The sequence below is a fragment of the Hippoglossus stenolepis genome, chromosome 16, assembly GCF_022539355.2.
Source record: "Hippoglossus stenolepis isolate QCI-W04-F060 chromosome 16, HSTE1.2, whole genome shotgun sequence".
In the NCBI taxonomy this organism is placed as follows: Eukaryota; Metazoa; Chordata; class Actinopteri; order Pleuronectiformes; family Pleuronectidae; genus Hippoglossus; species Hippoglossus stenolepis.
In genome coordinates, this window is record NC_061498.1 from 6,475,780 (window position 1) to 6,597,640 (window position 121,861).

A 121,861-nucleotide genomic window follows, 5' to 3' on the forward strand; every position below is an offset into this window, starting at 1 on the left:
ATGTCGACATCTGTAGGAAGAATTAGACTCAAAACACAAAACAAATTTAACCACGCACATAAATCTGAATTAGCTCTACATGTGTTCACATAGGCTGGAAGGAATGTATTTATGATAAATGGGGAATGTGGTCCAACTAGCACAATACAAATGTGGGCCGCTCAGGTGCCATCATACCACGTGGATCGGATTGCTATGTGGGTGCATATGTGGGACACACGGACACACACACACACACACTATAAGAAAGCCTAATCTATTTAGATATTTTTCTTAAGTTTCAAAGGCCTTTCCCCCTTGTATCGTCGTAGGACTACACCCCCCACAATGCATTGCGCGTCCAACATGGCGGCCCCCATAACCGTCTGACATCTGCGGAACAAGACAACAACAACTGAGAGGAAGGTGAAAAGTATCGTGCGGCGAGTTGATAACAGTTCAGACCGGAGGATGAAGCTGTTGCTGTCGGTGCTGTCGCGTCTCCACAAACCTCCCGCTCTCACCGGCGCTCGGCTCGGCTCCGGGGCCCGCGGCGGCCCGGTAGCTGCCGGGGACGAGGCTCTGATCCGGGGCTCCAGCCCGGAGCTGCTGCGGGCTCTCGGCTCGCAGGTGGAGGTGAGGACGGCCTTCATCACCGAGGCGGAGGAGGGGGCTCTGCTGGGGGAGCTGGAGCCCGGACTCCGGAAGAAACGATACGAGTTCAGCCACTGGGACGATGTGAGTTCGATCACACAACAGCAGGCGGCAGGCAACACACGTTCACGTTCCTCACATGTGTACGTGTTGATGCGTTGTTCCCTTATTACAAATCCACAATGAATAATAAACAGTGGCTGAGATTCCTGGGAGAAGTTTATTTGATCAACACGTTTCAGCAGCAAAGTGCTTTAAAGTGATCTGTACATGTATTTATACAGCGTTGTCTCGAACTGCAGATATGTACAAATAGCACCTTGCTCAACGACTCTTCGGTAGGCGGAATGAGGGAGACGGGGATCGAAACACGCCCAGTTGTCGGGACGATCCGCTCTGCCTCCTGAGCCACAGCCGCCACATTACACGGACATTAAAGGCATCATGGCAATACAGAAAAGAAGCATTCAAAAAAGTAAATCAGTTACAGTTAGTTGGTGACAAAGAAAAGTAAAACACAATTACATATAACAAGAAATGCAAGAATAATAAGAAATGATTTATAATGAGATTTAGTAAAAGGCAGGAAAGTTTCCAGCTCTGACTTAAAGAAGCCCTTCACCAATTCGCAACGCTCACTTTTACACCGTCCTCCATCGTTTGCAGCTGCCAGTGGCAAACAGGAAGACGTAATTTGTTACAGACGTGTGTGTCAAAATCGGAAATTCTGCAAATTGCAAAAAAAAACAAACAAATAAAATGAACCGTAGAGTGAACATGTATTAACCTTTAGATGTGTTTCTCTTGTTCATGGGGACGTGCAGTACAACCACAGACGATGAAGTCATTTATAAACATCACAAGCAGTTTCCGGTGCTAAGATGCTGCCATGGAAACCGATTCTTCTGAGTATTACCCAAATAATCAGAATAATTCTTACTCGGAATAAACAATAACGGAATGAAGACGGAGAGTATTTCAACCTCAGTTGTATTATGTCGACATGTATACGTCTAAATCGCATTATAAAAGTCCTATTTGAGTTTTCGCAGCATTTTGCGACATCGACATATGGCAGTTGCCAAATGCTTCAAGACACATGCCCTGGCTTTGAGTGTGGAACCGTAAAAATAAGGAGTTGAGGCGTTTTGTTGTAACATTGGAAAGAACCGGTAAAAGGGAATATGACTGTTCTACTAGCAACTTGTGTAGTTGTCCGACTGCCAGGAACCTGGGTGTGACACTCGACAGCCAACTGTCCCTGACTGCCAACATTACTGTAACAACACGTTCCTGTCGATTCATGCTGCACAAACATCAGGAGAACACGCCCCTTCTCACTCAGAAGGCGGCGCAGGTTCTGGTCCCTGGTCATCTCACGCCTAGACTATTGTAACTCCCTCCTGGCAGGTCTACCTGCTGGTGCCATCCGACCTCTGCAGCTCATCCAGAATGCAGCAGCTCGACTGGTTTTTAACCTAAATTCACTCACACGACTCCGCTCCTCCGCTCCCTTCACTGGTTACCGGTGGCTGCCTGCATCCGTTTCAAAACATTAGTACTTGCGTACCGTGCTGCGAACGGATCGGGTCCAGTCTACATCCAGGACCTGGTCAAACGTTACACCCCAGCCCGTTCACTCCGCTCTGCTTCAGCCAATCGGCTTGTTGCTCCCTCACTGCGAGCTAAACACTCATCAAAACCACGACTGTTTGCTGTCCTGGCTCCTAAATGGTGGAATGAGCTCCCCAATGACATCAGGACATCAGAAAGTTTACACATCTTCCACCGCAAACTAAAAACACACCTCTTCCGACTATACCTTGAATAACATTTTTAAACTAACAATTTAGTAGCACTTCAATGGCACTTACTTATAGCACTTTGTAGTTTTGCTTTTTTGAAGAAATTGTACTTTCTCTATTCTTGTTGTTCTGGGTTTGTACCCTCATGGTTGAATGCACTTATTGTAAGTCGCTTTGGATAAAAGCGTCAGCTAAATGAAATGTAATGTAATGTAATGTAAACATCACAATGGGAGTAATGTGTTCCTGGCAGCTTGTTATAATCCAGGCCTTTATACACTGCATTGAAGGAACTTCTGCACTCCACTGCTGCGAAGTTAGTGAGACTGACGCTGACTTCATTTGTGCTTTGATCACTTACCCACATTCAGGCTATTCACGGCTACCGGGAGACTGAGCGCGTGAGGTGGGGGGAAGCGTGCGAGGAGGTCTTGAGTCGTGTCCGGTCCGTTGCGTTTCCGGAGGGCTGTTCGCTCCTCGGGCCCGTGCACGTTCTGGATCTGGACAAGACTGGCTACATCAAGCCGCACATCGACAGCGTCAAGGTGGAGTTCTCTTTGTCTTTCCAGACAAGAAAACTGACAATCACAAATGGCTGTTTTTTTACATGGACAGAAAAGCTTTAAAAGAATTACTTCTGTGTGGAACGTGCTATTATCCCAGCTTTGTTCTTACTGTGATTTTGTCCCTCCTTCTTCTAAATTCTCAGTTTTGTGGCAGCACCATTGCTGGGTTGAGTCTTCTGTCGGACAGTATCATGCGTTTGGTGAGGGAGGATGCCAAGAACCATTGGCTGGACCTTCTGTTGCCCCGACGCTCACTCTATATACTGAGGTTGAGTAAACTTTATACTGAATTTACGATAATATATTCGGATGTTATTTTGATATGAACTGTTTGACTTCCTGATTACCACTTCCCATGTGCATTAAATATGAAGTGCACGGCAGTTGTTAAATAATTTGAGGTACACCTTTTAAGAAGAGCAGGGATGTTTGTAATCATGCTCTCTTGACATCCTTCCAGGGACCAGGCCCGATATAGCTTCACTCATGAGATCCTGAAAGATGAAGAGTCTGTGTTCAGTGGAGAGAGAGTTCCTCGGCAGCGTCGCATCTCTGTCATCTGTCGAAACCTTCCAGACTGACGCCCACACTGACTCGACTTGGACATTCATAACGGAGCATAACTTGAATTTAAAGGAACTGTGTCACTGGTCTCCATCTTTGAAGAAATAACTAAAAGTCCTGTTCTAAAGTTTGCTCTAGAGTGAAGTGTTTATTTTGATATATATACTGAGCTAACACAGAGAGTGGCTCTGAAGAGGTAAGTCACACACAGGGGGCTTAAAATCTGACTTTGTCTACAGATTTTGATCTTTAATAATACAATTTAACATGCACGTGAATGACAGCATACTTAAGAGATGATATTTTGATAATTTAATCAATATTAACTTCATTTAAAAATTTCGAATTTCGAATTTCCTTTTTTGGCCCCAATGATTCTTTGCATTTTGAATATTAAGTATGGTTGAACACATCTGTTGAAAATATGAACTAACTAAGCAAACCATTATCCTATGATAAAGAATCACATAAAAGATCCATAAGGATACATCTAAGTATTTAATTTTTATTTAATTTATTCAGTCATTAACTTATCCTCGGAGGCTACTTTATATAATCTAAAGGGGGATCTGACCTTTCTTGTGTCATCTTTCCCTCCAGTTGGTTTAAATCCCAAAATACAATGGGAAATTGATATGGGTACACCCATGACTGCAACACAATGGGAGGCCTTTCTTACAAATGCTCCGGAAATATCAAATAGTTTTAGGTGCAAGATCATGCACACAAATACGTATTGTCTCAATTATACTTTGCACATTGAAGGTGAATGATTTTCCAATTGAATTGTGCTGGCATGGTTTTTTTAAGTGAGGTTAAATGTGCATTTGTTGTTGTTTACTGTCCTGTTCTATAAACAGCTTTGGTTGGAAATCACTGAAAACTTGTTATATATGAAAATGTAACTTTTTAATTTATTTCTGGAATTTTATTTGACAGTTAGGGATGACGTGCAGCAGCTTTTTAAAAAAATATATTTTTTGCTGTTCAGTACCACTCTCTGTTGAAAACACTTTAGCATACTGTGTTCAACATAATTTGAATACACCAAGGCCTAACAGTCCAATCAAGATTCACCAAATTGTACACACTCATAGATGTTATGGATTTTTTTTTTAGAGACACTGTGTTCTCTCCCCTCTCTGAGGCAGAGTGCATGTGGATGTTGTGTCTGGGGAAGTGTGAGAGCTTGGGCAAGATCCAAGGCTTCACTCCCTAGACGCCACAGATATGAGACGGTGTGAGCAGGAAATACTGTCTCCAGAATTAGAAAACACATTGGATTGTTTAGGAACTAGCAGACCCATAGACTAAATGATCTGCAGGGGTTTAAAGTGTGACTGCAGTAAAGCAGACTTCAGAATATGAGAGGACATCCTGCACAGTTGTTGTATTGATGGATTCAGATTTTCTCCTTGGCCAAGCTCCAATAAATATTTCAGCATGAGACATCAAAGGGCTCCTGAACACTTTCTTCACTGATGAGTTGGCCATTGACCAGGAGATTTTCCACAGCAATAGATATCCCTATTTAGATGTCCCTAAATATACCTGATTTGTTTTTTTATTAAGACCCATGAATTATTGTGTAGGGAAACTACGAAAATGTAAAAAAAGAACAACACAGCAATGTTAAAGAAAGTGATAAAAAAAAATCTTGAATCTGCCCCCTGATCTGGGTCTGCACCGAAATTGAATGTGTTCTTTACTGACTCATACTGCAACCTTCCACCAAGTTTCATTATATCTCATTTAGTAGTTTTTGTCTAATCCTGGTAAAACTTACAAAAACCATCTAGAGCACATTCCTCCTCTAAGGATTTTTTTTTTCATGAAGATCTCAGCTTTATTTCTTGATTGATACAAATTTTTTTTTAAAAAAAATCCCACTCCATCCGTTAAAGAAAGTGAAAAAATAAATCCACTGAGAGATCACCCATGTGGAGATCTGAGAAAAGGCCAATTTTCTCTGGCATATTCTGTAGTAATTTCATGTTTTCCTCAGGGAAAGTGTCCATAGTGTAAAGTGATCTTGTATTGTTGTTACAGCTGTAACCAGAGCAGGTGAGCTTTCCGCTCACCTTTCATGGTGTGGCTTCACCCAGTCGCCTCCATTTGGCCTGGGGCCTTTAATTTCTGGCTCTGGAAATTTGGTAACCAAATCTCTGACAAAGTTAGTTCAATCAGGAGAGACATGATTTCTCAATTTAACAATGTTTATTTTGACAAACGCACAGAAGTAATGTGAATGTTTACAGTCTTTGTCATTTTAGACCCCTGTGAGATGTCATCAGGATTAGAAGGGGGTGGAGCAGAGCATCGAACAGGAATACCCCCCGGGGTCTAGACACTGGTGGTGGTTCATCAGTCAATCGATTGTTTTGGATGGCCCATATTCGTGAGAATTGTCCTATTGGACTTCGCCAATTGTGACATCCTCTGCCCTCAACCCTCAACAAGAGTAAGGAAAAACTACAAAAACCTTTTTGACAGGAAAAACGTAGAAACCTCAGGAAGAGCCGCATGCGAGGGATCCCTCTTCCAGGACGGACAGAAGTGCAATGGATGCCACGAGTAATAGGTATATTGTCAGGCAGTCTTGTTGATTTTTTTAGTCCGCGATCAGCTCCCACCATGATCGGGTGCCGTCGTAATCCACGATCCCTTGTCATGATCCACTGATACTATTGGGATCCATCATCAAGGTCCATGATCGCTGCCAACACAATGTGGGATTATGCATACGATCAGTTGAGGTCGGGATCCGGAAGAGGTGATGAATATTCTGCTGGAGACTGGAGGAGATTGGGGTGGAGGAGGGATTATGCGTGTCACTGAAAGACGGCTGACCGCAGAAGAGAGGAGAAGGGATTTTTAAAGTTTGACAGGTGCTGAATGATTGGCTGAAAGAGACTGCGGCAGACATGATTGGACATTTAGGAACACCCACAATCAGCTGATTACTATACGGGTTAGGTCTTCCTGACTGAACTTACGCTAAGCTTCATATAAACTGGGTTGGTGCTTTGCATGCTTTAAAAAATCAAAAGACGGTAGAAAGAAAAAGAAAGATAGAGATACAGAGGAGTGAGACGGAGAAAAGGGAGAGAAACAGGAGTGAGACAGAGAAAGGGAGAGAAACAGGAGTGAGACGGAGAAAGGGAGAGAAACAGGAGTGAGACGGAGAAAGTGGAGAAACAGGAGTGAGACGGAGAAAGTGGAGAAACAGGAGTGAGACAGAGAAAGGGAGAGAAACAGGAGTGAGACGGAGAAAGGGGAGAAACAGGAGTGAGACGGAGAAAGGGAGAAAGGGAGAGAGAAAGAGTGAGACGGAGAAAGGGAGAGAAACAGGAGTGAGACGGAGAAAGTGGAGAAACAGGAGTGATACGGAGAAAGTGGAGAAACAGGAGTGAGACGGAGAAAGTGGAGAAACAGGAGTGAGACGGAGAAAGTGGAGAAACAGGAGTGGCAGCATAACTAAGAGCAGGTCTAAGACAAGCCTGGACTGGCTCTAACTATAAGCTTCATCATAAAGGAAAGTTTTAAGCCTACTCTTAAACGTACAGATGGTGTCTGCCTCCCGAACTGAAAGTGGGAGATGATTCCACAGGAGAGGAGCTTGATAGCTGAAAGCTCTGGCTCCTACTCTACTTTTAGAAACTTTAGGGACGACAAGTAAGCCTGAATTCTGGGAGCGCAGTGCTCTAGTGGGTTGATAAGGTACTAACAGCTCCTTAAGGTATAATGGTGCCATATTATATATATATTATAAAAGAGTATTATAAAAAAGAGTACCTTTGTGTATATTCTTGTCGAATTTCTGCTTTTAAACTGATTCCACCTGCATTCATGATTCCAGGTCTCAGTATCACCGCATTGGAAAATAAATTGATATATACACTAAGTACAATCATGACATAACGTGTCTAATCAAACTATAGCACCTTATCTGTAACAACCAAAAACCATCAGTAAAACACATCTTAAAATGTCCGATACCAAGAACCATGTTTTGCCGAGCGTGCTGCTTTAAGTAACAACTTTTTACCACAAGTGCTGCAACTTTCCATCTGCTCCCTCAAGCACATGATAAGAACCAAGAGCTTCAGCAAGTGTTACACTGCATTTTTTTGTCAGAGAATGGAAAGTACATAAACAACCAGTTAAACTGTTTCATACACACTTCAGTTCAATTATTATTTTTTTTTTTGTGAAATCATGCCCATGGCCCTTCATGAAGAACAATGAAATGAATTCATTGTTAACAATGAAATTTAACAATGAATAATAATTTAGCTATAAATAAAATGGCCTGGCTGCCGTCAGTCACATGATGAGTTTTCACCTGAGCTCACCCTGACGTGCCCTCTTCCGCAGCTGCGACCACGCGCTGACACTGCACACGCATAAATTATGAATTCAGAACAGGATTAGATTTGTAATTTTGACAAAATATAAATAAATATTATTTTAACAGCGGCAACAGTAATATTTACAACAGCACAATCACAATAATTGTGGGGGGGGGGGGCCACAGGCAGCAAGTTTCTTACAAGGAAACTGAATATTAGTTTTCAATAAAAACAGCTCTAAAAATTGTCCAGGAACTGAAAGCAATTTTGTCTGAGACACACCTTGGATTCATTCCATGCAGAACGCAGCATAGGGTGGGGGAATGACATGATCCTGTAAAGCGAGTTCCATGGAAGAGCACAAGTGACAAGGAAATGGTAATAAATCATTTCATTAATTAATAAAAAATTTAGAAAAACACATGCATTAATGCATTTATTTACAAATTAATTCAAGAATCAATAAATGAATAGACTATGTTACAAAGTTGATCATTTTTAGATTCGATATTTTAATGGGCAATGAGAAAGAATTATAAAAATAACCGTGACACTTGTTCACAGTGATGTCTCATCTGTGGATCATACATGTACACATACAGTTAACCCATACATATGTTTGTTTTCTCTCATGTGTAGACTATTTTTTATTGTTTTTACGTTATTCATCTAAAAACAAATAAAATCCCACAGGAACTGATTTGGTGCAATAGAATAATTATTATTCCCTGTTTTGTTGATTGAGGTTGATAGAGGCTTTGCAGGGATCCATGTTAGAGCCTTCAGTCAAACTACCTGTTCCTTTTAGATGTAGTAAAGTAAAGTTATTGTTAAAAAATATTACTTTTTTACCAGTATTTGATGCCCTGTTAAAGAGTCTTGAGGCTTCACTTTAACCTCCTAATACCCACACACTGATCAAAGATGAGACATTAGAGAGCACCAGGTTTTATTTCGTGCAACAGCAACTTTTCAAACATATTTCAAGGCAACTTGGGAACATCGCTAAAAGGTATATTGGAATAAAGGTTCGACATTTGTAAACAGGAAGTAGCTTCGTGAAGCAGCACAGTGGTGGTATGGGAGGACGTCGTCTCTGTCAGGCCGTCAGTCCTCCAGGAACCTTCAACGGCATCTTGATCACGGACAGCCAATATGAAATCTCGCCTAGGGCTCCAACATTGCCAGGGCCGGCCCTGGAAACCACACATGGATTTGCAGCATTGCCTAAAAGTATTTAAGTGCACAAAAAACTGGCAAAATGCCTGGAGTTGGATACGCTAAAAGCAGCCTTTCACAAAGCCTCAACCCTAACCCTAGAGTAGTGACAGACAGGACAGACAAGTTCCCCTTCTCACACTCTCGCTCTCTTATTTTTGTTTTTACTTTATCCAAATTTGTATACATAATAATCACGTGTCACCTTCAATCTGAAATTTCCACTTCTGCTTTGTGCAACTGTCCACAGACATAAACCTTTGTTAGTCGTCAGTCAAAGACACATAAGCAGTAAATGCCAACTGTTCAAAGAGTTAAAGAGGCACAGGGCGGTTGTGGGAGGAGTCAGAAATGGAGTCATTCAGCTAAACCCCTAATATTCCAGGTGACTGGGGGGGAGGAGCTGAAACTAAACAAGTGAACAAAAGGTTGAGATACTTGCTCGACAGGATAGCAGGGGTATGCACTGCTTTGACATTTGTCACTGATGCTCACTCTTCCTTCAGCTCTCGAACACACAGGTAAGGAACACAGAGTCATTAGAAATGTTTGTGTTAACTGTATAAATTGAAGGAAATATTTATGTAATTATTGGGTTCGTCTCCTTTTAGAGAGGAAATGATTGAGTACATTTGTGTTGATCAGATTTATTTATTCATAACAATGCAATCCTTTTTTAGTTATGTTTTCTGCGTTTTAGGTCTTTAGGTGTCTGTCAAACGTCTGGACACAGGTCTCACTCGAATGCAATTTATTGTGAACGGATTTTTGTGATAACTATGACCTTATTGATGAGGTAGAGAGTCGTCACAAACAGCCACCCTGTGTCTCATGGTCAGATAGTCTCTCATAGCAGGGATCTGCAATGAGGAAATGTTGCCCAGCAAAGGACAACCTTCAGAATTGAGTGGACTCACCCAGTTTAACTGGTATTGCTCATCGCTCCTCTACTCCTCAGTCCCCTAAAGACAGTGAAGATATATAGATGGCCTCAGAGAGCAACGCACAGCCAAAACGTGTCCTGGTGACCGGTGCATCTGGGCTGATCGGCAAAGCCATCGAGCATGTGGTGCTAAATGAAGGTGAAAAACTTGAGGGAGAAGAGTGGTTCTTCATCTCTACTAAGGATGGAGATCTTAGGTAAGTTGCTTCTTACCTCCGTTTTACCCATTCACTCATTCTCTGACTCAGTCGGTCAATCAGTGATTCTATCGTGGGCAGTTCTCAAACCTTTTATTCCAGGCTGTAGCCAGACTGAAAATAGGTGTGGTGTTTAATCTGTTTAAATATCAACAGGGATGTTGGACAAACCAAGGCTGTGTTTGAGAAGTATCAACCGACTCATGTCATCCACCTTGCTGCCAAAGTGGGAGGACTCTTTTTACACTTGAAGGAGAACCTTCAGTTTCTGGTGAGATAATGTTGACGCAGGATACAATGACTAATCCCATTTGTCAAAAAGTGCAAAGAGTCTATTTTAACCTTACTGTAAAAATGTGGTCTATGGGAAATATCTACATTATCTTTTAACTGTGATGGTCAGTCACTGACAGTCTGACACCTTCACAGAGGGAAAACGTAAAGATCGATGACAATGTACTGCAAACAGCCCATGAGATGGACGTCAAAAAGGTCGTGTCTTGCCTGTCAAATTGTATCTTCCCTGACAAAATTACATATCCCATCAACGAGACCATGGTGAGCTTCTTTAAGGCGCGTTATTCGCCCCATGTTGTAGTGATTCTCTCAATGACACCAAATCCTGACAGAACTTATTAGGATGACTAAAACTGGTGTAACTTGATCTTTACTGTGATTCTCTGATCTTCAAGGTTCACGAGGGGCCACCTCATCAATCCAACTATGGATACGCATATGCTAAAAGAATGATTGACATTCGAAACAGGTAGGCAGCTTTGCAGAGTAAACGGGTGTGTTCTGAACTTGTATTTGACAAGAGATTCTTTTGTTGCTGTTATTTATCCTGTGGTTTAGCCACACAGGATGGGCTGAAGCAAGCCCAGCGCACTATTCACAATTGTCTGTAGTTCAATGAGCTGCAGGTGCACATACCATTAACTGCTCTCTTTTCAGACCAGTTCACTACGTGACATAATGTCTGTTCTGAAGTTGAGAGCTTCAACTGAATTGTGTGTGTGTGTGTGTGCGTTGACAGGGCATACTTTCAACAGCATGGACGCTGTTACACATCGGTTATCCCGACCAATGTGTTCGGGCCCAATGACAACTTCACTGCAGAAAATGGCCATGTGCTGTCAGCCGTCATTGGCAAGACATACAAAGCCAAACGTGAGAAACTCGCACTCACTGATCCATCCATGATTCACACACACAGACTACAAGCAGTTAAAGAGTGGATTTTCTCCTCTGTCTCTCACAGTGAATGGAACTCAGATGAATATGTTAGGCTCTGGAAAGGCTCTTAGGCAGTTCACCTATTCTCTGGTAAAGTATCTGTGTGCTGGAACCTGCGTGTGAATGAACAGTACATGTTTTAAATGGCAACTTAGAAAATCTTGTCACACAATGAACAGACTTTAACATGTTGAATAAGAAAGTTCCATTGTTTGTGTTTATTCTCAGGACATGGCTCGTGTAATAATTTGGGTCATGAGGGAATATAAAGAGGTCGAGCCTCTTATCATCTCTGGTGAGTACAGCGCTGCGCTCACCCTTCATATGCATAATGTGCACATTGTAAATATCTTGTGTGATACAACACAAGTAGGAATTTAGTTATTAAATCGAAACATAGAGGTGTGAGGCCCTTTTTGTGCACTGTTCATTCATTTTTCACTGTTGGTTTCATTTCAGTGGGGGCGGAAGAGGAGATCTCCATCAAAGAGGCCGTGGAGATGATAGCAGAGTGTTTGGACTTCAAAGGCAAAATAGAGGTATCTTTCAAACATTAACATCCAGCGATTCAGCTCCATCTGTCCCTATTGGCTGGTTTCATTATGACATATGACTCGATGACTGAAACTATTTGCGAATGAACGAAACGTGTGTTGTTGTGGAACTAAGTGGAGCCAGACTATACTGTTGCCTGTTAAGATCAAAACAGCCACAATGACCATCTGGGTTCCACTTGACTCTTCCCATCAGTATGACAACACCATGTCTGACGGCCAATTGAAGAAGACGGCCAGCACCGACAAGCTGAGAGGCTACCTTCCTGACTTCACCTTCACACCCGTCAAAGAAGGTCAGAGTCCATTGTGCTGTGCATCTTAACGATGAAAATGATGTGAAATATGTATGCATTCTACTCAATGCTTAGTGTTGTGTGGCAGCAGAACAAATCCATCAGCACATGCTAATTTATGTAAACCTTATGCATCCAAGTGTTGTGGGAGCGCAGATAACAATCACAGGTTTGAACAAATATTTCCATTTGTCCTCAGCCCAGTGAAGGTAACCTGTCTTTGTTTCTGTCTTTCTAGCCATAAAGATGACCTGCGACTGGTTCGTGGAAAACTACGACACTGCTAAAAAATGAAGCGTCCAAATACTGAGCTGAAACTTAACCACCACATCTTTTCACTCTTTTCATAATATTGGTTTACACACTGTCACAAGTAATCTACACGTATTCTCCAGTGTATCAAACACTCATCAGCTCTGAATGGCTACACATTTCATAAATATCGAATTATATGTTTCTTAATTTATAATTATTTAGAGCTAGAGGAATTGGGACCAGAGTCTAATCATTAAATATTAGAATATAAATAATAAGAATAGTAGCAAAAATGTTAAGCAAACTGAAATGAGGACCTACTTTCTCCTTACTACTCCTTTTTTCAAAAGTTTCATGATTGTAAATACATTTTTTGGATTTTCTTTTTGGATTCATATGAAAATTAGGGGGTGGGTGATATAATCTATGTAACCTTGAGGTCATTCTTACCCTGATCGAAGCAATAAAGGATATTCAAAAAAAATGCTGTTGTTTGTATTTAATGTTGAACAAACTATAAGTATCAGAACACAGATAAGTAGTATAATGATGCGCAGTTCAAACATAACCAGTATTAACAGATACTGCTGTTGTTATTTGGTGCAACGCAGATAAAACTGAATGATGTAAAAAGTATTTCAGTTACAAATTTAGTAAAGCACAGATTATGTTTTCACCCCTGTTGGTTTGTTTGTAACCAAGATTACACAATGACGGAATGGATGACGATGACATTTGATGGAAGAATCTCCCATATGGGGCAGGAAAGAATTGTGATGCAGATGCAGCTCAGTGGCAGATCCAAGAATTTCTTTTGACTTTCTGATGTTTTCACGTTTTTTTCCCCCCACTGAAATATTCATGGTCTTGATGAAAGACATCAGACACATTTAGGGATCTTATATCTATGAGTGTGTAAGAATTTGGGGCACCTTGATTGAATTTAAAGTGTTATTACAGCTTTCTTGTAGTAGCAAACGTTGAACATGAAGGATATGGGGTATTATATAAATATTCATTCACAATGCTTCGCTGATATATGGAGCTGTGTGCCCTGACGCCAGTTCAAGGGGCGTGGGCTATTTGCATATTTCCTAAATATTTAGCTTTACACTCCGCATTAACATTTAACATTTAGATGAAACATTTACATTTATATTTAGTATTTATTTTTAACATTTACATTTAGATGAAACATTTACATTTATATTTAACATTTAGATATAACACTTAGATTTATATTTAACATTCAACATTTATATCTAACGTTTACATTAAGATATAACAATTCCATTTAGATTTAACATTAAAATTTGTAATTAATATTTAGATTTAACATTTAACATTTAACAATTAGATTTAACATTTAGATTTACATTTCATATTTAGATTTAACATTTAACGTTTACATATTGATATAACATTTAACATTCAACTTATATATGACATGAATTTCTGTCTTGAATGTGAGGAAAATTAGCTAAACGTGAAGAAAGTGAGGTAAATATTTGAAATATATCAGCGAAAATGTTGTGAATTAATGTTTACATTTGGAACCCCATAGAAGGAAGCTCCAGATATGGTCAAGCTAGGCAACAGCAGGCAATTTTATTTGTAAAGGGCTAGTTTAAAGGTTCCTTCTCACGTTTGGCAGCTGCTGCCTTAAAAGCACAGGTCCTGTTTTTGTATTCGCAGGGATTTGTTAGATATTTACATGCAACCTTCTCCATCAAGTCACAGTTTTACAAGACAAATGGACAGTGAGCGCGTGCATGCTGTCTCCTGAGGTGCTTCACAGGTAAATACAACAGATTGGTGCATTTGATTCCACTGAGCTCATATACTTTACTCTTATACCCCCCCCCCCAACTCAGCATGCTATGACACATAACTGTTTTTTTTAGCTTAACATTTTACGTTTGTTATTTGGTTTGACAAAATCAGTTGGAAGACTGAAGTTTCTTCCCGTCCTGGGGGAATCCCTTAGGATTGTAAAAATGTTCAACATAACGTAACGTAACACAACATAATACAACACAAATAAAATATGACATAGCATAACAGAAATATAAAGTGACACAACACAAAATAACTTAACATTACTCAAATGCAACGTGACATAACACAACACGAACAAAATATGATATAACATAACACAATTCTAACATAACATGACACAACACAAATATAAGATAACACAACACAAATAAAACATGGCACAACACAACATATCATAACATGACACTAAGATAAGACAATATAAGGTAAAGCAACATAACAAACTGCCACTATTAGCTCTGTGCCTGTATTCGACCATTTCATCTTCAGTCCTTTTTGAGTTGCACAGATTGCAGTGCAGTGAGCACTCTCCCCTCCTCACGTCTTGACAGGAGCTTTGTTAAACTTAAAGCTTTTCCATCGCAAGTAAGTGAATTTGCATTTTTTTTTTGCATTGGTGCCAAACCTTGTAAAAACAACTTTTGGCTGCAGTGCAAATTTCTAAAATCTAAATAGAGGTAGCTTTAACAGTCACAAGTGATGTTTGACTGAGAGCGACCTGCCATGATGAACTGCTGCACCTTCATACTTCTCTTCGGTAAGTTTATTCATGTTTTCTATACAGAGGCAAGACAATTAAGATTGACCTGATTTTCCACTTTGATTGGTCATTAAACGTGATCTGATCTTCGTCTAAGTTTCCAGGAAAGACGCACACGATGTGTTTAAGATTATAACACACATGCGATTGTAATTTTTGTGTTGTGCGACTCTTTCCCATGGGGGCGGAAAAAGTAAGTGAGCCTTTCTATTTGATAAGAACCTCAAACAAGCAATAACCCAAAACAAGATCAGCTGCAGATCCGACTTTTAGAACGTCTTGTGTAAAAATGTATCTTGAGCTCGTTCCACAGTGTCTTGGCTTCAAAAACACAGTTTAAAATCCAGTCATTTTCATTGTCCTGCTGCATCAACCTCTGTTGAGCTTCAGCAGGTAGAGAGCCCCCCTGACTCTGTCCAGTAAGATACACTGGTCAACTTGAGAATATATTTATCCCTCAATGATGAAGTTTGCTCCATTTTCTTGTGTTAACAGCCAACTCAAAATGCCTGAGTGTCTTTTATTTACTCATTTGACTTGACTGCAGGTTTTCTACACTCTGACTCCAGTAAAGTTTTGTTGATGCCCGGGATTCACATTGTTTTTTTTCACCAACATTCACTGTGCTTGTTTGAATACCACATTCAGTATGAATAAGAACAATGCAATTTCTGAGTTATTATTTACATTTTTAATTAAAATTGACGTGACAACACAGCATATTTAGAAAGATTCATATAGAAATACTGGTAATTCCAAAAATCAAAATTTTTCTTAATCTTTTCTTGCTTACGTAGTTGATAAAATATAATCATTTAGTGTAATAAATATAAATTATTACACTAAATTAAACTGCAGAACACTTGTATGTTCTTGTGGACACATCCACTAAGAGAAAACCAGCTTCACAATCCTTTGAGTTTTATCTGCACCTGGATTCAGATTCACATCCAAAGTGAAAGACAATCACGACAAATCTGTTTTAGTACATTTTTAAAAAGTATGCTGTGGTTTCATAAACATTATTTTGAACCACAAAGTGATGTTATAATGTGCAATATGCTGTTGTAGCCTAACAAATGCTGTTCTCTTGTATATAAATGGGTTTATACATTTTTCTTCTATTCATTTTCCTTTTTTAGATTATAAGACAGACATTCTTCTGTTCAATAGTTGGACATATGCAAATGCATCATGCATTTTATGTGTGTTGAGAAGTTCCCTTTTTGAAACCGCTGACATTACTTTGCAGAAACAGTTTCCTCTTTGTGCTTCACAGGTTCACTCCTCACCCTCAGCCGCTGCGCCTTTCCTTCTGGTATGGTTGATATTTAAATTGTAAACATCAGATTCTGGCTATGGTTGAAATTTTTGTGTGTGTTCTTTTTTAACACTCACACATTCACCTCCTGCTGTTTCCCGTAGGTTCTTGTGACGGATACGGGAACATAACTGACTCATGGCGCAATCTATTAATTATATCAAGCACCTTCTCTGGCTACCCAAATGACGATGGATCACTTCTCAATAAGTGGTGGCGCTTCACAGGGATTGGTGGAGACAGAGTCATTAATTCATGCGTCACTGGCCCTGCTGGTGGAGCCCCATATCCTGCTAATGTTCCATTTGCATATCCAACAACTGAATCTCAAACTCCAACACAAGGGACTGCATATGGCAGTGTTGGAGCCTGCAATAATTATGGTATCATCATGAATGTGGTGCTCTGTCCTGGAGGATTCTACATCTACAAACCACAAACTCACCCACATGGCAATATAGGATATGCAACCTGTAAGAAATGATTACTCATGGACACTCTTTGCTTTATATTGACCCATGTGCTGCTAACTGCAGTTAATGAGACCTACTTCTCACCATGAATATAATTTGTGTGTTTGTTTGTGTGTGTGTGTGTGTGTGTGTGTTGACTCTATTTAGATCATTATGAGTGTAAGTCAGACTCCTGCGGACCGCTTGCTAAGTGCGTTTCTGGGGGGGGTTGTTCTTGCGTACTCGGGTATGAAATTCCTCCTCAACACCGACCCACTGGAGATTCGTACGGTTGTGTTGGTAAGTGCATTTTATTTAATTTGTACTGGAGGGCATGTACTACACTTCCCGTCTGGAACTCCTGTGTGCAACATCTCTCGACAGACATAGATGAGTGTGTGAAGACTGCAGGACTTTGTGGTCCTTCCTCCGCTTGTACCAACAACCAGGGATCATACGTCTGTACCTGTGTGAAAGGATACACTGCCACAAATACAACATCACCACCTGGAACTTCCAACGAATGCATTGGTACGAAACTGTCTACACCGCCCCTCTCAAATGAGAGCGTCTTTCTCTTGAGCTGCTGTGGCATCGCTGTCTTTTTTTCTTTATAGATATTGACGAGTGCCTTGAAAACATCTGTGGAGACCATGGGACCTGTAAAAACAAACCAGCAACCTTTGAGTGTAAATGCAATAAAGGCTACGAAGTTGTACTCGACGCAAATCCAATTTGCCAAGGTATGTTTACAGCACTGTTACACTTAACCGTGTTTTAGAGAAAAATAAATAAAACAACAATCACCAGGCAGATTTGACCTTGTCGACAGGACAGGGTCGCCAATTAGAAACAGTTTTAAAACTATTGATCATTGAGTCTTTTCTTCGCCACACACTCCTATATAATACTTGAACTTAGATTCCCATCTGTTCAACACTTAAGCCCCTTTTCCACTGGTTCGAAAAACCACTGCAGTGCTTTGGTTTTGGGATAAATCCACATCATAGACGTGACCCTTGTCCCAACTGTGTTAACTGTTCCCTCCTCAGATATTGACGAATGTTTCAACTCCACCATCTGTGGCCCGGATTCTATTTGCACCAACCAACCTGGCACTCATGACTGCAAGTGTCTACCGGGCTATGAACCAACGCAGCCAGAGCACGAGCCCAACAAGACCAACATCTGTATCGGTATTTGGAGCAGCTGGAAAAACTGCAAAATCCGCTGTCAACTTTTTCTTGGTCGTAACACATGTCGAGAGTTGTACATGAAATTGTGTGTTTGATTGTTTGATTTGTATTTGGCAGATGTTGACGAGTGTGTGCAATTCACTGCCATCTGTGGTCCTTATTCCAACTGCTCAAACACCATCGGCTCGCATCTCTGCTTCTGCTTCTCTGGTTTTCGGCTAAACAACCTCGGTGTAATAGCCAGCATATCTAACCCATGCACAGGTGTGTATGTGCGCACACTATAGTCCTATTCGACATATGATTTTAATATCATAGATATTACTTTCACGTGTGTGTGTTTTCTTTCTCTACAGATATAGATGAGTGTAGTGAGACACCAGGAATATGTGGAAGACAAACTACATGCACCAATGTCCCCGGGACCTTCTATTGCTCTTGTCCAGAGGGATTCTACCCATCAACAGGAATTCTGTGGATGCTGGGTACTTCATTTTGTAAAAGTAAGCTTTGGATGCAATCGGTTGAAGCTGTAGCAACATACTGACATGTCCTGATGTGTAGAAGGACCCATTTTTCATTTTTCATTTTCTCCTGCACCGACTCAACAGGTATTCAGAAGATTCTAGATGAGATGAACGTCACAGAGGTAAATATGACGGCAGAGTGACATGGTCATAGCTATAACCAATTTCCCTTTTCCCGCGAAAACACGTGTGTAAGATAATACAGAATATAATTAAAACCAAGACAACATCTGTATTAGGAGTCAGAATCCAATCTAGGGGTCATTGCTTGTGGATAGATCAAAGATACCATTGGCGTGACTAACTACTTATTACATTCACAAAGAAATAGTTTGGATAGTGGCCCTTTTGTGTTGTTATCATTCAGTACGGTGGATTTAAGTTTAAAGTTAAAGTCATGCACCACACACACATGCTCTAAAACCATCACACTTGTAAATGTCAGGATATTATGTTGTTATATGCACAATTGTTTCATTATTAAATTCAGTCATTATGATTACTATACATGAACTGTGACACTTTTCGTATTGGCTGCAGGGACAGACCCCAGAGAGAGCTTTTCTTGGCAATATGGATCAACAGCTGAAAGAGAATACAGGCATGGTCTTACCAGGACCGGTAAGTGGAAAACTTAGCGATGTTTCCTCTGTAGAAACCTTTAAAAAGACAAGATTGTATCTGCTAAGTTTAAATTGGTTTCATCAAAGATATAATATGTAAGAATTCTTCTTAAAAATGTCTTCAAACGACCAAACGTATAATGATAATGTTCTTACATCATCCAAAATGTTTCCAACAATGTTCAAACCAAGAGAAAACCACAACTTGTTTTAAGGTAATAGGAGGTTTCATTTCAGATCCTTTTAATTGCATCAGATCTGCTTTATCTGTGACTTTGCTCATCTCTGCAGGAAAAACACTTCCACTGTTTGTATCATTATTATTATGAGCAGTTTCCTGCATTAAATGAATAGTAGCCTACATTAACTCATCCGTGAACATGATTTTCGCCGCTTGTAGATTTGCATCGGCAATGGTGCTTTACGTCGTCATCAAAATAGGTAGTTTTATGGAAGGTTCAGAGACACTGTGTTCTCTCCCCTCTCTAAGGCAGAGTGCACGTGGGTGTCGTGTTTGGGGAAGTGTGAGAGCGTAGCCAAGGTCCCAGGCTTCACTCCCTAGACGCCACAGATATGAGACAGCATAAGCAGGAAATACTGTCTCCAGAATTTGAAAACACATTGGATTGTTTAGGAACTAGCAGACCCATAGACTAAATGATCTGCAGGGGTTTAAAGTGTGACCACAGGAAAGCAGACTTCAGAATATGAGAGGACATCATGGACACCGGGAGATTTTCCACAACAGGTCTTTTGTTATTGTTTTGATTGAGAGACCTCATGGGCCAAACTTACATATTGCATGTTTATTGCATGTGCAATAGATGTCAAGTGTAAAGGAGAACATCAGCAAGATAAGAGTATTTGCAGCATTGATTAGAATAAAGACTTTGTAGCATAATGGAAGGTCAATGAATTGATGGATTATTGTCAGTAATGGTCGAGTATCTGAGGTGAAATATTATATATCAAGCAGTCTTGTTGTAATCATAGTCCATGGTCAGCAGCCACCACGATCATGATCCACCATCAAGATCGGATGCCACTACAGTCCACAGTCATTGTCCACTGCCGCCATTAGGATCCACTATCAGCTGCCACCTCAGTCGTGGTCCACCACCACTATCAGATGCCAACACGATACAGGATCCGCCATTATTATCACAATCAGCCAGCACGATACAGAATCCGCCATACTGGATGTGGATGACACTGCATTTACCTTATTCTCCCCCTCTCTCTTGTGCTCCCTCTGCAGACTGTGGCAAACAGCTTCACAGCATCTATGGTACAACAAATAATGTCTTTTACATTTTTTTTTTATACTAATTTGTGATCGCAACATCAGCCGGCTGAGTAATTTCTCATATATATTTGACTTGTTAAAGGAAGTGATAGGTGTTGGACCACATGCCAGGTCATTCAAAATGAGCAGTGAAGGCGATGGGGAGACCGGCAGTATGATTCTGGAAATCTCAGACCGCTTAGTGTCGGGGATGGTGATCTCAGGTCAGAACCAATCCAAGACGAACGTGAGGAGCTCAACATTGGGTAAGATCCACTCTTCTGAATTGACTGCAGGCATCTGCTGTGTGTGTACTGGGAGGATTTCAATTCAAGCTGTTGTAACATAAATGTGTGTGTTAGATTTAAGTCTTGAAACTATTGGACCCGGAAACAGCAAAGGGGAGAACTCTCTCCTCTCTGCTAATGGAAACACCATGCAGATCAACCTGGAAGGCCTCGCCAAAAACAACAATGGTGAGGGAACGTGCACTTTTAAAAAGGGTGGGGATAATAAACTGGTTTACCTAGACCAGCAATGTTGCAGCCACAGATTCTACACGTTACGTATATTCCCACTTTGTTGCTCAACCTTTTGCAATGGAAATGCACAGATTTTGTTAATTATATGTTATTAATAGGGGGAATTCGGGTAATCTGGGCCATATTTTGGTTGGATGTAATGGATATATACTCAGAGGAGACATGACACAGCTTTTAGTGTTCTTTATGCCCAAAAATGTAATTCTACATAAATTTGATAATCTGGGACACGTATTAGGCTTTTGAAAAAAAAGCATAAATCGCCTTGCTTAATGCATGCCAAGCTCAATAATTTTTAAAGAGCATTATGAAAAAATGACAATAAGCTGATTGACATTTGCCCCGCCCCTTTCAGTGACCTCACCCCCATGAAGTCATGTGATTTCAGTCACATGATGTCCATGCTAACTTACAGTAAAAGTCCTGTTGACTAGATTTAGCTGGAACAGGAACTAAACAGACTGAAGCTTCGGTGTCCCACATTACCCAGATTCACCCTATGTGTTTCGGACAGCTTACTTTTTAAAGTTGACCCTCATAATGTAGATTAATTGAAGAAAATCCTAACGTGGTGTAAGTGTTGATATGTCGCGTGTGTTTGAATTCCCAGATTCTGCAGCGGTCGCCTTCATGACGCTACAGGGGATGGAGAGTCTCCTCAGTCATCAATACTTTAAAACAGAAAACAGGACAGAGATGTACTCTGACGTGATCACTGCCATCCTGCCCTTGATGAACAACACCAACCTCACAGAGCCCGTCAATTTCACCATCTTTCACAAGAAGGTGCTCTCCGGCCCAGAAATACTTGTGAATCCACAACTTTAGCATATCAAAAACAAATATCTAGAAATCTCTGTTTGTTTTCCGGCAGAGAGTGCACGAGTCTGGTTTGGTGACCTGTGTGTACTGGGAGGACAAAACCCAGGAGAGGAGGTCTGTACAGTGGTCAGTCGAGGGCTGTTCGGTTGCATACACAAACGAAAACTACACAGTGTGCAGCTGCTCCCATCTCTCCACATTTGCCCTCATCCTGCAGATCGCGGAGGTATTTTATCGATTAGTGTGTGAATGTGTATTTGCGAATATGGGCTCCCACACCCAATATCACTTTCGTCACATCATATGTTGGCCTGTGCGTTTGTGTGTTTTCAGCCTCCACCAGAGGATGACTTCTTACAGTGGCTGAACCGGCTGTGTGTGATTGTCGGACTGTGCTTCTTTGCGCTCGCCATCCTCACCTTCCTGCTGTGCAGCTGGAATCCCAAGATCAACAACACGGCCCGTCTTCACCTCTGCCTCAACCTCGCCTTATCTCATCTCCTGCTGCTGTGGAATGACAAATACGTTGAACAGGAGGTACAGTAAGATCCAGAAGCAGATTTTTACCGCTGCGGAGGACGTTGTGTTTGTTTGTTTGTCAATTTGTCAGTGGAATTACACAAAAAGTACTGAACCGATGCGTGCATGGACCTGGGATGAACCTATACAATATTATCACACATCCCAAAAGGGCGGGTTAAAGGGTTAAGAGGTGCAGATCCAGCATTTGGACTTGAACCTATAAACAAACAAACACACAGGGGGGAAAACATAGCCTCCTTGGTGAAGGTAACAAACCGTTTCAAGAAGAATTTTTTAATTCTGAGTTTCCCTCTTCCGTGTTTCCACAGCTGGCCTGCACTGTCATGGCCGGCCTGCTCCACTTCTTAATTGTGGCGAGTTTCGTGTGGATGCTGCTGGAGGCGCTGCAGCTCCACCTGCTGGTCCGGAGGCTCTCTAAGGTGCAGGTCATCCAGAGAGATGGCCTCCCCAGGCCTCTTCTCTACCTGATCGGCTACGGTGTCCCCTTTGTCATTGTGGGTACTTCTGCCCTCGTGTATTCTGATGGATATGGTGCTACTAAGGCACAGGTGTGAGTAGCATGAACAGTGATGCACACATTGGTCGACTGTGCTTGTTGTGATTAGGGTTTTGTACTTTAAAATGGATCGTTTGTTGTATGTCGTGTAATGTGTGTTGTGCAGGTGCTGGCTGTCGCAGGAACGCAGCTTCAACTGGGCTTTGACAGGGCCGGTGATCACCGTCATTTTTGTGAGTCCAGTATCTATGTGTTTTAATACAAGCAGCTGCGGTGAAGGATCATTGGGCCTCCTCCAAACTCATCTCACTCTTTTCCCCCTGTTAGGTTAACGGCATCTTGTTCTGTGCTACTTTATGGAGTCTAAGACCCACCCTGGCCAACATGAAAAGTGACGTCTCCCAGTCTAAAGATACAAGGTGAATATTCATTCTGTCTGTGCAATACAATGGTTCATGTGCAATCCATTCACACACATACTTTTCTTGTTTTTACACTGTAGGTATTAGTTTATGTTCCATTCATATTTTTTATATTTCCTTACACTATTGCATATTTCCTATTATTACTTACTGATGCCTATTTCTGACTCTTGCTGTAATATTGCAAATTTCCCCATTGTGGGACTAATAGAGTCTTATCTTATCTTATCTTGTCTTATCTTATCTTATCTTATCTTATTTTATCTGTTCTTGTCTTGTCTTATCAAGGTATTGCCAATACTGTGCCAAAAGTGTAGTATAAGAGAGTAGAAATATTATATATCTAAGCATATCTTAAATTGTGATCATGATCCGCGATCAGCTGCCACCACGATCACGATCCATCATCAGTCATCAAAAGTGACTCTTAAATGTACATAGTCGAAGCAGTCCCTGCACTCACTTTGTATTTGTTTTGTTCGCAGATTGATCGTGTTCAAGATCCTGTCCCAGTTTGTCATCCTGGGCTGCACCTGGATTCTGGGCCTGTACCAGTCAAATCTTTTCTTTCAGGTCCTCTTCATACTCCTTAACTCCCAGCAGGGCACCTTCCTCTTCATCGTCCACTGCCTGCTCAACAAGGAGGTGACATCACTCTCTCTGTTCTTGTCAACCTGACGTCTGACATGTTTCATACAGTGCCACCACTGACAATGACAGCAATCCGAACAGCCTGCCTTCCTTTCACTTGCATGAGCACACGACTCTGAACAGATTGTATTTCATTGTTTTTTCTATAGGTGAGAGAGGAATACATAAAATGGCTGACGTGTTCTTTCAACAAGCCCGGAGAAGGAGGATCTGTGGTGAGCTTGATTCTCTATTATGTCCACTATACAAAAAGTCTCTTTGTGAAACTATAATTTGTATGATGTTGCATGAAAGTCACCTGTATGTTAATGATGTATAAATGATATATTTCAACAGAAAGATGCTCCTTCAGTGTCCGAGGACTTCGACAAGGCTGAAGAATAAACAGGCTAATGGAGATTTAACAGGTTTGACACAAGGAAGATGGAAGACAGAGAAGACAAATGCAAACCTTGTGTGTTTCTTCACCGTCTCATTTGAATTGTGTTTACATGAGAGCTGGGGCACTATGATGTAAATGACAGAGAATACACTTGGCTTTCCTGTCCCTTGAATTTGTTATGCAAAGTTTGACACACCTCAGTCATTTGCATCATATTTACTTCTCACACTTACTCAGAGTACTCACAAACACATATTAAAGGAATAGATTGGTGTTGGAGTGTAAGCCGACTTTAACTTCTTTATGTATCACGTGTCTCCATCAGACAAACTTCAAATGTATGTAATACTGAACCAAATCTGCCTTTTTATCATTGTTGGAAGGCAACAATATTGTGCAGTCCCCATTTGGCAGAGGGCCACGTCCCTTATTAATATTTCTTATTTCCTCGGAATAAAAATCTGTTTTCTTTCAAACTTTTTTATAGAATTATAACTCTGTAAAGAACAACGAATCCCACAGAGTTTCAGCAGCCTCTTGTCTGATCTCTAAAGAAGTAAATCATTAAAATAACAGGGCTGAGCTTAAAATTTGTGAGTCAAATCCCAAACGTGACACATTTACTGATATTGATTCATCAGTTCTCCCTGACAACAACTAGATGGCAGCAACTGCATATTTAACTGGTTTCTGTGACAGCTTTGGGTTCTGGTGTAAAATCTGAACAGCTCTTATTGGCTGTGTAAAACAATCAGTACATTATTTGGATAAATATCAAAGCAGAGCATCTAAAGTTGGTATCCATTACATTTTACCTTGTTTACCAGTGTGGAATCATGGACTATATTTCATTATATATTATATATTTCAGCATGCAGATGTGTATTCAAAGATATGTGAACATAATCATATGTTTGCATACATGTATGTGATTGTATAAGGGGAATAAGTGCATTAAAACAAACACACATGCACACACATATATGTATACAAAATAAATACTTGATGTGCAATATCTGAGGAGATCAGCTTGAACCTTGGGTACTGTCTGTAGTCAGGCTGTTCTCATTCAGTTTTCATTGGAGAGACTATGAATAGTAGTCCACTAGAATTTGTATGATTATGAGCCAGGAGGCTGGAGACATGTGACCCAGGCAAACATTCATTTTATTCTAAAGGGGGGAATTTCAAAGTTTTAAGATATTTTCATCATTTTTTCTAATGACATTTAAACCTGGAAATGTGCATTTTATTTTCATAAACTTGTGTGTGATCTTTAGTTTATTAGTTTTTGCAAATACTTTGATCAGATTTCTGTTGTTGCTCTGTGTGCTTCCCTTACTGTTACTCACACATGTGGGTGACCACAGTTTCAAACTCCCAATCCTGGACCCCTGAGTGTACCGCATGTATCCACACACTCATGCACCCACCAGGGGCGCGTTTCATGAGACTATGTTGCTGTAGTAGTCTCGTGATCCTGCCCTCAGCTCTATCCAGGCAGGAGGCCTCTGGTGTCACAGCCTCCCTCTCTTCACAAACAGTCATTTAGTGTCTCAAACACGGATCCACTTAATAAAAATGATGACAAACGTACAAATCAACTTCCTCATATGTTCCTGGAATATACTGCAGCATAGAAAAGAGTTGGCACACAGCTAATTCAACACGTGAACGGCATAACTAATGAGAGATGGACAACTGTGCTTCAAAACGTGGCCTGACAGCACTTGTATCACGTCATTAAAATGTCGTCATCACTCAACAGAAAACATTAGTCTTTAATTCTGTGTTTCTCTGAATTTAGTTTTCCCTCCATAGTAAACACAGTTTCCCCTGTTTACTGCGGTTGTGTTAGCACCGCTGCTAATTCCACCAGGATCTGCTTCAGGCTTTATACATAAGCAATGGCTGTATTCCTTCACTGTTTGCCAAATGATCTCAGAGCATCTCTAACAACCTACACACCAGCAAATTAGTTCCATAAATCAAGAATGTGTGACTCTGGCGAGCTGGAGCTGGAGAGGCAATAATGTTAATGGTTTGGGAGCGGAGTTGTGGAAGCAAACATTGTCGAGACAGATATTAAAGTCTGTAAAAATGTGAGAGGCACTCGTGCCCACCCTGCTCTGACATGGTATCCAAGCTACAGCTGCCTACGACGGAGGGAGAGAGAGAGAAGAAGAGGAGAGAGAACAGTGCTCAGGGTTAGCTTCAGTGTCTCTGCCTGTCTTTCCTCCCGTTGCTCCTCTTCTCAATACTACCACTTGGTTACCATGGAAACACACTTGCAGCGCTTGAGTCGTGAGGCCAGACGGCTGAGATGCCGTGTCTGGTAAACAGTCCTGCGATTCCGGGCGGAATATGTTGGACGCACGTCAGAGTTTGTCAAATTGTGTCGACATCAGACAAAGGTCGTGGGTGCCAGGGAGGTGGGAGGACCCCGGGAAGGGGCTGAGACGACAGCCGTGACAACTTTAAACTTTTTTTGCTGTGCAAGTCGGGGGACACAAGTAAGATAACCCAGGCAACTGACTGCAGTCACGGCCCAACCTGATTATCTACACACATAAAGGGAAAAGACAGAGAATCTATAGGCATTATTAAACATAATTACCCATAATTATGTGTCAAACTGGTGGAATTTGATGGTATATTGTACTTCACAGTAGAGCAGTGATATTCTTGCCTGTTATCATCATTATCATCAGAGGATAAGACTTATTCATTGTACCCATTGTCTATACGAAGAGGCCTACAGTTAATTCAAGCCCTCCTGAGACTCCGAAGGAAAAGCAGTACAGCTAATGTGTGGAGAAATGACTGCGTATGAAGATAGTTTGATGTAATACGTGAAACACTATCCTGTGAGAGAATCAGTGCAAAAAACCTTTGGTTCACTGTCACATGCACAACGGAGCTGCCCTTTCAACCATTGGAATTATGTTAATTAAGAGTAGGTGGGTGCATGAGCCATTTCTCATATGCCAACTGCAATTACAGGCAGAAGACTGATGTGAATTATACTGATTATTATACTGATGCTCGAAAAACCTGCACAAGGTCTCAGAGTGATTTGATGCTCTGTACGTACAGTGTGTTTCCCCCTGTGAGGCCCAGTCTTTAGTTTTAAAATTAAGATGCTTGATAGTGAGATTGAAGCTAAAACCAGCAGGCAAGTACAATATGGCAGCAATTTTAACCCCTAAACTTGGGAAACGATTGTGGAACAAAGCCGGGCAGACCTCGACTCACCCAGGAAAGCCCGCATGGATCAGGACAGTGCCACCGAAGAAGTGTTGAGCTTTAAAATGGAGAAAACACTTGACACCAACGCAGTTCCTGAGGAAAAGTGTAAAAAAAAAAAAAATCAAATCAAACAAATCAAGTAAAAAGAAAGCAAAGAGTGAATGAATACAGGTTTCTCTTTTCCACCATTTCTGTAAGAGAGAGGCGACTGAAAACGGCTGCTCTGTAACTGCTGCAGTAGAGTGCATACCTCCACCCTGTCCCCTTAAACTCAATCAAGCTGCACCAAATTCCACACACTCAGAGATATCCGTTCCCTAAATGGGCCTGAGCTTTTTCCATCAAGATTCATCAACTTTCCTTTGGGAAAATGGGGAAAATGTCCAATACGCACCAAAGTGACTGGGTCTTCTCTGAGCCGCCAAGTTTCGTGGCCATTTTTTGCGTAACCGTGCTTAAAAAGATACAAACCAACCAACAAACAAACAGACAGGGGTGAAAACATAACCTCCTGAATGGACGTAAGGTTTTTTTTTTTTTTGCTTGATGACAACCTGTCTTTTCTTCACAGTAATGGTTAGCCTCACAAGTGGGATCCAAAATGAAAGTCCTTGGCAGTAACTTGAGAATATAAGAGCAGCTATTTATTGTTTCAGCTGTCAGGAAAAGTGTCCTTTGTATCAAAGTGGCTTTGCTTGTGAGAGTGAATACAGAGAGAGAAATCTGAATAGACAGCTGGATGAGGCTGCTGTGAGGATGCAAGCGGACAGGACGGCCGCTTCTGGTCCCATCAGACAATCTGAAAACTGGCACTTTCTGCTCAGAAAAACAAAATGTGACGCCTCTGAAATATGAGCTATTTTTCTAAGCTTCATAATGGCCCCACGGCTGACAAGGGTCTGACAGTGACCAATCACTCTGCCCTGGTGTCTGCCCAACCCAGGAATCTCAATCGAGCTGGAGGGACATGATGTTTGGTAAAGACATTCTGATCAATTGCTGTGATTAAACTAGAAGCAAACTTTCTGCATCACAAACACTTGTGTGTTTTAGTACGTGATGAGTCCTCAGAGTCGTGCCTCTTTCGCCCCCAAACCGGCCGTCCTCGAATAACGTCAGGCTCGTTCTCTGCACAGGCCGGGACATTCAAACCTTCAGTCTCTGCAGGACCACGGCACAAATAATGCAAATAGATGCTTCAGTAGAACGTAGCATCACATACTCATCCAACTAAACTATGCCTAGGCACACACACACACACACACACACACACACACACACACACACACACACACACACACACACACACACACACACACACACACACACACACACACACAAACCATTTCATGCGATATAGATAACTGGCATGTAAACAGCATTTTATAGTTATTACCTTAATTATGTAATTACTGTAGGTCATACATGGAATCAGCAATAATCACATTAACACATGGAATATTCGACATATTAATTATTCACAGGTATTGGACATTTAACGTTCTGTACTGCAGCTTTTAAAACGGCAAGCAAAAGCAAACTGTGATATTAATACAGTTTGTCCACTCTTTATCTTTTCCATCAGCTTTTTGGATCAAGGTATCTGACATCAACAAGGAGCTCTGAAGTTTTGTAGGTCACTAGTGTACACATCCACCCCAAGACGCACGTACGCACACACACACACACACACACACACACACACACACACACACACACACACACACACACACACACAAACCATTTCATGCGATATAGATAACAAACCTTTTCCATGCATTTGACAAAACAAGTTTCCTATCAAACAATCATATCAAAAGCTAATAATGTTTTTTTTTTATTTTTTAAATGAGCCATTGATCTCCATTATCTATTCCCCTCTCTGTACAGTATCTTTTTCCAAATCAGTGTTCTACGCTCTTATGTTCCCCCGCCAGCTCAGCTCTTGCTCACAGCTCAACCCGTCGGCTCGAGGCCATTAAGCGGATCAGATGTTCAAAAGGTGAAGATGTAGCAAAAACTTCCGGGCCGGCTAATGACGGGTGAGTCAGGGAACGCAATCTCTCCCTCGTTTCTCTTTCCCCTCGCTGTGATTCTCGCCTTCTGCTCTTGTTTTTCTCTTCCGATCTGCTAATTTCCCCAGATTGCATTCAGCCAATAAACGCAGTCTCGGGGTATTTGCAGATCAAAACTGAGCAATTTCAGTCTAGACGGGATTATTAGAGCGGGATTTTCTCAATTAGACCTTTGAGATACGGGTCGATATGATTTGGCTATTTGCAGTGGTGGAGGAAGTAAGAATACCACATTAACTGTTTGACTGAAAGTAAAAGTACTTGCAGATTGTAGCCTATATTCCCGTAATGCAACAGTCTACTACACATTACTCACTATTCCACAGTCTCGGCTGAGGACCAGAGGTGACTGGGACTTTTCTGTCAGGGTCACACTCTCTGAAACAATCTCTCTGAGGAGCTCTGTCCGACAAACTCCTTATCATCTTTTAAATCTCTCTTAAATACACATTAATATAGGTGCACTTTCATCTTACCAACTATTTTAATCACTTCATAATGATTTATCTTCACATGTTTTAGTTTTTTCTCATCTTTGACATTTTTACTTTTGTATTTTTGCTCTAACGCTGTGTGATCATCAAATTGCTTTTAATTGTTTCCTCTGATTTGCCTGAGATTTTTCATTTTTAACATGAAAAGCACCTTGTAACTGTGTTTTGAAATACAACGATAGTACACACATTCTGTCATAATATTAGAAATGCTGCAGATGATGCTACTGAAAACACACTTTGTCACAGTAATTAATTGCTGAGTCATGGTAGTGGTCTCACCCAAATCCAGTTCAGGTGTTTCTTCTTCACCAGTGCTGTTGCAGGAGGTGGGGGTGTAATGTCATCTGCCTGCAATGCAATACATTATAGAAACGTGGTGGAGTAGAAAGTACATATATTTGCTGATATATGAAGTGGAGTGAACGTGAAAGGTACCTGAAAATACATGTACTTAGCTCAAGAACAAATGCATGAATAATTATAATGTACTTACATCCCACCACTGGCTATGTGCACGATCGATAGTATTGTGGTTGTGTCCACTGATGCAAAATAACAATGTGGTTCTGCATGAAGAAATTTGTTTTGTTGTGAGAAACGATCATTGTCCATTAATGGCTTAGTGGACGATGGTGCACAATGTCGCCCATAGTGGGTCAAATCACAGGCATTCATTTAGGCAGCTCATCAAACACGACATGTCCCCTCATAGCAGCAACCAATGTGATAAGCATCATGCCAGGACGAGCCATTGTGCTATTGCTTAACATTAGAGGCACAGATAATGAGAAAAATATTAATGAGCCTCTGCACCGCGGCAGTCTCTCGGAACTAATAGACCTTCACTAACAGAGAAAGAAGACGAAGATGAAGAGAGGGTGAGTTAATGGGATGAAATGTACACGTGTGTTTGCATGTGTCTGGGTTTGCGCGTGTTCCTGTGGCTGAGGGAAGATGAGGAGATTAGAAAAAAAGCGAGTGAGAAATGAGGAGGGGAAGCGTGTTAATTGAGGATGATCACACCTCCATGTGAAAACAGGCAGAATGAAACCTCCCTGCCGCCCACACATGCATGCAGAACATCATCAGAGGCCTCGTCAGTCCCAAACGGATTTGCACTGTTTTCCCTCAGCTTGTTTCACAGACAGCTGGAGACCCGTTCACCTCCCGCCCCCTTTAAGCACCCGCTCAGAACAACTGTAATATCTTTCATTGTGCGTCGCTGCATGGAACAGAGGACAATGCCTCGTATTGTGTTTTTAATCCCTTTTTTTTTCAGTGCAAGTTTTCCACGAAAGATCAGATCATGACTGTCAAGTGGCCATTGTTCCTATCATTAAACAAGCTCCTTCCTCCTCCCTTCTTTCTCTCCACCATCTTTTCCCCGAGCATCACTTCATTTCTTTTGGTCCGTGCAGTTTGAGATTTACAAAGGCGTATCAGATTGTGGAGTCGAATGTGACAAATATCACGAACGTATGTGCATCTACGTCATGCTCCGATATACCATATGCCCAACTGTGGAACGTTAGTAAGTCCAATTATGCAGCGTGAGGAAGCTGCAGGTATCACCTCACCAAACAGGCACAATTCCATCACACATTCCTTGACTCAGACATCAGTTATTCGATTCAGATATTCATGTGTTAAGCTGCTAATGAAGATCGATGCAATAGATGAATTGATTTTCAGGAGATGTTTTGGCCCGATATCTAGTTTGATCACCTTGGAACACGGACAAAGAGGCACGGCCGTGACATTGTCTACTAATTGCAGCCTTTGTTGAGACACCACGTTTTTTGTATTTCCAATGCGATGCTAGTTCCTTTACATATTGGATGAATGGCCGTTTGTTCTCCTGGTCCTTATTGTTGGTGGAGGAGAATCTATGACTCTCTCCGATGCTAATAGTGTGTATCTGTTTGTGACATAACAACTTTGTGAAACCCACACTTTGGTTGCTGTGTTTCTTCCGGATCGTTCGCTGCCGCCATTATTTAAGTAAAGGACATTCCACCAGCCTCAGATTTGGTGTCAGAGGTGGGATAGTGATGAGGTCCAGTGAGGAGAGGTGGGAAAGGTACAACAGAGCACCGAAGAGCAACTAAAGAAGCTTGTGTCAACCAATAGCAAGAACTGGGTCAGGTGGCTACCTAACCTAATTTTGCCAAGGGTGAGGTGCCACAAACATGAGTGTGAGAGGCAGGTGAAGCTGAAGGAGGCTCTGTGCTCGTTCAGTGGGCCTCAGAGCTCAGGCGTCAGCTTTCCCCTCACCATCCACAAGGACACATCCCACAAGAGGTTCGACAGGGCTCTTCTGCAACGAGAAGGAGAGGAGCCCAAGCCGGCGGCCGTGGCCAGTAGGAATCTGTTCTCCACGAGAGACAAGTTCACTCTTTCAAGCACTATAGGAGAGAGTGATAAACCCATGGCACTGACCACAGAGCCCTCTAGTGCCTGGAGTCAATGAAAGACGGTATCATAAGATGGTTCCTGTCCCTTAAGCAGTGCTGTTGCTATGTTCTGTGGAAGTAGAACACAGGAGCTAACTTCCTGTCCTGCACTAAGAAAGGCGAGTCTTCCAAAGAGATGGAAAATGTGTCTTATATATATATATATATATATATGTATATGTATATATATCCACAAACATATGGATGTTGCGCTTCCTCCGCCTGGTCATATATCTTACCAGCTGCTGACATCCTTAGTAAAGTAAGAGCCATTCTACTATCAGCACCTAACATGCAGATTTGATAAATTATAACTGATTATGAAAATATTATTATTGCATTTTTTTTTTTTTTACAATACATCAGTTCATGAAAGTGGTTCTTCAACCTACAGGTATTTACTCCACTGGAAAAGAAGCCTGGTGTATGGGCAGATGCTCACTGCAGCTCAACTATATTACTCTACGCAGAGGTCTGTGCATCCTCCACCTCTCTCTCTCTCTCTCTCTCTCTCTCTCTCTCTCTCTCTCTCTCTCTCTCTGCCTCTCTCTCAGTCATCGTCTCCCGCCGTGCTGCTGCTGAGCCTTCGACGTTCGCTGTGGATGAAAAAAAAAATATATATATTCCTCTTTGCTTCAGCCAAAAGACGCATGATTTAGGAAGGGAAATACGCGAAGGTACAGTATTGAAATGCACTATTTTTCCACACGTTACTTTTATTGTGATTGTTGTTTCATGCAGTCTTGGTGTGATACATGAAATGCGATGGATGCAGGGACGGCAGACCGAGCATGCACCTGCACTACAGACTCCAACGCTCTGCCGGGCTGAGTCCTCTTGGTGCAACCGAGGCTCCTATGGTTGATTCTGACAGGGGCATGAGATCATGTTTCTCCTTTCGGGGGTTTGACTGAGCTGCGATTTTGAGGAGATGTGCATTGCTGAATAGCCTCCCGCTATTAGTCTGCATTCTCCTCTTTTTCCCTCACAGTTGTTGCTGTACACCAACCACAGCGCGACGTTCCAGCACGTTTGGGTTGTAATTCGTAACAGATGTGGATCAGACGTGTTGCCGTAGATCTAAAGTGTCACATGAAGTCCCGCTGTTGTTTATGCTGCGTTCTGCGGGGAAAGAGGACGGCCAGAGTACGCGCCATGGACAGATGTGCGAGAAGGGATTTAGTATCGAGGGAGGAATCACGCGGGCAGGGGATAAAGCTAGAGATGCTTGTGTGTGCGTGCGTGCGTGTGCGTGTGTGTGTGTGTTCCTGATTGTGTGGTTTTTTTTAGGCTGAATGGCCCAGCTTTCTAGCAGTGTGTTGATTACCCTGTCGCACACTACCTGCATTGAGAGCTTTGCTGAAAAGATGACTTCGGTTTTCCTGTGCGTGCGTGTGATAGACAGAGAGAGAGAGAGAGAGAGGAGAGAGAGATAGGGAGAGGGAGAGAGGGAGAGAGAGCAGCAACAGTGTCCGACTACTGACCGATATGGACCACACACACAGATTCCTTCGCCCACACATTTGGGAAAGCCGTGCACGCGACAACACGCACCACTGAACAACATTTTGCATAATAATCTGTCTCCACGTTGGTTTGCTCAGCATCTGCGCCCAGTTGAGTCCTCGTGCGGGTCCACGGACTCACAGTGAATCCGTGTCCCGAGACGCAGCGCGGCTTCGGCACCGTGCACGGCGCATTGTGCTGACCATGCGTAAAAACTGGGCTTTGGGATCCCGTGAGCTCCACATGTTGGAGAGAGAGTGGAGGGTCCTAAGATGTGATAAGTGTTTGCTCGAGCGTGATGTGCGTAATCTAAATCCAGGCAACATGTTCCTGCTCACAAAGGTGATTGGGGAATAACAGCAGCAGGTATTAATACAGGAACCAGGAGGTCTGTATGTGGGTGTTTGGCTGCAAATGCTGGTAGGTTGCAATATATTTTACGTTTTTTTGTTTACGCAGTGTATAATTTAGTCTTGACAATAATTATAATAATATCATATTTCGCATGTAAAATAGTATAAAATTCTAAACAAAATATATGAAAATTACAAATTGAAATGTGTAGATAAGCTCATATAAGATAAGATAAGATAAGATAAGATGAGATAAAATTTAATTTATCCCATGTCGAGGAACACACAGCAGCATTTAGTCAGAAAGAGGTAGACAAGAATGTAAAAACAGGCAATAGAATAAAAATGAAAATAAATAATACACCTTTCATATGGTTTGTATGGATATGCACTTGAGTAAAGTGCAGTGGCACAGACTGATTGCACGAGGTGGTATACTGTATTTGTGCATTAGTATAGGGATATACAATATATATATATACCCACGTACTTGGATGGGTATAAATTCACCATTGTGTACTAAATAGATATTTAGTAAATTCATATATAGGTAAAATACAATACGATTCATTACGTTAACTTGGTTTGTATTTATACAGAAACCTGTTACTGCCAATTGATGCTGGTGTTAAAGTAAAGTGTATGGATCTCAGTGAGACAGCACTGTTTCTTTAGTCACAGGCTGATCAATAGTTAATAAGCGCTGCATCAGGTGGGGCTCAAAACGACAGAGGGGTATATCAGTTTGATAAGTAGGTGGGTTCCTTCATATGCAGTGTAGTCAATTTGCTTTCACTCCAATCAATAAGGAAAACCTCTTCGAGTGCCTTCACCATCCCTGCCTAAGCCTGGGCCCCATCGATCATAGGACACACCCACTCCAGTTAAGGGGGGGAAACCCATAAGGAATACATGCCAAGCTATACTACGCCCCTTCCGTATTCTCCTCTTTTAGTGCACACCTTTGGTTTTCACACATCGCTTTATTATTTCTCCTCACACTGCATTCATTTGTCCCATTCTACTTATCTCCCCAAATCCGTTTCCTCCCGATGTCGATGATTCCTGATGTTGCCCTTGGAGGAATGATGAGCAGTCTCAAATCAATTGCAATCACAGCTCAGTGGTGCACTGGGAAAAAACGGGGAGAGGAAATCAGTAGGGAAGGCCGGCCTGGGGAGACCTGAATAATGACCACCCACATCCCATACCCAGTGCCTCGTCGCTGTGTAATCTTCAGTTTATCAGAATACTATAGAACTATGTTTGCCATAATTCAAGGGATTCCTAGCGCTGTGTGTTGTGATGGATGTTACACTTGAAGTAACCTGAAGTGCAATTTTCATCCTGCTTTCTTCCCTCATGCGAAATTTAAGGCATGGAAAATGATTATGTGGATTTCACTTGAGTGCTTGCAAGAAGAAAGATAACAATAATGCCAACGGGAGACTGCGGAAAGGAGGAAAGAGGTTTTTTTTATGTACAAACATTTCTATAAAACAAGAAAAATCACAGTTCAGCATGAACTGAACACTCATTGTGCACTATGCTGGTACACTCTAATTGAAATAAAAGGGCATAAATGGGATGAATGTTGTAGCGGTTGCTGTCCACAGCCAGATTGAATTGGCATTACTAATAATTACCTGGGACGAGTGAGAACCGGATGAGCAGGAGCTTTAGTAGTTAGTGAATAGTTAATAAAGGAAGCCATTAGCGCCGTTGTATTTGCTTGACATCAGTTCACTGAGAGGCCAAGACATTTACTTTAATGGTGACCTAATTAATTCCCCTTTCACTCGGATGGTGTGGACGTGATAGATTGTGTTTAGGGATGTGAAGCTGCGACAGCACACGCTCATCCGAAAAATCTTTAAAGATGGTTTGTACCTGAACCTCAACGCCAAACAAAACACAAAGATGTTTACGCACTTATGTGGAATTCCTGCATGACAGCACGAGTGCCTATTGAAAGTCTATACAATGAGATGTAACAGTCATGTAGTGTGTGTTGATGAATAGGGAGGATGAATGGCTGCTCAGCTGATTACATGACAGACGGATTCCCTCTCAGTTACTAAATCACATTGCTCACAATCAACAGCCGACTTTGTTGTGCTGTTGCCAATTGGACACTTCATGCCGTACATGCAGATGCAACCTTAAAGCAACTATGCAAATTTGCTGCGCACCAGCGGCCCCTGGAGCCACATGTAGCAAATTTATTCTAATGTTTCTCTTGAGTCTCTTAGACGAACCACAGACTTTATATAAAGATGCTTTCCCGCTTCCTCCCTCTGCACAAAGATTTAAATATGTAGGATGCGAGTGCTGCCTTCTTATGCTGGTGACATCATTTGGAGACAGAGTCCGAGCTCTAGTGTTGAGCAGCAGTGTCGGGGTTTCACTGACACGCATGCTCGACCAATCGTGAGTCAGTCTCACCTGTCAATCACCCAGCACCCAAAAACATCCTTATCAGAAAACACTTGAACATACTGTACATCCGTGGGATAAGAACTACCTAAAATGACAGAAACCTTCTTTTTCGAAAATGTTTTACTTACCGTGTATTTTGACTTCTTAATCAAACATGTGTCCCACCTGCTAACATGGAGGAGGTGGGGTTTATGAACTCGACTGCACAGAGCAGCCACCAGGGGGCAATCACTTCACTGTTGGGGCGCTGCCATGTCGTCCATCTTCATATAAAATCTATGGTTGCAGCAGTTTTCATGTAAAGAAAAGAAAGTAGAGGAAGTCTATTATCATGTAAAGCACCTTGTAAACCTTGTTTTGGAAAGGTGCTATATAAATAAAGTGTATTATTATTATTATTATTATTATTATTATTATTATTATTATTATTATTATTATCAATGCTTGACCGACTGCATAGTGTTTTTTTAACTGATTCCAGTTCAGCATTACTCTTGAACGTGCTCAGCCTGATTCAAGCAGGTTTAAACCACGGACTGTTACTCAGTTATGCTCGTCTCGTGGGAGAGTATACCCGCTCACCAGAGGATACGATCAAAGAGAATGAATGAGAGAGACTCCGCTCTCTCTATTCCCAGTCAGTGTACCATCAGAAAAAATTCAGAAAAGTTCAAGATGTCACTTTAAAGGCAATACGTGTGAATCCAATGTAAAGAGAAACTGTCACTGCGCCACTGACAGTCAGGGCACAGGATCTAAACCTGCCGTGACAGGCTGACAGGTTGATTGACAAGCCATTAAATAAACTGTTAGAAATGCCACTGATGCTGGATAAGGTTTGTTTACGCACCCAGTGTCAGTTAAATACTCAAATTTGTATTATTTGTATTCATGCAAATATCCTTTCAATTTACTTCACGGCCAAAAATGCAAATGTATATGTCTTATATCTTATACTTGGGTATTTTAAACTCATGCATTATTCATCCTCTTTCCTTTTCCATCCATTCATATTGTATATATAAGGACATTAAAAGCTAAAAGTCTATACTGTGACCAAAATATATAAACCTCTGTGCCAATTTCCGCCCCCGCACCTTCTTAATCGTAGAGCTGTTACACTGGTTAGCATTTCAAGGTGTGCTTATGTTTTAATAAACTTTAATTTATATTCCTGTGAGTCAGGACCTCCCCACCAGCTCCACCAGCTCCACCTCCCCTGGCCTCCCTTTCCCAGCCACGCCTCCGAATAGATTTCTGTATCCATCAGGACGGATTATGCACAGATCCTGAGAGGGATAACCCTTGGGAGACATTCACACTTGCTCACTCCTCCACATCACATCTTTGGCCACAGCACGCTGTGCTCTCTTTCAGCCTACCAGCTGTTGCGGCTGCTCTGTGCAATCGATCCGACAGTCATGTTTCACAACAAGCGTCACTCCCTCACTGCCAGGGACATGTAGGAGGTCCCCTCGGGCAGGAGACTGAGAGACAGAGCAGACAGTTATTTGCTGACAAGGTTTTCTGACAGGGAAAACGTGACGGAGACGATGGAGGGCTGGGAATTTTTGCATGCAGTTTCATTAGTTGTACTTTTGCGTGGTGTGAAAGTGTTGATGGGGGGGAAACCACCGTTTTCTTCACCAAGGTGCACTTAGATGTGAAGAGGGTGAAGACTGACAGGAAAGGAAACAGGCAACCTGAGGGAAGGAATTAAGAGGAGGAATCGTGGCACAGATAAAGACGAAGAAAGACGAAAGGCATAAATAGGGAGGAATGAAACTTTAATAAACCACAAATCTTCAGTGCCACTTCAACTTTAATAAGCGATACTGTAGTTGGCACGTTCAGGCACATGTCACACCTGTCAACCTGTAAATATAATGAGGTAGAAGGTTGATGGAAAACCAGTAGAAACGAATGTAAAATAGTGTTTTCAGCCCAAACTTGAGCCTGAAGTGCTGCTCGGTAAAATAACAGCAGCTTCCTTGATTCACCCGGGAATCCAACTTGAAGAACATTTCTCTGTTCCCCTCATTCGCATGTTCTTCTTCATCAGCCCATAGCCCCATGCGGATGAAGACTGGAATCCAAGCATCAATGTTAAGTGAAAGTTCAGCAGCCTCTATGTTGAGGCTAATCATTCAGTGATTTTGAATTCATTCTCCCCCAGTTATAGATTCACAACTCGCTGCTTCATGGCTCTAATTGGAGTGACAAAGTAGCTCAGTGTGATATTGACGAAGTGTTTTTGACGGGGAAAGGCTGTCGGGTGCAGTGATACGTCTCTGTTTGTGGGAAGGTGGCAATGTACTGAGGCGTGAGTGAGTCCATGTCTCCCCTCAGTTAAAATGGCGTGCACGTTGTGTTGTTGGCAGAGGTGTGTGAATATCATACACATTTAAAAACACACATTAACACACACAAAAACACACACACAGCTTTGCATTCCGTCTGTTACTATTCAGCAAATGTGACTTTCTGGTATATTTAAAAAAACTTAAGGACTTTGCTTAAACCCTCAGTCTTTCATGGTTTTCCTTTTAATAAGCCTCTACTTCTAGCTCTCTGGAGGTGGGACGCACCGTAGCAGGATTGTTTCTGATCATCCAGGTACTGAAAACAGGTTCATTTGATACTTGAGGTTAATTTCTTCCAGTCCTAAAACCATTAATCGGAGGGGTGGACTTCAAAATCACCAAGAACCGAAACCACTACCTCAAAATGTAAGAAAAGTTCTCAAACGATACTTTACAAACGTCCTGACTCCTTCGCTCATTTGTTCAGGTCTGTTTGAGAAGTGTGTATTAGACCTGTTGTGTATCGTACTTCAGAATTCAAGAGATTTCCTGATGGTTGAACCCTCTACTTCGACCTAGAGTGCAGGAGGTTATGTCATGAAAAACAACGAGTGCCATCTATACATACACTAATATATGTATTCATATAGTAATAATGGTTATGCCTGCATCGGCCCTGCACTCTGTAACACTATAGATGGAAATTTGTGCCATGACGCAAAAAAAAGGAAGAAAAAACAAATTGCAACTGTTCTTTAATGGAGCCGAGCGTTTGGACGCATTTTCAGATTTAATAATCTCCTGAGGAAGCAGAAGCTTGACATGACTCATACAATATGCAGCTGTTACTGTTAGGAGTGCTATTTTCAGACTGCTACTGCAGCGAACTATCCACTAATACTGAGTGGATTTACTCCTCTTGTCAGTGCACTGCGATATGACATTGTCTTCACCAAAAAGAATCATTCTACAATGAATAAATCCAGAGGCAAATAAAGTGAAGATAAATATCTGGGCAGCGTGGGCTGTTTCCCAAAAAATATAGAACTGTCAGTCGTCTGTGATGATAAGCAGAGTGAGTTCCTCTCAATTTTCAACATACAAAGATAAAAGCGGATAAAAGTGAAAGCAGTTTATTTAATTTGGAATCAGAGAGGAGTTTGATGCACGACTGTGTATTAATACGAGCCGTGCACGTTATGTCATGCACTCATTCTTCCCTGTTTAAGGATGCATCTGTTTGGTTTAGCGTTTGGTGTGTGTGTGTGTGTACTGTATGTGTGTGTTGAGTAAGGGCACCATCTGCCATCATCTTCGCTTTGTGCCAACCCCCCCACCCCCCACCCCCACCCCTGTTAACCCACACCCATGCTCACAGACACAAAATCCTTCAGCAGTGCTCCAGTCTGATATCTGATGAAAGGAGAGAAAAAAAGAAGAAGAAAAGAAGAAGAAGAAGATCTTGTTGGAGGATCTGTGAGAACGAGGGAGACAGAACGTGCTGGAGGACGAGTGGGTGTGATGCGGAGAGCTCTGTCATTGTTAAAGGATGATGAACACAATGGAGCAAGATTGAGCAAAACATAATGTTGTGGTATTTCTTCTTGAATCGCAGCCTCTGGCGTGTTGCATTCACATCAGATGAATGCTTACATATTCACACACACACACACACACACGCGCACGAAATGCAGAAATACAATTACGCACTCATACTTGAACACATGTACAAAGTGGATTTTGGAATAATGCCTTGTTTTTTTTCTGAACTGCCCCAGATTCATTTGGCATCTGTGCTGCACACTCATCCCTCTCTCTCTCTCTCTCTCTCTCTCTCTCTCTCTCTCTCTCTCTCTCTCTCTCTCTCTCTCTCTCTCTCTCTCTCTCTCTTGCTCCCTCTCTGTTGTTATCACTCTGCTGTTCCTCACACACACACACACACTCTCTCTTTGTAGCCCTCCTCTTCAATCTCTCCCTCTTTCCCTCTCTTTATCCATCTTTCCCTCTGTCTCTCTCTCCCTCTCTTAGTGCAGACTGCTAAGATCTGGGTATAAATATTTTAGCTCTGTCACCCACTCTGCATCTGCACTTTCACAGAGAGACAGTATCTCTATTCAGCTGGTGTGTGCATGTGTGTGAGTGTGTGTGTGTGTGTGTGTGCGTGTGTGTGTGTGTGTGTGTGTGTGTGTGTGTGTGTGTGTGTGTGTGTGTGTGTGTGTGTGTGCATGTCAAGGCACAGTTTAGCTGGGTATGTGATGGTACGTTCTACTGAAGCATCTGTTTGCATTGTAGTTTGTGCCGTGGCCCACAGAAACTGAATGTTTTAATGTCTCAGCCTGTGCAGAGAACGAGCCCGATTTTATTTAAGGACGGCTGGTTTGAGTAATAGAGCCACGACTCTGAGGACTCATCACATGCGAAAACACTGCACAGCCGTTTAGTTCTCACACGATGTGAGCAGTGATTTCTTTAATCTGTCATCGTGAGTGTGTGCAGGAAAAGCAAATACCTCATTGAGTTGTTTCATAACTTCTGAGCCGACGGGAGCCAATCCAAATGCCTGTGTTGTTCACACAGGGTCATGCAGTCGGTTGAAACCTGGCCTTAGACATAAATACTGATTCATGATAAAGTCATGGCCGTTCTGTCACGCTGAAATTGGATTTCATGCTCAGTTAGAATCTGTAAATGTGTTAATCTTGCATAGGGTAGGTTTCTTTTTTTTCTATCTGTGCTGGGAGCAAAGGTATTCATATGCAATGAAAAAAAAATATATCTAACAGGATTTTGAAAAATGAATTACTGTCAATGTCATTTCATTGCATCAACAGCAGATTATTTCAAACCCTCTTTTGTCCTGCAGCTCTCTCCATCGAGTGAATCTCCATCTCTCCATCTTCACCTTCACCTGTGACAAAGGGCCTCTTTTCCTTTTGATGGGTTTTCCAATTTCGTGTGATACTGGTGGTTCCACTTTCTGACCATTTCCCAAAACATCTCTCACCCGAACCTGGAGCTCGCAGACACACACACACACGTCTGTAATCAGAAGCTGCTGCCCGCTGACTTTTCAAACACGCTGTCGAAACCCGAGATAGTGTGTAGACGTGTGCACTTTCATTCATATCTAAAAAAAAACAGTTGTTGTTGAGATTCCTTCAGATGCTCTGCGATGCTCAGACTGCACACACTGAGAGTGAGGAGTCACACAGGCTAAACTGTAGAAACAAGCCGCTGGTTGAGGTAATCAATAGTCAAACAAACGCTGCCTCTCCCCTCGGTCAATAATCATATTTGTTACTGTACAACGGTTATAAACCGGCCGGGGGAAGTTCATTTGTTCTTCTTTTTCATTTTTTGCTGCATTTTCTTTTTTTTTTTACTACAGTTTTACTGGTGGAGCTGAATCACTCAGACACACACAGCAGGCCCCAAACCCAAACAGACCCACACTGTCAAATATGCACAAACCTAAGCCCAACGCACACACACACATAGACACATGAGATACACGTGTGTGAGTGCGCACACAGAAACAGACACACACTGTCTACACTCCTCTTTGCACCCCTAGGGATTCAAATGATTTCACAAATGCTCACACTTAATCCACCAGCCAGGCGACAAAAGCTTAGACGAGTGTGCGTGAGAATGTGTGTGTGTGTGTGTGTGGCACTGTACTGCACCGTGGTTTATATGAGAAAACATGCACACGTTAAGTAAAAGATTGTGATTGTTTACTTACTGTAAATCGGACGACACCGCCCACTTAAAGTAAAAATAGTCGTAGAAACGTGAAGGTGGTGTCTGAAAGATTTCTTTTGTCACAATCTCCGTTTTTGTTTTCCCTCGACAAAAGAGCGATTGTTATCACTTGTGTGTTCCTGCTTTTTGTTCCCATGAGGACAATAAACACGTATCCAGACATGTGCGTTGCCTGGAGATTCTCCTAGTTCTGTCTGATGTAGCGTATGAATCTGAAACCATTTTCTCTGTATATCACCACTTCAATTCAGCGGACGACCCAAACACTGAGATCAGCAAACAGCTTAGAGCCTCATTTGAATATCAGTTGAAAGCAAACGATTAAAGTTGAAAAACATTTTATCGCTGCCGGAGAAATAACTTGAGATTTTTAATTGTAAGGAGAGTATCCCAAGGACAGAAGCTGCACAGCTTGTTTAAATAAGAGACAAAAATTCTAATTAATCATTTCAAAAATGTCACTTTCTGTTTATTTTGTTGCTTTTCCTGTTTGGTTACTTTTTCTACACCAGGGCTGCGTTCAGCCCAGATAAAAACGTCACAAGGCCATTCTCAGTGTTCTTGGTTTTAATAAATCTTCATAAAACAACTTCATTATAGGACGTGTCTTTTAACATCCTCAATTGATGCTGACACACGTTTGTTGGAAAACCTTAGAATCCATTGAGTAAACTACATTTTTAATATCTTTGGGTTTATATACAAGTTGCATAAAATATCGTGGAAACATGTCGTTCAACCTGGAAACCGAAGCAAAGCGGTTTTGAGATTGAACGCCCCATGTCTCACATGAGCTCTCTCTCTCCTCTCAGTCGTCAGTTGGTCTTTGTTGACTCTTATGGTACGAACTTTGACCCTTGACACCAAATAATAGTTACTAAATGCAGCTACTGCTCGGTGCAGCTAATTACTTTTGCCACAGTGGAATTAAGTCATGTAGTCACATATGTAATGAGTAACTCTTCTACCCGGCACATCCCTGCCAACAATACATCACACGGATGATATCCTTCGGTTTTCTGGGTGAAAACAACATCGACAAAAGCAATTAAACCTGACGTAACCGTGACATTATCTAAACATTATTCTGACGGCATCCCCGCACCGCAGAGATTTGTTATTCACCGTTTGAGAGAGGTAGAAAGAGAGAGAGAGAGAGACAGAGACAGGGGGGGCGGATTATGAAAGTCCCCATTCTCCCTCTAATCCACTATGCTCTCCCAGGCGTCACTCCAAAACCTACACCTCTCCGCCCAAAGGTTTGGTGGCCTGCACTGACTGAGAGTGAAACCTTTGTTTGATGCTCACTGGCGTGGCGGACAACATCAACACGTACTGCTCATCTCTGCAGCTCTGGATTCTGAGGAGAACTGTTTCTGATGTTTTTACCCTGTGAAATCAGTTGTAGTGCGGAATAGATGTGTGACTGTAAAAGAAATGACTTGGAGTTAAAAGATAATTTATGCCAGAATACTTTTTGTGTGTGTGTGTGTGTGTTCAGTGTGTGTCCTCAATATATCTAAGACACATCCCAGAATGCATTTTTGTTTAGCGGCACTAACCCACCACAGTGAAACACATGCATGCGTTCATGTTTTTCCATTTAGATACACACGCTGATCTTCAAAGGTTCCCTCATGGATTTCTCTCTCTCTCTCACACACACACACACACACGCACAAAGCCATGGTGTCAAAAAATGAGATCTACAGCAGTTTTTTTTTCCTTTTGTCACTTTACTTCTATCACCACTTCAATCTCCTTTTCTCACTCTGTGTCTCCCTCACTATCTCCCTCTCTCCAACTCGCCCGCCTGAAGCTGTGCAGTTAAGAGGCTCGGTGGCAGATTTTGCCTGGCAGTACTGAGGACACATGCGCCTCGGAGGAAAGACAAGAGACAGAAAGACAGATGGGTGGGCGATGGAGATATACAGTATTTGTTAGAGGCTCGATTTCACTCCTCCCCTCCTTCCCTCCTTTCTAATCCTTCCACTCTGTCAGTGGTGTCGTCGAGGCGGAAGCAGTGGGCACGCCGTCAATTTACCACAAACTTACTTTAATTAAATGGTGAAACCTCCACCGACGGTTAGCCAATTTTGTGGGGATGCAAAATTAGTGACGCAGCAAAGAACCGGGTCCGACCCAAACCCGAGGCCGCAGCAGAAGAGCTCTAACCTCTAGAGTTATTTTCTATTCTTGACATTAAAATGGTTGCATGCACGTTGGGATTTGTTTCCCCTGAAATGTCTGATTCATGCTTGATTCAGCATGAGGCGTTGTTATCTAACCAAGACTGACACATTTACCAGATGTGGTTTTCCTCAAGCTCTGCCGGCACCTGCCTCCCTCCGCTTTGTGACATCACCTTGTGATGACTCACACACCTGCTCTCAGAGTGTGAAACCTCTGTCTCAGTTTCCTGCCTCACAGGCTGTTTATTACAACATTTAAGGACTGCGTGGTGTTTTTTAATCACAGCTGCTCCTCATGAACATGGGTGTATATACAGATAAATGAACGAGGCCTTACGACCCAGACAGCATACGGAGGTGGGCCACTTCAGGCGGTGACGCAGCACTTCTGGCCTTCTTGTGGCCCACTTGTAAAAAAGCAAATGTGGCCCAAATATCACAAAAGCCTGTGAGCCTTAAATGCTTTACTCTCTGCAAGGTGTATTCTGGATGTGAACCTAAATTGGCTCATGTGGTGAATGGTGAACATGGCCCAAATAGCACAAAACAAATTTGGGCCACCTTTGGCACCTTTGTATTGCCATGGCTTACTTGTGGCCCAGATCTGGTAAACAGGAGCGGACCACCCGAGTGCCATAATTCTAAGCGGCATGTGGGCCGGATGACAGTGTGGCAGTGTGGGCCAAATCGGGGCCAAAACTATGTGGGAAGGCTTGTTGAGCTGGTAGAATACATCCCTGACACGTGGAACTCAAGGTAACCGTGAGCTGTAACGTGAGATTTTCCTCTAACAGATTTAAACAAACGAGAGATTTAGATATTTCATGCTCATAATTATTTTGCATGAATTTGGTACAAGCATCATTACATCCACCCATTTGTTGTTTTGTTTGTTTGTTTGTAAGCAATATTATCCCAAACCTACTGGAATTTAACCATGGAATTTGGTCAGATCATGGATGGATGCACTTATGATTTGTTTTAACCTCAGACATTTTGAAATATGTATATGTATATGTATATTATAGAAATGGAATATGGTATGTTTCAGTCTGCACCGGCTTGTTGTCGCGATGACCTCACCAGGATCTTGCAGCACGAGGCATGATAATCGTACGCTTGCATAATCAAATACCGAGTGGGAATTGTCCGGATGAAGACCACACAGCTGACTGGCTTTGTTATTCTTCTCTGTGTTAAGGAGATTTCCTCCTACATGTCGCGTACAGATGGAATTGTACATTTGTATGCGGCACAAGAAAAGCATTTCAGGCTTAATTAGATATTCTACACTGCTCTTTCAAAGCACCAGGAAATCGCATACAATAACTACTCATACGGGCTTTGTATCCAGCTAATTAAGAGATGTTTCAATACAAAGATACAGACGGAGAGATCAAGACACTCGTGCTCAAGAACTTATTTGTTTTAAATTATAAACTTGAGTGCAGCAAAATGTAAAAGACAAGAGATGCAAAACACACAGGAGATAACTGACGAAACTGTAAAAAACAACCATTGCAATGAATACCTGCAGACATTTAATGTATGAAACTTTCCCAATCCACAGTTCATTACAACTCATCCTAAACTCGGCCACACAAGTTCTAATCAGGACAAAAATATCCGACCACGTACAAACACATATCCGACCACAGATCTCTGCAATCTTTTTAGATTTTTTAGGACAGTTTAAAATTCTCCTCCTGGTCGACAGAGCACTTCAAGGCCTGGGCTCCGCCGGACATTTCAAACACGCTGTCAGTGCAGTATCCCGGCAGATCTCTCAGATAACAAGGTTGGAAATCTCCCCCATATAGCCAGAGAGCTTTCTAAGTCTGATGAGGTTGGCTGTCAGTATTGATGCACCTAAAGAACAGAACAGGTTGCCAGATGATCTCGCTGCGGTTTGCTTGTTTAAAAACTTTTTTCTTAATTCTTAATAAAGCCCTTTATGAGCTGTTTTAGCCTGTTTTTATTTAAAGCCATTTAAACCAGATGTTGTTATAGAAATAAAGCTGAATTTGAAATTAAGAATTGAACTGAGGTCAACACGGTGGTGTCGTTGTTAGCCCTGTTGCCTCGCAGCAAAAAAGGTTGATACACTGGTATTTGAGCCCTGTGTTCCTTAGGAAACCCTGTTGGTCACACTTCAGTCTGAATAACTGCAGAGTTAAGTTGTACAAGTGATGTAAGTATTACAGTATTGATGTTTCTTTTGACCACATGATATAATAATAATAACCCACAGGAAGCTGTGTCATGATCCTTCCATCTAGGCTGCTCTCTGGTTGTTATCATTTCCTGTTTTATTGTGAAGCTCCTCACCCCATGTGTCTCTTGGTCGTTTTACTTCCTTCTTCTGTTACCTGCACATGTGACCGTCTGTGCTGTGTCTCACCTCTTGTCCCTGCTCCCCTTGTGTATTCAGTCTCACGGTCGTCTTGGTCAGTTCATCTGTTCACCTCCTCAGTCCTGCCTTTGGATTTTCAGTTTACCTGCCTACCTGGAAAATGGAGCATCTGTAAGCCTCTTTTTTTTAATCCACATTAAGTATTCACTTAACTGCTTTTTTCCTGAGTCACCATCTTGGGTCCTGATGCTTAAAAACAAGTTGAGAGAGGAGTTGCTGTTGCATATAAGTGATGACATCAGTAATTTGGCAATTTGTGCAACATTATTTTCACCAAAAGTTTTTTGTTTTGATCTAAGTTGGGGGAATGTACCCAGGTGGGAAATAATTTGGTCCATTTATTCCGACACCATGTGAATGTCGGACGTGTCCATTATTAGACGATCAGATTAGATAGAAAGGACACGACTACACTGTGTGGTGTGGGAGACCCATCCTTCATCTGTGTTTTGTGGATAATGGAAAAGCCGTTGTTGGATAGTTTTGACTGTCAGTCAAACAGTTTTTGTCCCCTGCCTCGAACTTAACCCACAGCCCCAACAATGTTTTAATGTGACGATACCGAGCCATTAACCAGCTTTCAACACTCGAGCAGTAAAACACTCCAACGCTGTCATATAAATAATGCCTGAACCTGTGAGAAAAATAATGGACAGTATGAGCAAGAGCGGCGTCAGAAAAATGAAAGCTTGTCCTGTGTCAGTGTGATAGAGGCTCACGGTGACCCAGCTTTACACAAAGTACCTCATCTCTCACTGTGTTTCTGCTGGGAATGACTCCCCCCGCTGCGACCTGCGAATGATATGTGCTAGTCTTTCTGTAGTGCATTAATTCTCTCAGTAAACTTCGGGAGATTCACAACAGATTTCTCGTGCACAGCTGGAAATCGCCTGCTCGACGCGAGAGGTCGCAGGGTTCAACCCCGGAACAGAACATTAGAATTCACCCCCTGCAGGGATTCTAAATATCTTCCGCAAATTTTAATGGAAATCTTGCGATTAGTCTGTGACATCTTGGGTAGGAAGTTGACAATTTGACCTGCGGGCTTGCCGAGGGGAAAACCCATGGGGAAATAAAAAAGTGGAATGGTTCGAGCGTGAATGTGAGCAGCACATTTGGCCAATGTTTCTTCTGAGCTCAACTGACAAGCATAGTGCAGCGCTTTAAGACAAAATATCCCTCAGAGAGCCATTTTGACCTCTGTTATGGAAACACAGCGGGGGGAGTAGTACAAAAACATATTCTGAAACCCAGCAGGATTTATGAGGATAATACGGCACCAGTGAGGAGTGTTTACAGGTTGTTTTATATTCATAGTTTTACGTCTAGGGATAAACACCATAAAGATAGACCTCAATGCTTGAATACTGTTTTTCTCGGGATGATTTTCTTTTTGTGAACAAAGGCAAAATGTTGGAAGATAAACATCATCTATAAAAGGTCTGTTTTTAAAAAAAAGTTTTAACCTCTTTGTTTTTAGTCAAATCGTGAGTGTTCATCATTTTCATGATCATGTCGTGAGCATGAAGCACTTTTACTGTATGAGACAGTACATCTACTTTGTTATTGTACATTTTGCACTTTATTCGAGTAGATGGATTTTCAGGTACTTTTCACTTTTACTCCACCACATAAATTATCAAATATCTGTGTACTTTCTACACAACAGTTTTACAATGCATTGTGTTACAAGTTCACACATTTACTGTTAATACTCAAAGTATATTCAGAAGCAAAAAACCTTTTACTCAAAAGTTAATGTTTACTTTAATACATTTTTTGCCTATATACTTGTACTTATACTTTATATGTTTAAGTACTTCCTCCACCACTGCCAACAGGATCCATGCAAATGATGCTCTGTGTGCTCTGAAACTTCAGTGTATTTCACTGCGAATGAAATCTCACAGGATGTGTTTTCCCCTGTGTGTGTGTGTTTGTGAGGTTTGGCGCTCGTGTATTTTCACATGTACGTGCATATCTACCGTGCCGAGTCATGATCGGGTGTAAGGCAGCATTCTTCTTCCATTTTACTTGCAATGGAAGAGCGCAATCGGCCAGGTGTCATGCTCTGCTCACTGTGGGGCAGCTGGCCGGGCTCTCCCTAACTGATTTATACTGTCTGTTTGGGTCTGTGTGTGTGTGTGTGTGTGTGTGTCGTGCGTGCGTGCGTGCGTGCGTGCGTGCGTGCGTGCGTGCGTGTGTCAGTCAGGGAGAGGGTGAAAGTGCTGGAGGGGAGAAAGTGAGAGACCAGTGGAGAGAAAGTGGAGGGAAAGAGGGAGGAAGTGTGTGTCTGTTTCTCCTGACAGTTATTTGCAGGAATTATTCAGAGATACGCAGTGTGTGTTGCACGCCGACAGCTCGAGGTGTGTTGTGACAGGTGTCCTGCTCTGTGACTGAAACAGGGAGATAGGTAGTATCTCATTATATATAGTACCACTTACAGATTGAGCCATCTGTCACCTCGTCGCCCTCTGATGCTTCGTGGGCCATTATTGTCATCATTATTGTGACCCAGCTTGTCTTCACGTGGTGATGATAATTTAAGTGAAACGCGACAACAGAGGTAAAGAGACAGAAAGTCAGTAGGAAAGAGAGGGAGAGATCGACAAATGGAGAAAGAATAAGAGACAGAACGGCCAACTTTTGTATTCCTGCACATTTCTCCACGATCTTGCTGCCGGGAAAAATCTGTGTGATTCTGAAAAATCTCTCCCTCGCCGATGTGTTTTATTTCACATTGTCACTACTCGGCCTTTCCACTTTCTTTGAGAATCACTGAGTAATGAAGGATGCATAATTCATTGTTATTTTCCTGTTATGCTCCATTTAAATTGGTTCACTGATTTGGTTGCATGACCATAGCTTTTAGATAAATATGGAGCTGAAATTTTGTTTCCACAGGTTTCTCATGTGACCAAATACCATGAAAGATTTAATTGAGATCTCTTGATTTTACACAGAAAAACCCAGAGTGATTTTTACCTGAAGTTTCACTAAATATTCATTCCTATCCTATAAATACTTGTATGAAAGGATCATATTGGATATGATGATAAAGTATGCTTCAAATGTGATTTAAATCATTATTGCTGTACATGCGTACATGCTGTACATGCGTTGACATGAGTAGTTATTGAAAAATAACCAGTGAAACTCATGTATTTCTTTCACTTTAGCCTCTCTTTTTATTTGTATTCTCTTCATTTCAGCCTGAGTCCGAGTCGTGTCTTCTGTGAACCTGGCAGAACCACCGAGGACCGGCACCAAGGCCGAGATGAGCAAAAGAACCGGATGATTTTGGCTCCGCGGACCCTGAGATCACTTCCCTGCAGCAGAAAGTTCTCCCACAGCAAAGGATACGTGGCATTTTTTTTGTCTTAACAAAGACACTCGAGGAAAAAGAGCAGGCACGTAAAAGAGGAAACAGGTGGGAGATTTTATTTCTTGCAAAACAATTTCTGTCCTGTTGTGAATTGAGGTTTCAGGGTTTCACCAAACCTCAAGATAGTTTCTCCTTTTGAAAATGGATTCCTTTGACTGATGGTTTCAACCTTGTGTTGCTGTTGGTCGTTCATCATTTGTGTCTCTCAGGGACATGTCTGACCTTTATCTACCTTAAGTGTCTCACACACACACACACACACACACACACACACACACACACACACACACACACACACACACACACAGAAATGAAAATCTTATGCAATAACAATATAAACTGAAACAACCTCACACTTTACTCACACACATTTATCTGCTCTACAATAGCCTGAACCTTCCTGCCAGTGTGTGTACGTGTGTGTCATGCATGTTACTTTACGCAAGTGTGTGTGTGTGTGTGTGTGTGTGTGTGTGTGTGTGTGTGTGTGTGTGTGTGTGTGTGTGTGTGTGTGTGTGTGTGTGTGTGTGTGTGTGTGTGTGTGTGTGTGTGTGGCTCTTGGCACAGTTTAACACTGGGCTGAAAGCATTAGTTAGTGTCTTCACAGGCTTATATTATGCCATCAACCCCGCGTTTTACTGCACTTACTTTCCTGGCAACACTGTCATTAGCGCTGACAGTACTTCACTTACCATATCTGTTATGTTCTGCCTGCATGTGAGCGTCAGGCAGAGATACAGTCAAAGACGGAGTTGCTGTAATATGTTGTTCTGTGCTTCGGAAAAAGAAATGTAAAGAAAACACTGAATCGCACCTTCATACTCATGATGACCCACATAATGATGATCTTAGAGTATGTCATCATATTAATTATGAATTATCATCAGCAAACTCTGTGTAGTCTATCGCCATCAATGGGTACAAATATGAGAATCAGAATCACACCGATGATATCATATATTTTAATAATGTCTCATTTTCTAGATAGTAGATAAACTATTGTTTGATATTGATTGTTAGTGTTGATACGTATTGATTACTGGTAATGAACAGGTCAGGAGCAGAGTGGGAGTGGGCACCACACTATACATTATATCATTATTTAAATAAAATGCCCTTTAATGTTTATATTTGTTATTGTGCTACAGGCTGGTATTTGTGCTCAATCGCTGCTGAGCTGTGTGTCACAAATACTGTGACAATATTCAAACAAAAGAGTCAATTCTGGTACGATAAAGGTTAAAACTATTACTCAGACAAAAGTGACTTTATACTATGAGTAGGTAAAGTTCAAATAACTACTTTACTTGTCTTTGCTCTAGTTTAAAACAATCCCTTATTGTAGAAAGTGAGAGTTGCAAGATATATTTGATTTTAAACCCAGTTTAGAGTCTTATGAATACTTGTAACATATCAAAGTGCTCAAGAAGAGAAATGCTGACAGTCTGTGTTCAGAAACCTCAAAACAAGCCATTCGACTTGTGTAATTTTGTGACGTCACAATGAAACACTCTCCGCCCTCAGCTTGTGGCATTTGGAATCTGCCCATTTCTATTCAGCCTCTATGGAGGATTATGGTTTTGTTTGTCCCCCTCCAGTCGTCTTTTCTGCTTCTAATCTTTTAAAAGCTTTTCTTCTACTGATCGGTGGATTACTTTTATCGTGTTGTTTTTTAAGTTTCACGTTTTGTAAGTTGTGGTGTGTCTCACGAGTTAATCCTAGACTGGAAACCAGCTATTATAATGGCGGTGTGTGTGGAAACTTGCTTACTCACAGTCCACGGACGATATCCACCGCCTGGAGTGGAAGCTGGATAAGCTGCAGCTCACGGCTTTGTCTCCGTAGCCGCTGCCCGGGCAAAGCATATTTCTGACATAAACTCCCCCATATATGCTGCTGTCACGCTGCCGCTATTAGATGTTCCTACCAGGCCTTAAGGCTCTGAGCCTTTTCCGATTGGCTGTCCGACCTGTTCTCGCTAGTGCTCCCGAGAGAAGCGTGAGAGAGACATCAGACAGATTTCAGATCCTCACAACCACAAATATCTTGCTGTGGTTAGCAAAACTTTCAACGGACCCTCAGAAAAGTGTAAAATATGCTTTCAAATCAAACGTTATTAGTGCGTCCCTTTGCTTAGAGCACGTGTGTTCTTGTACTGTATGTCTGCATGTTTGGCTTCCATGAAGAACTAAGTACTTAATGTGCAGTGTCATGTGCATGCTTTGCAATCAGCTGTGACCCTGTAAACTCATGGTCGGCTGCACCAGCTACATCTGTCAGTGATAGAATCGCCTATATGACTATACCCCCTTGCTTTTTTATGCGTGAAGGCTTTTTTGGGCTCTGAGGACGGCACTGTCAGTTAGTCACTGCTTTCAAATCACTTCAGTCCAGACGGTTAAAGAAGCACAAGGGGCCCCTGAGGGCCCTTTAAAGGGCTTTCGGAGTCAGACCGGAGAACCAATAAAACTCGGTGATGCTTTTGTGTTACAGCAAAATATATATATAAGGAATTGTAATGCACAAAACAACAGTGAGAAGAAATTCACTTAATCTTGCTCCCTTGGACACAGACTGCTTCATTCTTCAGTAATTGGTTCATTTTAGGACACTGGGCCTGTTTGCATAGAACCAGCCCATTTACAGAGTGTGTACAATTCTCAGTACAGTAAAAAATCTCCCACTGGAATGTTAAACGGATATAACGCAGTGTAAATGCACTATATATCGCAGCGGTGGTTGAAGTGAGCTGAGGACACTGACACTGTCATTCCAGACATTCTGAGGGAAAATTTCCGACGTTAACAGAGTTTCAGTTAACCAAGAGAGAAACTATTAACCGTTACAGGCTGTTAAGGGAGGCACTTATTGACTCGCTGGATGAGACTGAGGATGACATTAAGTCTGCCACTCTGTGATATAAGTCATTACCAGCAGTAAGATCCTGTTAACACCTCATGATATGAATGTGGCTCTTTTCCTGTCACACGTACGTTTGCTGCGCTCCTGTAAAACGGCCTCATTTACACGTGTCAGATGTTTTATGCGTTGTTATAAATTGACGAGACGGGAAACGAGTTTTTAATGTTGCAGACCGTCAGTAGCTATTTCTATAGGCAACATTTAAAGAAGTAGCTATTTCTATACAGACGGGAAGGGCATGGTGAGGGGTATATGGACACAGAAAAAAGAGATGGTGCTTCCTGGCTTTAGTCAGTTTGAGATCCCTGCAATGATGAGAAGAAACATGCAGAACCTGTAATACCCTAAAGATTTGATTCCAATCCTTGTTGGAGATGTTTCAACCATCAAAGTGTATTTTAAAATGGTGGCGACAGTGCTCATTTCTGTTGAGATAACCTCTGTGCTTTATCTAAACCAAACTGGGCGGAAATTGTTTTGTAATTATACAGTGTATCAAATAGGGAACAATCCATGCATTGAATGTGCGCAGTCTGAGGAAGTTCATCCATGGCTAATGCATTAATTCATTTCTGTGCACTGAAAACTGGATTGAAACAGATGTTGATGTATGCTGCATGTGCTAGAACCCAACCAACGGTGCCACACTTGGCAAACACGTACCTGCTACTGCCAAAGAGGCAGTTATTCCTGTGCTGTGATTGCCAGCAGTGTGAATGCCAATGAAGGCTGTTACACAACAACAGCCTGAGGAAAATGATGCACTGGGACACGGTGCAGCATACAGTACTCACACGATACACGTTTTCATATAAGAGCTGTCCAGTGCAGCCGCATTTTTCAATTTAACCGAGAAAGATGAGCTGCATTTTGGTTTAGTGTCTCAATTTAGAGCACGTTGAAACCAATTATTGACGACGTGATAGCTCCTCCTCACAGACCGCAGGCAATCTAGTCTGTGGAGCTGTGCAAGTAGAATACTTTTTTTGCTATATGTTGTGCACGTTCACCGCAGAGTTGCAAATCTTTGTCATATTTCTGATGTTAACTAGATTAAGACAAAAGTCTGAATCAGCCACTGCCATGTGAACAGCAATTTCTGTTTAACTTAACCCGGATAAGGTAGTTGCATCATGTAGACATGTATACGTCTTAATCACAGAATAACATCCTGTTGGAGCTTGCGTCGTCGTACAGCCGTTACCAACTGCTTGACGACGCATGTACTGTGCCCAGGATGGGAATGTAATCATATTGGATGTAATGATGTCAATAATCCGACCGTGCTCTGTAACAGGTAAATAGGGATATAAATGGAATACACTAATAGCAACTCATGTAAACATCATAATCACAATAATGTCTTGGTTTGAAAAAGGTCAATAGTTGGAATATCGACGTCCATGACAGCAAAGTCGCTGTTGTAAATGTGTATGTGCAATTACTACACGTCCAAAGCCAATGACATAGACTCGAGTCTTCTCCGAAATGAGAACCTTTCAGCTGCGGCCGAGGTTGTGACCCCTGCTCGACTGCTCATCTCTGAAACTGGCCTCGTATCCACCCGTCTCACCTCAACCCATTCAGAGGGAGTGAAAGACCGTTTTGCTGTGAAGTGAAGAGGGGTGACGAGAGAGGGGAGAGACGAGAGGACGAATTTAAGTCTGTGTCTTTTGCGGAGGGGATACTTCATGGTAATTTATTTATTTCCTGTATGTGCCGCAGCCCGAGTGTCTGCTTACATCCCGATCCACTCCTTTTAATCATCAATCTGGCAAATCCCACTTTAATTATGAGCCACTCCTCCTTCACTCCCCAGACTCAATCAGAACCCATAGAAGAGCCTTTTCAGCTATAATGGGATTATCGATCGGGTGGCAGCCTTGAACTGAGACTTTGTGTATGCGTCTGGCTATACAGTATGTGTGTGTGTGTCTCTCTGTGTGTGTGTGTCTCTCTGTGTGTGTGTGTGTGTATGTGAGACAGAGAGAAGTGAGCTTTGGTGGGTGCACGTATTTTTGTGCACGTGTCATGGTTGACCGAGTGTGTTGTGTTGCAGTTTAGGGTGAGTCTGAATGTTTATGTGATGTAATATCACCAAAAATGACCCCCCCTAAATGTGTGTGTGTGTGTGTGTGTGTGTGTGTGTGTGTGTGTGTGTGTGAGAGTGTGTGTGTGTCAGCGCTGTCTGGAGTCTCGTCTCTGCATGTGATGGGCTGAGGGAACGAAGCATCAAATTCCTCCAGTTTCAGTCTCATCGGGCGTGTGACATGTTTTACTGATGAGTTCAGAGCTTATTCGGACTCGTCTCCACCAGAAGTTTCATTTCTTTTCCTCGTCCTTTTATCTCAGACTTCAAAGTGGCTGTAAATTGTCACTTGTGTGCACGAGTTGACTTAAAAAGGGGAAAAAAAGGCAGATGGGTAGTTTATTTTTATTTTTATTGCTACCAGTAAATTCGTGAAAACACATTTCAGGTAGCCGGGGAAGGGACAACGCGAGCTGTCAAATAACTTTTTGATGCGCAGGTTCATTTTTTCACTGTTGTTATTAATATGGAGATTCATATTGTGTGTTTGGTTGCAGTCTCACAGCCGTCAATCAGGTTTCTTGACGGCACAAACCCATTTTAAAATAACCTCGAATGTTGTTCCTTTATTGAAAACATCAGTCATGATAATGTTGGGAGCAGTTAATGCGCCGTCCACAGGCGCCACAATTTATAATAAAACAACAATAAAATGATTAGAAAAGGAAATGTAACAGCGGCAAGTGTCAGACTTGTTTCTATCATAAACATATTTAATTAAACTCTGAACACAGTCAGTGTTTATCCCTCTGTTAGTTTTCCAACTCTATCATCTCTCTCCTTCTGTGTCCCAGTCTCTTTCGCTCTCTCTCTCTCTGTCTGTCTTTCTTTCTCTGTCTGTTTTTATCTCTGTCTGTCTGTCTCACTCTCTTTCGCTCACTCTCTGTCTGTCTCAATCTCTGTCTCTCTCTCATTGTCTGTCTCTCTCTCTGTGTCTTTATGTCTGTCTCTCTTTGTCCATCTCTCTCTCTCTCTCTCTGTCTGCTTCTGGCTCTCTCTCTGTCTGCTTCGATCTCTCTCTCTCTTTCTGTCTGTCTCTGTCTGTCTCTCTCTCTGTCTTTCTCTCTCTCTCTCTCTCTCTGCTTCTGTCTCTCTCTCACACTGTATGTGACGTAATGATTTTCTCGAAATAATTTATTAATTTTACTGTCCTGCTTTCCCTCAACATACGAGGATCTGTGTATCAGATCAATATGTAAGTATGACTCTGCACTTTTGTGTGCAGGTAAACTGATAGAAATCTGTCCACATGTTGTTTGTCTCTGTCCCGTTTCTGGCTCAGTCCTTTTGTTTCTCTTTCTGTGTTCATAACATTTTTGGGTGTTATTTCAGCTCATCCTGCAGAACATTCATGCCTGCATGCGTGCATACAGAGACACAGAACAGACGGTACACACACACACACACACACACACACACACACACACACACACACACACACACACACACACACACACACACACACACACACTAACACACAAATACACACTTAACCAAAGGGGTGAGGAGAGCGTCTGATGAATTTTAAAGCCAATGAAAGATTTAGGTATGCAGTGTACCCATGGTGCCATGTTATGTCATGGTTTGGGTTTGACCTATTTCTCTCTCTCTCCTGCAATTAACCAACTTCTGAACACAGTTTCCTGGCTCCCAGCGTCCTGCCTGGTTCTCTCGCTCCACTCTTTGAAGTGCTAATCCACTCGCGAGGTCTGTCGGCTAATGAAGCTTTAACCTTGAAGTGATTATCGGAGCCTTGTGAAAGTGCCAGTGACAGCAAAGAAATACAATTTGAAAAATTGCACTGTAATTATATTTCTGCCTTCTGTTTGTGTGTGTGCCGCTCCATCATGGTTCAGTTTTATTGACAACACATGTACTGAGCTGGGTTCTTTAAGTGCAACATCGGTCTCAGCAGTGAACAGGAACAATTATTCTCGTAAACTCACTCATACAGTTCTTGTGCACACAAATAACACACCGAAGGGAAGAGAATGAGTTTTATGACGTAAAGGAAACAAAACGATGTATATTTGTTTTTGATGAAAAGCAGGAGGCTGCGTGAACCTCATTTCATCTACACTCTACAGCAAATGAAAAGAAAAGATTTGTCTACAGAAGAAAAGAGAAAGGAAGGGTTTGTGCACTGATTAATAATCGTACTCAAAATGAAAATTTAAATGAAAAATAAAACCATTTTCAGATGTGAACTCAGGACGATGAATTGCATCTGAACTTTCACACACGAGACATTTGTTTCCATTTCGTCTTTTTACTTCTGTCACATGTTATCAACACGCTCCTGGTGAATTGCTCGGAGGATCGGCTGTTTTCTTTCATCGGCTCCTTTAGACTTTTTACTTCGGGGGGGCGCTGGCCAGAGAAAGTCCGCAGAAGGTCCCGAGGCTCTCACTCAGACATTTGTGTTCTCACATAAAGCCCCTGGTGAGAAAGTCTGGAGGTTCTTAGGAGTTCAGTGCATGTTTGAGAGCAGCTCAAGTGCGTGTTCATTATTATATGTTATTATATTATTGATGTTAACCAGGGGGAAACCTCATTCTGTATTGACGGAGACCATAAGAGAGAAAGGGGCATCCCTCACATGCAGTGAATGGTACATGTTGCATAAGCTGACGTGGCACTGATCTAGTGCCGTAATCAGATCAGTATGCTTGCAAAACCCTAATCCATGAGCAACTGCTAAACAGCAGCAGTTCAGCTAAAGGCACAACGACTGACAGGCAGAGGTCGACATGATCAGAAGAAGAGTGAAGCCTCGTTCAGAGAATCCTCCTGTGGCATGTTTCTGTCTTTTTGCATCCACACCCATCTCAGGGTTTTCTTTGAATCCCTTTGTTTCCCGGGCAACTCCTCCTCGCAGCAGGGGCCGGCACACGTGTACGAGTGTGTGTTTCTACCATGTATATTTTATGACCACTATGATATTTCTAGGTCTCTAATGCTCACCATTCTCCAAGAAAGATGGAGGGTGGGTGTGTGTTTGGAGATCAGAGTGGGACTGCATATCTTTCCACTAACACCTTGTTCACAGGACTTTATGAAAAAACGATTGCAGGACTGTGCAGAGCAGACGGTTAAATCCACGACAGGGATCAGAAATGGCACTTAAAAATATAGTGTGTTGCAAGCTTCCTCTTTTTTTAGTGATATTTTCACTTTCTCTCGACCTCCTTAGGAATTATGCACGACTTCAGCAACCCAAAGAACCAGCCTCTGTTCCATAGGCTGTTTAAGTCTGTCTATGTCCCATCAACTAACATGGAGGAGGCAGGTTTTTATAAACTATACCTCAGCCAGCAACTAGGTGGTGATCAAGATGCTTTGAATTCATTTTTTGTGTGCATTTGTGTCATGATGATCTATACAGGCAAAGTTTAGTTCAAATAAAATTAAGAAAGCATGACGACTCAGGTGACATTCAGGACAAACTTGTGATTAGCCGTTGGTATTTTCTGTTAGTTTACTCTGAGGACTATAGGTAACAATTAGAAAACCAGAGAATGATCTGTAAAAAAAAGAAATCCTGTTTTTCAGCTTTCCCACGATTCTCTAGATTTCTGCTATCTCACATTTTATAACATAAAACTATTAAAATATACATCTGTAGGTTTTATTAACCCACGAGGAAATGAACACGTCTGTTTTTAGTTCACATCAAAACTGTTTGTTGAACTAAACCAAAATTAATGGAATCAGATCAGTGTGGTTTCCATGTAAAGCCAGGTGAACCCTGCCGAATTATACACATTGATATATATATAAAAATATACAGTTTACACTCACAACTTGCCCTTTTCGTGTTATTAATGTGTGTTTGAGTGAAGAGAACATCAATAGAGAGGAGGACACTTTACTGGGAACATAATTACCTGTGGAGTGACGTGAAAGATTTAATCATAGATGTGAGTATTAATAAGACATCAACCGAGAGGCAGCTTTTAATCTGCTTGAAACTATTTGGAGAGAGATCTAACTCTGACATGTGCCCGGCTGTATTTCTATTTTCTTTGACTGCGTGTTTCAATTTATGCAAAGCATGTAATTTGGCAGCTCTCTAAACAAGCGGCTGGAACATCACTCCACACCGCGTCCTCAAACCTCTCCAGCTCAAAGCGTCCACATCAGTGCTCCCACTCTCTCCGTGTGATGACGGTGGTTGTGTTGTGGCGTCTGTGTGTGATGCTGCAGTGAAGTGGTGCTATCCCAACGAGTTTTGTTTTGCCCAGGTGCACTCTGGGATGGGAGTTTTGCGTCGGTTTGAAATGAGTGACGGGGAGTCAGATGTTCAGATACTCTACATTTATTCCTGTTCATTCCATTCTGAAACCCACCTGTCCATCTTAATCCACGACTCCCGACGAGATGATTATTAAAACCAATTTGAGCAGAGAAAATCTCGACTTGTTCTGAGTTCAGCTCCCGAGTGATGCTGCTTTTCATCCGACCCTTTCGCTCTGTGCTGCGTTTCATGTCTCGCTCGTATGCCGCCTTCAGCTCAAACGAGAAAATGTGCTATTAAAAAGTTTGGATATACAGTATTTTTAGAAGAGTTACAGGAAGTTATTACTGGGCCATAATTTGTGTGCATGGGTGTGTGTGTGTGTGTGGCTGCGTCTCAATTAAGATGCGCGCCAGCACACACACACCTACATACATTGCTGTGAAGATGAAACTGGAGCATTAAATGAGGATCTGCGTCGTCTGAGACCTACCCCGGTGTTATTTTAAACCTGGGAAACGTGTCAGGGTTACACTATCTAGGTAGCCTAGAATGAGAGCGACCTGTTAGCCCGGGCTGCACTTTGTACCAGTTGGTAAATTGGTGTAAAGACCTGAAAGTTGCTTCAAAGACAATCCAACTCAGAAACTCAGCCGGAGTGAAACCACACTGTGTGAGAAAGCAGCTATAGACCATTCGTTTGAATGTAAAATTGGACATTTAGTGGTTCTGGCTTTAGTGGGATCAGTTCTGATCAGTCCATTGTCTCACTGGATGTTTCACATGCTGTACAGTGATGGCTGTCTTGGCGGCTGCGGCTCAGTGGATAGAGTTGGTCATGCATCAACGGGGTTCGGTGGTTCGATCCCCGTCTCCAGTTCTTTGCTATAGAACTGGATCTCCTGCTTTGGCTTGCAGGATGGTGTTTGGTAGAAAAGAGAGAGACAGAAATAAAAAAACTTGATGGTGAGAGAGAGAGAGAGAGGTCAGAAAAGAAAGAGCAGAAATCCTGACTCCTACTATTTCCAAAGCAGCCCAGGGGAAACCGAATGATGATTTACTTTCTCCAACATCTGTCCTCCTCTCTTCCTGCTTCTCGCTTTCTCCCTCCCTCTCTCTCTCTCTCTCTCTCTCTCTCTCTCATTACTGTAGCACTTTCTCTCCTAATCACAGATCTTCCTTCTGTCCCACACTCGCTATCGATTCCCCTTCACTGCTTCTCTTCTACCTCTTCCCCCACCCATGACCCATTTCTCACCATCTGACCGACATCGGATAGAAAAGAGGGCAAGAGACATTATCCCCTAAATGTAACTTTTGACTGGCAAAGGAACTTTAGAAACAGTTGCTGGTGAAGTTGAATGTGGTATTTGATAGCACTCGTTATAATTTCGCAAAAGTTTGCAAATAAAAATATATTGCATGTGAAATCTGGGCCAAAAACAGTTTTGCTGTGTATCTCAGCAATTCTACCTCCTAAAGTCCTATCTCCTGTCTGGGATTCTGTCTTGTTCACTAACTTTTATGGCTGAGTTTTAAATCCTATTTGAGCCTCAGGACAGTTTGAGCTTTTTCCATAAGGCAAACTTCCAGGGAAAGGAGTGCGAATACAAAACACACCAGAAATACCCATTTCCTGCATGAACAGAGGGGCGAGCAAACACCGGGGATGATGGCAAATCTTGTGAATGCAGGCGCAGGCTCAGGTATTTGCAGTTCTTAACTGAACCCTTAACCGAGCAGTGTACATGACAAGAGCGGCCACAATTCTAAAGCACAGAGAACAGTGGGCTTAAGTGCCATGTACACGCTCAGATCTGACAAGGCTATGAAACATTGGGAAGCATTTCCAGGCAAAATCAATACCTCCATCCTCACTGCTCTGTATAACCAAGTATGTTGCAATTAACACTGAGCGCCACTGAGTTTCCAGCAGTAATTTAAAAAGAAAAACAAGTGCAGCATTATCTAAATGCAGTAAGTTATTGAAAATAGAAACCTTTTTGCAGAAACGATGTAAAGTATTTTGTTACAGTCATGCTGGTGCATATAAGGGATATTTTTTCAGCATGTTTAATTTCAATAAATATAACCCTGGATTTAAACTGAGGGATCCACTGCAGCTACATTGTGATTTCTTTTTTAACAAAAGAGACGAGCCCAACAATCATTAACAAAGAAAAAAACAACTTTTTGTAAGTATATAAAATGGTTGCAAGCATAAATCCCAAACCTCAGACATATGGCTTTGTTTTTATGACTTTAATAATCAGTGTGTATCCTCCTACTTGATAAGATTCTTAGAATTGTAATTTTCACATCTTGCAGTATAATGCTCCCAGTAGTTTCTCGTTAAACTATAAAAATCAAAGCAGTCAAATAAGTTACAGGTTGTAGAATCAAAAGATGAAGCAATAACAATTAAATTCAGATATAGACATAGAGAAGAAGTTTGAAAACCAGTTTCATCAAAATTTAAATGCGCCCCTTTACTGCCGGGGACTTTTAACACTCAAGAGCTTTATTCAACATACACACACACACATTGTGAGAAAGCACCAAACTATGCAGAGCCCAGTGACAAAGAGCCTGACATGCATGCCTGTTGTTGGCCCTGTACCCAGGACAACATCATCAGGGTTTGCTGCCAGACAGCCGACATCTTGTCCACGTCACACCAGCTAACGTCCCCTTTCAACTCGGTCACAGGAGGCGCTCGAGCCAGACCGCGTCTCATTCTACGTCCCCGTGACTGAGCCTGCTGGGACGAATCATGTGCATCATATCCATCTATATCCCTTTTTAAATTCCACATGTTAAAAGTTATGTAACACTGTGAAATGAATCATTTTTTCCCTCTAATTTTCAAATCTGAAGTATTTTCACTTATAAATATATGAATATTGCGGCCCTCTATAATTTGGGTCAATATTTAAGCACATTTGATATTCGAGTACTTTCACATGAATTAAAATAAATGATATGTAACAATTCTTTATAAAAATATCCATAGACGAACACTCCCATGATCCCCTGCTGCTTCATGACGTCATCAAACTAGCTCTTTTGTCATTGTTTCTATTGAGAGACCCTCAGCAGCCAAAGTTGCATATTATACGTTTAAAGCAATTTGTTGTGTGAGAACTGTCTCACCCTTAATATGTTATGCTTTGGCGCTTAAATTGAATTTGAATTGAGTAGTTAAATAGACTGAATAAAAAACTGAACCGATAGAGGAAAGTAATTGGGTGAAATAGATCCTCAGTAGATGAGCTGTCACATACTGTATATGCACTTTAAGTGGTATATGTCAAACTTTCTCTAAGGGATATGAATGTAAAAATATATCACAAACATTTCCTCAAGTATCATAGTTGAGTGTGTTGAATTATCTACTCAAAGCCATTGTGATAATTCCCTTGATCGACTTTTGTTTTCATAAATACTAATAACTTCAGGATGCGACCCCGCGCTCGGTTCTGTCACCATCAGTCTAACCAGGATGCGCTAATATCAAGGGAGGGATAAACTAAATCATTAACTGGTGCCTGTGCAATCGTGTATTTCAAAACTACCAACCGAATTAAATACTGTCGAGGCTCATACAAGAGATAAGATATGGCTGGATGAAACTTTAATGAGCCCTGTGGGGGGAAGTAGATCGTGGCAGCATCAAACTGCAACAGGATGAAATATGAAGGAATACAAGAAAAAAAAAAAGAAAAAAGGGGAGAGTCAGTTCTGGGGCACTTACGCTGAGAAAGTTCAAATGTCAGAGGTGAACGGTTGGGAGGGGGCGTCTGAGAGCACGCGGCCCACCAGACCTTTCAGTGACGCCGGCAGCCGTGCATGTCAGCTTTAATTGCTTGTCAGTGAAGAACAAGGAGAGGTGGTTGCAGTGGGCTTGTGATCACGATAGCTAGACAGTTGAGGAGTGGGAAAAAAATAAAAAACGTTTGTCGAGAGCGACTGTGCAGTTAGAATTTAACTCATTAACAGTTAACTGATATCTATTTGGTTTTGGAATATACATTTATATATTATTACAACATGGATCTGTATACAGAGAAGATTCTTGCTCTAACCAAAAAGCGTAAAGTACGATAGAAGCCTTTCAGCATTTCACCAAACAGGAGGGAACAGATGCTCGTCATCCTCATGAGATGCAGAGTCTCAAGGTTTCCGCTTATCACAAGACGAGATAAACAACTCCTAACACAAAACATAAAAACCTCTAATCCAGAGGATTCCTTGAGAGGCCTTCAGACCTCTTAGGTCAGCAATCAATCGGTTATCTGTACCGCTTATCCTTTGGGGGGCGGAGGGGAGCTGGAGCCAATCCCAGGCGAGGGGCGAGGTTCACCCTGGAGACAAAGGACCAGACTCCAGAGACAAGCGGCCGCTCAAACTCACGTTTACACCTCCAGACAAGTACGCACGCAGTACGCAGAGAAAATCAAAGCAGACACGGGGAGAACGTGCAAACTCCGCAGACGTTGCTAACCGCTCTACCACTGTGCCACCATGCCGAATCAATATCATCTATTTCATCTTTCAATTGGAAAAGACCCGAAAAAAACGAAGGGGGTCTGTGCTTCAGGGACATCAGGGGAGACGGCAGGGGGAAGAGCAGGCAGGAAAAGTGGGAGAGAAGGATAACATGGGTGGCTTTCAAGAGGTAAATAGTATTTATCATGAATTATTTCATGAGTTAGAATCCTGGTTAGAATCCCGGTTCAGCCGGATTCTTTCTTTGTGGCGTTTGCATGTTCTCCCGGTGTCTGCGTGTTTTTTTTATTCTGGCGTCGTCCCTCAGTCCAAAGACATGCAGGTAGGTTTAGGTTACTTGGAAAATTGCCGACCTGTCCAATGTCAGCTGGGATTGGCTCCTGCTCCGGTGACCCTCAAAGGATAAGTGGTGTGGATGGATGGATGGATGGATAGATGGATAGATGGATGGATTGATGGATAGATGGATGGATTGATGGATAGATGGATGGATGGATGGATAGATGATGGATGGATCTCCAAAAGACTATATGTGGATGACTAGTCCTTGAACCTGAAAGACCTTATATGTTGGTAGGTCAATTTGATTGATTGAATGTAGTTAAATGGTGAATAGACTGTATTCCAGAACTGATCAAGTCTAACAACAACTCAAAGCGCTTCACAATACAAGTCCACTTCCAAATGCAGAGTGGAGGAGACAGGGATCGATCCACCGACTTCTGGTTAATGCCCTAACGTGCTGGTGAATGCCCATTAAAATCCTGCAGCACCACACAAGCTCAAACTATTGTCCTCTTTGAAGTGAGATGGAAGGAAATCAGTGTTAAGTGATGTCGCCTTCACATTTTTTCCCTCCTGCATTTCCAAGCTTGTTTGTAAAAGAGTCTTTTAGTGCCGTGCGCCTTCGGCATTCAGTTGAGGCCAGAGTGGTTCCAGTGGGAACACACTGCACCAACACACCTCCTGCAATTAGCTGGGACGATCCATGTGGCACTCTCACAGTATGTCTGCGTCATCTCTTGGAAAATCCATTTATCTTGTTTTGCTTCTGTTTTCAGTGTAGATTCTTTCTTTTTCCTTCCCCCTGGTGGCCTCTTTTCCCCTTTTCCTCTGTTCATCTAAAGCAGTTGCACCTCGTTTTTTTCCCCTCCACTTCCTTCACTAATTACATCCCTTCATGTAGTCTGTGTTCTGCCCCTACACCCTTGCTCCCTCTGTCTTTATCTCGAGTCTCCACATCCTCCATTTCCTCCCTCTTCATCACTTTCGCTCAGTCCTGCTTTTTCTCTCCCCGCTGCCTTGCCCTCTCCCTTTTCTGCGCTGAGAGTCTTCTCAGAGAATAAAGCAATGACAGAGGCAGAGTTTAGTCGTCGCCATGAGTGAGAAGATGAGAGAGGGGAGAAAAAACAAAGAGCTCTCTTATCTCTCTCCCTCCTGCCATCCTCTAGTGCCTCTGCTCCCACTGCTCCCTCTTTCTACTCTATCTTTAACTCTTGTTTATTTTAATGTGCCTGTTTTTTTTCCTGTCACTGTCTCCAGGTTGTTGATGGGGACGGATTTGCTTGACCCACACACCATAAATTCTCACTGTCTATCTTTCTCACACACAGCCATTCTCTCTCTCTCTCTCTCTCTCTCTCTCTCTCTCTCTCTCTCTCTCTCTCTCTCTCTCTCTCTCTCTCTCTTTCTCCTTCTCCTTCTGCGCTTCACACATTTTTCCTTTTAACCGAGATTTAACAGGAAGCGATGAGTTTCATAACATGCTCGTCTTACATCTGTTGTCAAGTCCCGAGAGTTGGTAACTTCAGAGCCGCTAAGGCATCTGTACTGTGAGCACAATGCTAATGCGCCACTCATGCGGATAACAGCTCAAAAGGGAGAGAATGATTATGTATTCTAATTTTAAAAAATGTTGAAAGATGGGGTTAGACAATTCTTGCTAAAATTCCCTCAATTCTTTATGTAAATATGGACAAACCTCTCGCTATTGTGAATTAGGCCTAGTTGAAAATAGGGAAGGATGCAAAATAATGTTAAATATGGCCAGGTCTGCAAAAATGATGGAACTGTTTGCTATAAAAAATGATTGCCTTATTGAACCTTTGCCAAAGCTACGGTATATTTAGAGTCTGACAGATTGTCATGACATGATATATAAGTCATAAACGCCATGCTGGGTATCACACAGTGATATAGTGATACTCATGTTTGCAGATTTGTCCTCACATGAATGTAAAAGAAGCGTATAGAGTCTTATTGGCTTTCCCCCTCTACTTCCTTTACCACAGAGTCAACACGAAGAAATTGGGATTTAACGACCAGCGAGGCTAATGTGAATTGGTTCAGGTCCCTTTTCTAGTGAACACAAACAATATTAATAGTATAAATTCCCTGTAATACATTGTACATGCTTAAGTCTGCAGTATCAGTCACAAAAAAAAAAACAATTTCCATCCCTGCCAGGGTTCCAAATAAAGAAGTGGAATCAGCACGACTAATGTGGAGTAGATGGCGAATGCGGATGAATGTCTCTTAGGCCTTTTGGCGTTAAAATCATTACATTTCTGATTCTCAGGCGCTGAGCTCAGGGTCTTAACTCTGAGCAGCTTACAAGTGAATAGAACAAGCAGGGGACCTCTTGTGTCATCATTCTGCTGCAGTGCGTTGTTATACTGACACGTCTGTATTCTCTCGGCCGGCACCTGTGCACTGTGTCAAATGTGACGTGACAATATCGGCGATCGGAGGGTGACGGCGACCTGGAAGGAGATCGTTCAGACGAGGGCAGGAAGTGACTCACTCCGTGGTATCTTATGTCATTATGTAATTTCTTCATTACTCCTCTCCCTCGTTGCTCCCCTCACTTTCTCCACTTCTCCCCCCTTTTCTGTCTTTCTGCTTTTTTTTTTTTTTTTTTGCCCGCAGCCAGGCAGTGCCCTAGTTTAGCAGTGCAGAGCGTTTGTTGGCATCACCCACCCCCCACCCCCAAACAAAATAATAATAATAATGTGCAGTCAAGGGAGAACACAAAATTCAAATCCATGCATGCCTCCATTTTAAGTAGTTCAGGTGCACATGCTCGGATGTTAATATTGGCCGTGCAAGTGTTGTTGAGGCACGTGCAGAAAACAATCTTAACCCACCCACACACACATATATATACACGCTGCTTTTACTTGCATTGTTGCATGACTGCCAATGTGATCTCTCTGGAGCATTGGATATTTAGCTTTGAGGAAAGCACACCTGCTCCCTGACACTGGGGATGCAGCTCGCGACAAGTCAAGCTCAAACTTACTGTACGTTCATGTGAATAATCTATTTATATACAGTGGATACATTCACCAGCTCCATATTAATATCTCTATTATTATTAGAGATTGGCTCTTTATACACTAGCATCTGTGAGCTTTATGAAATGTATTATTTACTTACCTGAACATATTCTTCGACCCACTGAGTTATAATCTGGACGTTTGGAAGAAAGAAAGATTAAATTATATTGTAGTTACTATGAAATATGAAAAAGTGAAATTGAAAAATATGAGGGAAAGCGGTCCTTTTCTTTATTACGTTATTACACAGTCCACATCTGTCCCTAAAATTATTCTCTCCCAATCAGAATGAGTCGTAAAAACTTCTTAATCAATCAGTCAGTTCCTGTCACAATAAAAGGGAGGATACAAGCGGTAAAAAGGAGGAACATGGAGGAGAAGGATAAAGAAAGGGGATGAAAGTATCAACGGATTAAAAACTGCAGCAAGTCTCACTATGTGCATACATGTGTTATCTGTATGTGTAACAAGTAAACAAGTCATACGTGTTAGCATGAGTCACTCAGTTGTGTGAACCAGCGCCGACTTTCCGCTGACCCATGTTATAATATGTTATGTATAAGGCCGTTATTAATGACTGTGACTCATTGCCTGGATTCACTGTTGAGTCATAGTTTAATAAACTGAATCAATATGTAGTGGGAATAATAAACGGTCAGTCCCAAAGCACTTGGTTGGTAAGTTAATATACAAGTGTAAAAAAAAAAAAAGTTTTCTTTTGTGGTGAGACTGAGTCACTTTGCTGACAGTCGACTCTGAATCATAATGAAATCCACCTGCACTGAATTCATCATCTCTCCGGGCATGGGCATAGACTGTGAGATGGACGATGACGTCTCCACTTCCTCCCCCCCCCCATCGTGAAACGAAGCCCAAGTATCCCAGATACAAATACCGCCATCTTGCTCATCTGGAGCCAGAGTCTGCACGGTGCGGTAATCGGGGGATGAAGCCGCGGTAGCAAAGTCCCGCCGATATGTTTCACCTCGTTTTTATAGTATCAAATAACTAATTGAAGCTAAACTTACTAGAAACATAAACACTTGAACATATATCAGAAGTAATAGTGATAAGAACAACAGAAAATGACCAAAACCATGTGGTAGAAAAGGGTTAGGGTACATACTTTGAAGTGGTAAGGATTTATGACCAATACTGCTGCAAGCCACCAGGTGGTGATCAAGACGCTTTGGCATCACTTTTGGGGAGAACACCACAGTGGAGAAGACATTTATACATATATGAGATAATAAGATATATATATTACCCACAGTGCATTGCTTTGCTCCCCTGGTAAGAGCTATTGACAAAAAAAAAACTTGAATACCTCAAATAAGCTTTAAAATTCTTTATTTTCTAACAAGAGGTTGCTTGTATATTATTTTAAGTTGTTTTCTTTTTTCTTCTTAAGCTGAATCTTATGTTGGAATGAATGAGCCATCATGCGTAAAACCCAGTCTTGTCTGCCTGCAGGACATATTACTCACATGCACATACACACACACACACACACACACACACACACACACACACACACACACACACACACACACACACATACACTGTGGAACATTATGTTTACTGTAAGTTAATACAGATCATAATGAAGAAACCACACAATATACTAGGTTTAGCGCACCCCATTAGTTTACCTGGTGCTTCTTATTATTGTGTTCATCTCGTGCTCTATTTGAAAGATGCTCACAGATTTGATACATTTTAATGAAGCCTTTGTTTACTATGGTTGTACTCTGGGTTGTGTAATAGCATTATTCATCATCACAGTGCTGCAGATCTCTTGCTCTTGTTGAGGCGTTCAAATTGCTGCTCAGCCACCAGCACAAGGCGGTTGTCTACTCCTACACATTGGAATAAACAAACAGATTTTATTACACTAGATGTCTGTGCCGAAAACAGGACAGTGTAAGTTTCAGATTGATTATTGTTACCTCTGCCAAGGGGGTTATGTTTCCACCCTTGTCCGTTTGTGTGTTTGTTTATAAGTAAGATTATGTAAAAAACTACTGGACAGATTACAATGAAACTTGGTGGAGGGCTGCAGTATGAGTCTGGGAAGAACCCATTCAATTTTGGTGTTGGGGCATTTTTTAACTACCTTTTCATTGGGTTTTTCAACATTTTATAGTTTCCCTATAGGGCATAAAGTACATTCTGTTCCATAGTAAAACATCTCTCTGACTCTGCCGATGTGTTGGGGGTTTGAAGGATGAATGGGAAACGCGTGATTTTGTTTAAAGCAAGTAACACAAAATGAACGATTTTGTCATTTGTCGTCTTGTGATATTTGATCATTGTTGGGACAGTGTGTTTTAGTCTCCTCAGTCCCAATGTTTCCTCCACTCGTCTAAGAAAATGAACGATGGAGTAAATAATCCACATCTTTCATGCTAATTCCTGCCGCTGCCACGGCCGATCACTTCTCCCTCTTCACTAAAGTAGCACTTTACTCGACTCACTGTTTGTTCATCCTCTGTCTCCGGTCAAAAGTCAGTGTCCTGTGGGTTGAATTAATTTATCCCAAACGATCAGCCAATCAAAGGGTCACTCCACAGCGCCTGTTACTCACTTAACAAAGGGAAGATGAATGGACGCTGCTGCTGCTGCTGCTGCTGCTGCTGCTGTGTTTGGGCTGTAAGATGTATCCAGTTTTTTCTTGCGACTATCCGGTGCTGCCGCTGATCTGTTTCAATGTTCACAACAATAATTTAATCATCTTTATTGGAAACGACAGGGATCAGGCTCAGCCCTGAAAACCCTCTTACACGCTCACACATGCCTGACACATTTTTTACAACTGAATGGATTTACACAAAGAAAAAAAAAATAACATACATGTACATAATCGGATACTTACACGTTTGCAGAGACGTGCTGGAATATTTTCAAAGGATACTACATCTGTTGTGAACTAACGCCCGAGCGGTTTGGAGATTTGCACGTTGCACAACAGCCTTGATATGTTGTTCATGCTTCATTCATGAATTTCATGCTCTGTTCAATGCGCGTCGAATACAGACTCGCCTGCTCGTGTCTTCCACTGCATCAGCCTGGCAGGTGTGCACGCTGATACAAATATACAAGGTTCAGCCGCAGCTCTTTTCAAGCTGATCGTCTATATTTAGATATAGTTAACGGCACATAGGTCAATGGCTGATGCAGTTTGTGTGACGCACTCTTTGTTATTTACTTGATTTTTGTTATATTGAAAATCCAATTCCCTCTATGGGAGTAAATTTGATGGAAGGTGATTTGAAAAGTCACTAAATGACAGGAAGCTCCTTGTATCTTAAAATGCAACCGTAATTCTAGAAAATTGTAAAAATCTGGGGAACTGTTCCTGTAAAAGATCGACATGCTGGTATCACTCACTGCTCATTAAACCTTTTCCAGTTTTCTTCTTGCATATTTTATTACTCTGGGACGCTCAGGACATAACGGAGACATATTTATGACATTTATGCCTCTTAAATGAAATGAAATGAACTGGCCACAAAAATAGCACAGCCGCATTGAGCCATTTGGTGAAAGAGCATCAAGTTTTCAAACCTCCAACCCTTGCAATGTGAATGGACTGTACTTCTGTAGTGCCTTTATTATTTGTTATTACACAGCCAATCAGGGGAAATGTGGATATCAGTGTCTTGCCCATGAACACTTGGACTGGAGGAGCTTGGGATCAAACCGCCGATCCACTTTATACCTCCTGAGGTACAGCCGCCCAATGTTCGAGACATTTTTCCATCACACAGCTCAGGGCTGAGCTAAGTGCGACATTAATCTTCTATAACACGAAGCAAATCTTCTCATTTTATTTGAAACAGTGTTCCTCACCTGTTCTTCGTCCCTCTCGCTCCATCGCTGTCCTCCTCCTCCTCCTCCTCCTCCTCCTCCTCCTCCTCCTCCGACTCTATCAAGGTTTCCCTTCAGGCTTGCCGAGGGAAATCCTCAACAATGTGGGATGCAGTTAGGCATCTAGAATATTCATGACTCACATATAAATAGTGAGCGCTGCACATCGCTCTCCCAAGTGGGTTTGTAGGTCTGCTTTCACTGAAATGCACACACACACCCACAGAGAAGTTAAAACACGAGCCGTTGGTATAGTTCCCAAAAAATAAGGACGAGATTTCTGTTTCCCCGTAGGATAGTTCCAGGCCATCTGTGATTTGTCCATTCATCCATCCGTCCATTCGTCCATCCATCCGTCCATCTATCCATCCACTCAACACAGAAAAGCAAAACTAATCAAAATCGTACATTAAACGGGATTAAACACTTTATGCCTGGCTCCACTCCATGCACATCAAGTCGGCCATGATGGCTGCTGGCTAAACGGTTAGTGAATGAACCTCAGGACTGTGCGAGTCATCACAGAAAGAGATATGAATCTGATTGTGATGCCTCCAGTTTGTAAGCACAGCAAGCAGGTTACTGCTGAGTCATCATTCTGGTACGGCTGTTCAAATTAGGATCCAAATGCAAACACAGAGCAGGAGTCGGGGAACAATTTTAAAAGCAGTTTGTTGCAACTCTGCATGTAGTCGGTTGTGGCTTGGCTGGAGAGGTTTGGGGTTTGGCTTTGGCTCAGGGGGTCTGAGAGGGACAGAGCAGTGAAGGCAGCAAACCGAGGCCAAAAGTCTGGAGCTGGCTGGAGATAAGTAATACAAACGGCTAACAGCTGACGGAGACAGGCATCAGGTGGGCAGGAATTGTGGACCTGTGGTAAAAGCAGTAAATCATCTGGGTTCAGATGAGGATGAAAACAGGACAAAACTTGGTTGCGGCGTCTGCACCACCTTGTTAATTGAATGATCTGGAGTCTAGATGGATGAGCTGGGTTTGATGTTGCAGCGGATTAATGAGATGATTCCGATGACCATGTGCTCAGGTTCCCACACACATGGAAATAGACGGACTTGTGACAAATATTAAAAACACAAGTGAGGAACTGACAGGAAACGGTAAAAAAGCGAGAGGCAGAGAATACAAATGTTCCTTCTTTCTCTCGTCACCTTCTGAGTCTTGCTCCTCTCACCCTGAGTCTCCTCCTTATCATCCACTCCATCTCATTTTGCTTTTACTCTTCATGCCTTTCTCTTTTATTCCAATCACTTCCTTCTTCACTTCCTTCTTCTTGCCAACTTGAAGTCTACTTATATCTCTCTCTGGCCTCTCTATCTCAATTCCCCCCCGCTTTGCCTCAGCCATGTTTTATGCATCATTGGTTCCCATGCTCCTCGGTGATCAAGAAGCGATTGGGATTTCCCGCCTGCAGCGTTGATGCATTGTTGCCATGACAGCAGCACTGGTGCAAGTGGGAAGGCCAGAGGATAGCAGATGCATTGATAGCGGCACATATATATTGTGCTTTGATCAAGAGCGAGGCTTAACTTGGTGATCTCGAATGTCAGAAACTGTAAACGCTTAACCACAGCTTCCCCCACAATGTATGTGTGTGTGTGTGTGTGTGTGTGTGTGTGTGTGTGTGTGTGTGTGTGTGTGTGTGTGTGTGTGTGTGTGTGTGTGTGTGTGTGTGTGTGTGTGTGTGTGTGTGGAGGAAGAGCGATTCTCCTTTAACAGATTGTGAGCGTGTTTTGTCAGAGTTCATGTTAGCAAATATGAATCTATGAAATTTCTGCAAATGGAAACACCTTTGTGACATTCTAACCAGAGGAAAAATCAATACACTGTACAAGATGCAGAATAATCCGTAGTAGGTGTGAGATGTCTGAATGCTGCAAAGCAAACCTAAGGGTCTGTATCACATGAATCACGTGTTTAAGACTGCAGTTATCATGGAGCATGTCACGAAAAGGTGTTCTTCTTTTATTGGTAACCCATTTTTTTTCTCTTCTTTTGATGGAGGGCATATTCCTGAGGCCTTAATTTTGTGATTTTGGATTCTACAGCAGAAAGAGGTGATGGCAGTGATTTTAACACAATCCTGAATGTGTGAAAACACTGGAACAATCGCACAATACAATTCGTACTTGTCGAAAATATTCCCACATTAATTGAGAAATAACAAACAACTGTTTCCTGTGGTGTGGGCTTGCAAGAAATGTACTCCTCCTATATGCAAAAATCAATAACTCTAACCTAAGTCCCAGCGTCTCAAAACTGGCAAGTTCACAAAATTGCTAAACAAACCAGGTAGATAATAAATGATTTAACAGGTCCCAGGTAGTTAAATACACTGGGCTTCTAGAATTTTTAAATAACCATAGCATGTAAGAGGATGATATAACACCATATGCACTTTGATGGGAAAATACTGATCTGCATATGCAATATTAAAATCATCATCCTCCCCCCTGGAGATAAATCCTGTCTGATGGGGGCTTTACTTTATCCACTGCACGGTCATTTTCCATTTCAATTACAGAAATGTAACTCATGCAACATGCACACTTTTTGGGGTTTTTCAAATGTGTTTGCTCAGATTTCTCATCTCTATCTATTAAATGCCCTCATAAGACAACATGACAGGCATTGATTGATAACTATGTTCAAACGTGATCAGCTTCAGCGAATGGCCATGTGTTGATATCTGTTTATTGAAACTTTACAGAGATATGTACCTTCCGTCAATTTGAAAAATCGGCACCTGATTTTCCTGATTTACCTTTTTCATTATAAATTATGCATTTCACCAATTCTGAAACTTGTAATAACTTATTGGAAGCTTCAACTTGTTCAGATTTATGTTCAGATACTGATCATGATGAGCATTTCCTCTCTCAGAAGCAGTGGAGGATCAGATTCTATTACTTTTGTCAATAATACATTTTCAGTGGTGGCCCTCATGTTTGTGGATTTGAATCCATCTAAGATGCTGCTGTTTCGAAATAGGTCTCGACTGCCCTTTCTCCACATCTGCTCAGGCAGGTTAATACATGATTTTACTCTAAAGAACATTGTTGTATTATTATCTACCACAGGATTGTGATTCCATTCTGCCCTCGATGACGTTATTGCCGAGGCTGCAATCTGACATTTCATTGACCTCAATCACCGAGGTAGCTGCACTGCTCTTTGTTCGTCACGTCACCCAATTTCTGTTTTTGCCTGAATTACCAAATATATGTAAAGATGGACTACAGGACAGTATAGGCTATAAATCCGGCCTCCTCTGTGTTAGTGGTTGGGACACAGACCAAACTCTAAATGTTCTCGAGGATGGTTTGTATTGTATTGCTCTGACCTCACTACCATGGCTCCAAACCACAAGATGGCAGCGTTTGTATCTGGGATAATTTGGCTTCATTTCTGGATAGGGGGAGAAAGTGGAGATGCGTCGTCCATCTTCATCGTCATCACACGTCCTGCTCCTCTCCACCTATTCTTTCCACTTTTCCGTAACTGCACTTTCGAGCCGTAACTGCTCTTGAGTTTCAACTTGAGTAGTATCTGCCCTCATTCTTCGCTGGAAACCCTCCAAGTTCAATTCATCACCACTCAACCACGTCCACTGGCCTTTTGCCTAATCTTTTGGGGTGGATGAGAAATAATGTCGGTAGTAGTGATATAGTGGTCAGTTAGGGGGGGCTTAGGTGCTTTGCTCCATTTAGCCCCAGACGTTCTATTGCTTCACTTCCTCTTCCTGTGAGGCTTTTAGGAAATGGATACGATGTCATGCATGAGCAGCCGTAAACGTCAGTGGTCTAAACGTCAGCAAGTGGCAAACAAATATAGAAACACAGACAGAAGGTCGGGAAGGACAGAGAGAAAAAAGTAAGACTGGGGTAAAAAAAAAAAAGATACAGGAGAGAGAAGTTGAAAAGATCTTCTCAAGGCAAACATGAATTATAGATCTAACCTGAGAGATCAAACCTTTCATTCCTTTCTGTCCTCCGTCTCACTCTCTCTGCTCGCTCGGCTGCCTCCCTCTCATAAGTCGGGCAGCATGGATCTTCCTCCTAATAACACGGTGCATCCAAGGTGATTTGTTTTTCAACGTGTGTGACTTTCTCTTTTCTTTACGGCTGTTTAAAAAAATAAAAATAAAAAAAGAAGACCTGGGAGGAAACGAAGATCAAATGCAGCGCCTCATCAGATCTGTCTCAGCTGTCTTTTCCACTGGCCTCTCTTCTCCCTTTATTCTCTCGTTCTGCCTTCTCCTCCTCATCTTCCTCATTTATTTATATCTTCTATCATACTTTCGGAAAAAATAGTTCCTTGTTTGAGGCGGATATAAAGTAATAATACGTAATACGCAGCATTATATATAGAATAGACTAAGATTGTAAATTAAATGCACTGTATCCAGTATAATGGACACTCTGTATAACAAATATGTATCTTTAAATCCTACCAAGAGTGAACGAGCATCATCGTGTTCAGCGGTGCTTCGCAAAGGAGTACAGCTGCTTTTAGCAGGTTGCTCTTATGGCCACTGAGAAATCATCTGTTCCCCTCACATGTACACAGGGTGAAGCTCGCCGAGGAGCGTCGTCTGTCTGTAGTTGTGTTTGTCTCATCTCTAAGCCCCGTGTGAAGTGGAGTGGAAACGGCGCTCTGCTCACACAGGCCAAACTTCTCTGCACTACACTGACTGTGCTCCAGGGAACAAGCCTGGACCGGAGGTAAGGAAGTGAAAAAGAGACAAGCTGAAGGACATTAGGGGGATGAGAACAAGAGATTTGAGTTGAGAAAAAAACAAAGGTGGAGGGGGAGAGATGGAGCGTGGAGAGGGGAAGATGGAGAAGAAAAAAGCAGATGTAAATAGATCAAGAGTGTTGTCTTGTTTGTGGTGAACACTTTGTCAGTCAAATTCCATGGAGGAAAACTGTATGTCACTGTAAACAAAGACAGACTCTCTCTTTCTGAGGGCCAGCTGTTTTTGCATCTGCATGTGGCCACTTAGAGAAAAACCAGTGCATCCAGCGTCTGGTGTCAGAGCGCTCTGCCTTCTCTGTGCCGCCGCTCCTGGCGCTTCTGCTTGGAAATCTCTGAACTTTTCGACGAGGCGCTGATGCTGTCACTGTGGCTCCTCGTCACCCTGGTTACCAAGAAAAATGAGCCCCGGTCGCGTGTGTCGTCTGTCTGTACCGAGCCGTGTTTGTCCAGATAGAACCATCCCAACAAAGAGAGGAAAGCCCATTTTATGGAAGCAGATTCAGACCCTGAATCACTGTACACGTCTGTAAGTGTGTTGTTCGCTGTGTTATCAACACACAAGGCATCAACTTAAGTCTTTACTCCATGGCTGTTTGATTGAACGGCGTAAAGCTCATAATGCCAGGCATCCTCCAGTCGGTGCTTATGGTGAAAAAAAAGAAAAGAAAACAGATGTCAAACACGGAGTAATAAAAAAAAGGGATGATGCCGGTCTATCGGGTGGTGAAACATTTTCAAGATATTGTTGTCATAGAAACAAAACCCATGGCACGACTTCCCACTAGCCCTGCCAGCACTATTCTGCCAGACGAAAACGCTATATGGACACACACACACACACACACACACACACACACACCTTCAATACAAATACAATTAAAGAAACAATGCATATTCCACCTACACTGTTGTAAAACGTCTTATAGGAGTGTGAAGTTATTTTTACTGCAGCACTGAGGCTGAATGTGTGATCTAATCCCATAAAGTCCCAGTGACTTGATCGCTTGTGATCCATCCTGCAGTAAAAACGCGCCTTAAGATAAACCATTATGTGTCAGAGCATTACTGACGTGTGTGATTTCTACCATGTGAAATGATCTAATGCTGGTCAGTGGTCAGCTATAGACCATATAGACCGTAAATAAAGATGGACGACGTGCCTCCACTTCCTCCCACCATCCACAAATGAAGCCAAGAAATCTGCTGCCGTCTTTTGGAGCGACAGTAGTGATCGCAGTGTGTAACCACATTAGTGAGGTCCCGCAAATACACACTTGACCAAGTCAGTCTCATCTGTTAATTATGGTGTTAATGTTTTTACAGCGTCAAAGATATAACTAGAATTTCATTCAGTAGAGCTCACACCTCTGCCAAGGCCCAACAGTCATTTTAAAATTAATCAAGGTCTATTAATCATTCACGGCAGAAACAGTAAAAATGTTGCAATCAAGAAAATTTCAAATAGATTTCTGGATCCGTCCCCTGATCCGGATTGGCACCCAATTTTAATGGGTACTTACCTGACCCGTACCCGATCCTTCCAAGTTTGATTGTTTTTCGTGAAATCGTAGAAATTAAAAGAAAGTTCTGTCCCTCTATGAACTGCTATCATCGCTATGACGTATACTGCTGCCAGCCACCAGGGGGCGATGAAGACGCTTTAGTCTAAATGTGGTACAGTTAAATCTCAAATTCCTAACTGGTGTATCTGGAATTGCACGTGATGAAGTTAATTGGAACGGGGCCTGTCATTATTTGTTAAATTGCAAATGCTGTCAAGCTCCTTAATTATTACCTAAAGAGCTGCTGCCCACTCACTGGAGATGTTTTCGGTCATCTGCATCTCGGGGGGGTTTTGCTGTTCTGAAATATTGTGTCACCTTGGGAATTGTTGTGTCTCCTGTCAGGCTTTCTTTCTTTCATCTTTGCACTTTTAGCTCGACTTTTTTTTTCTTCCTGAGCATAGACTCAAGCCGGGAATTAAAAGAGTCAATCATGGTTCCTTTCTCTCCTTGTCAATCTTATTTATTTTTGCCCCGAGGCCTCGTAGGCCCTTTACAACGTCGGACCCTGGGGCTTGAGCCTCACATACACACACACACACACACACACACACACTTAAATCTACATGCTTCCAGAGTGTGACCTAATATGTCTTAGGGGAATAATCCAAGTCCTTCACTTCTTCCGCAACAGCTGTCAACGTCTCCTCCTCCTGCTCCTGTTCAGGAATAAAAAACCCACTGAGTGCAGCTACTGTGACTTTGCGTTTCTGTGTGTGTTCCCGTGTGTTTACCACCGCCCATTTAAAGTTTACATGATGCTGTAAAGCCTGCGCATGAAGATCTAAAAATGGAACCTGCAGCGACAGTGCGGACTGAGCTGCGTGTGGATACTGACGACGGATAGCCGAGGTTAGATAGTTTGACTTTGTGTGTGACTGACAGCTCCGACGTACTGTTTTTCCTCCACTGTCATAAAAACCCCTGAGCCGTCAGCTAACCACCCCATCATACCCGCTTTGGTATAGCGGTTACCATGGTGACCCGAGCCTGCCCCAAATTCACTGCAGTGAATAAAAATAGGATTCACTCCAGGTCGTGACATCGGACTGAGGATACTCAGAGGGGATCGTCGGTTCCAGTCCCTTTTTAACTTGAGCTGATTGAGGAAAGAAGCAATATGTTGTCGCTTGAATGGAAACACACTGAGAATATATTTGTTTCAATAAGTGTTTGCAGAGAGAAACTTATTTTTTCATTGTCATTTTTATTACTTTTTGTTTCACTCGGCAGTTGAATTGCGAAGCGTACCCACTTTAAATTCATCTTTTAAGTCTGTTTAAGATCCTCTGACTCATGGTGAAATGAATAAAATCAGTTTACTCTCCAGCATCATGATGAACTGACTGAAAGCGTGATGGGTAAATTAGCGTCGCCTTGGGGGAAGACTGGTTCAAGCGAAACGTGATTGATATGGAAACCATGTTTTCTTGCGTAGCAGGCTCTACTCAGTGACAGTCATTTTCACATTTATGGAATTTTATATTTTGTGGAAGTGGTTGTTTTGATCTGCGGTTTCAAAAGAGTATTGAGGAGAAAATAAGTTGATGACAGTCACAACGTTCTTATGACAAAGGTATTTTATTTTTTATTCATTTTTCCTAAGAGACTGTCAAACCTTATTTTTTGGTTTTAGTTTTCTCACTGTTTATTTTTGTCATTTATTTTTAAATCCCTTAGATAGAGAAAATACTGAGGTGTTGTGGCTCCGAGTGCCTGTGCAGAACGATCCCTGTTAAAAACAAGTGTTGAGCATCCTAACATCAATGATAAAAACATCATGGCTTTATTGATTAAGAAATCCCCATAATTTGATTTCCTTTCTTATCCTGCTTGTCTCAGATAAAGCTCTAAGGTTCTTCAATTTCAGACTAAAAAAAACTCCTCGTCCGATTGTAAAATAAGCAGCTGCCTGAGTGAATCAGTCGCTAATTACAAACGAATTGTGAGCACAAGTTGAATGAAAGGTGCAGTTAAAAATGTGCCTTGCACGTTCATAAATCTGCCTGTTTCTGCTTTCGGATGTCGGTTCGTTTGTCGCGTATAAATCTCAGGTGACACAAATCAAATCGACAGCATCCTATGCAGCCGGCAGCACAAGGGGTTCCTTTTGAACAAATTTACATTTGGGCCGACGGTGGCCCGGCTCCAAGAGTCGTGTTGGTAATAGAAGAGATGTGGACCCTCTCCAATTCCAGCACCTGTCACAGTCGATGTTCATTGGAGGCTAATAGAATTCCGGAAGGAGAGTTTCATCTTTGTGGCTAATGAAGCGGAAGAGACGCGCTGATTTGATGTGAACGCCAACAACATCCCATTCTGCTATCGTTAGGCTTAATTGACACTGTCAATCACAAGTGTGTTTCCATGGCAACCGTGAGGATCAATATGAGCCTGTATGTATTGAATAACCTAAATCTGTATTACATGAGGGGATGGGTCTGATTAAGTGGGATATAGTGTGTGTGTGTGTGTGTGTGTGTGTGTGTGTGTGTGTGTGTGTGTGTGTGTGTGTGTGTGTGTGTGTGTGTGTGTGTGTGTGTGTGTGTGTGTGTGTGTGTGTGTGTGTGTGTGTGCAAGAGTAGGCATTCAAAGGAAAATAATCAAAACGTGCAAGATGAGGCTTTTGGGAAAAGAAGGATTTGTGTAATCAGGTGTTTTCCTGGAGAACGTGTAAGTAGGACAGTGGAACACCTGCAGCTTCCCACCTGTTCACCGGTTTATTTGCATGATCTGAACTACTCCTGCTGCTGTGACCTACTGAGGTCAGATGAGTGGAGCTGCTCCACAAGTAGGAAATGATGTGCTGCAGTGCAGGGGGAAAAGTTTTATAATACATCCTACATGTTCATACTTATGAGTGGACCAGTGTTGTGAGTCACGCTCTTTCCATACGAGACAGGCGCTGCATGTCCCATATTTCTAATTATGTAATCATATCCAGAAACACGCACACATGCAGACCTACTGTGCTTCCTGCCTCCCACATGTAAACCCTGTGGAGTTCAGTATGTGGAGCACCAAATGAGATCATGTCTCATGTGGAGAACAGACACTCACAGCGATGAACAGCAGTAAAATCAAATCAAACAGATCACTGAGCGCTATTGAGGATCGGTTGATCGAATCGTCAAGTGCATTCACACCAATTTCCCTGCTGTGTACTTGTCACCAGAATATACACATTTTGATGCAGCTTTTGCTTTATATCCAGACAGATTACATCGATCTGTCACACGCCAGCATTAGAAACCACTTTGGCAACAACATTTCCTGTATCCTCCTTTGCCCTGTTTATACCTAATAAGAAGAGACAACTAACGCAGGAGGTGCTTAAGGTCATTAAATCTGCATGATAATGTAACGTTTCACACTTTAGGTGATAGAAGTTTCTGCAGCAATAAATAGATCGACAAAATAGGATGGGCCTGATTCTCGGCTGGCAGCTCTGGGGAGCTTGGACCGGAATAGACTGGAATGAGTTCAATTCTCTGTCGGAATTAGAGAGACGTCTGAATTTGGAGCACGGGGAAGAAGGGGGGAGATTTTCTTTGTTGGTTTCATGGAATGAAGATGGGAATCACAACAACCTAAAACAGAGATGTGGGAGGAAAGTCGCAGATGGACAAAGTGTCACAGACATCATCCCATTAGTGTGCAGCGCAGAATCCAAAGCTTTGACCTGGCTACCTTCACGAGAACCATGTGCACATACATGCACACTCTTATATGAAGACGTGTGTGTGCCTACACATGTAGCCCTTTGTCTGAGGACACGTGTCCCTTTTTAGTGTCCAGATTTGTATAATATGTGTGTAATTGTGTGTTTCCCTCGGCTGCTGAACTGGCAAGAGGACAATGCCTGTCATGATGCAACAGGCAGCTAATCCTCTCCTTATGTAAACACTTGACTGCTACTCAAATGACATGCAGATGGGATAGAGAGCTTAAGGTTTGGCAGGATAGTGTCATACCAAGGAATGTCTGGGAGACAATGTGCTGTCAGCATTTGGGTGATTACTGCTGCCGTTTGAGGACTGGTGAGAGATTGGCACATGTACATGAGCATCTGCCAAAGCTTGGTTAGCCTTATGAGGTGGGGATCCAGGGGGAAATGACTGAGTGCAAGGACTTGCGACATGTTTTATACATATTTTACCGCCAGAAGAAAACGGTGTGCAAGTCCAGAGGAGAGTTGAAATTGATTTAGGGATACCTGCAGGGTCACTGAATTAGATTATTCCAAGACAAACAAATTAGCACTCATTTAAATTCATGATGCAAGATCGTTTATCATCCAATAACTGTTCGCAAACAGGAGTTCTGTTCGCTGGTGATCGGCTATGGGACAATCACTTGGTTGTGATCAACCTGCAGTGGGCCTGCCTCAGTGGAGGCCGAAACCCCCAATGAGGAATACAAGTGAGGACGTGTCCCAAAAACCTTCCCAGCATCAGAATAGCCCCGGTCAATTAGAGTGTTGATCCACAGGGATTGTGACACTTGAGTCCTAACAACCAATCTTGCCATCCTCCATTACTTTTGTGCAAAGAGTCTCTTTTAATACTATAAATAATATAATATCTGTCACATTTCTTATGTCCCTTTTACTTATCTCCTCCACAGACTCACCATCATTCCGAGATCCCCTCCATTTGAAGCACTCACAGCTGAAGTCTACAGACAGAGAGTATGAGGACAAGCTGTGTCACCCCACATCGCAGCCCAACAAGATATGACTTCACATGGGTCCCGTGCTAATCACCATGACGACCATAAAGCTGTGACTGTTACTGTGAAGCCGTCGCCCCTTTCCAACACCTGACCCCAGACCCTCCTCCTCTTTGGAAATCCTTCCTATCAGCCTGTGCTGCTTCCCTCTCTCCTGCAAACTCAATCTTTACCTTTACCTGCCCGCCCCCACTTCTCTCCCCTTAATAATCACGGATTCCTGTTCTTTCTTCTTCTTTACTTCGGCATCATGCAAGGTGCTTCTACCACCCCCATTCTGCTTATTCTTCCCTCCCTCCTATTCTTCTCCTACTTGCCCAACATGGCCAGCGGAGACTGCTGGCTCATTGAGGGGGACAAAGGCTACGTGTGGCTGGCTATCTGCAGTCAGAACCAGCCGCCTTACGAGACCATCCCACAGCACATCAACAACACGGTCCACGACTTGAGACTGAATGAGAACAAGCTGAAAGCTGTGCTCTTCAGCTCCATGTACCGCTTCACCAATCTGACCGACCTCAACCTGACCAAGAACGAAATCAGCTACATTGAGGATGGAACCTTCGCAGGACAAGCCAACCTACAGGTGAAGGGAATAGGATGGGAAAAGTTTAATGCAGGAAAACGCAACATGTTTGAACCTAACCCTGTCACTTAGCAAGAGCACGAGTATGATACTGGTTTATTTTTAAATTAAGTAGGACTCTGATACATTTTTTGAGAAATAAATAGATATCACCATGCCACATTCCCAGTCACTACAAGATTTATTTTTAATTTGTAGTATTATATAGTAAAATATTTGCTCATTTGCATACATTCACAGAACAGATATGTACACAGTGGACAAAGTCAGATTTTGTTGACATATTGAAGTGAAATGTTTTTACAGGGATCATTTTGTTTGTCTGATCTTAATCACTCCCTGGATTAAAAACTACTGTCAATAACCATAAAAGTACATTCATAAGGGAAAGTTACATTTATGTGAGTGTACGAGATTTCTGGTATGAGTATGAGAAACAAATTATTGTGAGAAAATGGCCTTTAAAGATATGTTTTGTAAAAATCCATTTTCTTTTCACTAGTCCAAGACAACATTTTAAGGAAGCAAAATAACTGAAGATCTAAAAAATGCCCATTGCATGAAAATATTCTTTCCCGTCTGCGGTGTCTTGCCTTAACCTTTAACCTTTTGTATTTGTTATAATACATTTGTTATGACTGAAATCACAACAGTGAGAAAATCAACCACACCCTAAAACGTCTTCTTCTGTGTCTTCTTTAGGTTTTACAGTTGGGCTACAACAAGTTGACAAACTTAACTGAGGGCATGATGAGAGGCCTGGGCCGCATGCAATGCCTCTTCCTCCAGCACAACCTCATTGAGGTAATTTCCAGCAATGCATTCTGGGAGTGCCCTAGCCTAAGCAGCATTGACCTGTCGTCCAACAAACTTGCCCGCATTGATCCATCCACTTTCACTGTTCTAATGCGCCTAATGGTGTGTGAGCTGGCAGCAAATCCATTCCACTGTGGATGCGATCTTTACAGCTTCCTAACCTGGTTGGAATCCTTCAACAACGTCACACACACCTATGACCGTCTCCAGTGTGAGACACCGAGAGAGATGCTTGGCTACCCCTTACTTAGTCCTATAGCTGCTGGCCATGCTGGTCGAAATGCCAAAAACATATTGAACCATCACTGCCGGGATGGAGTTATGATTCCAGGGATGACCTCTCTCCCACCAGATATGGATGGTTCTTCCGGGATGGGGCCAGAGATGTTTGGTGGTGCCGGGCCGTACCACCAGCCCACCACCTCTTCATCATCTACTGAACTCAGTGTTCCCAGTATCAAGCTCCATCATGTCTCTTTGTCATCAGCTTCTCTCCTTGTGCAGATTCCAAGGCCCTACAGCAAAATGTATATTCTGACCCAATACAACCAGACATTCGTGTCTGATGTCATGAATTTGAAGAACAAGAAGGAGATGATTACCCTCAACAAGCTCAAGCCGCACAACAATTACACATTTTGTGTAGGATCCATTCGCAACTCTCAACGTTATAACCACACCTGCCTCCAGTTTTCCACTCGGGCTCAAAATCAAGACGACATGCTCCCCACACCTTCCACCACCACTCACTACATAATGACTATTGTGGGCTGCCTTTTTGGCATGCTCATTGTTTTAGGCTTTGTCTATTATTGTCTGCGTAAGAAGCGGAGGCATGATGAGAAGAAGAAGTCGATCTGTGTCAAGAAAACAATACTGGAAATGCGCTATGGACCCGAGGTGGCAGCAGCAGTGGGAAACGATCCATCGGCAGTCCATAAGCTCCAGGAGCAGTCCAGAGAACATCACCAGTATCAGCATCACCACGGGGGCAAACTTCCCATGTCCACATCCTCCAGCTCAGGAATGCTCCACTCAGCCAACACCAGTTCCTCCAGACTTTCCTGTATCCCACAAGTGGAAAAGATGGCCACTGCCTTTTCAGAGGCCATGGCTACAAGTAAAGGAAACTATATGGATGTCAGAACTGGAGGGGTAGGAGATGGTGGGCATGGAGGGATGAGGGGGGAAGACTTGAGGGACGATGATGGAACTGATGTTGGGGATGACTCCGATGATGACGGCCATGGCTCTGCATCAGAGATATCCACCATTGCGATGGAGGTAGACAAGGTTAACCAGATTATCAACAACTGCATTGATGCACTGAAATTAGACGCAGCAGTTGCTGCTTCTGGGGCCTCTACTAACCCTACAGCCTCCTCCAATCCCACCTCTCCTCCCCCCACCAGTGCATCCGCCCTTACTCGTGGCTTAATCCCACTCTCCCAAGGGGTTACAGAGACTTGCCAAGTCATAGCTCCTAACAAAATACCCCCACCACCTCCACTACCTGCCTTGAATGCCCCTCTCTCTGAGCGCCCAGGGATCAGTGGTGGTGGCTTTGTCATCAGTCCCCCCTACAGGCCCCCTCCTCCAGCCACTGCTGTACGTCCAATTCAGCGACAAATGAGTGCAGATGCAGCTGTGGTTATTGTGAATGCTGTCAAGAAACAGTGCAGCACCACCTCTTGTAGTTCCATGGGTCGGGACAGGGACCGTGGAGGAGCGAGGGTGTACAGCCTGGATGTTCCTGAACCTAGGAGTCCAGATGCATGTAATCAACAACAGCAGCAGTACCAAGACAGGGCCAGTCCCTTGGGATGTGGGGAGCCCCTAGAGCGCCTGCCTTTAGTGGGGAGTGGGAGCTGTGGTGGAGGGGGTGGCGGTGGTTGCGACAGTGGTGGTGTTGGTGCCCATCATCAGGACAGTCAAAAGCCGCACCATTACCATCAACAGCAGCAAATGCAACAGCAGCAGCAGCAGCAACAACAGCAGCAGCAGCAGCAGCAGCAGCAGCAGCAGCTGGAGGTGCAGCAGGACTACCACTGCTCGGAGCACCGCCACTCTGTCCCAGCTCTCTACTATGAAGGCTCCCACCAGGGCTCCCCAGCTCAGAGGGTGTCATTCCTAAAGCCTCTGACGCGTTCAAGGAGGGATGCAGCATCCTACTCCCAGCTTTCGCCTGCCCGCAACCATTCCAGTTACTCTGGCTATTCCTCCAGCCCAGAGTACTCCTCAGAGAGCTCACTGCGCATCTGGGAGCGCTTCCGTCCCTACCGGAAAGGCCAGCGTGATGAGGCCTGTTATGTGACAGCCGGAAATGCCCTTCGAAAAAAGGTGCAGTTCGCCAAAGGCGAGGACCTGCATGACATCCTTGATTATTGGAAAGGTGTGTCAGCACAGCAGAAGCTGTGACTGTGGGACCAAAGCATTGTGGGAAAAAGAGTTTGAATACTTCTTTTCCTGAAAGGCCTGTGGGCTAAAGAAACCATTTGAAGTTCACGGGGAGTTAAATGTACAACAAAATTTTGCCTTTGGGTTATTTTGGCATGCTCGGTGTATAGAATATTGTGCTAAAGCAAGGACTGTGAAACTGTGCCTGGGATACAAGAGTAATTATGGTGTTTTATTTCACACTTCGCTGTAGCCCCATTTCTGAGTCATTTTCATTTAGTTTTTGTGGGTTTTATTTACAGCACAGGGAGCAACTGCCAACTGTGGGATTCATACTGTTTGAGTGATCTTATTTTGTGACCTATGAACCGTCTTCATCAGTGCCATGTTTTCATCTATGGGTAATCACTGAAGGTAAATGTTGATACCCTTCACTTCAAGAGGTTTTTTTCATATAATCTGCAGTGAGGTACTTGGGTTTGTTTGGGCTTCTTCGTGGAAGTAGATTATAATGGAGTTGAAATCCTGTCCGTCTCTCTTCCATGAGATCTGTCCTGCAGCTGACATATTTGCATTTCAATAGCATTTGTCACATAGAAAGAAAGGAGACATCCGAAAGAAATAAACAAATAAACCATGAAAGGAGAGTCAGGTGGGCTCCAAATTCCTGCAGCGTAAGGAAATCATGAGAGAGAGCCTTCGCCTAAAATAGTGCTTTGATTGCACCCTGAGGTGTTGAGCACATCTTTCCAACTAACAGTCTTGCATAGTTTATTGAGCGATGTAAAGAATGTTGTTCCACAGATGTCCCAAACTGCCCTAAACCAAGAATTATTTTAATTTGAAGTACTGATCGCAAAATAATGTCCCCTGTTATGAAGTTAATTATGTGCTACTGACCTGTGTACAACAGGGATGGAGAGAACTTGAAAGCGAGAGGGTGAATAAAAGCAGATGATATCAATTATTTCCTGCAGCCACTGTGAATGTAAGTAGATTACAAGCAGGTTACGGGGGAAATCTCTTTTGCACCACATTGCGTTCCAAATCATTTCTCTAACGTTTAACGTGAACGAGGCGCAGAGGGAAAGGACGCATCTAATTACTGCCAACATGTCTGTTCTGGAAATTAATATTCTTGTCTATTGATAACTTAATTAGCCAACTAGTGACAGGCACGTTTGCTTGCACTTTATGCCTCATGATTGTGTGTGGCTGTGTGGTGCACAGTGGTCAGTATAAGTGGGTGTTGGCATGCCTTGTCAGATTATATTGTATATGCCCAAATTGACTTAAATTGATAGTTGTAATTATCTTGCCCAGCAGTGGCTGGTTGTCTCAACAATACTAGATTATTAATGGCATGGACAAATGTACAAATATCAACAGTGTTCAATGTATTTTCCCACACGTGCATCACACGGCGCTCAGATATTCGTAGCATAGTGCCTCTTGCCAACACGGCCATGATCTAATCTCCATTCGCCGTCATCCACCTGGCCTTTTCTATTCTATTGTGATTTAGCAAAAATATGATCGTGTCATTGCCAGGCATTTTTGGACAAAAAAGCATCCTGCTCACCCAAAGTGCTGCGTACCCGTTAAAAGAACCATGCATCATCAGCCAACATACACAATCTGAGACATCCTACCCTGAAAATGTGAAAACTGAATCCTCATCGCGTCATTCACTGCTTCATTTAAGAGAAACAGCAGCATAGTGAAAAGTTTAATTTCAGGAATGTTTTTATCTATTTTTTTTTTTCTATCCTGTTTTGATTATTGTGACAGTGTTCATTTGGCCCATGTTACCTGGATGTATAGGATCGGGATGAGCAGGATACTGAACACAACCTGCTCTGTGCTACTAAATGATACATGTTAGAAATTTTCTTTCTTATAGGCAGAATTCGGGTCTGGACGACATTTTACATTTCTCATTTCTTCTTCTTTTTTTTTCTACATCTTCTCAATAAATGCGGGTTGAACAGGGATAAATATGCACATGTTAAAGGGAGGTGTGTACTGATATCTACATATTGATCTGTGTATTTCTTCCCTCCTGTTTGTTTTCAGGCCACATTTATCGCTCTCTTTTTTCCCCCCTGTTTTATTAAGATGTGTGCATACAGTCTGGGTCAGGAGGTCGTTTCCCTTGGAGTCAGTTTCGTGCTGTGAGTGTGCAACACCCAAGTTCAAGGGCCTCACTGTGATGTTTTATTCATAACATGTCTGGGATGCACCAGCTCGTCCGCTGTCTTTATATGATACGATGAACACACGTGACGATCTCCTGTTAGGTGAGATTACAACCTTTTCTAAAGGAACTTATCACCGTTGAACTCCCCAGAGTCTCAACTGCTACAACCAGTTTACAGAAATGGACACTAAGAATAAGAGCAGCAACAAATTTCGGTTCCAGTTTATGTTCATCTACCGGACAAATTATAATATGACACAAACTTATTAAATACATTTTCCATTACAAGTCACACATTATTCAATTTTCAGGGGACAGATCTATGTTCAATTGCTCTTCTGCTCAAATTGCTATCAAACTTTTTCCTTTTTTTTTTCAATTACTCTTTGTGATTAACCAGCATTACTGGCCCAACTGCAATTTCAATGCCTGGGTAAGAAATGCCAAACTTTCAAATAACTAGTAAACAATGTTTTCACCATAGCCCAAATATGGGCTATTGTAACATTTTAAAGGGATGATATTTCTCACGATTAGAGATTAATAAAAAAAACCTGCATGTAAAATGCAAACACAGACACGAACAATTTTAATTTGACAATTGTAATCTCTATGCAAAAAGTGATTGAAACAAAAGATTTTGACAGATTTGTTTCAGCACTGGACTCAAAAATAAACGTCTGCTTTTCATTATTGCTTGCTCCCCTATAACAATAGTTGGTGGTTTACTCCAAACTGTTGTGGTAATTGTCCCTGGAACCTGACGGGTATTTAATAACATGTCACTTTTCCGTTGGGGTTATGGGACCATTGAGGATGCAGCTCATATCTGCAAGTGTCAATCGACAGGATTGATGCTTTCAATACGCTAAGAGCCGGCTCGAATAATTTACCAGCTGAATTATTAAAAACCTATCAGGACCACAAAGTCGTTTTTTCTGTCGCACTGAGCCAGCACAAAAAAAATAAATACAAACCCTGTCCTCTATCTGCGTCGATCCCCTGTAGGGCGGCTCACTCAGAGATCGATGGGCCTTTTTTTGTACCCCCCGTCCTTGTTGTTTGTCTCGGAGCCACCGGAGAGCCAGACGTGAGAAACTTATCTAATGTGCCATTACTCTTTAGTCCCTTTGTGGAAACCACGGACGCTTTCAGTTTCCAACGTGTTAATCCTTTGATGCCGTCTTATATTTAAAGCCTGGTCCAAATAGCCGACTCCGGTCGATCATTGGAATAGGGAATACGCTCCATTATCTGAAGGAGACAGGGTTGGACGAAAGAGTTTAGTCTGACCTCGATAAGTGATTCATATCACGACACAGTATTGGTGGCGGAGTCAGGATGAGTCACAGTCTGATTAAACTTAAACGACTCCTTTTTTCCTAAAAGGCAGGTAATGGGCAAACTCTTCAAAGAGAAGAGAGCAATGAGGGGGGGGCTGAACGCAGGCAGACATCCAGGATAAAAGATGTGGAAGCATGGCTGCGCTAAAACTTACCATGCATGAATCAGTGCAACGCTTTAAACCAACCGTAACACACGTGGGAACAAGCTCGTGCATTTCTCGCATCTGAAAGCAGCTCTTCTTAAGGAGGACGGCTTAATTTCGGCTTGATTTTAAGGCAGGTCACAGGCAGGTAATAGCACCGTTTCAAATCCTTTCCTTTAGTATCTCTTGACCTTTTTGTCTAATAGTCCGTTAAATCCATTAGTTTACTGTGAGGGAGATTAGCTCGTGTGGATAACGTGCCAAATGTGATAATTGGAGAAAACTACCGTCTCCTCACAATTGCCACAGCAGAGCTTATGGGCTTATGCGATGGGAATTGAATGCATGTCATCTGTATTGGTGCTCTATTGTGAATTTATATTTATAATGGATAATGGACTTCTATTGAGATAAATGAATTGTCACGTTGGCGTGACCGACTTCTTGGTCACTCTTCATACTTTACGAGGCAGCTCCGACTGGGCCGAGCACTGCCAACCGTTCCTCTCCAACTGCCAAGCGCTCTGGTGAAGAGTAAATAGGTTTGTTTGTTTATTTTTTGTTTACGGTGTTAATGTTACTCAACTGAAACTCTTCATCAGAATGCAACAGACTACACGTGTTCCTCTCGGATGCGTGGCTCTTTGGGCTCGGTAGCTAAAAAGTAAACAGACCTAAAGCTGAGCCTGTAAGCCGTTCTAAGCTCAGAGATACGCATGTCGTCGGCGAAGGGTTTTAAATCTCTTTGTCAGGTATTTGAGCTGGAGAAGAATTCCACCTTTGATGATTGTAAGTAATAGGCTTCCTGAGCAGAAGAGCATTTGAACATCCGAAGTGAGCCACAGCGGGGCCACGATCTGCAACTCGATTGGACGCCACCTTTCACGACAACACTTTTTTTTTTTGTTCCCCCACCACAAATGTATCCAGTTTGTTTATTCACACTCAAAATATGCATACTGCAAGTTTTTAGTTCCCAAAGACGGACAAAGGATTTAAAGAATCTGTGAAATATCTGTGAATTTTGTACACTAGATAAAAGATAAAAAAGATGCTAAGGTAAAAAAAAAAAAAAAAAGCTTCTATAGATGTTTTATACTCAAGCCTGAAATCTTGATATGTCTGTGTGTTTCTCTTTTTTCAGTTGGTTGTTTGTCTTTGTTTATTTTTTTTTGTTTTGGATGGGGGGGTTCTGTGAGGGAGGGTCGGGGGTCCTTGGGAATTATGGGGCTGACTTTTTTTAGTACTTGCAACGATATATGTTATAAAGGTTTTAAGAGCAGAGAAAGCTTAACATAGTGTACTACATAAAAGAAAAGTTGTTATATTTGCATGATTCCCTGTATTTTTTTGAGAGACAAAAATATATTGTTGTGTACAATGAGTGGACGTACATTGAAAAACAAAAACTGTCGGGGCTGAGATACAGCATTGTCGAGTACCTTTGATTTGAACATTTAGGTTTTAGCCATTTATATTTTATTCTCTGTAACGTTATATTTACATTTTTATACTGACGCCGCAGTTGCCGTTGCTACTCTTCTAGCCAATGGCTGGTGGAGTGTGCAATGCAATGCAAATAAGGGGGTAACAATGAAGCTGGTGCCTGTTTACAACCATCAGTTATAAGAACTGTCCTGTTGTTCTCCATCACAGAGACTATTCTCCATGGCAGACGAGGAGCTTTCTCCTTTGGCTCGAGATGGGACCCTGTCACAGTTTGTGGTTGTATTTCCTCATAACTCACTTTACGTAACATATGTTTGAGGGGAAAGTGTGGCGGAGGAACGCGTGCTCAGACGTTGTGGATTGTCTAATGGGCTTAAACTGATCCCAATCCATCACTGGGAAGTCACTGGCAAATCAATGCAGCATCAGCAGCTTCTCCCTCGGCCCCCGGCCCACACGGCTGTTAGCGAAATCAGTGAATTCCATTCTTCATCGTCTGCTCCCAGAGCCGGCCGGGGTTTCTATTAAAGTCAGTTCATTTAATTCACCGTCTTTTATCTTCTATTATACGACCTGTTTCTTATACGTGGTCTTCTGCTGAATAGCTTTTTTTTGCGTGCACGGAAAAAGACAGTATCTTGACTTGATTCAAAGAGAAGAGTTGCACTACTGCAGAAATAATTAAAGTCCTCACAATTACCAATGCAGTCAAAACATTAACATTCGTATTCCACAGCAGTTAGCATCAGATATTCATCTTTATTTTTTTTTATAGAGAAATGAAATTCAAATGAGTGAGCAGGACCACAGAGAGAAACAACAATACTTGGGGTTGAATTCAATTTAGCGTGAAACTACATTATTGACAGTGTAATTAAGTAGAAGCATTTGCGTTGGACGGTCGAGGCTTTTTAAGGGAAGCAGATTCTGGCACCCGACCAGTAATGTGCTGGTAACTCCTACTGCAGCTGTACTGATACATTAGTTATTGCATCAGGGTCCGAGCGGTGGCAGCGAGTCATAAGTCATTGTCATGTTTACATTCTGCAGTGATAATGCAGGACTCCCCCAAGTGAGATATACAGCCTGCTCTGCTAAAACCACCTCGTGTCAATAGCAAAGGAGAAAATGAAATGCATTAACCTCTAGGCTAAGTCTGCTCCTCAGCTTGTCAACATGGCTGTGCTGCAGGCGGCCACTTCGTAGTTGTGTTCTAATTGGGTAGAAGTGCACTGTAATCAGATGAGGCACTTCTAGTTCTTCCTCTTTGGCATGAGAGGCCTAAATGTAACTCGGAGCTCATTTCTCTGGGTCATGGCTTTGAGTTCCAGTCTGTTCATTCATCCTCTCATTCGCTCGGTCCAGTTGTTTTAGCACGTATGTTCTAATTTCAGACCCTACTGCCCCCATCACCTGCTCCTCCTCTTCTTCCCCCATCCCTTCTTAAGCTCCAACAATCATTTCATTTTCCACTTTGCACTCTGTCTGTTGTGCCTTAACCATCCAGCGCTTCATTCTCCTGCGTGTGTTGATCCTGATTATGTTTTGGACCCTACTTCAGCCCGACCCTTTATGCTTTGTTTGTCTGCCTGGATTTTTGCATGCTTGTTTTATTTTAAGTAAAATCTCTTCACGTTTGCTTCGGCCTCCTGAGTCGCTGCTGTTCTGGGAACTCTGGCCCTTCAACCTTAGATCAAACAAACTTTCCATATGGTCCCACTGCAGTGAGGAGCAGATGACGTCCCGTGTCAGAAGCCCCATCAATCAGCTCAACGTTAATGTTTTCTGTGCTCACAAAGCAAAGGCTGGCCGTCCATTGCTATTCTGAACACACAACCCCCGACGCTGTGGTACTTCCAAAGATAGAATGATTAACCTAGATAGCCAGTGCCAGATATTGAAAACTCAGCAGTTTTAATAATAATAAATAATCGCTGTCGGTTCACAGAGAGAGAGGGGGGGGGGGCACCATTCTCAACTCAATGAGGAAATTAAATATCTGTGGATTGATCCGTTTGTGAGCTAATTGTTTTCTGGCCGCACAGGGAGAGAAGCATTCAATGTGCTTGCACTTGCCCGCAAGTACACGTGATGCACAGACGTGTACTAGATGCAGAACTCTGAGCCTGAATCAAACTAATATTCAGAAAGTATAAAGAATATCGAAACCAGTAGACCAGTAAACCATAAGAACACATACACAAGTATCCACCGCCGTCGTGTTGCGGCTCCCGGAGGTAAATGTTTTGTAGTCACCATTTACCTTAAAGAAACTGAGATCTGAGACATTTAACTATGATACAGGTTTCAGAAGCTGAAAACAGATAAACATTTGAACCCAAAACACTTAAAATACCAGTGATTCCGTGGTCCTGCCTGGTTTAACACAACTATCTTATTAAAAAGTCAAATTAACATAGTGCTGAAGTATAACCACCATCTGTGTGTCCCCTGAGGGCCAAGGGCCAAAGCAAATTCTCACATTACAGTATCATATGACTTTTAAGTTCTTATTTGGACATGAATGTAACATTTGTGTCAAAACAGGGCTCTGGCAAGATGGACGACATCAGGAGGAGTTTTGGTCTTAAAAGACCAGAGGTGAAAAGGGCCATTTCTGTATGAAATCAAAAGTTCTATTGTATTCTATTCAAATCTGCTGTGACTCCCCCCTCTGGTTTCAGCTCCACCACTCGTTCATGTTCAGAGACCAAACAAAGGTTTGGAATGATGGGAACAAATCTTGGCTTTTTGCTTTGTTTGAATTATTTGTCGCTGATGTTGACTCTTTTTTTTCTTTTCCCTTTGCGATTTCTGTACAAAAGATCTATTTCTATATTTGCAATAAATTTGTAATTAAAAATGAAAATAAAATGTGTGCAAGGTCTCTTTTATTGACTGGGACATGTCCGACTGCACTGTCATTTAAAATGTATGTGTCCAATCCTAATATCTGGTAATATACAGTGTTAACTATATAGAATATTTCCTACTCTATCCTTTGGCTGCTTCCAGTAATCCAGTTATTCCACAAAGCACCTGTCTAAAGTGGGATTTTGGGAATTCCCTTATCGACATAAAACACACACACACACCACTTGGCCACTGTCCATTAAAGCCTCTCAATGTTTGAGGGCCCTGACACACAGGCACACATGGACACTCAAACGCAGGGGGCAAAATAAACCTTAAGTTGATGACTCATGAAAATGACAAACGCGTCCTCCTCAGTCGTGGTCCCTTAGAGAGTCGGATGTTAAAGTCTAATGCGGTTAAAAGCTTCGACGGACATACAGATTTAATAAGTATGGTGTCAGAAAAAATAAGCAGTGAGATTTCTGAACCTTAAGGCACGGAGGGAATCTGGGCTTTGCTGGTAGATTTCAAAGCGCTGGTTGGACACAGATCAAAGGGATTGTTGGCATTAGGCTGCTCTTCAAAATGTGCTGCGGGCTGTAAACACCAAAATAGAAAGGACATAGTGAAAACAAAGACATTATAAATCAGAAGGAAAATCTAACTATACACTGGAAAAATGTCCACGACTAAAACATTCAGATGAACAAAAAGGGTAATAATGGTACCTGCTAAATAAATTGCTGTGGGTATTGTTTCATAATGTAATGCACTCGCGCTGTATTAGATCATGATGAATGCGACAATCCTGAGGACAAACTTAGTCAATGCTCTGGGTCATCACAAATGTTGTGGCCTTTCAGAAATTTGCACAAACACAAAGTTAGTATTTAGTATCAGGTATATCGTGTGAAATCTAATAATATCTGTTGATTACGCCGCCGCCACCTTCGGCTGAACAAAAGGACTTTTTGGTGGATGGAGGATGGAAAGGTGGGGAGTGGGGAGATCGCTGTTGGGGGACCTGTTCCATGATGGTTTAACTGTTAGTCATGAGAGGGAGTGAGGTCATCTGACTTTGCCCCATTCAAAGTGAAGCCAGTTTGGAAAAATAACAGTATTTTGCTTTTGTAACCTGACAACCAAGGCAAAACTTCCCAACTACACCGTTATTCCTCTGTGGTCAGTGACATGGACATTGATCGGGTTTGTGAGATGAGCCCTCTCAACATGGTAATTCATCCAATAGTTGTTACTAAATATTATTCTAAAGTAAACTAACTAAAGTCACCAAAATTAGTGGGATTCATCCTCTGGGGACTATGCATTTATTGAAACTACAGTAAGATTTGTAATTCTACCGTTCAAGAGGTTGGTGTTAAGTAAAATGTTTTGTGTTTATTTACCGTCCGAGCTCAAAGTTTTCTGTCCCACTTTTGTAACCTGAAGGTCGGTGCAATGTTTAAAATTGAACTCATCTTCACGACAACACGACAAGTTTTCCATCCATTTTACGTGAAATATTAAGTGTGTAACTAAAAAAATCATCATTATCATCTCTCTCTACCTATTTATTGTCATATTGATCTGTTTCCCTCTCTCTCCTCCTCATCTCTTCTTTTCTCGATTGTGACATCGGTCTCTCTCAGGCCCTGACACCACCCCCCCCCTCCTCCTTCTCCTCTCCATTGTCGCCTCAACCTCCCTGCTGAGAGTTGCGTAAGCCAAATTTGGCAGCTATAGAAATATCCCATATTTCTAAATATCCATAACTCTGAACCATCCATGTTAAGCTCTTTATCGCCTGAGGATTAGGGGGCTGGATTAACCCTTGGCGATCCACTCTGCATTTTAAACCAAACAGTTAATCCTGCCTGCTATCTGCGAGTGCCTTTTCACACCCATCTCTCTCATTGTGTCACCGCTTTGTGCGCCGGTTTTGTTTGTGCGAGTGTAAAAATAAAGAGATGGGCACAAAGCGTATAAAGGATGCAGGAGGGCAGACGATCAAAGCACCATGCAGGGGGAAAAAAGGGAAATTGATATGACCTCCAACATTATGTGGGAACTCCATACAGAGCTTTTATTGACCAGAGAATCTGAGACTTAGTGTAATCTCCCTTTGACCTCCCATATCTCTGTCGCTCACAGACACACACACACATCTGGGAGAAAAAGACAGTAGCCCCCATCAGTGTGGGAAACTGTCAGAAAGAATAAGAGGAGCATCAGGATCAAAGTTAAAAGGATAAACAGGAGTGTGTGTGTGTTATGACATGAGTGTGAATCTAAGCTGTTTTCTCAATTTGTGACGAATCTCCAGGCTTTGTTTAAGCAGTGTCAGTGTTTTCATGTCCTGGGTGGTGCAGTGGTTCAAATCCCAGATTGGGCAGGGGTCGTTCTGTGTCTGGCTTGCAGTCCAGAGACATGCAGGCTGGGGTTAGGTTAATTGGAGACTCTAAATTGACCGTAGGTGTGAATGGTTGTACTGGTGACCTGTCCAGAGTGTACCCCACGTCAGCTGGGATCGGCTCCAGTCCCCCTAGCAACCCTCACAGGATTAGCATGTGTAGATAATGGTGGAGGTTACTGAAACAACACAGGGAACAGACACAAGTACATTTCCCAACATATCGAGATTGGATCGGAGAGTTAAATTACTGACTAGAAATCATATTTACGATCAATCTCTGAACTGTCCAAATAGATAATTTGTGGCACGCCAGGAATTAGATTTCAACATGAGAAGATCCATCCATCCATTATCTATACCACTTGTGCTTAAAGGGTCACAGGGGTGCTGACATAGAACAAGAGGCAGGTAAACCCTAGACAGCATATCAGGGCTGAAGATTACAGTCCAAGTTAAGGCTCCACTAAGAGCCAAAACCTTCTCTCCCGACTTAATGACCCTCCATAAAAACTGCCCTGTCTGTGAAAGTTTTATGCAGTGCACGTCAACAAGGCCAGAAGTGTACATTGTGCAGAAGGAGAAAAAAAACGGAACAATTAATAATTCATGGTCCCCGTTGCTGTTTCTTTGGAAACCTTTCTGTATTTTTGAGTCTTAAATGGCTGCTTCCAAAGTTTGGAGAGGTAGAAGTTTTTTGGGGGGGTGAGGTGGTGGGGGGGCTTGTGCAATATTTTTGCTCCCAGCGGTTGTTTCACAGTGAGGGGCGACCCTTTAAATTCAGAGGAGTATCAGCTATTTCCTCTCGTTTTCTTCTCTTCCTCGCAGAATGCCAAAGTTAAATTGGTTGTGTAATTCGCAACAAAGACTTCTCTCAAAGGGAAAAAGCTGCATTGCTTTGTCGCTTCTGCTGCTTTTATGTTTGTGAAGCGCTGACATTTTTCAGTGAATCGCCTCAAAGAGAAATGGTCGTGCATGGACGGGAAAAATGATGCAACAATAGCGGTTTGGAGCTCAAGGTGCCTTCAAAATGGGGCCGTGCGTCTTAAAAAGTACACACTACATTAGCGTTTCATCGTTTTATATTCCAGGTATTTGCTCGTTGTCAATCTCGTTAAGGAGAGTCGTACAGGTGAAATGTGCGAAAAACCCCTCCGATTGTGTGCAAAGTATTCACTGCCTTTAACTTTCCACTTTGACTCGACACCTTGGAGACCTTTTTATTTTGCTCACACATCCATCAAATGTCAGAGGTACATGCAGAGAGAAAAAGAAGGACGTTCAACCAAACCACTCGAGGAGACACTCGGAGCAAGCAGGTCAAGGATAACTTCTATTACAGCTCTGACCCAGATGTGGCAGTAAATGTTTCTGCAGCAGCTCGAGGATACCATCGTGTGTATTAAGAAAAACGAATAAGAATAGTGTTTGCATAGTATCACGTACACAAAATACTTCCCTGGTGATATGATATTAGTAAGAATTTAATGTTGTCCATTACTTATCAGACTGACTAATGAATTTTAATGAATAAAACGGCTGATGGACGCTGATGGACTTCCTCAAAATACAAAATGAAGCCAAAATATCCCAGAGACCAACGCTGCCATCTTAAATTTTCCATTTTCATAGCATCAAATAACTAATTAAAACCAATGTTACTGGAAAATATAAGAACTTGGACGTACGTCTGTATGATAAAACTACAAAAAATGACGGAAACCATTTTTGACCATTATTTGACCTACACTTTTTAGATTGGTTCATGCCACATCCACTAACATGGAGGAGGCGGGGTTTATCACCTATGCTGCAGCCAGCCACCAGTACGCGATCAAAATGCTTTGGCTACACTTTTGTGGCGCAATGATGTTGTGCATCTTTATATTCAGTCTATTGCAAACTTTTAATGATCTATATAGAGTCAGTAACTGTATTAAGTTTATTCTGAAGGAATAGACTGCATCATGAGTCAGCCACTATTAAAAATTAACATCCAATACTGTTGGTGGTTGCTTGTTTACAGTATATTATCCCAAAAGGGAAACAGGGGGCCTTGTGTTAAAAGTAGTGAATTAAAGTTCAAAATTAATCATGCAGCTAAATCATAAATAACCAATGAGTTTCCACTAGTCCCTGTTTACATGGCCAGTTGCTGTAGCCCGAACAAGCGAAGCTGAAGTCCTGGTTATAGAGTGATAATTGAAATGGAGCACAAGCGAGGTGGACAGCAGGACTGGAAGGGTGTGGGAGGGAGAGGAAACAAACAGCACCTCTGAGGCACATTCTCCATTTTCCTGTGGAGTGGTCAGTGCCATCAATCAGCTGCTGGAGAATGGACTTCTGGACTTCAAACCCCTGAACCCTAACCCCAGAGAGTAATGATTTAAAACAAGTCAATATCCCAGATAGAGTGCTTCTCTCCGGCATGACTCATTTTTGGGGAAAAATGTGAAGGGTATAACTTCAGCTACTGCAACAGCGCATTGCTCTTTCAAACATCTAACTATTCCCCTAAACCTAACCCAACCATCAGCACACAAATAGCAGGGATAATTTTATAGCTTAAAATCTCCCTGCTCCTGCTTTGCCGGGTAGTTTGTGTAGATGAACAGTGTCACGCTGTGATATTCTCTGGGTCTAACACACAAGAACAGCACAGTCAGTTACTGCTGGTAAGGAATTAAAAGGCCTCCATGGCACCATGTAATTACTCTGAATATTACGTGTCATCCTAGCTGCCGCATGAAAATCGTGTCTGGAATTCACCCTGTGCAGTTATAAAACTATTAACACTCATTTGGATGTCTCTTCATCCCTCCTTTCCACCCTCTTTTCACTTTTTTCAAACCTCCCCCCATCTCTTAATCCTCTCTTATCTCGTATTAGCTCATCTCTCCATGCATGGTCTCCTCTCTTACGTTCAGATGGGCTAAGTGAAGCTAATGCTGAATCCATGCCATTAGTCAGTTTGTCCGTTTTCATCATTTAACTGTGCATTTTCAGCCACCATACATCTTATTCCACTGGGAACCCTTTCAAGCAGTCAACTTTTTGTTATCGTATGTTTTTCTTGGTTGACCTATGTTGGGGAAGGTGGCAAGAGATACGTGTGGCTTTGTGGGTCTGCCAGTCAGATGGTTCAACATTTGTCATGGTAGAACTATTTCTTTGACGTGTCCTGTGGTGCCACAAATAGGTTCACATCTGTCGTATTATCTTGCAACATCATTGGGTCCAAATCTCTATTTACCACCAACCTTATCTCACCAACCCTACATCAGCATGTTGGCAGGATATCAAGCTGCAGGCGTTTAGCTTCAAGCACAGTTACACACACTGACCAGGAACAAACTGTTCAACTTAATGGTACAAGTAACATATTTTACCGACACCATTCACTTACCGTGCCGTGTTAATGATTGTGATTGTATATTAAGATGGACAGTCTATCAGACACAGGGTTACGACTCTCATTACTTACTGAAGGTTCTACTCCTGCTGCTGAAAATAAATATGTTAAGAAGTCATTGCACTGATTTTGTTACACAACTGTTCAGGTGTGTTAAACACTATTTCATGTCTGAGAGCTGAACACTACGTTCTGCCGTATTTCAATGCCTGCAATTACGCGTGTACACAAATCGGAGTAAATAACCATCAAAGTAATTTGACCCTCTAATGTGTGAACGTGTGAATGTGTGAATGTCTGCATGCAAACGCTCCAGGTGAGCATCAGAGGTGTTATGCTTCTGTGATAATGGCAGATCTGTTTTTCACTATCTATGATGTGAAAAGACATGTGTACATTTAAAAAAATATATACAGTATATATTTAAAAAGAAATGTACCAAGTGTGGCACTGAACAGAGGAACACAATCACCTTACTCCCAGGGAACACTCCATACAGCTGTGTAACTCCATTCACTCTAATTACAATAAGCAAGAATAGCAGCTTTAATTATACAGCCCCTCACCATCTAGATAATTGCCATGTATTTTTATTGTAATTACCTTTGGTAATCACAGTCGAGTCCTGCCGCTGTTGACAACCGTGCAACAAAGATATCAACCGCGCAGCCGAGTCGGTGTTTGAATACAAATATGTCATGAAATCGAGCTGAGGTATCCAATCAACCTGACACACACCAACGACACTCTCTCACATGGCTCATCAGGCTCATTAAAGACCTGTTGGAGGGCTCCTCTGCATTTTTAATGCCGAGTGAGCATTCAGGATTCTGACAGATGTTTTATTCATCGTGCTTAAATATAAATGGCATGTGATGAATGTTGAATGTGTTTTTGGACGTATTTGTCCGCAGCGCTGTTGCTTATGCAAGAGTAATGTGTGGTTGTGTGTGTGTGCGTGTGTGCTACATTTGTGTATATATGCACGTGTGTTCTGGACTGTAGAGGAAAGGCTCAGGGTAAGATGTCACGCAGAGAATGAAGTAAGACAGAGAAGTAGATGTACTATGTGTGCATTAGCCCCCATGTGTTTCTGTGATTTCCTCTAGACGTGGCTGCTTTTCAAACTGTGAACTACTGCACTGCTGTTAGCTTTAGTGCTGACACTGATGTGGGCTGATTCATTTGGGGGTAAGACTTTCTTACCATTTCTTTTGATATAACTCCAAGTCTCTCTCTCTCTCTCTCTCTCTCTCTCTCTCTCTCTCTCTCTCTCTCTCCTCCCCCCTACTTTCTTATTATTAACTTGCAATTTCCATATTATTTGACACGTGAAAAACGCTAAAAACAGACACAATACTTTTAGTTTCTTTTGCAGTTACAGCTGCTTTTATTGTGACTATTATGTACAATTATGTTGAAATGAAGTACTTCTCAATCCATTTTTGCACTATTCTGGTTTGCACTACTCACATCCTATCTACCCTGTGTACTATGTTATGTTATGTGCCAAATATGTTGCATGTTGCATGTTCTATGTTTTGTCTACTTAGATGTTTACTCTGGGGATTCGAGGGGATCCTGTGTTTCAGTCTGTGTCCTGTACAAATGGCAGAATTGACAATAAAAGTTAACTTTGACTTTTGAAACCAAAGGCAAAAACTGGAGCAGCTGAATTCAACCAACTGGGACAGTCAGCTGTGGGCCAGAGGCTGGTTTACTTGGTAATTCTGTTCATGCTGGACACACCTCATAAACTACGTCCAATCTTCAAGGCCAATGCGTGAGATAACCTTCTCTGCAGGGATAGGGAAATGAAGGGAATGGAGGTCAGTGTGATGGATGGAGAAAACAGCACCATAGCAGGTCATGCATGAGATGAAAGTTTGCTTCAATCAAAGTCGTGTAATTTAATGATTTATCTGACCACAGCCCCCTCTTACTCTACACTAAGTGTTTAAGTTGGGCTTTAACCATAAACCAGGTCATAACATGATCATTGTTTACTTGTCAGAACCAAAACATGTCTTATATACCACAGAAAGTAGAGCTGATCTGCACTGATGTGAGAACAGAGGAAAGGTCCCACGTGGGGTGTAGAGGAAACACTTGCAGAGTAAAGGAGACTGAAGCTGTGAATCCCATATATTTGACATGTGGAGTGCATACTCGATTTTTGCATTTGCCTCGAGTGGTGAGTAGGAAAAATTATGAATAAGGTCAAAATGTTGAGGCCGCACATGACTCATTAAAGTAGACTCAATTATTTTAAGAAAACTAATTTAAACATGCAGTCAGTTATCACGAGTGTGTGAAGTGTGTGAATGTGGGAACAGGTGCAGGTGCAGGATAACAAAAAAAAAAAAACCCCAGAGAGGAGATAGACTGACTGCTCAGGCTGCTAAAGGCTGTATAAAGATTGGTGGTGACACCGTCTCAGTTGTCAGCCAATCCCCCGACAATGAGCCACTCCTCAGATTGGCAACCCCAACAGAAATGTGGGCATGTGGAGCCGTCACCAAGGTATTTAATAAGCACTTAGAATGGCACTCAGTGGCACTCAAGCCTCCGCCAACTCCAAACATGAGATTTGTGAGACCACATTTGAATTCAATGGATCCAGATTTTCATTTGGATCCACACCAAATTGTGCAAACTGATAGATCTTAGTCAAGACTGAAATTAACGTAAAAGTTGAGAAATGACTGTCGTACTGTTATAGAAAGGGAAGACAAATAAATCCCAGATCCCTGCACCAACATTTAGTGGATGAGGACCAGGAGAATGATTCAGTGAGCTACAGAGTGTCTGGATGTTTGTGTGTGGTTGGAGACCTGTTCACCCCCAGCTCCAGTGACATTATTGTCCTCCAGTGATCCATCAGATTCCGAGTCCAAATAACTGCAGTCGCACTCTGTCAGTGCCAAAACACATAGCCACACAATATCAGCAAGCAAGCACATGAAACAACACCACATAGGCGAACACGTATCAGCGACCGGGAGCCTGTTAACTCAAGCGTAGCGATGTCAGACTTCAGCTCAGCCTCCGAACAACCCGGGCTCATGAGCACCAGGCCCCGAGTAATCAACAACAGGCATCCACACACCCAGGAGCTTTGCTTGAAGCCTTGTGTGCGTTTGGCCTGTAGCAGCTGCTCTTGTCAAAGCTATGCACGCAAAGGTCATTAGCAAAGGCGAGCGCATAATTGCACCTGTGAGACCCTTAAATAAACAATGGAATCCCAATATTGGCCCTTACGTCAAAGAAAGCAAATGATTGCTGTTGTGGGTTTGTACCCTCATGGTTGAATGCACTTATTGGAAGTCGCTTTGGATAAAAGCGTCAGCCTAAATGATATGTAGTGTAAATGTAAAGAAAGCTCGTCAATCCCTTCGGCAAATGATCGTGCTATAATTGGATCATACACATTTAAACACACTTTCAACCATAAGCAGGAAGTAATGATTCTGGCATTAGTCGTATTTGTCACTAGGGAGCGACAAGTGAACAGATATTAGAAATCAGGGTACTTCAGTGTCACTTAAATGCACAATATAGAATAAAAAACCTAGTTTGAGGACGTTGTGAAGCAGCGTAGTACCTAGTACCTAGTAGGCCTAATATAAACTGGTCCACATTTTCATACTACTCGTGCTGTATTTGATATGATGACGCACAAAAATAAACATTCACATCCACAAATCGCTGCTTCAGTGGAATAACAAGCCATGATTTATATAGGTCACATAATAAAAAGTAAATATTAACGCATGCTACATTATCACTGGCCAACATAGTAGTGTTTAGTCATGACAAAGAGAATGGCTTATTTTTGAAGTGTGAGATTTATCGGATACAACATGACATGCACATACAGTATTACACAGATGTTACACACGTTAAATTAGAGCTACTTATTTAAATAGTCAACAGGAAAGCTGATGACAACAGACAAGCACATTAAAAGAAATGTGTTTGCATGGTTTGAGAAGTGTTTTTTTTGTGTGTGTGCTTTACAGAGTTGATCTCCAAAAGACTTTGGATCCTTTGAGCATTTTCTTGTTCAAACAAGTCAAGAAACAAGCAAAAATAATAAAAAGAAGAAGAAGCGATGCATTCATACTCTCCCAATATAGAACAAGCGCCCTGATCTGCCCTCGCTATCAAACTGACAGCGTTGATGATAAAAGCATTGTCATCACTCAGTGGTTTTAGTCTCCAAGGACTGAAAAAGAGTCTTTGCCCACCGCTGATGTCATTGATCCTTTACTGACTCACACTTCACCTCAGACCCAACAGTGATTCACTGCAAGACAACAACAATAATCCTACTGGCAACATTTCAAATTAGGCACAAATAAACTGAAAACTGAAACCATTCACTACAGGTCTCATAACCAACCTGCTGGTTCCAACCACAGACTCTATGGACGACACAACTTCCCCCCATAAGGGAAAACAAAGAAACGTGATCGCCACCTGGTGGCTGGCTACAGAATAGGTCATAAATCCCACCTCCTCCATGTCAGTGGATGGGACATGGCAGGACTTTACTACTGCACAGACTATGGCTCCAAATGGACAAGATGGCAGCGATATTTTGGCTTCATTATTGGATAGTAAAGGAGGAAGTGAGAACACGGTGTTTACATTTATACACAGTCTATGGTTCCAACTTCAATTGTGTTTTTAGTGGGCACCTGCAGGGGACAATACAAAAAACTAGACTGAAGTTTGGGGAGAGTTGTTGTTCCCATGTTAATTAAAGGGAGGATAAAGGGGAGAATGTCAATACATTATATTAAAGGCCATATACACTGTTTTCATTGTGTAATGAGAACTATTACTAAGGTATATGTTATGTATTGTAATGTAACTGTTGATGTTTCTTGAATTGACAAACAATAACTGCTGTTTGTTGCAGAAAACTAATTTATCACAGGCCTAATTTCTGCAGACAAGCTATGACCACACTACAGGGATTTATTGTAAAATGTAATATTGTAATTGCATATACACTAATGAGGACAAGGCAAGAAAAGAAAAATCGATACTTTTGAGAATTTCCTTTGTCAGGCACTGCAGCAGCGAATAACAGATACACTGGAGTAGAAAACAAACCTTCAGAGGATCAGCTGTGGAAGGCTTCTGTTGTTGTCTGAGGAGGAGAAAGCTTCAACATCCTTAAATAATCTGCTGTTATAAAATATAGATGTAGGTGGATCAAACATAACTGATCTTTAATGATTAATGAGGAACCTAATTATTATTCTTTTGATTCCACATGTAAGAACAAGCTATGGGGGCTTCGATATATCAAGTGTCGACTGTTCTGCCCCTTTCTCCTCTTTAATTACAGTACGAACGAGGTTACACCATATTTCCCAAACTTCCCTTTTGTTTCCCAGCCCTTTACCCTGCAGCTATTTACAAAAATACTTACAGTGTAATTATGATTCATTTCTCCTTTACTCTAAAAGTCCCAACTGTTTCCCACAGTCCCATTATCTCCCATGTACAAACATGGAAGTACAAGTAGGAATCACACTGGACTTACCACAATTTTTTATTTTAAAATAAAAGTTTTCTGAAGCTCAAATATCCAAACATTTCAGTCATTAAAATCCTTTCTTCATTTATTTCTCCTTCTATTACATTGCACTAAACATTTCTGCTTTAGCCTTGATTGGATTTCTTTTTTTGACTTTTTCCAATAATTTCTCTCCTGCATTTTTATAGATGTTGCAACTCAGTAAACTCACACTGTCACAACAGACCATTTAATCCCACTAATCCCACATGGGGTTACACTGTGTGGAAGCTGAGCTAAGGTCTACCCATTAAGATTCATGCACTATGGGCGTTTATTTGCATATGCACTTAATGAGGGGTGTGTGCAGTCACTGTAATATGACATTTTATCTGCCGCTGTGTGTGTGTCGTTGTTTAACGTATGATAGGGATGTGTCACAGTTGGGTTTCAAACCCCATCAGAATCACTCAGTCTGATAATGGACATTTACGATGTGCAGGGGAGTAATTGGCTGTGGATGGCTGATTTCAGTTATCTGAGCTGCTCAAGTCATTTAAATCCGCTGTGGGATACAGACGCATGTAACCGACCGAGGACCTGTGAAATATAAGTGTACTGTGGTTTTTACTGAGATGAATTATATGACAGGCTCAGAATTGAAAAGAAATTTAATGTTTTTGTTGCTGTTGTGTGTATGGATGGGTAATTTGACTTTGTTCAGCCAATTTCCTGTGTCTTGCCCCGTGTGTGTGTGTGTGTGTGTGTGTGTGTGTGTGTGTGTGTGTGTGTGTGTGTGTGTGTGTGTGTGTGTGTGTGTGTGTGTGTGTGTGTGTGTGCGTGTGTGTGTGTGTTTTAACAGATAAATTCTGAACACAATATCTTGTCTCGTTGTTAATCTTTGGCCACACTCTCTCTCTGGAATATTTCCCAACCTGTCCTTATCACAACGTTGTGGCACATTTTGTAAAAACCCAGATATAGTTCAGTGACTCAAAAACACTCATGAAGACATAAAGCGAAACAAAATAAATCCTATATATTTACATAATTGGAAACAAAGTTGGTGAAAACTTGATGTGACAATTTGTGAGTGACTCTTGTGTGACTCCCGTGATCCCACGCTGTCATTAAACTAGGTCATCTGTTGCTGTTTTGATTGCGAGAGCCCTAGTGACCAAAGTTGTACCTTCAAAGATGTAAGAATTACTGGTATTTTAAAAATTAATCTTTCTAGCAACTATTCACACAAAATCCTGGTTAGTTACCCAAGTAACAAGCGATGAACAAAACTAAAAACTTAGTCTCAAACTAAGTTTTTCAAATTGATCTGTGTGTCTGTAAACATTATTCTTCAACCTTTTCCAGTGACCAACTCAACAACAACCTATTGGTCGCCACACATTGGAGAAAAAAGTAACGCAGATGCAGTGAACCCAAGTTTCAGATTCTGAGGTCAATTCAATTTCATACCATGTATTTTTATCCAGCCCCACATCCACATCACATGAGCTGCTCTGAACCGCTCTGTCCTAATCCAACTGCTCCGATGGAACATCGTGACTAACCTTTACCTCTCGTCCCCCTGCCTGGAGAACTGACCTTCCCAGAGGAGTGTGCACCATCAGTGCACCGCCAGGCCTGTCATGCTCCACTTGAAGCTCATCACGCCATGGACCCCGACTGACAAACTGTCGTGGCTGCGGATCTTGTTGTCCTCTTAGTCGGACATGAAGGTGTACACCGAATGGACGTGTGCGCTGCCGTGCTCTGTCAGAATCCCCGAAAACAACTCAAACAGCCGATTCAGCGTCTGCGTCAGCTCTTTGAGTTCTGTCTTTTTTTTTCTTCTTTTTTTACTCTTAAAATACAGTTTCACCACGAACAGAAAAGCTGGAAGATAAATGTTGCTTTCCTACAAAATGTATTGATTTAAATGGGAGGTGGCATATTTTCCATATTAAACCATGACTTATTTTGTTTAATCAAGATTAATGAAGAAATAATCAAACCTGGTGGGGAATCTATTTTTGTAGCTTTCAAAATATATCTTTCCATTTTTTCTGTAAGAAATACAAAGCTAATTGATTAGATAACAAGTTACCAATTGATTAATGCAAACTTCCGCGAGACCCTCAGCAGTGTTTTACATCTACGATGTGCCCAATGGCGGATCAGAAGACAAAACGTCCCACATTCATGAAGCACCTTTCACCCAATTCTGGCCTGAGGCTGTATGTATATATGTTCTCAAGGTTCTACCAGGGAAGAGACATTAAAATTTCAGGGAGGAATAACCTCTCAGAGTGCCGACATAAATATTTAATGTGCTCTATTTCTCCACGTAAGGCCCCTAGTGTGCGAGTGTGTGCGTCGGTACGTGTGTGTGTGTGTGCAGCAAGTCATCGGTGCAGACTGTAATTACCTCTCTGCTGCAACAACGCCAATCGAGGAGGAGAGGGAAGGGGAGTGAGCAGGAGGTTGAAAGAGAGAGCAGAGTGGAGCGGGAGAAAAAAGTAAAACACGAGTCAGAAAAACATGATTATGATAATTTGCACGGTTGAATGGGCAGTGGAAAGGTTTCATGTCCCTTGCACTGTAATTACAGGGATGCACATGTGCACTGTGGGTGTCCGTACACATAAATATAGGGCTCTTTTCATTCGCCTCCATTTTTCATACAACTTAGAATAAAAACTGTGGTTGACCTCTGAAAGACTCAAATTATAGTAAGTGTACTGACACACAATAAATACCGTGTTAACAGCAATCAATATTCTCACCATCAGAATTCAGTATGATTTAAATAATCAATTTTAGATCAGATGGTTCCAGCCAAGCAGATAATCCTTGAGACACAATGGGATGTGAAGGTGAAAGTCGGTTGTGTTCAGCAAAGTAAATTTGACTTTGTTTTAAAAGTAATTTTGGACCTAAAAGTCACAAAATATTAAAGTCAACACATGCCCACACCTGAGATTACTGACAGAGATGGTGCTCAAATCATATATATCTATCTATCTATCTATATATAACAAAAATACATAGATTAAATTCATAAATTCAATACTATACAGGTTGCAATACCTGCCTGTAGAATGTGTAGTAGTACCACCGGACAATATATTCAACAACACTATGTATGTAGGAAGTATAAGAGACAACTATAGATTCAAAGGGGATTGATGGCATGTCTCCACTTTCTCCCACCATCCGGAAATGAAGCTAAAATATCCCAGATACGACTGCTGCCTAAATCTTGAGAATTTGAATCCACGCCGTAGCGATCAGGGGGTGGAGCCACAGTATCGAGGTCCCTTCGAGACATGTGCTCCACCAATCGTGAGTCAGTCTCTGCTGTCAATCATGTACCAAAAAAAAAACAACTTACTGGGAAAAATGAGCAGTTGAAAAAACACCTGTGGGATGAGAACAACTTAAAATCAAAGACAAATTAGTTTGTGTGTGTTCACTTTTTAGTTTGGTTCATGTGTCATCCACTAACACGGAGGAGGCAGGATTTTGACACTTTGACTGTCCTCCATCTTTTTACCCGGTCTCTAGGTGAAACCCCATTTGAAAGCGATGTTTTTGAAGCTGTTATATGCGCCTGTGACGATTTATGATAACTTCTCTATCGACGCATTAAATCAATGTGGAATTTTTAATTTGTACGTGGCTGCTCATTTTTAAACGTGCATGTACAAGGAGGTGGAATATGTCACAATCCTCCCTGACAGAGGCACAGGCAGTTCACGAAAAACTGCTGACATGCCCTCGAAAGGACAACCTCCCCCTGTAAAACTGATCAGCTCTAAATGCACTGTAGACTGTATCACGGGCAAATACATGTTGAATAAATGAGCATGGCTACAAAATATATGAGGAAATAATGGTTTGTGTTTGTCACTGTGCTGAGAAGGAGGAGGGGTAGAGCATTGGATATATAAGCCAGGATTTGAGGAGACGGATGAGACATTAAATGCACAGGGAGGTTAAATAACTGTGGAAAGTTAACTCCTCTGTGTAGTTCCCTCCTCCCTCTTATCTCCATCACCTCTGCACCCCCTTCACTTTTCTTCCGATAAGGACTTCTTAAGAGACAATTTAAGACAATTTATTTCAGTGGTTTCCCTACAGGCCTGAGAAGAGGGCAGAGATTTGAGAGCGTTTGAGGAAAACATGAAAATATCGGTTATTCTCCCCCTTCAGGTGAAAATGTTAAAATAAATTGTTGTCATTAGGGATTTGGCAGGCGATGCAACTTATGCTGAAGAGTTTTTACCGCACACTGAATTCTCCCCACATTTGACACAGTGACATTTTATACAGAAGCAGATAATGCAGCGCTGGGTCAATGTTCATCCACAGGAAATTGACACAGACAGAGTTTATATAGCTCTCTCTGATAACACAAACAACATATGACACATAACTCATGAGGCACCATAACCAGTTTCCTCCCTTACATGTACATATAGAACGCAAGGAAAGTATTTAGGTTCTGCAGCGAGGAGGCATCCTCAGATATAAATGTCCAGTGACTGTGACCTTTGCATGTATCCTTAAATCGTGTCCCATGGGACAGACCGTGTCAGTCATGACGTGTGTCGGACATATAGCAGTGAGCTGCTGATGCAAAGCTCTTCCTTCCACACATGTAAGTCCTCCACGTTGGATCGAGTTGGCTGGAGAACAGAAGTCAGGCACTGTTTGTTTTACTGCCTCCATCTTCAGGCAACAAGAGGCCAGACACATCAGGCTTGATTCTCCACGCTCTACCACACCAACAGGACATCTTCAACCCAGAATAGAATGAATTTAAGCAGGTAAGAGTGCAGGAGTTGTAAATGTGTACGTTGAGGCAACTGGACTGGCTTTTGTTTCCTGAGATGCTTTCAGACGTGCAGTGAACTCGTCAGTTGCTCTGACAATTTGACTGACTGACCAAGTTCAAGGATTAAACAGACTCATAGAAAATCATGCAGTCACCACCCCGTTCACTCAAGTGTCAGGAATGAGTCAACCACACTGCAGGAGACAGAGACAAATCGGAGACTTGCAGGGAGAAGAACAACGACCTTGTACCTCCTACTACTTTCCAGACTACAATGCTGAAGAGTTAAAACAAAAATCCATGAAGGCTCAGTCACGCATTATGAGACATAATTGTTGAATAGATCTTACATCTGCATCTTCGGTCCAACGATGTACTCCTGTCATGTCAAATTAATTCCCTCGATGCGTTCACTCCGGGCAGCACCGATGCCATTTTCCAAAACAAGTCTCCTGTATATTGGAGAACAAAGTGCTTCATTCAGTGGGACAATGCAGAGTAATGTTGCAAGTACTTATTCAACTGATCAATGCACAGTGTAAGAATAGAAGCTTCAAGGGACTAAAATGACAAAACTTGGGTGGTGGAGAAAAATCGATGTTTCCTCTGTACGGGAGGAAATCGATAAACTTTTTTTTTTCTATTGTAAAAAATTAAGGCAAAATGACAGAATATGAAAACTATTTCTATAGTAAGATCAGGTCAGGTAGAGCAGGAGCCAATAGGGGGAGAGGGACAGCCTCACACACACACAGACACAGAACACACACACACACACACACACACACACACACACTAATAGCATTTACTTATTAATAATTATTTCAGTACAACTTTTTCATTGTTACAAAGTTTTATTTATTCATTCGGAAGTGATTTGCAATTGGAAAACCTCAATATTTGTCATTGATGTGAATTATTATATGAGTAGATACAGTGGAGGCACAACAAGCAACACACACACACACACACACACACACACACACACACACACACACACACACACACACACACACACTACAATTTCTCACCTGCTGGCAGCATATGGCACTTGATTGTAGAAGTTGGCAGTAGGCAGATTTACATGGACACCAATATTCCACCTATTAAGACACTGGCATGTAAACAGCATTTTATAGTTATTACCTTAATTACGTAATTACTGTAGGTCATACCTGGAATCAGCAATAATCACATTAACACATGGAATATTCGACATATTAATTATTCACAGGTATTGGACATTTAACGTTCTGTACTGCAGCTTTTAAAATGGCAAGCAAAAGCAAACTGTGATATTAATACAGTTTGTCCACTCTTTATCTTTTCCATCAGCTTTTTGGATCAAGGTATCTGACATCAACAAGGAGCTCTGAAGTTTTGTAGGTCACTAGTGTACACATCCACCCCAAGACGCACGTACGCACACACACACACACACACACACACAAACAAACCGTACACTGCAGGGCAAAGAGATCAGTCATGGACTCCCCAGAGCATGTCTGTGTTGTAGCGAATGCATTGCGACAGGGAACCTGACTCACCACGGCGCCCGGGGGAGCTCGGAATCAGCGGCGAGCCCATCCAGACAAGCGCTCGCAGCACCAAAGCTCCTTTCGGAGTGGAAACAGCACCCAACACACAGTCATCCGACGACTGTCAGCGTCAATTACAGAGTCTTTTTTCAAATTATCTTCATGCTTCGATTCATCTTGCTGAATTGGAGCTGAATTGTCATCATCAGTTATGGTCTTGAGTGAAAGCGCTCCCCAATCGGACATATTATCAGGTTCAGTCTGGGAAAGTCGGGATATTGAGATGATGGTGGTTTATATTAGTGATACGCGTCTAGATGCACGACCCTCTATGGCCAGGGACCAGATGAAATAATTAACAGCGTCTGTCCGGCCTGATCAATCAATCAAATGTGTCACGGATGTCAAATTCAATCGGATCAGCGTTGCATGTTAGAGCACAGATGTTCTGTGGGCTGTACTGTATCCTGTGGGAACCGGCTAATCCCGAGAGAACTTCTTTCAAGGGCACGCCACTTTCAAAGGAATGTCACAGCGAATCTCGGTGTTACATTATGGTATGCAGACAATTTCCCACCCCCGCACTTTGAATATTCATATTGAGTTTGAAACCATCTGCTGTGAAAGTTTTAAACACTCCTGTGGATTCAGCATCGCAAGCTGCATGTAGAGTAAATGGTCAGCATTGGTTCGAGCTACAGGGCGGCTGAAGAAGAAGAAGCTGACTTTGAGATATTTAGGCTCTGACTCATTGTTACAGGTAACTTTGATTTTCTGTGCTAAATGAATAATAATAGTAAAAGAAAAGGTCATGTGTGTTTTTCGCTGCCCTAAAATCACATGGTTTTAACGTTATGTCGCCTCATGAACTTCTGTTCTCGTAGTATATAGGCCCGGCCACGCTATTGAAATGGTATCGTTAAGGTAGGACACTCTGGTTTTCATCTGTATTTTTCAAATGGTGATGAAAATGTGACAGAATGTCTCGGCTGTCTCAGAGCCTCATAACAGTCCAGTGCCGATGGTAGAAAAACTCCTGTTTCTCCTCCACATTTTGTGTCTGACTCTTTCAACCAGATCCCCAAAAGTATTGCTTGACTTGTCACAATACAGTGGACGGTAAAACTAAAGCTGCTTTCACATGCACTGAACTTTGTCCGCAGGGGCTGTGTGTGTGTGTGAACTCAAATGCCTGAATGTGAGAGCCTCGGGAGTTTCTGAGGACTTTCTCTGTCTGGCCTCCTCGTATTAAGTCTGCAGAAGGTTCAGAGGAGACGATGTGAGAAAACAGCAGGAGATTCTCAGCAGGATTCAGCTCATATCTCCTGCTTCTGCCTGCTGCTCCACCCCCAACGCTCCAGAGGTTTAGCATCTCCGACTGCGTTGTTCATGTGTGAAAGGCAAAGTCCGCCGAGAGTCCGGACCCAATTCTCTGGACTTCCTCTAGAGGTCAAGTGGATTTTCAAGTCATTACAATCAATAGATCGCGAGTGACGGTTAATGTTCAGTTTTGCAAATAAAAACAGGCCACAGTGGTGTCTGGGCTGTTTTTCTCTCTCTACTCTTCAGATGGTTAAACTTTCATCGAGACTCTTCGGGGGATCTTTGGCTAAAAGGGTTGGAGACCACTGCTTTACATTGTTTGTTTTTTTTATTCCGCTGTCCTCACTATTTACTTTGTTCACCTTTTATACTTTGTCTCTCTCTAAAGGAATCCCTCCTTTGTGTTTTTCCTCTTCCTGTTGCATCTTCTCTTATACATTTCTCCCCTCATCTCTCTCAAGTTCCAGCGGTCAGTGGTGGGATACAGGATACAGAACCTTAATTACACCCCAGAGGAGTCTCCTCCTCCTCCTCCTCCTTTTCCCTCCTCATCCTCTTATCGCCGATTCTGCCGCATTCTCTTTTCTTTGTTCTTGTTCACTCGCGTCCTCCTCCGCCCGCACACTTACATTCATTTTTTTTGCCCTGTTTTTAGTCTCCATGTCTTGGCCTGTCACCAAACCCTGCATTGTTGCATTTGCTCACTCGTTCTCGCAAGCATTCATTAAGGAAGACATGCATCACAACGTATACAAACTGGGTATGCTGGCATGTTACTTTTAAACATGACAAGACCAAGAGTCTACAGCCTCTCAAGCAGGTTTGTGAAGCTGCACTTCGTCACAGTGGTGCCTAGATGTGCTAGCATCAGGACGCTAAGACATCTTTACTACCTGATTTTCTATCATGCCTTTCTCACACATGTTTTTGTCTACAGCTCATCGACACCAGCATCGGCTGTTATCATCAAAAGCTCTCGATTCTCGTTGTCTCTCCTGTTTTCTCTTGTGGGCTCACTTGGAAATTCTACGGACATTTTTCCAGGGGCTGACAACAAAAGTCCCAGAAAATGTCCTGAGCAACTGACAAATTACAGGAAAATATCCCAGTTCAGTGCATAGCTCGTTGCTAAAGCATTTCAAAATGTCATGACATTGCAATCTAATGGTAGATTGACCAATGTGCTGATAGATGGACGTTACTCTGCAGCCATACGTCACAGGTATGGCCAACGATGTTCAACGAAACCTTCTTTTCATGCTTGTGTTGTGCTCTCACCAGATCTGCTGCAGCCTTTTCTGTTTTTGTTTTGTTGCACAGTGACATTGGTTGGATTCCCTGCGGGGAAATGTTCTTAATTGCTCCCCTTCCATAGCGAGGTCAAAGTTCAGAGTCAACTGAATAACACTTAAACAGAGGCAGAGGTTTGCCGTCGTGTGGCTCTCCCCACATCACCTCCTCGCCAAAGGGACCTTCTGATTATGATTCACTCATCTGGTTTATAGTCAGGTCTGGTTGTGGTTGAGCTGACGCTTTTAGAAAAGTGGATGGCGTTGAAACCATGAGTTATTACAAATGAAATCAACTTTACTTGAATTGACTTACATTATTTTTTGTTTCAACTGTCCTCGCTGCTACGTCTTAACCACGTAGATATTTGTGTTATTTGTTTTTATGTCTCTCTTTCTCCCTGTAATAACTTTCTTTGGCATTTTTGTCAATAGTTTCTGACATTTTCCCACAGGTGTGACTCTCACACTGCCAACTAATACGCAGCCGCCCCTGCTGGCCAACAATCTGTTTTAGTGGCACCAGGACTCGCTCTGATCTTTGTGTGAGTGTAAGCGTCCTGGAAGTGGCACCACCAGCAGAGAATTCAACGTTGATTACTATTCATTGTTTTCCTTCATGCTGTTTAAGTTCAGCTTCGGAAGGATTTGTACAATGCACGAGACAAAGCAGCCAGAAACCTGCAGTGCTCCTTTTGTTCGGGTGATTACTGCACAGCCGGCATCTCAGTTGTTTAACATGTGTTCAGTGTATTTTATAGCCAAAGGATCCGTTTGTAGGATTTTGTGTTATCTTGTGGGGAAGTTGGGGGGAACCAACGAAAAAACCCTCGTTTCACCCTCTTCTTCAACCAGGGTGGCCTTCATTTGTGCAAATATGTCAAAGACCCTCTGCACAGAGCCAGTGTTTGGTTCGTCTTTATGGGCGACTGTAGAGACATAGCGGTGCTCCATTGCAGAGTCTGTGGAAGAGGAATCTCTCACTCATTTTAATGTAACAAAAACATCATTCTTAGATTGTGGTGATTAAACATTAATGAAAACATGATTATGATTAAAATATTCAATTTCTTTCCATAGACCCTCACCCTCCAAAATCCTACACCCTCTTGTTTTGTGTGGAGCAAGATACCTAAGTATGAATAATAATGGAATCAACAGTAAATCATCAAATATATTGCATAAAACTGAATATATGAACACTGGACCCTTAATTATTGACAGGCGATATAAACATGTATCATATTCCAGCTTACATCTGCCCAGATGTGTCTACGTTTCTTATACACAGAGAACTTTAATAAAGATTTAACAGACAGATTTCCTCTTGTTTCTCTACCACCCCAGACTCCTCTTGTGTCTCTATAAAGAATATAATTCCTCATAACTTCATTAGAGTACCACACGCGCAAAAACAAGGAAGAGTGGATCTCTGCAAAAATATTTCCCTGGGATGTAAAGCTGGCAAGCCACGAAAATTACTAACTTTCAGGGCATGAATTATGGCATTATTCATATCCATGTCTTGCTGCTTCAGCATTCCTATTGAAAGTGAAGCTAGCTATAGAAAGACTGCTTTAAATTTCATTACTTCATAGCCTGAGCTAGCCTCTCACCAGGCTGATGACTCATAGTGAAAATGGATAAATCAAACACGTTCCTGTGTGTGTGTGTGTGTGTGTGTGTGTGTGTGTGTGTGTGTGTGTGTGTGTGTGTGTGTTTTCTCTCTGCACAACATTCACATTCTTTGTGTGCAGCAGGGAGGAGAGCCAGCCAAGCGTGGCATTGCACTATCCTGCTTGTTATCAGGTGGAGAGAACGAGGACAGACTGCGGGCCGGCGAGTGGAGGGACAGAGGTGAATGGAGAGATGAGCACAGATTAAGAAAAATGAGGGAGGAGGGCAGGGACGAAGGGAGAGTCAGAAAGAAAAAGGATGGAGGGGTGGGGGCATGCAGGCAGAGAGAGAGAGAGAGACACTTGACTCTGTGCTGACGGCTGAGACTGACAAGTCCTCCACCCTGAATGACCACGTTAGTCACTTGTCCCTGATTTCAGCCGATAGGAACATACCAATGGCGGCGTATACCAGACCTTGGTTGTCATAGTAACAAGAATAAACATTGGGATTCAGGACAGATCGTGGATTGAGTTCGAATAATTCCATCGGAGAGGTCAGAGGATGTTTGTCATCATGGTTACAGTAACTAACACGTGGTTAGGGTGATAAAAAGAACACTGACAACTGGATTGTGGGAAATGAACAGCGATGTCCTGTGCTTTCTAATCTTATCCATCCATCCCAACCTCCTCTTAAAGCAGACGTGTCTGAACTGTCTCCTTGGTCCCATCTACCACCACTAGAAGTCACTTAACTATAAAACTTAATTGCGTAGTAATAAGCTGCTTGTGACAGACGACCTGTGAGGTCTTAGTCTCCAGGAGTGACGATGAAAGGAAACAGCTCGGAAGGTTGGGGGGGAGGAAAATATTTGAGGAACTGCTCTTGGCTGTTATTAGCTTCCATTCATCCATTATCTACACTGCTTATCTTTTGAGGGTGGCAGAATGGGCTGGAGCCAATCAGCTGACATCGAGCCAGCCCATCCCAGTGCCAACATACAGGACAAACACCAGGAACCTTCTTACAGTGAGGCCAGGCCCCATTGTTACCTTGCTAAAATATTAATAGGTACACACAATGATAAACACAGAGAACATCACAGCATAGATGCAAAGTGTACCCAAGGCAGCTTAACATCCCAGTCCATGTGAATACATAAATTCATTAAATCACGAATTTGCAGGGAGTACAAAAATAACAGAAAATACAAAGCATACACCAAGAAGCCGAACAATATAGCACTGAGTATTCAAGGATAAGTCGGTCTTGTCTTCTTTGTTTTGTTTTTATGGTGTATTTCCCATAAATGTGGCTGTTCTATGAGTCCTGGTTACTTTGCACACTTCACTTTCATTATCCTGTAATAATATGGGGAAGGCACGCACTCTATTCGTGAACATTATGTATTGTAGAGCAGGAAAAAAGGTACAAATACATGAAAATATTGAAGAAAAAACTTCCTTGAGCATTAACTGTTCACAATGTTGTGAGATTCTGAAGGAGGTTCATGTAGGGGACATGTTGTTCGATTGTCCAACAGCCCTAAGCTGGCAAAAGGCAATAGACCGAACTGCTGGAAAGGAAAACAGTTGCAGCAATCATATCACTGCATACTGTTTAGTGTGAAACTCATCATTTGCCTCACTCCCCATGCTATCCAATGTCGGTCAGCTGCAGAGTCACATGTGCCTCTAATGTACATCAGTGCCCAGAGTGCGTGTGTCATCCCAGTGCTGCCACTCCATGTACTGTATATGGTTTATGTGCGCTGTTTACCCTATCTTTAACACACACACACACTTACACATACAGTGTACACGAACACGTCGACATGTCAGCAAGCATCAAATGAAGAGAAGAGTGTTCGAGTCCCTGTGAAGCCGTAACATCTGTGGGCTCCAAGCATAAGTACTGCTTTGGGGAGTGGAGATAACGAAGCATGTGATCAGGGCCATGTGAAACTTGAGGCTGACTTTTTTTTCAACAAAAGTCTCTAAGGTCAAAGGAATGTCCTCAAGGGATATCTGCTGCAGAAACTGGGTTTGAGAACCATATCGTATTGCATTTGTTCGGCGTGTGTGTGTGTGTATTCTCGAATGTCATACATCTCTGTGCATTTGTATGTAAATATGTAGTTATGGATGCATAGCTGCACATGTGCTCACAAATGTTTGTGTGCGGCCGCATGTGTGTGCGGCATCCTAGCCTTATTTATGAAAACATACAAATTTAATATTTGATTTCCTGTCCCGAAGAAGGATGAGCTAATTCCTGTGTGTATGTCAAACTCAGGCAACACATACTCACATACTGCAATGAAGGTTTTACTGTTTTTTACACTTAAACACAACAGCTTGAATTATGTTTTCAAATCAGACAACAGCGTATCTGGCTTTAACTGCAGAGGTGAGATGGTCTCAAGAGAACAGTGCAGCTATTGCATTCTCTGTATGAGCATAACCGACAACTGTAATCTCTCGAGTCGCGCAACAAACTTTAATGACCTCGTGCCAATGCGGGTTGTAAAAAGCAATTTTTGATCTGCCAGTGAGTGTAAAATAAACCCTTTGGTTATATGAAAAAAATATGATAAACACTGATGCTGTTGGAGAGAATATATTAAAGAAATGTGGGGTCTATTCAGAGGTACACATACTAAACATGTGCACTGCAGTATGTGGTTCATCATATTTAGATTAGAATGCTTCCGATTTCATTAATTTCTCATGTAGCATGTAGAAGATGAATAGAAAGCAGAGATCTGCTGCTCTTTTAATTTGATGCAGCTAAAGGAAAGAAAGGCTTAAAGATATAATACGTGACAACTCTAGGACTTGTGTTCTTACATCATCCAAAATGTTTCCAACAATGTTCAAACCCAGAGAAATTCTCGATTTTATTTAACTTAATGGGATGTTTGAGTTTGGTTGACTTTTAATTGCGTCATATCTGTTAAACCCATTGGATTTGCAGGTTTCTGCTTTAACTTCCGGTGCAAACAACGTATAAGGAAGCAAAGACACATGCGTTAGCAAGTCTGTGTTTTTTCTCTTCCAAAGTTTGTATTGCTCATTTCTAATGGATCATGATTATCCATTGATGTTTTGGTTTGCATTCTATCGTCAGAGCTCTCCCAGTAAAGCGCAGATTGGTAATGGTGGTGAAAACAACAACTCCCATGATCCCACGCTGCTTCACGATGTCATCAAGCTAAAGTTTTTTTATTGTTTTGATTGAGAAACCCCCACCGTTTAACTACAGACCAAAACGATGTCGAGAAGTGAATCTAAAACAAGATAAGCATCGAAGGCTGATTGCACCTCGGTGTTAAGTTACTCTTGATTCTTGACGTTTTTTACAGAGACACAAAATAAATAGTTTTGTGTGCACGACTTATTTCTTCATTATGTTCATGTGATTTTTATACCTTGGCTCACCTGACTGCATATCACTGAGGGTAAACAAATGGAAAGACCTGCACCTATTCTCTGTCATCCAAAATGCCGTAACGTCCGTCATGTAATGGCAGCACATGAATCTGGACACTCTGCACACGGACACACACACGGACTGTATCACCATGTTTACCTTTCAGATGTGGACTTGTTTGTGGTGTCTGGACCTTGTGTTGATATTTCAGTTTATCCTCGCTCAGTCAGACGGTCGCAGAGGGTTTGTAAAGCTTTTAGGACCATTTCACTGCAATAAATAATCCATTTGCTCCGAGCTCAACTCTTACACACACACACACACACACACACACACACACACACACACACACACACACACACACACACACATGCAGGAATACAAATAGACACAGAGACGCTGATGAGACGGGATGGTTTTACAGGAAGCTGGAGAAGAATGAACACGGTGATGATGAAGCCCACCACAGAGTTGAGTTGATGCCACTGAAAAAGGGGATTTGAAAAGATCTTTCCCTCATGGCTCTTCATGTTACTCTTTGTGGTTTTGAGTCATTTCATCGCATCTCACAAATACATGATGACTCTGAGTATCAGGTTTGTTTAATGTCTTCTTCCACCTCCTCTTTCTGCTTCCTCTTCTTCCACCTCCTCGCCTCACTTTTTTTTTTCTTCCTGTGATTTGAATGGGAATTGAAAGAAGCTGCTCTCAGATCCCCCACGCACAGACGTTGACACATTTAACTGATCTACCCAAAATAACCAGCACTGGGCTGTATGTGAAAACCAGAATACAGATGAGGCCAGCTGTTGACAAACAAGTATCCAACAAGAGGATCTACTTTTATAGAACTGTAGGTTAATTTCCCAATCATAGCAAATTTGGTTTGGTCCAGATTTTGCCCACATCCCAGATCCGGCCCACACACCGAATGGAATGATGGTACTTGGGTGGTCCTCCCCTTTTTGCCACGTCTGTACCACAAGTAAGCCACAGCAATATTTGATTTGTGCTTTTTGGGCCATTTCACCATTTACCACATGATCCATTTTAGGTGCATATCAAGATTACAGCTTCCCTAGAGAACTGCATGTTTGCCAAAAGAAAAGAGGCCCACATTTGTTTTGGGATATTTGGGCCATTTTTTTTCCGGGCCGCAAGAAGGCCAGAAGTGCCGCATCATTGCAGGAAGTGGCCCACATCTGTTTGCTACCTTGCCGTGGACTTTGGGTGTTTTAACCTCTCACACACACACAAAAATCTATAGAAACACACTATGGGAAAGAGAAACTAATACGTCTCCTTCAATCTGTACAGGTTTTACATTGAGATGAATTATTAACTGTTTGTTAAATTCAGATATTGTGCCTGTTTGGACATTTCTCTGATACAGACAGTGTGTGTGTATGTTCTCATAGGGATGAATGGACGACTGTAGCTGTGCACATTATTCATGAACAGGCCCCCCAGCACACCCTTGCACCAAAATCTTAAATATTGAACTGAACTGTTTATGTGTCTCTAGCATGGTTCTAT

The 121,861-nt window shown here is 42.2% G+C and overlaps 4 protein-coding genes across 8 annotated transcripts; all 4 read left to right on the plus strand.

The window, feature by feature from the left end:
* Nucleotides 1-316: 316 nt before the first annotated feature.
* Nucleotides 317-5,024, plus strand: alkbh7 (alkB homolog 7). Its single transcript, XM_035180552.2, has 4 exons — nucleotides 317-717; nucleotides 2,810-2,983; nucleotides 3,148-3,272; nucleotides 3,465-5,024. The coding sequence occupies exons 1-4, from the start codon at nucleotides 451-453 to the stop codon at nucleotides 3,583-3,585; spliced, it is 687 nt and encodes a 228-aa protein (XP_035036443.1). The 5' UTR covers nucleotides 317-450; the 3' UTR covers nucleotides 3,586-5,024.
* Nucleotides 5,025-9,522: 4,498 nt separating this feature from the next.
* Nucleotides 9,523-13,099, plus strand: LOC118124082 (GDP-L-fucose synthase). 5 transcript variants are annotated; one of them, XM_035181885.1, is made up of 11 exons: nucleotides 9,523-9,659; nucleotides 10,097-10,278; nucleotides 10,435-10,549; nucleotides 10,708-10,836; nucleotides 10,971-11,044; nucleotides 11,315-11,448; nucleotides 11,540-11,604; nucleotides 11,743-11,809; nucleotides 11,974-12,053; nucleotides 12,265-12,364; nucleotides 12,603-13,099. In XM_035181885.1, the coding sequence occupies exons 2-11, from the start codon at nucleotides 10,124-10,126 to the stop codon at nucleotides 12,656-12,658; spliced, it is 975 nt and encodes a 324-aa protein (XP_035037776.1). In that variant the 5' UTR covers nucleotides 9,523-9,659; nucleotides 10,097-10,123; the 3' UTR covers nucleotides 12,659-13,099. The 5 variants fall into 5 exon arrangements, with proteins under 5 accessions (XP_035037776.1, XP_035037772.1, XP_035037775.1 ...); XM_035181881.1 differs by having other exon boundaries at nucleotides 9,550-9,659; nucleotides 9,982-10,278; XM_035181884.1 differs by having other exon boundaries at nucleotides 9,578-9,659; nucleotides 9,978-10,278.
* Nucleotides 13,100-15,184: 2,085 nt separating this feature from the next.
* Nucleotides 15,185-24,877, plus strand: LOC118123338 (adhesion G protein-coupled receptor E1). The gene is made up of 22 exons (XM_047343870.1): nucleotides 15,185-15,215; nucleotides 16,644-17,012; nucleotides 17,160-17,291; nucleotides 17,376-17,522; nucleotides 17,609-17,734; nucleotides 18,044-18,187; nucleotides 18,305-18,451; nucleotides 18,544-18,690; nucleotides 18,799-18,836; nucleotides 19,255-19,335; nucleotides 20,596-20,625; nucleotides 20,726-20,888; nucleotides 20,985-21,098; nucleotides 21,775-21,950; nucleotides 22,039-22,212; nucleotides 22,320-22,523; nucleotides 22,838-23,079; nucleotides 23,192-23,258; nucleotides 23,353-23,444; nucleotides 23,933-24,092; nucleotides 24,248-24,313; nucleotides 24,435-24,877. The coding sequence occupies exons 1-22, from the start codon at nucleotides 15,185-15,187 to the stop codon at nucleotides 24,480-24,482; spliced, it is 2,898 nt and encodes a 965-aa protein (XP_047199826.1). The 3' UTR covers nucleotides 24,483-24,877.
* Nucleotides 24,878-33,307: 8,430 nt separating this feature from the next.
* Nucleotides 33,308-91,743, plus strand: LOC118122818 (protein phosphatase 1 regulatory subunit 29). The gene is made up of 4 exons (XM_035179692.2): nucleotides 33,308-33,431; nucleotides 50,938-51,155; nucleotides 83,034-83,724; nucleotides 84,427-91,743. The coding sequence occupies exons 3-4, from the start codon at nucleotides 83,389-83,391 to the stop codon at nucleotides 86,956-86,958; spliced, it is 2,868 nt and encodes a 955-aa protein (XP_035035583.1). The 5' UTR covers nucleotides 33,308-33,431; nucleotides 50,938-51,155; nucleotides 83,034-83,388; the 3' UTR covers nucleotides 86,959-91,743.
* The last annotated feature ends 30,118 nt before the right edge of the window (nucleotides 91,744-121,861 follow it).

Coding starts and splice junctions, on each gene's coding strand:
- LOC118124082 (XM_035181885.1), top strand. CDS start 10,124: ATGGCCTCAGAGAGCAACGCACAGCCAAAACGTGTCCTGGTGACCGGT. Junction 11,045..11,314: donor ATGATTGACATTCGAAACAG/GTAGGCAGCTTT, acceptor GTGCGTTGACAG/GGCATACTTTCAACAGCATG. Junction 12,054..12,264: donor ACTTCAAAGGCAAAATAGAG/GTATCTTTCAAA, acceptor TCTTCCCATCAG/TATGACAACACCATGTCTGA.
- LOC118122818 (XM_035179692.2), top strand. CDS start 83,389: ATGCAAGGTGCTTCTACCACCCCCATTCTGCTTATTCTTCCCTCCCTC. Junction 83,725..84,426: donor CAGGACAAGCCAACCTACAG/GTGAAGGGAATA, acceptor TGTCTTCTTTAG/GTTTTACAGTTGGGCTACAA.
- alkbh7 (XM_035180552.2), top strand. CDS start 451: ATGAAGCTGTTGCTGTCGGTGCTGTCGCGTCTCCACAAACCTCCCGCT. Junction 718..2,809: donor AGTTCAGCCACTGGGACGAT/GTGAGTTCGATC, acceptor ACCCACATTCAG/GCTATTCACGGCTACCGGGA. Junction 3,273..3,464: donor CGCTCACTCTATATACTGAG/GTTGAGTAAACT, acceptor ACATCCTTCCAG/GGACCAGGCCCGATATAGCT.
- LOC118123338 (XM_047343870.1), top strand. CDS start 15,185: ATGAACTGCTGCACCTTCATACTTCTCTTCG. Junction 18,452..18,543: donor CATATCTAACCCATGCACAG/GTGTGTATGTGC, acceptor CTTTCTCTACAG/ATATAGATGAGTGTAGTGAG. Junction 24,314..24,434: donor CCGGAGAAGGAGGATCTGTG/GTGAGCTTGATT, acceptor ATATTTCAACAG/AAAGATGCTCCTTCAGTGTC.